At 50.7% G+C, this 142,953-nt stretch overlaps 1 protein-coding gene across 5 annotated transcripts; it reads left to right on the top strand.

Moving 5' to 3' along the window:
* The first annotated feature begins 9,014 nt into the window (after positions 1–9,014).
* Positions 9,015–113,303, top strand: PDE9A (phosphodiesterase 9A). Of its 5 annotated transcripts, none has more exons than XM_005202035.3 (19): positions 9,015–9,143; positions 39,383–39,453; positions 40,736–40,813; positions 47,436–47,479; positions 77,201–77,255; positions 78,114–78,184; positions 87,258–87,342; positions 94,000–94,081; positions 95,613–95,687; positions 99,782–99,868; positions 100,784–100,888; positions 101,516–101,598; positions 102,753–102,909; positions 105,801–105,914; positions 107,751–107,855; positions 108,533–108,661; positions 110,388–110,483; positions 111,916–111,991; positions 113,077–113,303. In XM_005202035.3, exons 1-19 carry the CDS (start codon positions 9,075–9,077, stop codon positions 113,085–113,087), a joined length of 1,593 nt encoding a protein of 530 aa, XP_005202092.1. In that variant the 5' UTR covers positions 9,015–9,074; the 3' UTR covers positions 113,088–113,303. The 5 variants fall into 5 exon arrangements, with proteins under 5 accessions (XP_005202092.1, XP_002685180.2, XP_005202096.1 ...); XM_002685134.5 differs by having other exon boundaries at positions 111,919–111,991; XM_005202039.5 differs by lacking the exons at positions 9,015–9,143; positions 39,383–39,453; positions 40,736–40,813; positions 47,436–47,479 and adding an exon at positions 66,220–66,310.
* Positions 113,304–142,953: the final 29,650 nt, after the last annotated feature.

Raw genomic sequence — 142,953 nt, forward strand, 5'->3', positions numbered from 1 at the left:
CAGAGAGCAGGACCCAGCCACACATATCTTTGCCCCGATCTCCGCTCCCGGCTCCCAGAGCCTCACTCCTGGCCCAGTGCGTCAGCCTGATCTGTGCTCAGTGAGCATTTGTTTGCAACCATCTAAATTTGGGTCAGGTTCAGAGGTAGGGAGACCTGACAAGTCCTGCCTGTCCACGTGCTTCAAGGTTGGCCTTCACAAAGATCTGATCAGAAACAGGCCATTGTAGTTTCCAAACTCTGGCAAATTCTTTTTTCTTGGCAGTTTCTTTTCAAAGCTCCAGCCTCTTCTGTCTTAAAGAAAAGCATTTTCCCTCATATAAGGGTGTCACGGTGGTATGAACAGGCTCACCCTGAGGGCCAGGACACTGGGGTTCTGGGTCTGAATCCACAGCCTTTCCCCGGGGCAGGAAGCAGAGCAGGAGCACAAGAGGTGAAGCCCCGGGTTAGATGGAGTTTACAGAACTAAATCAAAAGAGAGCAGAGTGTAAGAGGGGTGGAGTCATAGAGCTGTGGGCTGAAGGATACACAGACAGGGGACCCCTACGGAGGGGACATGGCTGACAGCTGGTCTCCCAGAAGCCGCCATGAGGAAGATGCTCAGAGGATCATCCACATGGCATGGCTCTCAGACCCAAAATATTTAAATGAGAAAACGTCAGTCACGGCTCAACTGCTAAGAAAGAAAAACCAACAACAACAACAGGAATTCTCTACTGGTAAGGTCTCTGTCTTCCATTCTGTAACTTTCCAAATCTAACCTCTCTCACATGCTAGAGGAGGGGCACTCTTGGTCTGTTCGCTGGCTTCAGCAGGAAGCAACAGAAGAAATGGGCCGATGACGCCCTGCCCTCTCCCTTAGGGAAAGACAGAGGCCCTTCCCTTTGACCTTGGTAAACCCTTGAGGTTTGGGACACGGGGGAGGGAGAAGGACACTCTCGGGACACAGGACAGGGACTTCTGCTGATTGGACAGGTGGCTGCTTAGGAAATTAGTCACAGATTTACAAGAGGCATGGCCCCCATCCAACTCTGAGTTTACAGAAAAGTCTCTTCCCCTGAAGGATACACCAGCTCTGGCCCCTACACTAGCATTTGGAATAATTGTAAAGCTTTCCTAGGCACTGTGGAAGCCACCCAAAATAAATGGGACAGGTCCTCCTTGCAAAGGGCTTGCAGTGAAGTCGGAACACTGGGATCTACATGTGTTTGCTGCTACAGATAACCCTGTACAGGTCTGCATACGAATTAGGCTGTTGTGTCCTATTTCTGGAACTGAGATCATCAGTTTGCAGGGGAATCTACTCACAAAGGCAGACTTACTACTGAGTCAAGCCAAGCCAGGAGGTCATTTGAGTGCGTGAATCGGCTCCGTATCGACTTAGGTTCCCGAAGTTGCCAGGGCAGTCACCTTGAGACCCCTGGACGAGAACAGACTCTGATACCTACCTGGAGGCCCACACAAAAAGAAACCAACTTGTCAGGCTGGTGTCTGGCGGGCGGCCATAGCCATTCACCAAAGAACTGGGGTGATGAGAGAATGAGATTCTCACAGGAGTGAGGTGGTAAGCAGCCTCTCCCAGTGGCAGGTCTTAGCATCGTCACGAGTGAAAGTGAAAGTCGGTCAGTTTTTCCAACTTTTTGCAACCCCATGGATTATACAGTTCATGGAATTCTCCAGGCCAGAACACTGGAGTGGATAGTCTTTCCCTTCTCCAGGGGATCTTCCTGACCCAGGAATCAAACCGGGGTCTGCTGCATTGCAGGCAGATTCTTTCCCAGCTGAGCTACATGGGAAGCCCCATCATCACAGGTGGCTGGACCTAAAGCAGGCAAACCCCCACCTCAACCCACATCGTCCTACTCAGAGCAGCCTCAGCTCTGATGACATCACTCCGTTCCTCTCTCAGTTGGGGCCTGTGCACCAGGACGAGCTCTGAGGACAAGGAACCTGTAATCTAGAGAGAGCCAGGGTCCTGGTGCAGCAAAAGGGCCTGAGTCCCCCAGGGCATGTGTCAGTCACTCCCCAGTACCAGTTCCTGGGAGCCCTTACCAGGTGAGTGACCTTGAGGGGCCAGCCCGGGTCACTCAAAGCTTTGCAAGTGGAAGATCAATTATAGGGCTGGAAGCCACGGGCCTGCGGGAGAGACAGGTTAGAGGTGGCAAGAGGTCTGTCTCCTTGAGAGGGGACAGGAAGGGCCCAGCCTCAGAGCCCCGGCCCCAGAGGCCGCTCCTGTTCCTGGGGTGGGTCTGGCCTCCAGCGCTGAGCCAGGTCCCCAGGGCTGCAGAGCCTTCTGCTGGGGTCGCACCCTGCCCACCTGGGCTGCATGGGGCTCCAGCTTCCAAAGGCAGCTGCATGGGGCAGAGGCCTCCTAGGGTCAGCCCCAGGCAGCCTTTTCCTCCTCAGAAAAAGTACCTCTTTTCATGCTAATTAAGCCAAGGTCAAAATTTCAACACAGGCCACCAGCTTTTTAAAGGAGAATGGGACTGCCAGATCACAGAAAAGCATTCACCCCCTGAAGACTGTTGGATGTCCACCCGGCTCCAGGGGGGAGGGGCCCCTACTGAAGATCCCCACAATTGCCTCTTTTCCCCAAAACGGCATCATTTAGTGGGCAGACAGCAGCTGCAACAGGGCACAGGGGAGCGAGGGTTATAACAGCGCTGCTCCTCCTCAGGAAACAACGAGACAGCCCCAAGCTCTGACGATGGGCCAGACCCGGGAGGATTCGCCAGGCCTGGGCTAACGGTTGCTCTCGCTTTATCATATGCTCCCATCAATCTTCAGAATGCCTCGGACCAGGGGTTGCCACTCTTTTTGATTAACAAGGAGGCAGGCTCGGGAGGACATGCAAATCACACAGGTCTGCACAGAAAGGATCACAGAGGATGTGGGGGGTTCAGGGACTCTGGGGAGGAGCTCCCCACCACTGGTCCAGAGATCCAGGGGTTCAAGAAGAAGGTGTTGGTGACACCTGAATGGATGGCATGTAAGAGCTGATCTGGGGAGGACAGAGGGAGGGACATTCTTGGCTGAAACGAGGAGCCAAGTCACAGACATTACAGCAGAGTGTCTGGTGTCTTTGGGGGATGTGGGTGGAGAAGGACAAGACAGATGGTAGATGCCCAGTGTGCCACCCTGGAGGTGGCAGAAAGTCCCCAAGGAGGCCAGTCAGGGAACTGATGGGGGCAGGCGGGCCTGATAGAAAGATCCAGAAACCCACACTCAGGAAGGATCGGGGAGAGAGGGGAGGCAGGGGGCCAAGTAGGAGGCCACTAAAATGGACAAGAGAACAAGAACACCTTGACCCACCAAGGCAGTCAGTGTCCATGAGAAGGTGGCAGGGCAGGCCAGCTGAGGACCCTGCACAGCAGGGTGATCCGCACCACCGAGTAAGCAGACCTGAGTGTCTGTCTGGGCCCCGAGGGCTCCCGGCACCACACCCAGGGGGAAGGCCGTTCCTCCCCATCCAGCCGCTTCTACGAAAGCAGGAGAATTGCTGTCCCTTGCACTCGACTTACCATTTAACTCTTCCTTTGTTCCCCATTTTATGGCAAAAATACCATCACAGCATTTGAAAAACGCTTTAAAAAAAATGCTTAGAACCCTACCACCCTAAGCAAACTATTTCGCCTTCTCTTCCTGAATCGGTTCAACCCTCTGCTAGGTTTCACAGAGCTTAACATGGCATGTAAACCCCGCAGAGCAGGAGCCGGTTCCGTCCACAGCCAGGCCTGCCGCGCTGGGCGTGGGGTGCATGCCAACAAACAGGTCGAGCCTGGAACGAAGGGCCAGTGTGTCCTGACCCACCGCCTCTGCAGACCCTGCTCTGACACTGGCGGGCCCTTAACTTCCCTCGGCCTCGACAAACTCGTCATCACCGTCGGCCTTGATAGTCCCTCTGGCAAATGTGCCACAATCTAATTAGCTGTCCCGATCTTTGGAAATTCAGGTCACATCTTTATTTCTTTTTTTAATCTTTCTATTATAATAGATACCTCTTTTCTAAGCTGACAAGAAATCCAGAAAGCTGGCGGAAAAAGCAGAAGAGTTTTGATTACTTAAACAGGTAAAGCCACATTAGGAAGATATTATAAATGAAGAGAAAAGCTTGTAGAAAATATCTGTAAAATATACGATAGTCAAAGGGTTACTATCCTTTGTATATAAGGAGCCAGTGGAAATCAATGATGAGGAAAATCTCAGCGCCCAGTTCGTAGGCAACAAGATAAGGTAAGAGCAGGTGAGGGCACCTGTGTCTCCACAACACCCTGGGATGACCATTGCGAAGGGGTGGATCTCCACCTCTGACCTGTGTCACTATTTAAAACTAGTAATAATTTTGTAATTAACAAAGCCATAAAAAGAAGTAAGTCGACATGTGCATAAATCAAATATTGTACCACTAAAACTGACACTGCCCGTGCACGAAAGCTTCAGACAGGCTAAAAGGCATATCTTTTCTCTCACTCTAGGCGCCTCCTGGCAGATGGCTTTCCCAGAAGGTTAGAGCAGTTATGGGGGGGTGGGGAGGGGGTCCATTTGTTATATAGGCAGAAAGCAGGCTGATTCCTCCAAGAGCATCCTGTGTGTGTGTGTGTGCTCGCTCAGTTGTGTTCGACTCTTTGTGATCCCCTGAACTGTAGCCTGCTAAGCTCCTCTGTCCATGGAATTCTCCAGGCAAGAATACTGGAGTCGGTTGCCATTTCTTTCTCCAAGGGATCTTCCCAACCCAGGGATCGAAACCGAGTCTCCTTCATCTCCTGCATTGGGAGGCGGATTCTTTACCATGGCGCCACCTGGGAAGTAAAGCATCTTACCCCTGACCTGTTGGCTGATGCTAGTCCTCTTCCGTAGTGCTTCCAGACCCCCTTTGACGTGCTTGTTCCAGCAGCAGCCTGCTGACCCACTGGCCCACCCAGTCTGGGGGCACTGCTTGATCTGGCCTGGCCACACTAGACAGACGCCTCCTCCCACTGACAGCTACCTGCTCTGGACTTTTCCTGAGGATTCTGAACTTCTTTCTCCATCTCTGCATCCTTGTTGAAGGTCACTTTCCCTGGGGGGACAGGGCAGACCCTCCACTTTCTCCTCACTGTGGCTCAGCTCCCTCTCGCCAGGGATGAAGGGCTGGTGTGGGTCCCTGGGACCAGCATCCAGCTCCTCAGGCCACAGTCTTGGCCCTTCTAATCTGTAGTGTGTCTCTGAAACTTTAACTTGAAGTTCTTCTTTTTGATGAGGTTCTTATGACAATTAGGGGTGAGCTCTGCATACAATGGCAACACGCTCCAGTATTCTTGCCTAGGAATCCTACGGACAGAGGAGCCTGGCAGGCCACAGTCCATGGGGTCACAAAGAGTTGGACACGACTGAGTGACTAACACTTTGTGCATACAAGGATGGGTCCTGTGCAAGCTGGATGCCACTACAAGATGTTTCAGCACACTTGGGGGCCAGAGATGGAGGCTGGACCCCCCAAGGGGATGGCTTTTCACCTCCATGAGCTCCTTGACTTCTGCCCCATCCCTGGGAAATTCAGGCATGATCTGACACCGCAGACAGTTGGAAATGTCCCTCCCTGTGGCTCCCCCAGGAGGCCAAGTTCCCACGAGACCCGCCCCCCCCAGGCCTCCAGCTCCACCCCAGCTCCTCATCCCAGCCCCCAGACCACCTGGCAGAGGCAGGCGGCTTCCTTGGGCTCTACCTTGATTCTGGGAACTTTCATTGACTACAATTTTGGTGGCCAAGCCAGGATCAGGAATAGAGGTCAAGAATACCCCGGGGCAGATGTGGTGCATGCAGAGGGGAGGGCTAGCTCCTGGACCCTTACCCCAGGGGCCGTGCAGGGTGAAAGAGTATGAATTTAGGTAGAATCCCATTTTTATAGAAGGAAAGGGGGACAAAACACAGATATAATGTCACTGTAAGCACTGAGCCTTAATGAAAGAGTGAAAAGATCTCCAAACTGAATGCAGAATCCAATCACTTCTTGGGACTTCCCTGGTGGCTCAGCGGATAAAAATCCAGCTGCCAGTGCAGAGGACATGGGTTCAATTCTTGGTCCGGAAAGATTGTACATGCTGTGGAGCAACTAAGCCCGTGTACCACAACTACTGAGCCCAAACCCCTGAGCCTGTGCTTCACAACAAGAGAAGCCACCTCAATGAGATGCCACACACGGCAAAAGGAGAGGCCCCCACTAGCTGCAACTAGGGGAAAACTAAAGGAACCCCGTGTGTAGCAATGAAGACCCAGTACAACCGCAAATAAATAAATAAAAATAAAAAAATAGCCAACCACTTCTCATCCCCGTGGCCCAAACCACTGCCATTCTTCCAAAGATTATGGTCTCCCCTTGGTCCTTCCCATTAGGGTATCTCCACCCATCAGCGGCTAAACCCAAGAGGACCACCTCCGTCCTCTGCTCAGCCTCCTGTATGGCTCTATCCAAGAGAGTGGAACCACGCCCCTGGTATGGCCCAGCCAGAGGCCTGCCACCTCCTGGCTCTCTGACCCCACACCCTCTGCAGGCCCCACTCCACCACCCTCACCCTTCACTTCTGCAGGACAGGCCTCTGCCTGGGTCTGCTCCCTTTCCTGGAAGGCTCTTTCCTCTGCTGGAAATGGACCCCCTGCTCCCTCTCGAAGCCTGTGTGCTCCTGCCCAGCCACCCTCCCAGTGTCAGCTTTGCACACCCACAGCACACCCCTTCCCCACGTGATGTTCCCCCTTTGTACTAGTTATTATCCAACATGCTACATGTTGCACTTATTTACACTGTCTCCTCTGTTTCCCACTAAGACACCAGCTACTCCAGGCCTGGGATTTCTGTTTATTCTCCACTGAATGCCCAGGGCCTCAATCAGCGCCCACACACAGCAAGGGCAGCACTGATAGATGAAGGAACCTTGGCTCCCAGGGGGACAGAGGGAAGGCAGGGTCTGCTGGCTCAGGGATGGATTAACTGGACAGCAGCCTAGTCAGTCAGATACTTATGGGGCAATTGCTATTCTGAATATAGTATCAGCCAGGCAGTATAAGGACCCCCCCACCACCAGTGGCGTCACATGACCTCAACCTCTGAACACTGCTTATAACCCGGCAGAGCTGCATCCGGCCTTTGGGCACTAGAAGAATATGGTCTGGGTGAGCAAGGTCAGATGACAGTAAGACATGGAGGATAGATAAGTACCGGACTAATGAGCCATCTGCCGGGCAGTGAGGTTTCCATGCCAGGCAGCACAATAGCTCTGCAGATCAGTCTCCAGATAAACCCAGAGAACATCAGAACGTTTAACAACAAAACTGAGCTGTAATAACAGCACTCGCTCCAATCTTTGGGGATGCATGCGTGCATGCTAAGTCACTCAGTCGTGTCTGACTCTGGGCGACTCCATGGACTGTAGCCCACCAGGCTCCTCTGTCCATGGGGTTCTCCAGGCAAGAATACTGGAGAGGGTTACTGTACCCTCCTCCAAGGGATCTGATACATTTCACAATTGTGAGTCAGGTGGCCAGCTGTGACCACCCAGCGGGGTTGATCCTCCAACCCAAAGTCCTCCTAGTTCCTCCTCTCGTCCTCAGCCACGTCCAAAGCAAACCATGTGGTGCCCAGGCTCTGACATGGTCCCGCCACTGCACTGAAGACAAGAGCAAAACCATCATCATTCCTTGAGAGCCAGTCGGCCCTCCCACCTCACCCCAGAGCAGGCAGGGGACATGAAGTGACATATGCTGGACCATCCAGATCTGAAAATGATGACCCCATGCTGCACAGGGCTCCAGCCTGGCCAACTCCCCAGACCGCCAGGAGGAGTCTGGAAAGCCAGTGACCATCCACTAGGTGAAGGCCAAATGGCCAGGAAAGGAAAAGCAAAGACCGCTGATTGTGGCCATGGTCAGCCTAGCCCAGGCAGACAGGCAGGGAGGAGGGAGACCATGTGCCCCAGACACTCTCTCAGTAAGCAAACCCCAGACATTCAACAGATGGAAAGCAGTGGCTTGGAATTCTCTTAAAATGAAACAATAATTGCATTCTCTGTCTGGTTTTTACACTGGCTTCCAAAAGCAACAGGCACTGAAAGCCCTTCAGCATCACCGCCCTCCCCCAAACTTGTTCCCACCCCCAAGAGAACTGGGGAGCCGCAGAGGCAGTCCCCACTGGGATCAGCAGGTCAAGAGCTGCCTGTTATCCCTCCCTTTCCCCTCCCCACACTCCCTGTAGCAATTAACAAGGGGGGTGGCGACCAGAACAGTGTTGAAGCCAGCAAATAGCGGGTGGCTACACGAGGACAGAAATAAAATTGCCATTTCAGCTCTGGGTGCAGCTGGAAAAGGCGATCACTCTCGAGGGTGTACACAAACTTAGGGGAAGGAGGTACCTGAAGGAGAAGGAACTTTTCCCATCTCCTACTGAAATTAAATAAGGATGGCTCTCACAGCAGGGAGAGATGGACCCAGGGGATTCCCCCCAGGCTTAAGTGGTGCTTGGGTCACAAATAGCTTAGGGGCCCATGCCAGCCAGGTACCTGCTGATGGATGATGGAGCATCCACCTTCAGCAAGAGTCCTAATGGAGCACTGTCTTTGTCGGGAGGTGACCAGCCCTGCAGCCAGAGGGGGTCGCTATGGGAATCTAGTCACCTGAGAGGTGACCAGCCCTGCAGCCAGAGGGGGTCGCTATGGGAATCTGGTCACGTGGGCAAGCGACTAGCTTTGCAGTCAGAGGGAGTCACTCACTATGAGCACCTGTCCAGAGGGCAGTCGGAGACCGGCTACCCACTTGGCCCAGATTACCAAGGCGGCTGGAGTCAAAGGGACGATGAGGGGGCGTGCCTTAAAGTGGGAGGGGAGGAGAACGGAGTGTAAACCCGGGAGAGAGGCGAGAGGGGGCGGGAAGGAAAAGGAGGGGAGGTGGAGGAGGAGGAGCCGAGCCCGCGGCCCCGCCCGGCGGCGCGCTGGTTGGCTGGCCCCCGCGTCCGCCCGCCGCCCGCCCCCTCCTCCCACGCCCCGCCCTCCCCGCGGCGGCTGGCGTCGAGAAAGTACAGTAAAAAGTCCAAGTGCAGCGCTCGGCAAGATGGGAACCGGCTCCTCCAGCTACCGGCCCAAGGCCATCTACTTGGACATCGATGGACGCATTCAGAAGGTAGCCCCTTCCCCAGCCTCCCCCGCCGGGCTGCGAGCGCCCTCCCCGCGCGCCCCTCGCCGTGCCCGCCTGCCGGCAGCTCCTCCCCGGTGACCGCGCGGGGTCGCGGAGGCGGGTGGGGGCCGGCCAGGGGGGCGCCGGCGGGGGAGGGGTCCGCGGTCCAGCGCCCGCGCATCCGCGGAGGCGGCTGCGGCCTCCGACAACTTGGGCCGGGGGCGGTGGGGCTCCGCGGGGCAGGTGTCCCCACGCGCGGCCCGGTGGAAAGGGGCGACCGCAAGGGGAGTATTTTTTCCTTTCCTTGGGCAGAGCTTTCTTTGTAACAAATATGATTAGGCTGAGTTCCGACGTTCCGAGGCTGGTCCATTAAACCTTTAATTTCCGGTGGAAGGACCCTGGAACAGTCGCCCCAGGAGCCGGTGGGCAGACCCGCGGGACGGACCCCCCGGACAAGGGGTGCGGGTGGTGCCTGGAGCTCGAAGCCCCTGCGGGGGCCGGGCACCACTTCCTGCCTAGCGGGGAGCAGGTTGGGGCGGGTGTCGGTGGAGGCTGGCACGGCAGGAGCTGTCGTCCCCCACCCCTTCGGTTCCTTATCCCAGCAGGTGGGCAGCCCTGAGCCTGGAGGGGGTGACCCGGGGCTGCTTCACCTCCTGGGGACTGCGGAGAGACCCTATGACCCTCCGGACGAGCTCTGCATTCAGAGCATCTCCTGCTTCTGATTGGCAGAGAGGGACAAAAAGAGAGCTGGCTTGGAGGACGCTTCTCTAAGCTCCCTCTGAGGTCCTGGGGGTTGGGGAGAGGAAGGCCACAGTGAGGGAAATGCTCCAGCTGGACACTTCAGGGAAGCCGTGCATCCGCCGCGGCTCACTTCGCTCTTCCCAAGGCTCATCCAGAGCGAGGAAACAGGCGGAGATGCCCCAGCCGGGCACAGAGCAGGCGCCAGGGCTTGGGTGTCTGGGGTTCTCAGACACCCTCTGCCAGCAGCCTCACTCTCGCCCCATCCCCTGCTTGATCCCAGGAAAGGAGAAGTGTGGGCTTCCCTTCCTCCCCTGTAGCCCACTTCATTGGAACCAGATAATGGGGAGCAGGGGCTCTGAAGCGAGGGCAAGTGGTCACTAGGCGCAGGACTCCCCCAGATCCCCTGGCTTCCAGAACTGGGCATCTGTGACTGCACAGGAATTTAACAGCCTCCCCAGAGGGAGAAAGGGCCCTCTGCTGAGTACTCCCATGCTCCAGCATGGGCACGTGTGCACAGACATGCACACACGGACACACACATGTGCACATGCATCCACACACAGTGTGCACATAAAATGTGTGCACACACATACACACAAGCGCACACACGTACACACACCACATACAGACACACAAGTGCAAACACACAGGCAAAGATGCACACATACACACACGTGCACACATGCAGGCACCACATATAGACACACATACATATACACAGAGGCAGACATACACACAAGCACACACACAAGCACACACACACGCACACACACAGGCAAAGATGCACACATACACACAAACACACTCATGTACACACACAGGCAAAGACACACACATACACAAGCACACACACTTTTTCTATCCCAACAGAGGAGAATTATCAAAGCTCAACCCCTTTTACCTTTTGAAAGAGGTGAGATGAGATGCTGTCAGCATCAGAAGTGACAGTTCCCTCCCAAGAATGTCCTGAAGGTTTCCTGGAGAAATCCAATGAATGTGGGTGCCAAGTGGAAGACAGGCTCCTGAGGGGGGGAGCGCTGAGTGGGGGGCTTGACTCGGCTGTCCTTGGGGACATTTTGCTGCTGAGATACTCGAGGTTCTGGTGATCTCTACAAAAGCAGCCGGACAGGCAGTCCTGGGAGACAGTGAGCACCTGTGTTCCGGAGCTGCCAGATCTGATGTGGAGTGCCAGCTCCACCACTTTCTGTCATCCTGGACAACTAACCCTGAGCTCTTCTGAGCTGGCCTCCAGGCCAGAAAGGTGGGACAAGAGCATCGTCTTTGTAGACTGTTGTGAACAGTGAAGGAGGCCATGTAGACTGAGTGCCTGGAACCCTCTGGAACACAGCAGGTGTGATGCTCTCTGTGGTTGGTCCATGCCCTTTGATACAAACGAGAGGAGGCAGACCGTGGTCCTCAGACCTCAGACCTCAGTCACTGCTTCTTGACCTTGCTCTGTGTCCTCTGCCTTTGCTGCTGGTGCTGTGGGGCTGGTGGGGAGGGCTCCTGGCTGCACCTTTAGCCCTGGGGAGAGCTGGATCATCTGGGGTTCCGAGCGTGTGCTAGAAGTCCTAACCCCCAGCCTACCTCACACTGACACCCAGCAGCTTAGTTGGGACTTTAAATCCTGGGCTGAGAGCTCCTACAGAAATGTTTTCAGTGGCCGCGGTTTCTTAAAGTCCCAGGCGCTGGATTAATTCCGAAAGTTCCCGGCATGCCGTTGTGTTCTGTCTTATCCATCCCTTCTCCTTTCTGGGGAAGTCACTCTTGAAGGGAGAGCCTGGGGAGGCAGGGGGGAGGCAGGAGCTGCTTCTGGCGCTTGTGTTGTTCTGTCCACCCCGTTGGCCCTAGGCGGCTCCCACGTTGTTTCTGCACTCTGTCCCTCAAGTTCTCTGGCTCCTGGTCCTTCCCGTTCCCCTCAGAGAGAGCCCCAAAGGGGAGGAAGAAGGTAACATTCAGAGCAGTGGCTTCTCGGACAGTATCTGCTCCAGCATGGCCTGGGGGGCAGATCTAAAGTTGTCCGAAGGGATGGCCTGCCAGTGTCCCCTCTGAGGATGTACCGTAGGGATAATGCTGTAGGTGTTCCAGGTTCTTAGAGAAACCGGTGGCACCCCAGTGACTGGCTTCCTGCTTCCTCAGTATGAAGGAGACTCGAGCACACACCTCGCATCACCCACCCAGATACCCAGTGCGGGGCCGCCACAGGAGTCTGGGGTTCCCTTGAAGGATCCATGTTCCATCTGTGGGCTTTTCCTGCAGAGGTTGTGCATAGGTGGCTTGGAGGTCGGTGGGGGCAGATGGGGCTAATCTTCCCAGGTCTGGGTCCTTCCTGGGTATACCCTGAAGCAGCCTCCAAGGGGATGGAGAGGCGTGCAGGGAGCCAGTCCCTCTTCAGGGCCTCCACTTCCAGTCCCTCAGATCCGGATTAGTTCCCTAACCTCCCTCAGTCACGATTTCTCCACTGCCGCGTGGGGTGCTCGTCGTCCTGCTTGTTGCAGGAATCAGAGTGGACAGGGCAAATCACTTAATTATCCCAAGTGTTCACTGAGCAGCTGCTCCATGCTGAGGGCTGGGGTCCAGGGTGAATGGGGCATTCACGGTGCTCGGTGAGACCCACCAAGCCATGGCCCCTTTGCATACCCTCCCCCACCCTGCTTCCCCCAGGAGGGATGGACTGAACTGCTGCTGTTGCAGGGCGCCCAGTGAGGGACAGGACACAGCAGGACCCGGCTGGTGGACAGGGCTGATGCCGGCTACGTGTGGGTTTCCATGAAGAGGCTTCCTTCCTTAGGGAAGACCAGCCTGGCGGGGAAGGGGCCCTTTTCCCAGGCCGCGCAGCTTCAGGAGGACCCAGCCTGAGACTGCCGAAAGGCCAGGGCGGCAACCTCGCGCAGCCAGCTGCATCTCCACACACCTGTCCACATCTCCTGCTCCGCCACTTGTCGGGGGCACAGGTGGGACCTGGCACCGCTTGACACCAGGTGAAGGAGGAGGGAGTGGGAGCCGGGAACCCTCCTGTCAGGACTCCCCTCTGGAGCTGATGCACCTTACCCCCACCCAGAGGGCTTGCTGTTTCCCTCCGAGGTTTCCCCCACCTCAGAACCCGCTCCTTTCTCCCACCTGCCTCCGGAGGAGGGTTGGGCTTGGCTGGGTTTCCTGGGGCAAGACAGATGATGCCACTGGCATCAGGGAGCTTGAGGGACTCCTGCCTGGTGGCACGTCTGGGTGTGGGTTTGCCCACCTTCTGAAGGAGGCAGAGAGGCCTTTGTGGGCTTCCTGGCCCTGGGCTTGGGCTTAGTGAAAAGCCTTGCCTGGGCAAGAGCAGTCACTCTGGGGACCATTGTGAGTGGCGCTGAAAGGGACCTGTTGGTGCACTGCCTGTCTAGCGACGCCCCCCTCCCCCAACCTCCGCTGCGGGAGAGCCCCTCACCAGGCGCTCTTGGCCACTCTGAGCTGCGTCCCGCCTCGCTCTGTAGCTGGAGTCCAGGTCTCAATGGGTATCAGCCGCTTGAGTTGTGCTTGCCTGTTTCTGCCCTGAAACAATGGAACAAATGAGAAAAACCTGGAAGGAAGAGCAGAGAGCGCCCTGGGAAGTCGTTGAAATGTTAGCAGAAGGCTGTTCCCAGTTCCCGGCTGGTTGTGGTTGGGTCCCCCACCCCCCGCTGGGACTGCTCCCCCCTCCCCTCTTTCCCCGCTGGAGCTAAGCCCTCCTCTGCTGAGGCTCCTCTCCATGTGCTGCCTTCCTCTCAACCTGGCTATGTTGCCACTTGGGGCCCCGGGCCCTGCCATGGATTCCTCGGGAGCCAGCAGTTAGCCCCCGTGGACCTTCAGGGCCAGGCCCACCATCCCCTCCCCAGTGCTTCCCTGGGGCTCAGGCCCTCCTCCCTGCTCTGGGGGCCCTGGCTCGGCCTGCCACAGGCTCCCCGTGTCCCCCTGCCCTTCTCCAGCCCTGCTCCCTCCAAGGACGTCAGCCTCCCCTGCCTTTGGCACAGACACAGGCTTTGGCCTTTCAGGCTGGCTGCTCATCTTCAGGGCGGTCCTGTCCTCTGTTTGTTGAAGGGTGCCCCTGCCACAGACTTGTCCACTGTGGTCAGTGTGGCAAGGCCTGGAGCCCTTCCCTGGCTCACGAAATGTCTCCCCTCCTGGGATGTCTGTCCGGCCACCTGGCCAAGCCCAGTGGAGAGTCCCTTTCACCCTCAGACATGTACTTGGCTCGCCCCTCACTCAGAGCCTCCTTTCCCTGCCTATTGGCAGGGTCTCGGCTCATCTGTGCAGGGAACGTCTGAAAGACCCTCCACAGTTCTCTGGGCTTTGCTGTTGTCTGGCTCCTCACATCACCACCAGGTGGACGGCGGCTCCCCTTGGTTGCCCTCCCAAGTCCCAGAGTAGTCATTTATCTTCCTTTAAATGTTCATAATGTAAGAGCTTTAAAAGGATATTTTGAAATGGTAACATAAGCTAGTTGCAGCCAAGGAAGCTGGAGAAACGGGGTCATTCCACACCCTCTCGGGGTTTCAGTGTAAATGGAGGCGGCCCCCGTCATCATGGGGCAGAGACCCTGCCCCTCGCCCGTGATGACCCTGTGTCTGCAGCTGGGCTGTGAACATTGGCGTGTCTCCATTTTCAGTCTCTCTTCACCACGTAGATCAGCCATTGGAGTGCAGCCGCCTGACTCCAGAGGGAACGCACCGGGTGCTCCCCACCACGGCCTCTTGGGTGCAGGGTCTCACGCATTCCAGCCTGAGGCTACAGGGGACCCAGGAGGCTGCAGATCTCTCTCCTCCTTCCCACGGGCTATGGTCGGAGGCCTCTTAAGCCAGACACTTCCTGACACCCAGAGGCCCTGGGAGGTGGTTGGCTGGGGACCCAAACCCCACTAACGCCATTGGGGTTGACGGATAATGATGTGGAGACCTTGTAGGCCGAGTGCAGGGAGCAGGGCTGCTCTCCACAGTCACCTATGTGGTGGGCTGAGGCCATGGTGCTGGACACAGCATCTCAGTGCCTGGCTCTGCCAGGGGAAGCCCGCAAGGAGGTCACCTTCTCCTTGATGAGGTGGGTGCAATGCTGGCGTCCCCCACCTGGGGTGATGCATATGGCTCTGAACACCACCCATATGGAGCCCAGGGCAGAGCTGGCCCCCTGCAGAGGCTCAGTGAGTGCATCTTGTCCCCTGGCCCTACTCCCTGTGCCCAGGACCTATCCCCTCGGAGACTCTGGAAGGAGCCTGGCAGTGCCTCGGTGTCCTCAGTTCTGTATCTGTGAGCCCACTACGACAAATAATCACAAAGAGGGGGCAGTGCCAAGGCCCTGAGACCCCGGGGCCCACTGCCCAGGCAACTCCTTCTCCAGCCTGGCAGAGGCGATGCCTGTTGGCAGCAGGTCTACCTCATGCCCTGACCTAGGGCACCAGTGGTCTCACCAGAGCCCTTGTGGGCTGAGGGGCTGCTTGGCCTCAGAAACATGCCGAATGCAGCCCTGGGGATCAGGGAAGAAGAGCACGGGCAGAGCGCCCCATCAGAACCGACGTGTAGATGAGAGATGAAAGGGATGCCTCCAGGATGCTGAGCCCTGTGCCAGCCATGGGGGCCCAGACACCAGTCCGGCTGTGGGCAGCGGGAGCTGGGTGGACAGGTAGCCTAGAGTCATTACAGGCTGGGCCCCTGCACCCCTGTCCTGGGTTTACTGTCTGCGATTGGCAGGCTGCACTCCTGGGGCCTGGAGGGGGGCAGACTTTGGCAAGAAGGTCTAAGTGGGTCCCCAAAGGACTCAGAGGGACCTCAGCTGTCCTTGTGACAAGTAGCCCAGTCCTACCCCACTGAAGGATTTCTCCATGCTCCATCTCCACCCCTCCCCACTCGGAACAGACAGGCCATGAGATGGAAGAGGGCCCCCACAGCCCTTGCCTGGGTAGGGGAAAAGCGGGGATGGCTCACAGCCAATTGAAGGGGCACATCAGTGGCCCAGCTCGAAAGGCGTTGACATGGAGCCTCTTGCTTGGCTCGCCGGGCTGTTTCCTCATGCTTTGTGGCTATTTGCATTTCCAAGGTTGTGAATCTTTCTGAGAACAGTGTATTCTAAGACCATGCACACCTGAAGATACAGCTGCAGGAGTCTAAAATGTGCACGCATGTCTCCCTGGGCACCAGTTTACAGCTGTGCTGTGGGTCACTGCACAGTGCATTCAGCTGCCTTGGAGATGGCACCAAGCATTTTCAGTCTCAAAAAAGTAATATCTGCAGTCGATGGTGTGGTTACGTGCCTTGACCCTACTCCTGCCTGCTTGTCCCCTGCACCGGCTCCATCACCTCCACCAGCTACCACATCTCCTTCTCGATTCCCAGAGCTGTTCACCCAGTGGGAACTTTTGCCTAAACAGAAACTTTCAGCAGCTTGACTCTGTCTGTTGTTGCTCAGTTGCCAAGTCCTGCCTGACTCTTTGTGATCTCATGGACTGCAGCACGCCAGGCTTCCCTGTGCATCAACAACTCCCGGAGCTTGCTCAAACTCATGTCCATTGAGTTGGTGATCCCATCCAACCATGTCATCCTCTGTCACCCTCTTCTCCTCCTGCCCTCAATCTTTCCCAGCATCAGGGTCTTTTCTAGTGAGTCAGCTCTTAGCATCAGCTGGCCAAAGTATTGGAGCTTTACCTTCAGCATCCGACCTTCCAATGAATGTTCACAGTTGATTTCCTTTAGGATTGACTGATTTGATCTCCTTGCAGTCCAAGGGACTCTCAAGAGTCTTCTCCAGCACCAGAGTTTGAAAGCATCAATTCTTCAGCGCTCAGCCTTCTTTATGGTCCAACTCTCACATCCATATATGACTACTGGAAAAACCATAGCTTTGACTGTATAGACCTTTGTCAGAAGAGTGATGTCTCTGCTGTTTAACTCAGTCTAGACACGATTAAAGAAAACCCTGAATGTTCTGTTCCTTTGGGTTCAGATTCCCTGCCTAATATATTTTTTTTATTTTTAAAAATTGTAGTAAAATACACATAACATACAATGTTACCATCTTCACCATTTTACGTGTACGGTTCAGAGGCATTAATTCATTCACACTGTTGTGCAACCATCCTCACCATCCATCTCCAGAACTTTCTCATTTCCCCAAATGAAACTCTGTCCCCACTAAACACTGCTTTTCTGTCCCCTTGCACAGACCCTGGCACCAATGACTGTCTTCTGTCTCTGTGAATCTGACTTCTCTGGGGACCTCCTCCAGAGGGGGAGTGTCATACAGTATTTGTCCTTTCATGGCTGGCTTCCTTCCCTGACATCACGTCCTTGAGGCCAATCCAAGTTGTGGCAGGCATCAGGATGCCCTTCCTCTTTAAGGCTGAGTCAGATTGCCCTGTGTGGATGGACCACACCTTGCTGACCCGTTTATTCATCAATGAATCTGTCTGCTATCTTGTAAACCTGAATCATTTCCACTCTTTTCCCCTCAGTTTGCAAAGAGTAGGTCTGTTGCAGTGTTGCGTTATTGTGTCTTCTGGAAAACGTTGTGTTCCCATAGTCCTCCCGTTTTCCAGACCTGGTTATGTTCATCTCGGGTGGGTGTTTGCAGTGGGGGCCCTGAAGTGTGATGTGTTGCAGGCGGGGATGAGAGTAGACTGTTCAGGGAAGACAGATGCTTTTCCGATGCAATTTCCCTCAGTCCGTTTACCGGCAGCGTGACATCAGCGTCAAGAGCATCAATTCAGGGAGGGGTGCGGTTTGTGTGCGTTTGTACCCGTGAGTGTGCAGGCAGGTTACGTGCCTCAGTGTCTTCATCTGTGTGCTGGGGGGAAGCCAGCGCCCACCTCACAGGGTGGCTGTGATGAATTTCAAGTGTGTATGTCCGGTGCTGAAATGGGGTGGTGCATGGTGTGTGCTCTGTAAGGTCATGTTGTTTTTCTTTATCTGTGTCATGGATTTGAGTTGCCAGATCTCTGTGTCTTGTTGGGGGAGCCTTCCCGAGGCCCCTGGCCTTGTGCATCTCCCCATCGTTCCAGGCCCAGGGCCGTGTCCAGGCATGCTCTGTGGAACGAAGGCCAGGCCAGCCCCACGGGTGCGTCCCGCTCAATGACACTGCTGACTGTGTTCCCCAGATTGGTCCCCAGTCCACACTCCTTCCCCCATTCTTTCCAGGAAACACAAGACCGGGAATGCCTTTTATTTCTCCTCTGACTGTTTCTGAGGCGGCGCTCTGTGGGGACTGCAGTGAGGAGGGCGGGTGGGAAGATGGGACGTGACCCCCCAGTGCAGGCTCTCGGCTTGGATGCACTGGGACCACTAGCCCGGGTAGTGACATGGGGCAGCCTGCGTGTCTGTACACGCTCCAGCTGCATTAGGGTTTCTAGGCCTCTGGTTCATTTATTCTGTTGGAAGGAGTTGTAGAGATACTCACAAACACTTAACAGTAATTTTATAGGCGGAGGAAGCCTTCCTGTGGAAGCGAGCCGTGTGTGGAGCATGCTTGGCCAGTCACTGGCCTCTGTAGCCTGGAGGGACTCGCTGTCTGTCCCTTGTCCACTGGCTATACCCCCCCAACCCAGGCCCTCCGCGCCTCATGTGCAGCCTGGGAGAGCTACCTGGTCCTGTGGGGGGTTGGGACAGGGGAGCTTCAGGGAGACAAAGTCAGAGCCCGCCCGTGGATGCTGGGAGTCAGGACTGTTTGTCGCAGGCAGATCCTCCTCGGTTTAGCCCAGATAGAACACAGCCACAAGGCAAAGCGGCCACCGCCCTCCCATCAACCATGCCCAGCCCCGCAGGCTCCAGGTACCCGGGTGCTATCCAGGGGACTCAGGCATCCCCAAGGCCGGCTGCACGTCATATTGATTCATCCTGTAAGCAGAACAGTTAGCGGAACCCAGCGGCTCAGGCTGCCTTTATCCTCACAGCTTCTGCCTTGGGGATTTGTTATTGTTGTTTTTGCTTTCATAGTGTTACAAATCACAGAAAAAGAGGCCGTGCATTTGACATGATCATCTAGAGATCTTCAGGAATCTCTCCACCTGCAGTTTACATTTGCAAAAGCAGCTCACGCAGAGCGTCGTTCCTGGTTACGTAAAGGCTGACTGTCAGCCGCAGCAGCTGGGTGTGGCTGGTGGCTTGTCTGGAGCCTGTCTGCTGCACGCCCCAGTTCCAGGGTGCTTTGGGGAGCAGCCCCCAAGATGTTTTCGCTCAGAGTTGTGTTATGTAAGCTTCACATGGAGAAAAGTTGAGATATGGGCAGTGCTTAAAGACTCAAAATTAATGGTCATACATACTCTAAAAAAATCTCTCAATGAAGCTTCTTATGTAAGCCTCAAATGTCTTACCGTCACTGTTAATAACAGAAAAATCCAAAGCTGGGAACAAATACAAGGAGCACTGAAACTCGTGACTCCAGGGATGGCCCAGGACGCCCCCTGGAGCTGCCAGGATGTGCAGCCGTGGCCCAGCATGCATGGGAGACCGATTCTGCATGAGGTGTTTTGAAGGCTGAGCCACAAAGAGCAGAGATGAGAGATGGCATCTATGCCCTCTGGGCAGAGACGCACAGAATGTTCCAAGGAATGAGGGTGTGGAGGGCACTTCTGGTGGCCAAGTTATAATGGGGAAACGTGTAGAAGCAGTGAATTTCCTCCAGGAATGTTTCTTGAAGCAGAGCTGGGTGGCACTGACAGAAAAGGTGGGTGAGACGGGTCACAGCCTCGGGGAGTGGAGAGCACACACTTGTGCAGGTGACGCCTGGGTGGCGGGGGAGCAGCAGCCCTGTGGGTGGGTGGAGGCCGAGGGAGGCCCTTCTCAGCGCGAGACTCTGGTACCTATCCAGGCGCCTAGGGTGTTAAGCTCTGATCATCGGGGTCCGAGTCTGTGGGCTTCGGTAAACAAGCCTGGAGGGTGTGGGCTTCATGCACTGCCAGACGCAGCTGATGTTTTGAACTACAGACATGTTGAGACCTCTTTCCACCTGACCATTGCTCCCTGCACCCCCACATTTCCCCCCAGAACATGATGGAGTGCGGAGCCCCACACCCTGGTTTTCCCGACTCATTTTATGCACAGTCGCTCTCCTTCCAGTCCCTTCCCCGAAGCCCAGGGCCTCTCTCGGGATAGAGGACCCTGGGTCTCTCATGTTGGTGCTGTAGCCGGGGCCCTCTCTGGGTCTGGGGTCTCTGACTCCGTCTCCAGCCCTGCAGTGACCCCTCCAGCTCCCACCCTGCTCTGAAACACCAGGCTTGGCTTCTGGAAGAAGGAGCCATGGGGGTATAGGCTTTCAACCAAGTGCCCTGAGCCCCAGGCATCAGACTTTAAGAGCAGTGCACCCGAGAGGAATTGTTTGGTTCAGTGCAGAGGCTGCTTGGGTCACACGGCCTCCACATGCTGGGTGACATGGGTACCGTGCAACCTGGGACAATGTGGGTCTCAGTGTGGCCCGGAGACACCCCCCGGCCGATGTTACCTCAGGGACAAGCACCCCTGAAAATCCAGCAGCACTGAGCAGAAACCCCGATCTTTGGAGGCACTTGGAGCAGCCGTAGGGGGGCCCTTGGGGGTTTTCTCCAGATGGTGGACACTGGCCTCTGGCTGGATAAGAAGCTGGACGGTGGGGTTGGACCCCGCCGAGGCTACCATTGCCCATGCCCAGAGACATTTGTTTTCTCGCAGGAAAACTATTTTTCTTTTTCTTTTAATTTTGTGTTGGAGGCCGGCTGATTAACAATGTTGTGATAGCTTCAGGTGAGCCGCCAAGTGACTCAGTCATACACGTACATGTATCCATTCTCCTCCCCACTCCCCTCCCATCCAGGCGGCACATAACGTTGTATGCTCAATTTTTCTAATGAAATTTCAAACAATAAAAAGAAAAGGAAACACAGGGGGCCATGGAGGGAAGAAGGAAGGCCTCTCTCCACTGCACGTGGAAGCTCGTCGGCTCCCCCATGCCCCACAGCCAGCTCTGTTCAGCAGCCTTCCTTCCCCGCCTCCCATCTCCATGTGATCACCGCTGCTCACCAGGGTGTCTGATGGCCCAGGTTCCTCTGGCCGGTTCCTGTCTGCCCACGTTGTGACCTCATCTTGCCTTGTTCCTGGGGCTTCCCACTGTTTTCGGTGAATTGTGTCCCCCCCCAGAAGGTATGCCCGTGTTCTGACCGCCCCCGCCCAACAACCTGTCCATGGGCTGTTTGGAAATAGGTTCTTTGCTGATGTAACCAAGATGAGATGAGACGGGGCTGGACTTGACTGTCCTTGAAGAAGAGGGAGGTGTGCCCGTTCAGAGGACAGATGGTGGAGGCAAAGCCTGGGCTGATGCATACACAAGCCAAGGAGCCCCGGGGGTGCTGGCCACTCTCCAAACTGCAGAGAGACAGCATGGATCCTCCCTGAGAGTTTTCAGAAGGACCCAAACCCACCGCCACCTCTACTGCAGACTTCAGCCTCCAGAGCTGAGGATGAACTTCTGTGGGTTTAAGCTGCCCTTTTGTGGTATCTTGTTATTGGGCTGACTAAAAATTTCCTTTGGGTTTTTCACATCATTGTACAGAAAAACCCAAAAGATCTTCTTGGCCAATTAATACAATAGCCCCAGGAAACTCATACCGTTGCCTCATTTTAACTTAATTACCTCCTTAAAGACTTTCTCCAAATACAGCCTGGAAAGCCTGGACCCTTCTCTGGAAAAGGCTGAAAGGCACAGCTTCCCTAGACACGCCAGATCCCTGGATCCCCTATTCATTCCTGCCAGGAAGTGATGATGGAGCCGGATGCTTGCTTCCCAGGTCTACTGAGGTCTGACCTGAGCTGGAGGGAGGGGTCCTTCCCGCCTTCTGGTCCTAGGTCTCACTTTCACGTGGTTTCTTCTTGTCTTTTGCCCTCGCCCAACCTCCACCTTCTTCATCTGCTTTGAAACAGGGTGGGAGAGGCTGCGTGCTGGGACCAGGCTCCCCGTGGATGGTCCCCAGGGCCCGAGGTCCTCCCCAGCACCTTCCCTTTTGCACCCTTCCCTGCCCTGGGACACCCAGGAGCCCTGATCCTGGAGTGGATCCCCGGGACCACATTCAGAGTTCTGATGCAGCAGAGCCCTGGGCTCTGGGTCACGAGCCGCCTCTCACTGGGGTTAGAGCTCGAGAAGGAGAGCAGGTTCGAAACCCTGGGAAACGTCCGCACCTCCAGCCCCGTCTCAGCACATTTCTTATTCTCTTAGTTCGTTGCTTTCTGCATTTTCAGTCGCCTGTGATCCATTATTTATAACAGGGAAGACACCAGAAGTGAAAAAAAAAAAACAGAGTAACCCAGAGAAATGACAAGGTGCGCCGTGACAAATGGGTTTCATGGGGAGAAGGCGGCTGCTGACTGGGTGGGAAATGGGCCCTGAGATCCCACTGAGCCTGAGGAGGCGGGGGTTTACAGCGACTGGGTGGCCAAGTCCTGCTGGTGAACATCACTAACCAGGACGGAATTCCTCCAACTGGGCTCTGTTCCCTCCAGCCTCTCCACCTCCCTGCCCCACACCCACAGCAGCTCTTACGGGAGGTGGGGGAATTGCAGCCTTTGACCCTCCAAGCCATCAGTGTCTCCTGTCTTCAACCTGTCCTTCCCTGGTCCTGTCCTAAAGCTTTATCCCAGGCCTGTAAAGCACTCCGCACTTCACATAGCGTCAAGGACTCCTCATTGTTGTTCAGTCGCTCAGTCGTGTCCCACTCTTTGCAACCCCGTGGACTATAGCACACCAGGGTTCCCTGTCCTTCACCATCTCCTGGAGTTTGCTCAGACTTATATCCATTGAGTCGATGATGCCATCCAACCACCTCATCCTCTGTTGGCCCCATCTCCTCTTGCCCTCAGTCTTTCCCAGCATCAGGATCTTTTCCATTGAGTCAGCTCTTTGCACCAGGTGGCCAAAGTATTGGAGCTTCAGCTTCAGCATCAGTCCTTCCAATGAATATTCAGGGTTGATTTCCTTTAGGATTGACTGGTTTGATCTCCTTGCAGTCCAAGGGACTCTTCAAGAGTCTTCTCCAGCAGCACAGTTCCAAGGCATCAGTTCGGCACTCAGCCTTCTTTATGGTCCAGCTGTCTAAAGGACTCCTATCACCTGCAAAAGAGATTCCAGCCATCTCAGAATGAAGGTCAAGGTGTGCCAGATCCCTGGGGCGTCTGTAGCAGATTGCCACAAACAGAATAACAAAAAAGAACAGAAATGTGTTCTTTCACAGTGCTGGAGGCTGAAAGTCCTAAATGAGCTTCACTGGGGTCAGAGTCAAGGTGTTGGCAGAGGCCCTGGGGGAGCATCCACTCCTTGCCTCTTCCCACATCTGGAGCTGCTGGTGGACCTCTGCTTATGGCCGTAGCCCTCCAGTCTTCAAGGCCAGTATCCTCCAGGTCGTATCTGCCCCACACTCTTCACATCACTTTCTCCTCTGTGTGTTGTTAGCTCTCACCCCGTCTCCCTGGTGACTGTATAATTTCATTTAGGCCCACCTACATCATCCAGGATCGTCTCAGGAGCCTTGATCTAAGCACACACTGCAGAGACTATAGGGCAGTATTTACAGGTTCCCGGGGTTAGGGGGAGGGTATCTCTCAGGGGCATGGGCTTCCCAGGCGGCTCAGCGATAAATCCGCCTGCCAATGTCGTAGATTCAGCTTTGATCCGTGGGTCAGGAAGATCTCCTGGAGAAGGAAATGGCTACCCACTCCAGTGTTCTTGCCTGAAGAATCCCATGGACAGAGGAGTCTGGCAGGCTACAGTCCATGGGATGATAAAGACTCGACTTAGCAACTAAACAACAACAATCTGTGGGGTGTGTTCAGTTGCTCAGTCGTGTCCAATTCTTTGTGACCCTATGGACTGTAGCCCTCCAGGCTCCTCTAGCCCTATGGACTCCTCTGTCCATGGGATTCTCCAGGCAGGAATACTGGATGGAGGGGGCCATTATTCAGGGACTGCAGGGATGTCAGCTACATGGTTGTAAACACATTCCAGCTCCAGATGGCCCCACATTTCCTGGGCTCCGCAGGCTCTCTGCATGTGGTCGCTGTGCCCTAAACCCCACGGGATCGCTGGTCTGGAGTATGCGTGGGGCAGAGCAAGGGGGTCGCACCTTCCCTGCAGCCCCAGCCCGTTCCTCTGCTCCTGTGGTCCACCCGACCCTCCCAGCCGAGCTTCTTTCACAGACATGTCCCTTCTGCCTTTAGTTTCCTGTGTGTTGTGAACATCCTGCATCCCCTGCCACCGGCACAGGTGACAGGAGGGGCTTAGATGTCTCTCTAAGATCTGCTGCTCCCCCAGCAGATCTTGCTCTGCGTTTGATTGTATTAACTCATGCCATGCGAGACCAATGCGCTTCTCAGATGCTCTTGCCTAACAGACGTTTATTGAAGGCCTCCTGTGTGTTGGACCCCAGAGAAGGTGATGCTAGGGAGGTGATGTGCTTCAGAACATCAGCCTCAAGTCACCCTCCTTCCCCCTGGGTTGCTTTTCCCATGGCCCAGGTTTCAGCAGAATGGGGTTTGCCTCCACCAGTATCCCATGCTGCTTGTATGATCTTGGGCCTTAGTTTTCACATCTGTAAATGGGGCTGGTACCTGCCTGGCACACATTTGGATCATGCTTAACACACCCTAGAAGTCTTGGGAAGTGTTCTATAGAGGCTGTGTATCTTCCCTACATAGCAGATGAGGAAGGTATGCATTGAAGATGGTAAGGCATTTGCCCATGATCCCAGAGTCCATGAGAAGCAGAGCCGGTAAACCAGGAGGGCTGACTTCAGGCCCGTGTGGTGACCGTGCCTCTCGGGGAGAAGGAATCTCACCCGTGGGGTGAGGTGGTCATCCCAGCGTATGGGGCTTGGGGCAGAGGCTGCCCAAGGGAGCCCCCCAACACCATGAAGCGGGTGGAGCTGGTGTTGTCCACTCTGAGGATGAGATGTCGGAGACTAGAGGTGTTGGGAGACTTGCCTGCGGTGCACAGTTTATTCGAGAAGGAACAGAGTCAGGTCCTGATGCCCAGCCTGGAGGCTTTTCCTCGGCTGGTTCCTCCCGGCCTTGCAGGCTCTGCAACGAGGTTGGGGTTTGGGGCCTCTCTCTGCATTCACCCCACACTCACCCTGTCACAGCTCCAGGAGGCTTTGCATGGCGTGTGCTGCGTCCCGAGCGCATCCATGATTCCTGGCTTCACCCAGCCCTGGTCTCCATCAGCTGAGATGGTTTATCACACTGAGCCACCAGCTCCACCCCTCTCCCTCGCTCTGACCATCACCTGCCGCTGGACTGGCAGTCGCCCTTCCTTTTCATCCTGCTCACTTGCTGTGTGACCTCGGAAGAAGGGTTCCTCCCCTCTCTGAACCTTAGTATCTGCAAGATAGGAATAATAGTCCCCACCATTAAAGCTTGCTTTAAGAATTGAAGACAAATAAGTGGCAAGAAAAGGGGACCATTCTCTCTTTCTTACACACACACACACATATACACACACTTGTTTTCAAGTCAGGATCCACAGGGTACATTTACTTGCTGTCACCCTTGGCCTCTTTCTATCCATTTTTTCCATCCCCTTTGCGTTCCTTGTCATTTGTTTGTCTAGGAAGACATATTACTTATGGTCCTCAAAACATGCCCTGGAGATAGATCTCTGACATCTGAGAAATAATAAGGGAAATTGTTGTCAGTTTTCTTTGCGTCTGACGGTAGCACTGTGGCTTATCTTGAACCCTAAGAAAGAGATCTTGATTTTAGAGATCCACGCTGAAATACGAGCATGAAATAATATGATGTCTAAAATGAGCTTTCAGATAACCCTGATGGAGGGAGAAGTTGGGAGACAGAGAAGGCAGGATGGACCTTGTGTTGCTAATTGTGGAAGCTGGGAGCTGGGGACTGAGGTTCTGTCATGCCAGACCTTTGGCTTTTGTAGTAACAGAGCATTTCCATTATGTGTAAAAGTTCTCTCTTTTTTTTTTTCTTTTTAGGGAATGTACGTAATGTGCCCGGTTCATAGTAATAAATGGTAGTTTTTGTTTTTATTTTATATGTTTTCAAATGACAGGGCCAGAAAAATACCTCTTAAATTGGAGAGAGAAATGAAGCCTAATTCAGATTTTATCTTAGACAAAGAAGCCGTGATTGCCTGCCTGGTGGTTAGCAGTGATCCATTCTGAATGTGACATTATTGTAACATGTTCTAGAAACAAGGGGCAGGATGAAATGAACATTATATTCACCTTTATGTATGTAATTTATAATTTGAGGTAGACTGCAGAGGAATTGCAGATATACATGCTTGGATGGGGAGATAGCCTACAATCTTTCCTTTGGTGAAAATGTGTATTTCTTGAGGGATAGTAAAAAGAAAGTTAAATATGGGATTTGGGTCTTGGTCTCTTTGTAGCTTGTTTGTTTTATATATTAAACACTCATAATTCCCAGGTGCTGAAAAAGCAATAGAAATTCAGCTTTTAATTCCCCCAAAGATAGTAAAACCACCACTGAGTTGGCGTTCAGCTGTCCTGACAGCTGGCCTGGTGAGTTCTAACTCGTGGAGCTGGAGCATAGGCACTGGGGCCAGACTGAAATACTCTGGTTTACTTTGAGGGAAGACACAGCCCTATAAAAGCTTAATAGTTTATAAAAGCTATAAAAATGACTCATGGTCTGATAGACAAAGGAAAGGAATTTGGATTGGTTTGTCTTCTTCTGAGCGTGGGGTCCAAATCAATATTCACTCCAAGTAGGTGATCAGAAATATCAGTAATTTAAGAACAAGGCAGACAGAATATAGACACCGCTAAGGGGGAGGGACAGCAGAAAAGAGGCCAAGTGACCACCTCTGCTTCCCATTAGGACCACCGTTAAAGTCTGATTTCAGCACTGTGCACATCTCTGGGCTTGGAGCCAGGTGGGCCAGGTTTATATCCAGGACCACACAGACCTAGCCAGGCCAGGTTCTTTCTCTGTGTCAGAGCTCTCATCTGAGAGCTGAGGGGATGATGATACTCCATGCTTAGGAGGTCCCTCCAAGGACCCAAGGTCACAGGGTGTAAAGATACTTGGCTCAGGTTTTGGCCAGAGCGTGGACTCAACTGTGTTAGATGTTGGTGGTGGTGGTGGTGGTGGTGATGACGATGGAGTAAGGGATGGTGGCAGTCATGGTGGGGACAGTGGTGGTGATGGTGGAGGCAGAGGAGGAGGTGGTGGTGATGGTGATGACGATGGTGTAAGGGATGGTGGTGGTCACGGTGGGGACGGTGGTGACGGTGGAGGCAGAGGAGGAGGAGGAGGTGGTGGTGGTGATGGTGATGGAGTAAGGGATGGTGGTGGTCACGGTGGGGATGGCGTTGGTGACGGTGGAGGCAGAGGAGGAGGTGGTGGTGGTGGTGATGACGATGGAGTAAGGGATGGTGGTAGTCACGGTGGGGACAGTGGTGGTGACGATAGAGGCAGAGGAGGAGGTGGTGGTGGTGATGGTGATGGAGTAAGGGATGGTGGTGGTCACAGTGGGGATGGTGATGATGACGATGGAGTAAGGGATGGTGGTAGTCATGGTGGGGACAGTGGTAGTGATGGTGGAAGCAGAGGAGGAGGTGGTGGTGGTGATGGTGATGGAGTTTGGGATGGTGGTAGTCACGGTGGAGGTGGTGGTGGTGATGGTGGAGGCAGAGGAGGAGATGGTGGTGGTGATGACAATGGAGTAAGAGATGGTGGTGGTGACATTGGAGGTGGGGTGATGGTGGAGGTGATGGCAGTGGTGGTTGTTCACCTATAACCACAGGTGCAGAGTTTGGCCTCAGCTTATTGACGCAGAAGGATGCTTGGGCCCTGATATCCCAACATGTGAAACCACCCAGAGATGCTGACATGTTGATGTCAAGGCTGTGTGTCCTTGGTGCCTCTTGCTTGTGAAAGTGGCCTTGGTACATCAAGGGGGTGCCTCTCCATCTCCAGGGAAGACATCTGTGAATTTCAAGGGGCCCTCCTGTAATCACAGCTGCCACTTAGCTGAGCACTTACTGTGTACCGGGCTCTCTGTATGTCATGATGAAGCCTTCACCCTGGTATGACAATGCTCACTCTGCAGGGGAAGAGTCAGAGCCTCAAGGTTAAGCATCCTGCCCTGGGTCAAGCTGGAAAAGGAGAAACTGGGCCTGAAGTCACTTCTCTGACTCCTCCCCATCCACCCCTCTGCTCTGCATGTGACTGGAGCAGTGCGCAACCCTGGCACCAGCTCAGGGCGATCCTGGGATGTGAGACTGTGGGAACCTCAGGGGCTGCAGCCAATCCAGGGCCCACTCCATCAGAGGCAGCCAGCTAAGGGCAGTCACTCACTGACTGTCCTTGCTCTCAGGTGCCCCCTCTGCCCTGAGGGCCAACAGTCAGTGCAGTGATTTGTACAACGTTTGCAACAGAACTGTTTTTCTCTCAAAAATTTTACATACAGTCCTATAATGTAAAGCTTATACAAACAGTTAACTGACTGTATTAGTACTCATTTATTCTGTAAATTCAAATATACAGCCCCCACTGGAGAATTAGTGGGAACAGAAAGGTTTCATGTGTGAGCACTGAGTTTGGAATTGGGGTTTAGGCTGGCAGCCGCAGGCTTACATTGGCGTCAGCACCAGTGAGCTTCAGCTCATTTCACTGACCCCCAGAAGGCTGCATGAGGAGGGCCCTGGCCTGACCGTCCTGTGGCCATGGACAGGCCTGAAAACCCCAGCAGGGCGGCCCTACAACTCTCCGGCCAGGAGGCGTGTAGATCCGAGCCACTAGGGTCTCAGGACAGCAGTCATGGGCAGGCTCATGGGTGCTGACTGTGTGGACCTGACACCCAGGATGACATCTCCCTCCCCAGATGTGTTGGTATTTAAGTTATTACAGCTGAGTAACTTGCTTTAGAGGGGCTTCCTTAATGGCTCAAATGGTGAAGAATCCATCACAATGCAGGAGACCAGAGTTCAGTCCCTGGGCAGGAAGATCTGCTGGAGAAGGAAATGGCAACCCATTCCAGTATTCTTGCCTGCAAAATCCCGTGGACAGAGGAGGATGTGGGCTACATCCATGGGATTGCGAAGAGCTGAACACGACTGAGTGACTAATACACACACACACACACACACACACACAGTTCAGTTCAGTTCAGTCGCTCAGTCGTGTCTGACTCTTTGCAACCCCATGGACTGTAGCACACCAGGGTTCCCTGTCCATCCCCAACTCCAGGAGCTTGCTCAAACTCATGTCCATCATGTCAGTGATGCCATCCAACCATCTCATCCTCTGTCACCCTCTTCTCCTCCTGCCCTCAATCTATCCCAGCATCAGGGTCTTTTCCAATGAGTCGGTTCTTCACATCAGGTGGCCAAAGTATTGGAGTTTCAGCTTCAGCATCAGTCCTTCCAATGAGTATTCAGGACTGATTTCCTTTAGGATTGACTGGTTGGATCTCCTTGCAGTTCAAGGGACTCTCAAGAGTCTTCTCCAACACCACAGTTCAAAAGCATCAATCCTTCAGTGCTCAGCTTTCTTTATGGTCCAACTCTCACATCCATATATGACAACTGGAAAAACCATAGCTTTGACTAGACAGGCCTTTGTTGGTAAAGTAGTGTCTCTGCTTTTTAATATGCTATCTAGGTTGGTCATAGCTTTTCTTCCAAGGAGCAAGTGTCTTTTAATTTCTTGGCTGCAGTCACCATCTGCAGTGATTTTGGAGCCCCCCCAAAATAGTCTGTCACTGTTTCCATTGTTTCCCCATCTATTTGCCATGAAGTGATGGGACCAGATGCCATGATCTTAGTTTTCTGAATGTTGAGTTTTAAGCCAACTTTTTCACTCTCCTCTTTCACTTTCATCAAGAGGCTCTTTAGTTCTTCTTCACTTTCTGTCTTCAGGGTGCTGTCATCTGCATATCTGAGGTTATTGATATTTCTCCTGGCAATCTTGATTCCAGCTTGTGCTTCATCCAGCCTGGCATTTTGAGTGATCTACTGTGCATATAGGGCTTCCCTTGTGGCTCAGCTGGTAAAGAATCTGCCTGCAATGCTGGAGACCTGGGTTCAATCCCTGGGTTGGGAAGATTCCCTGGAGAAGGGAAAGGCTACCCCCTCCAGTATTCTGGCCTGGAGAATTTCGTGAACTATACTGTCCATGGGGTTGCAAAGAGTCAGACACAACTGTGCAACTTTCACTTTCGCTCACTTTGCATAGAAGTTAAATAAGCAGGGTGACACTATGCAGCCTTGACATACTCCTTTCCCTATTTGGAACGCGTCTGTTGTTCCATGTCCAGTTCTAACTGTTGCTTCTTGACCTGCATACGGATTTCTCAGGAGACAGGTCAGGTGGTCTGGTAATCCCATCTCTTGAAGAATTTTCCACAGTTTGTTGTGATCCACACAGTCATAGGCTTTGGCGTAGTCAATAAAGCAAAAGTAGATGTTTTTCTGGAACTCCCTTGCTTTTTCGATGATCCAGCGGATGTTGGTAATTTGATCTCTGGTTCCTCTGCCTTTTCTAAATCCAGCCTGAAATCTGGAAGTTCACGGTTCACACACACACACAGTTGCTTTATAATTAGTGTCTAAAGGAGTTTACAGAGACCTACTTAAAGAAAGGAAACCTGTCGCAGCGCTGGCAGACCAACGCCCCCTGCCCTCACTCCAGAGCAGTGCTGCTCAATCAGACCCCCTTCCCAAATTGGGGGCATAGCTCCCCCGGAGATGGTCTTGCCCCACCTGCTGTCTGAACCCCTGGGAGACCCGCCCAGGCTCCCTGCAGCCCCCTAGGAGGACTCTACCTACACCCGTCCTGGTCACTGAAAACCTCACTTGGGTGGGGTCTGGAAGATGCAGGGGTGTGACGGGCATTAGGTTAGGGTCTGACGCTGTAGAAATTCTTCACCAGGAAGTCCCGCTGTGTGGGCGGCGAGTCTTAACTGGAACTGGTGGGCAGTGGTGGTGGGGGTGGTGGGGACCACCTTCTCTGCAGCCCCTTCTGCCTGCATGGCCTCGGGTCCCCCAGGGGCCATGGACAGTCCCTCCAGCCCCATCTCAGCCTGAGTCCCTGCAGCTGGCACAGAACCCTGGGACCTGCTTCCTTGTCCATCCCGGGAGGTGTCCGGCCTCATCCTTCCCACCCTGTCCCCCCACCCACAGGGTCCCTGCCTCTCTCTCCATTCTGGTTTTCTCCGGTGCTTCCAACTCACACAGCAGCTCCCCCCATTCCTGGCCAAATGCTATTTAAATTCTGAATTTTGTCCTCTGGCTAACTGTCATTTAATTTTCTCATCCTCTTGGCTTAAAGCCAAAGAGTATTCTTTCCAAATAAAAATGGTAAAGACCTTTTTTTCCCTCTCCCAAGATTCTTATGTAAATGCAATGCAGCCTGCTGTTAGGAGGGAATATTCATAAGCCAGTTCTGTTATCGATTATTAACATCAGCTTCTAGATCTAGATCCCTTTTGGCTACAAAAGCCCCACGTATTCTTTGTAGAATATTTGAAAACTACAGAGCAGTATAAAAAAGAAAAGAGAAGAACCCGTTAGCTCACCAGAGAGGAGAAACTGCTGCGAACATTTCAGGACCTCTCCCGCTGGTGTTGTCAGCAAGATGGAGAGGGACAGGATCATCTTCTTTAACATAATTTTTTCTTTTGATCATTGTCACTCAGCATGACAGAAGCAGCAGTGTTCAAAATCATGATTTTAGTGCCTATATAATGTTCCATCGTGGAGACTTACTTAAGATGCAATCGTTTTGTTGTTTTGAGACGTTTAGCTTAATTCCATTTCTCAGCAGTAATGAACACAAGAGGAACACCTCCACTAGCTCTTTGCTTGCAAAGGGCCCGTGCAGGGCAGTGGTTTGGACCCAAGCCTGGGAAGTGACCAGAACACAGTCTAGCACTTCATAAAAGTTTTTATTTTTTTGGCCGCACAGCATAGCATGTGGGATCTTAGTTCCCTGATCAGGGATCGAACTCACGGCCCCAGCATTGGAAGTGTGGAGTCTTAACTACCGGACCACCAGGAATGTCCCCATGAATGCTCTTATTATTATTAAAGTTTGCTGTTAGTTTTAGTTTTAGATTAAAATTAAAATTTAGATTAAAATCTGTTTCTGGAAACAGGATACTGGGTCAGAGGGCACACATGTGGCCGCAGTTCTTCCCAGCAGGGCCACCTGGGTACATGTTCCTCAAAGGGTGTCCCTCTCTCCACCCCCAGCCAGAGCTGGTGTGTTTATTCGGATAAGCCCTTGGGGAAACGTGAAGACTAGCATGTAGTTGTAAGCGATACCACGGAAGGATCTGTGTGCCCTTCACCCTGTTCCCTGCAGTGTGACGTCCTGCAAAGTTACAGTCTGGGGTCATGGCCAGGATATTACAGTGGGACAGTCCCCCGCCTTATTCAGACTTCCTCATTTTCTTGTGCTCATTTGAGGGCGTATATGGAGTTGTACAATTTAATCACATGCGTAGGGTCTGGTATCCTCCACCACAGTCACGGCAGAAGACAGTCCAGCCCTTTCATGACCACACCCACCTCCTTCCTCCACCCCCACCCCCACCCCACCCCAGTGCTGTCTGTTCTCTCTCTCTTTGTCATAGTAGAAATGTCATATGAGTGGAGCCATCCAGTAGTAAGCTTTGGGGGTTAACTTTTATTCACATAGCGTACATCTCTTGGGATCCATCTCAGCTGTCTAGATCAATAATTCATCCACAGTGCGGATGGACCAGAGTTTGTTTAACATTCACCCGTTGAAGGGCATCTGGGTCGCTTCCAGATTTGGGCTCTCCGTCCCTTTGTCATTCTTACCAGTGTGATGATTTTCCTTCCATTTCTTGGAGGCCAGTTTGGCTATTTTTAGAAGTCAGTACCCTCATTTGGCTGGGTGGAGATTTCTGATGTCAGTGGGATATGCATAATTCATCATCATCAAGATACAAGAGTAAATACAGCTGTGGTGAAGTGTTAGATTTAAGATGCTGGGGGCTGAGATCCATAGTCCACGTGGATGGAGCAAGGAGGGGACCAGAGCCTCCAGGTCTGATCAACAGAGGAGGAAGCAGAGCTTGGGAACCACCTGGAGCAGCAGAGCTCGCCATGTGCCCTCCAAAAGGACAACCTGCCTTTCTCCCCTCCCTCCTTCAGGACCTCACATCCTGGTGTCTGCAGACCTCCCCACCTCAATCACTCTCTTCTTCAGCTGTAGCCATTTAAAATCACGTTGGGGAAAAAAAAACTGCACTAGAATTATAATTAAGAAGATTTTGCTCAAGATTCATTACTCCAAGTTCAAAGATGCTCTGTGAAATTTGTTGCTAAGGCAGTTGATAAAAAATTTTACATTCAGTGTGAGCATCACAGCAAAACAATGAACGTAATTGCATGTTTTACAACCAACCCCAAAAGCACAACTTAACTGACACAGATAATGTTTAATGACTTTGAAAGGGAAGTAATGCCATCCTGGTTTATGAGCCCTGTGAGATGTCTCTCTCAAGAAAAAAACTGTAGCCGGCCTCCCAGAGAGAATTCCCAGGGACGCACTACTCTCTCGGGAGGTCTCCGACCAGCCATCGTCCCGCCTGGTGCCTGGTCCCTGCCCAGCATCCACACATTGAACTCCTCTTTTGTGATCGTGGTAGGTTTTGGCTTCCCAGACTGCAAAACTCAGCCCAAACCTAAATTGCCACTTGGTTATCTCATTTGTCCAGGACTGGGAGTGTTTCACAGCGTGGAGCCACAAATGTCGAGTGAGAAACCCACAGCTTCCAGTGGTCACTGACTTTAAGCCAACCCAAACTAGAGTTTGACAAACCCAGCAAGAAATGTTCTCAGCAGCTGCAAGGAAGTGCCTCAGACAGAGTTAGGAAACAGAGCTCAGGGCACCAAGATATGAAAGGGCGATCATCGCAGCCCCTGAGGGTGCTCAAAGGTTGTCTTGGTTGTCTCTCAGCTTTCTAGGTTGCTCTGCTCTCTTAACCACTGCCCCTCCCATGTGGGCTCCCAGTTACTCAGAAGGGAAATAGTTTACTCGGCAGCCACATTTGGGCTGAGTAGATGCTGAAATGGCCAGAGTAAATGGGGCAGGGACCATGACAAGTCATTTTCACCTGTGGAGACCAAATGGAAGGATGCTACACCCGATCTTTCTTGTGTTTGAATGCCCCAGCCACGGCCTCCAGGCTCGTTCTGTGCCTGGACTGCTGGGAGCCAACCCTGGACTCCTTCATCCGCCACCTTAAAGAGGGGGAAGCAAAAAGACAGAGGAGAGCAGGTAATGGACATTAATACCAGCATTTTGGGAAACTTTGGTTTAAGAAGTTCACCTATGTGAATTTTACATGTGAATTTCAAGTTGTGAGTGTCGGGGCCATAACCCTCAAGTGCGTACTGCAAAAATCAGAGCTGACGCTGGTGAAGATGGAACACAGCATCTTTTCTTAGCAGCCATGACTGTCATGGGGCTGGCCGGCCATGTACCACGGTCACGGATGCACAGACAGGGGCAGGGAGTGAAGTCAGAGACCCAGGGGACAGAGTCTGAGCTGCATAAAACCCTGTGTGTCACAGTACAGGAGGTTTCCCCACAGCAGAGTCCATTGCTGAAGGGATGGGCTGGTTGCCAGAGATATCTCACTGCACCAGCCACTCCAAACTGGGAACCAGACTGCTGCTGCTGCTGCTGTTTGGTCGCTCAGTCACGTCTGACTCTTTGTGACCCCGTGGACTGTAGCCCACTAGGCTCTTCTGTTCATGGGATTCCCCAGGCAAGAATACTGGAGTGGGTTGCCATTCCCTTCTCTGGGAGATCTTCCTGATCCAGGGATCGAACCCACATCTCCTATGTCTCCTGCATTGACAGGCAGATCCTTTACCACCGAGCCACCAGGGAAGCCCGAAAAATAGTACACTTTGGGCTTAATTCTGCACCCTCCAGATTAACACACACACACACACACACACACACAAACACGGCAGGTGAGCCAGATCACAGCTTGAATGGAGAGGCAGAATCGGGGGAGCCCTGGAAGGGTCCATGAGCCAAGTTGGGGAGGTGAACGCAGGGCCCTCTCAGGAGGTGAAAGATCCTCCCTGTTGGAACAGGTCCAGCACGCATGGGTGGGGCTGCCCCCATCTGTGGGTGAACCTCAGGGCCTGTGCAGCTCCCTCTGAAGCCTAGAGTCCCACCCCTCCCCATTGCTGGGTGACCTGTGTCCTGGTTCCCGCCCACCCCATCATAATCGGTTTCCACTCTGGATCAGCTCAGCCACTCTGTATTCACGCGGGTCCCCTCTCCTGTACCGTGTCCCAGTGCTGAAACACGTAGCCATGTCTCTCAGCAAGAAGTCCTGGTTGGAACCTCTCCCGAGGAACATGAAACCCCTCCCTTCTGGCTTGTTTGCAGGAAGACCACAGAGTGCCCGCCAGGAGCCCCGCTGGGCAATGATCAAATCTCCATCCTCCTAACCTCGAAACCAGAAACTCGATTATCTAAGCTGCCTGGGGGCTTGGACACCATCCGTCCACCTGCTTTTTGACACATGGACAGCAGTGTGTGGCTGGAACACGGGAACTCGGGAGCCACTTTGTGCATCCTCCCCTCCATGAACCTCTGAAGGGGGTCTCCCAGGGGAGAGAGATGAAAACGCAATAGGGTCCCGTCCCTGGAGGAGACCTCCAGACTCAGAATGAATAAGAAGTCACCCCCAAGCCTTTAGAAACTGCAGTCCCATCTCTTTAGCCCCGAGCCCACCTGGACGCTGGTTGGCAGCGCTCTGACCATCTGTCACACAGTCGCCAGCCCTGGTTTCTAAGTGTGTTGGTGGATGTGCTGTCGGTACCAAGAAACAGAACCGTGCTGGTGCCAACTCAAGATGCTGGGCTCTCCTGCCCCTCCCCCTGCCCCCTGTGGTCTGGCCTCCCTCCCCTCTCTTCTCCAGGGCCGTTCCCGCAGTGATCTCACTGGTGGCCGGTGTGGTCGGCCTGGGTCCCGTGACCCTGGGACTCACCCCAATTGCCACCAGCTCCAAATTGCTTAGTAAAGTCAGAAAGATCCCCTGGAGGAAGCAATGGCAACCCACTCCAGTATTCTTGCCTGGAGAATCCCATGGAAAGAGGAGCCTGGCAGGCTACAGTCTATGGGGTTGCAAAGAGTCAGATATAACTGAGCGACTAAACACACACACACACACACACACACACACAAAGAGCCTGTGTTTGGGTCACGTGTGCACTGACCAGAGGGAGACCTGGGCTGTGGTCCTGGCTCCCTGACCACTTGCCAGCTGGGCCCAAGGGAGCCTTGTCCACCTCTGTGTGCTGCTTCCCTTGGGGGCCCTTTGGAACGGGGCTTGGCAGGTGGTTGGCGCTCCCTGAGTGTCCAACTCTGCAGGCAACCAGTAGGTTCCAGCACCAGAGTTCCCTGTGACCTTCACAGGTCCCGGCTGAATACATGGAACGATCAGCGTTCTGCAGACGAGAGGCCTCTGGGTTCTCATTTGTTTCTCTTCTCTTGTGTTCATATTGCAGAGCTGCCAGTCAAACCCCATGGAAGGGTTGGGGTGATCCGTTGTGCTTACTGATGAACGGCAGCCGGTTCTGCCTCTAGTCGGATGGCAATATAAAATCTTTATTCCTCTGTTAATCTTGCTGTCTCCACATCTCACTTATAAGTTTCATTTCACCAACACTTTTTTTTTTTTAACTGCTGTTTATTTCTGGATTGAGGATAAAGGATTTGCAGAATGATTCAGCGTGGGAACAGAGAGCCTTGTGCCCCCCTGACCAGGCTGCTGGGGGATCTTCCCACGCCAACCACGCATTTGTGGGGCACGGGCTGCTTTCCCACGCCAGGAATAATCCTTCTAGGCCGGAAGCTTCTTCTGGCACCTGGCGAAGAGCTGGGCTGTCTGGGCGTGTCCCACGTTAGAGTCACGTGCTGCTGATGTTAGGGTTCATGTGATGTTCCAGCCCTAGCTTCTCACCTGTGTTGTCCCCACTAAAGGCTTCTCAACTATTAATAATAAGGTGAAAGCCTGATCAAACACACATGTAAAGTGGCCACACATCAAAGAATTTTACCCTAACAATGTCTTAGCCGAAGAAGGAAACTGGTAAGAAGTCACAACTGGTTCAAAAGAGAAATCAAAGAACCGGGCATTTCTGTACAGTAGAGGCCTGCTGAAATGGATTTACCGGTGGACACAGCATGATTTTCCATTGCAATGGAAGACACCCAATGCAGTCTTTTCTGCTTATTCCTGATTTCCTTCCAGCCCCCTACCCTCCAGCCTGGTGTTAAAAATAATCTCTAAGCCTGTTCTGGACACAGGAGAAGGCTGGCCTCCCTCCCTGGGTTGAGCTGAATCAGTCACAAGGGGCAGCGAGAATGGCAGTGAGCCCCTTGGGCGCTCCTGGACTTGCTTTGCTGGAAGACTTCATAATTGGACTTTTTACAGCTTCTATTATTCGCTATCCTGAGGCTAGGAAACCATCACAAAAGACTCGCCTCTAGATTTCATCAGCGGTGCTTATAAAGTTGGGCAGACTCACTTCTTGTCGAGGTTCCCCGGATATTCCAGGCTCTGGGTCTGTCTTCCCTGGGGAGGGCCTGCTCAGTCGTGACTTCCTGGAGCCATGCTCCACTCCTGACCAGTATCTGGTCATGACCTGCAAGCCGCCTCACCCCTTTCTGGAATCTTCGGGCAAATCGAATGTTCACAGACAAAGCTGCCCTACCCTCTGCCTCCACCCACCCCTGCCCTTTACTGGGGTCTGGAGAAAACCCACAAAGTCAGTCTGCACCAAATGGACATGAACTTCAGAAAGGTTCAAACGGGAAAGTCAGAAATGGCCCCTCGTCAGTGGTGGGATGGCCAGACTCCATACCTCACCCCACACAGGCGCAGCCCTAGAAGCCAAAGTGAGAATGAAAGCCTGTGCCGGGGGCCCTGTAGGTGTGCTGTCCTGAGAATACGATGGATGAAAGCAAGAGCCTGCTGGCAGTGGAGCTGGGAGGCCCTGTGGAGGAGCTGCGCCAAGTCCTAATGGCTGGGAGGAAGAGAGGGGAGGAGAGCCCCTGGGAAGCAGGGCCCTGGAACCAAAGAGGGCAGGGAGGGGTGCCCGTGGACTAGAGTGAAGGCGGGCTGAGGGCTTGGCCAGGACACAGGCTCCAGGGACACACTCCAGAACCTCAGGAGCCCAGCGGGGAGGTGGACCTTCCTTCCACCGTGGACGCACAGGGCAGCAAAGGCTTCTGCACAGAAAGGCAGCACCACCAGGCCTGAGTTCTAGAAACTGAGGCTGGGTGCTGGGCCGGGAGCCTGCAGGGCCAATGCGGGGGGTGCTGCAGGGGTCCTGGTGGACCTGCATTGAGCCAGGATGGTGGCCGCGGGTGGACAGTGCCCATCAATGGCCCCGTCACTGGGGAGTGCAGACACCGCCTGGGGTGGGGGATGGAGTGGGCAGCCTGGACGGGGGTGCTGGCTTTGTCTCAGCGTTGCCAGGCCAGTGGCACACAGGAGCTGTGGTAGTCAGGGAACGGCCACGTTTGTGGGGAAAATATCTGCTTGCTCTATTTCACTCTTTCCAATTAAAAAAGATGCAGTCTGATCTGGCTGAAAAAAAACAGTGCTCTGGGCACTGAAAAATCCCCACTCTGTTCAACGTGGCTCTGCCCATGTTCAGTGGAGAGGCTCTGCCCACTCCTGCTGGTGAGCAGAGGGGCCTTACAGCCATTCCAGGGAGAACACTGAAGGAAAACAGCTATTGTGATGAAAACAGGAGCCTTGGCGGGGACTGTCCATGCACCGTCCAGCCTTGGAGAACAACCGCAGGCTGTACTTGAAGTCCCCTCTCCCAGGGAGCGATTCTGGAGCCCACACTCACAGTCGAGACCCCTCGGACAAAAGGTGCAGGTGTGAACGTGTTTCTCTCCTGTCCAGCCAGGACTGGACACCCAGGCTGGGTGCAGAATTAATTGCGTTGCGTGAAATTTGTTCCCTGTGTGGACCCACGGTTCCAACCACATCCTTTCTCATTGTGATTCCCTGTCTGATTTAGTCCTGCAGCCCCAGTCCCCAAATCCTAAAGGGCAATCTTTTATTTTTAAGCTGATGACCTTGAAATTGTTTTTTAACATAATGGCCCCAGAGGTCGTTGAGCTTCCCGCACCCGCCCCGCAAGATGGGGCATGATTAAGCCGAGGTTGTGGGTGGTACATCAACGTCCCCAGTGGGGCACAGGGCAGCCTGTCACCTGCCAGTGTGTTTACCTGGGTGACAGCATTGTTTCTCACAACTCTTCAACGAACAAGAGAGTCATGTTTTCCTCAACTTGTATAAGTCAATTCAATGAGATGTGCATGTAGCATTCCAGAGCTCACGGTGATTTTGGTTTTTTCTTTGTAAGATTAACCTGCAGGTCGGGAGCAGAGAGAACCCCCTGGAATCTGACATCACCGTGGAAACCAGCTGCCCCACTCCTGCCCGCCCCTCACAGCCATGTGCTTCTGTTTTTGCAGGTGGTCTTTAGCAAGTATTGCAACTCCAGTGATATTATGGACCTGTTCTGCATCGCTACCGGCCTGCCTCGGTGAGTGACTCAGAGTCACCCCACCAGAGGGTTGCCTTTAAATTCACCCGGAGGGGCAGGTACCTGGGGGGCCGAGTGGCTGAGTGTAGGGGATGGGAGGCCTGGAAGGGTTGATGGACTCACCTTGCACCTTGCACATGGGACCTTTCGAATCAATGGATGAGTCCCTGGAGGTTTCAGCCACCGCTGCCGGCTGCCCACCAACAATCATAGCTGTGTTAGTGGAGTGAACCGTTGGGCAGGATTAGGCAGAAACTGCTGTTTTAAAAGTTTCTTTTTTTTCTTTCTTTCATTTATTCCTTTGTTTTGGGAGAAAGGATAAAGAAGGGTGGTAATGTTTAGGCTGTGATCCCCCAGCCCCAGATGACCCAGGGATCCAGATCAACATTTAAGAAAAAAACTGATATCAGAAATAAGTTGAAAAGACCAGAAACCTACCCTCGAGAACCACAGTCAGCAGTTTGTTCTAGCAAGTGAATTTTCTGTCCTAACTTCGTGACTATAGAGAGTAATCAGGAATAACTTTGACCTGCAGTTAACTTTAAAGTTACGACCCAGGTCAAGGAGGGTGAGAAGGAAGAACAGTCAGGACCTTTCAGAGTCAGGTGAGAAAAGGAGAGTCAGGCAATAGGTTACATGCCTGAAATTACAGCAAATGGCAGCTTGGAGCAGCAAGAAATGGCCCACAGTTTGGGGCATCTTTTGATAAGCAGTGTGCTAAGAAATAAATATATATTCCTTTTTAGAACAACCCTGCGATTCAGGTGTCACTGCCACGGCGCAGATTTTAAAAATACACAACTGAAAACCAGAGTTAAGTCGTATGATTAATGCAACACCTTGGGTGAGAGGCCCCCAGAGATGGAGGTTAGAGGAAGATTCAACTTATCCTCTTAAAACTGTTTAGTAGGAGAGCTTTTTGCCTGTTTAGATGGACTCCCCCAGGAAATGAAAGGGAAAAGCAAACCCTGAATTCATTACCGGCTGATATAAATGTTCATTTCTACTTTACCACAGTTTTATTGAGCCTCCCAACTCAACAAATTAGACTCTCTCCAATTCCCATTTCAAATGACTTACACATCTGTTGAGCACTTAAAAGTGCACCTGCAACCCTTAATTCTGTTACCAAGCTGAGGCCAGAGTCTTGGGGCTGACCACTCAGAGCCCCTTGGGCAGGACCGCCTGGTGCTCAGGTTCCTACCTCAAGGGAGGCCCAGATTCAAGTGTGCACCCAGGAGACAACATCAGGGTGAAGACAACAGCTTCTCCTGTCTTCCAGGAACACCACCATCTCCCTCCTGACCACGGATGATGCCATGGTCTCCATTGACCCCACCATGCCCGCCAATTCAGAACGGTAAGTGGCTGGCAGGCTTCATCAGCTCTTTCTCGCCATGTCTGACTGCTCTCTGCAGGCACGCCGGGGTCTCCAGGGTTGTTTTCTTAATGTGCAGATGCAGGGAAATCCGCGTTTAAACCAAAGATGGGAGAGTCTGGGTAGGAGGCTTCCGGTTACTGTCCAGAACTTGTCACTTTCCAGGAAAGCAGCAGCTCTAAGCGTGGCCAGGGACCTTGCGGAGGGTCCACAGGAGCCCTCTGAGGGGGTAGTTACAGCTGGGGAAGCCGAGGACTAAGTGACAGCAGCAGAGCTGGCCCCTGTCCATCAGAGCAGGAGATTCCCTGACCAGAGCACCTGGTGACACTGGGCATTGACCCCTTGAGCAAGTGCTGCCCACCAGCTACTCTGCCCAGTGATGGGAGGAAGCCTGGGCGCTGGAGGAACGGAACCAGGAGAGGCCGGAGAGGTAGAGGCTTGGGCAGTAAACACATTTGTGAATATCAGTAGAACAGCCTGACCACTTGTGGCCAGAGGGAAGATGAGGACTAAGCAGAGCCTCCCACTCGTGCCCGGCCCTCTGCCCAGCAGCCGGAGTCCCTGGCGGTCCCCACTTTATATTTTCAGTGGGGCCAGGCAGGATCCAAACCGTGTTCCATGCGAGGCTGGGAGCGGGAGCGAGATTGGGCATGGGGTACCCTGGGGACCCCTGCCTGTTGCTCCTGCCGCTCACTGCATCTCCCTCTGAGCAACACGGGTCAACCCAGCCATCCAAGTGGACTGATACAGCTGCTCCAGCCTGCAGGAGGGGGCGTGTCCAGGCAGACCCTCTCATGTCCTAGCCACCGGAGGGCCCCTGGCTGCCTGATGGCAGTGTGGAAATATTTAGGCTCCTGGGATGCGGTCCCTGGGACCTCCGATGTAAGTGCCTTAAAGTTTCCCCCGACCCAAGGTGCGTGCAGATCTGAGCTGAGCAAACGTCAGTTATCACTCGGACCTTGGTGCAGGGCCCCCAGTCACCAGCAAGGACTGCCAGTGAGAACTGCCAGGCTTTGGTGCAGAAAGCCGTACCCAGGAGGTACGAAGTCCTGGAACATTCGAACAACCTCCACTGTCCTTTGAGCTCAGTGGTGGGCGGCCAGTACTGTCCTGCCCTGAGCACTGGGTGCTTCTGCCAGGCCTCCCCTCCCCCTCCTTTTGTGTCCATCAGTCTCCTGAATTTTTAATTTCATCATCAGGAGTTTCTGCTCCCACGTGCTCTGGCGCTGATTACGCTCAGCTTATCGGCTCCGGGCTCCCCGGAAGGAAGAATGCTAATTGAATCCCCAAAGACTCCAAGAACATTGTTGTAAATTGCAGCACCAGCTCCAGCCTGACCCAGATCTGTATTCATGAGAAAAGGCACGAGTGACCTGTCACCCTTGACGTCCACAAGACAAAATGATGTCATCAGAGGGGAAGTGTCCTGTCCATGTGATCTGGTCTCTGATGGAGCAAAGCTGCGTGTTTCCTGAATTAGTTAAAGCAGTTTGTAGGTTGTCTATTCTGTTTTGTCACTTCATCATATCTCGTTTGGCACTTTATTCTGTGCCAGCCCTTGTCAATGGCGTGCAGTTTTGTTCTCCAGGAGACGCTGGGGGAAGTCTAATGTTTTGGCTGCCACAGCGGGGACAGGTGTCTAGCACCCAGAGGGCAGAGACCAGGGCTGCTGCTCCATGTCCCCGAGCCAAGGGCCAGCCCCACCCCCCACCCCAGACTCACCTGCCCGAAGGTCTATGGCGCAGAGGCTGGGGACTGGTTTTAGTGGTCCCCACAACTTTCTCTTTGCAGACCTACACGTTGCCCCCAGACCACCAGCCTCATGTGCATCCCCAGGAGCTGGTTGAAGCAGAGCCTCTTCCCTCCTGCTCTCCAACCCCTCCATCTGGTTCCCTAGGTCCGGGGTGGGTCCCCAGAACTGGCATTTCCGCAGGTTCCCAGGTGGTGGTGATGTTGGCCGGGACCCCCTTGATCACCATTCTGGCCACTGAGCATCTCCGTCTGCTGCCTTCACCCACTCCCTGCATTTGGGGTTGTGGGCCTTTTCCATTTTTGGAGTTTCCGCCTCCAGCTTCTCCCCGTCTGTGTTTGTTTTCTTGCTCTCAGCCCTGAGGAGGCAGTATTCCCAAGGTTTCACACCCGAGCCCCCGTCCAGGCCTCCCATCTGCTCCTTTGCCTCCTGCTCTCCAGTACCACCGTTCCAGCTGCCACTGGGCTGTCCTGCCCACTTTATATATGCATAGTGTGATCTAGCCCAACAGAACAGTGACTGTCAGCCCTGACTAAAGGTGTAAACCACCAGGGATCTTCAAAAAGGTGCTGATGACCAGTCCCCCCTAGGACCTAGTAAATTCAAATTTGTGAGGGATTTATTTTTAAAGCTCACCAGGTGATTCCAGGGCTTCCCCAGTGGCTCAGTGGTCAAGAATCCACCTACAGTGCAGGAGGCCCAGGTTCGATCCTTGGGTCGGGAAGACCTTCTGGAGAAGGAAATGGCAACCCAGTCCAGTACTCTTGCTTGGAGAATCCCATGGACAGAGGAGCCTGGTGGGGTACAGTCCATGGGGTCGCAAAGAGTCAGACGACTGAGGGGCTAACCACAACAAAGGTGATTTGAACATGTGACACCAGAATCACAGATGTAAAGTGTGGGAAACCTAGGAAACTGCCCTTGACCCCAGCAGTGACCAGAAGGTCATGCCCACCAGACACAGGGTTTCCCTTTTTGGTAAGTGCTGGATGAATTTTGCTTCTTCTCAGAAGACAGTCACATCAGGTTGTGTCCCTCCAGCTTCCTCCATCTCTGAAGACCCTGCAGCCCCTCAGCCTTGCCAGCCTGGTCAGTGCCTGTCCACCCCCCACCCCCACCCCCGCCAGCCTCAGACTCAGGAACCACCTTGCAAGAGGGGCTCCCTGGGGGCATCAGATGGTCCACCTCACCTGCCTTCTGCCCAGGTCATGTTCTCATGGGGCGTTTTCACAGTCTTTTCTCCAAATTCCAAGGACTCTTGACGGTGATCAGCTGGATACCGATCAGAAATCAGGGTGCCCCATCTCTTATATTAATCTTTTCAGGTCGTTTCAAGCCAAATTTCATGACCTTCTGACTCTGTCTTCAAAATACTTCTTGTCTTAATAATCAGTGAATGTTTCAGACCAGCAGTTTAAATAACCTGGCATATATTCACCTAAGTCAGAGGGGCTCTTATCAAATAGTGGGCTGAGTGGCTTCCTCTTTCTTTTGGAAATGGTAAGAAAGCTGATTGCTAACCACCCGATTCCTGAAAACCAGCAAATGCAAGTAGACACGTCCCAACTTTGCTCAGATCCTGCTTAGAGGGACCGAGCATCTGGTCCTTGCTGGACTGGGGACATTCTGGATCCCATGGTGTCCCACTGACAGGCATGTTGCCTCCTGAGAACACCTTCTGTTTCTGCCACTAATGCTTCAAGACCCTCATCAAAGGAGAGAAACAGGCGCTTAAATAGTTCAGGGAAAGATGGGGCACAGGGCAGAGCATGTGGAGAGAGGGAAGAGCCAGGAGGGCACAGCACACGTGTGACATAATCACTCCTTTAGTTCCAGTTTTAGCCAAGCTGTGATACGTGAGGTGCCCACTGCATGAAATGGCTGAGCACTTGCATGGGTGGTGTATGTGACCACGTACGCCAGCTGGGAAAATGCCTCCTGGATTCCATCCTGGCTCCCACTAAACATGTTTGAAAAGACATAGTTACATTTCAGAAAAAGACAAATACAAGTTCAAGGCAAGTGGAAAGTGGTTTATGTTGGTCCTGTTGTTGAGGAAGAAATAATGAAGCTGCAACTCATTTTCGGGCTGAGGCAGGAGTTTATTCATTCGTGGAAACGCTGTGACTGGTTCTGAGAACATTCCTGCCATTGAGAATCAAGAGGATTAAGGATGGAGGAGCCAAGTGCCATTTTGCAGGGCCCAGCTGTGGTCTGAGTGTGCTGGGATGCACAGCTCTGCCTCTCCCTCCACCCACCTCCCTCACCTGCTCTGATTCACTACCACCTCCCACACCTGCATCAGGTCTGTGGGGAGGAACGGAGGAGAGACAGTCTTGTGGCTGCAGAGGAGGGGGAGAAAAGAGAAACAGGGATGAGGGGGAGGGAGAGAAAGCGCCAGGCTCCCTCTCTCCCCACGGCCCCGGTGTCAGTGCTGCTTATGGGGGAGGGGTGCGGAGGGAGGAGGAGAGGGGGTGGTGACGGTCACCTCGCCGTGGCTCTCCACCCTCTCACTTGGTTACCCAGACCCCAGCCCCTCACTCCTCTCCTGGGTGGGGCCAACACATGGCTCGGAGCACGCCACAGCTGGTTCACAGTCAGCTCCATGCACATTCGGGGGGTTTCAGTGAGCTCCCCCTCCCGGAGCTCTGCCTCCCACAGTCTGCAAGCTGACGAGGCTGACGCCTGCTAGGGTGGGGGGAACCAGGGAAGATGGAGTCACCCTGCTCAGTTTGTCAGTGTGAAGACCAAGACTACTGGTACTACCTTGGCCAAGCCCTCCCTGCCACGGGCTCAGCAGGTGGGACCACGCTTCACGCTGCGTGGGTTCTGAGGAGGGTGCTCTGTGATCTGCCAGGACCCGAATACCATTACTGTGAAGCCTCTGTAGTGAAGGTACCCACATCCCAAATAACCAGCTTCCAGGGGTCTTCGGAAGAGGCCCTTTCTCTAGGCAAGGTGCTTCCCTGAGGAGGTCTGGGGGCCTTGCCCGTCCGTACTCTTTCCCAGGAGGACCCTCGTGGGAGGCCAAGGTCTGAGAGGCTCCTGGAGTTGTCTGTCCACCAGCCACAGTGCCACGCGGCTGTTATTTTTATACTTTATCGGCATTTTACATTGCAGACAATTTTTTTCTGTGGCCTGGAAACCATTAAACCACAGGTATGAGCCCAGTTAACACTGGAGGCAAAGGACCCACCTGCCAATGCAGTTAGACGTCCCAGAGACGCCTGGGTCAGAAAGATCCCCTGGAGGAGGACACGGCAACCCGCTTCAGAATTCCTGCCTGGAGAATCCCGCGGACAGAGGAGCCTGGTGGGCTTTGGTCTGTGGGGCCACACAGAGTCAGACGTGCCTGAAGTGGCTCAGCTCACACCCAGGCTCGGTGTTTGGTGTGCATCCTTCCAGCACCTATGCCTTCTTCCTCCAGGGCTTAGCTGGCTGACTCGCTGTGACCCTGTCTCTTGCTCCATCTTCCTAATGAAGTGTCGTGGGCATCCCTCCACCTCGGTACTTGGACACTGTCTCCATCTTTTTAACAACCTCTCGACCTTCCACGGTTCAGCTGAGGCATCATCCACCCCCAGTGGAGAGGGGCCTGAGTATTTCTTAGCCATTCAAAAGGCAGCAGCCATGTCCTTTCAAGGTGTACTTGACCGTGGAACGTTGGGTCCGTGAGGGCAAAGCCTTTTTGTCTGGCTCGCTGTTATGTCACCAGAACCCAACCACACTGAGCACTCAGTGAAAAAATGTGCTGAATGAATGAATAAGTGGCATATGAAGATACCCCGGTGAGATAGGGGTGCCCAAACTCCAGGATCTAATACCTGATGATCTGAGGTGGAGCAGATGTAATAATACTAGAAGTAAAGTGCATGATAAATGTAACGCAGTTGAATCATCCCAGAGTCTCCCCCTCACCTCCCCCGTCCGTGGAAAACTGTCTTCCGTGAAACCAGGCCCTGGGGCCAGAAGCGGGGGGGTCGCTGCCGTAAGAGAGAATCAAAGGCGTTACTGCTGTCATTCCCAGGTTCACCTGATGAGACCGTGGATTTTAAACTTGACTCCGTGGTTGCTGTCCCCAGGGTGCTGGCAGTCCATACGCCCACCAGCAGTACCTGTCGGAGTCTGATTCCCTGTGCCCTGTAGCACTCTGGTCATCTGCTTCTAGAATTTTGCTAAACCGTTGGGTTAAAAAATAGCCTCTTTGTTGGGGTGCCTCTCTTTATTTTTGTTAACTGTTGTCAACCATTTCCTGTTCCTATTTTTTGCCTGTTTCCCATTGACTTAATCATCTCCCCCATCCCCAGCTTTGCTGGGGGTCCTTGTATGTCAGGGACCATGACCTTCAATCTGTGGTGACATCACCAGTATCCTCTCCCCACCACTGTGGGTCTCTTGATTACTGGTGATGACATCATCAAGGTGCATCACCAAGGTGATGACATCACCAAGGTGCCAGTGCATTTTCGCCTGAGTTATTGACACCATCCTGTCTTGTGTATGTGGGGGATGCCGTCGGCAAGAGCTCAAACCAAGTCAAAGTGGGAGAGCCTCCTGCATCAGCCAGGTGTCAAGGCAGACCAAGGCAACTCTGCCATCCAAGCTGCATTCAACATGCTTGTTTTATTAACCAAATATGAACATGGCAGAGGGGGTCCATTATTTAAATAATATATTTAAAGTGTTGAGAATTTCTCTGAATGAAGAAGCTCAGAACCACCAAAGAAGCTCATTTTTTTAAAAGACCTAATTCACTGGTAAATTCTAATTCAGCCCAAGTGCTTATCTTTTGGGCCAGATGTGTGTGGACGTCTTTGATGGCGTCTTACAGTGGAACTGCCTTCTCTCTTGCAGAACTCCCTACAAAGTGAGACCCGTGGCCATCAAGCAACTCTCTGGTAAGGCCTTGCTATCGTTTTTTTAAATTAAAAAAATACAGGAAGCTGTAGGCTGCCCGTGGATTGAATATGTATGAGTTAAGCATTGAAGCCCGGTGCCGTTACAGAATGTAAAGTCACATACTGCTGTTAAGGCAGCCATGCTGTGTCCTCCACAACCCCCCAAGTGCCCAGCCCCCCAGAATGCCCTGTCCTGACAACCTAGCAGACGCTGGGTGACACCCCAGTCCTGTCTCCCTGGGCCACTACTTGTGCTGTCCATTCAGACTGTAACGCAAGAAGCCCAGCCCTCAGGATGCCTCATAGACTCAGTGGTGTTGGTTGTTAAAGTCCCATTGCCTTCTGGATCTTGGATCACTCCTATTTATGTATGACATGTGTAATAATATGCTCCTGTTTAAGTGTGTATTTTGATAAGGCTTTGAAAGTTTTATTCATCCTTGTCAACTGTCACCAAAACCAAGACCTGGAACGTTTCCATCACCTAAAAATGTGCTGTGCCTCTTCCCACTTAACCCCAGCCCCTCTGTCACAGGTCTGTGTCAACCACACCCTCTCTCTGAAACCGAAGGTTAGATGTGTCTTTTTGAGACTTTCGCAGAGAAGAAATTACATAAAATGTACGCTTTTTTGACCCAATGTTGTTTCTGAGCCTCGTCCGCATGTTGTATATGTCATTCTTTCCTTTTTATTGACATGTACCATTCCAGGTGTGGCTGGTCTGCAGTGTTTATCCATTCACCTGTTGAAGGACAGCTGGGGTATGAATAAGGCAACTATGAGTATCCAAGAACAAGCATTTACAGGGACACAACATTTTTATTTCCCTTGGAGTCAGTGGGATTGAATGGATTGCTGGGTCATGTGGTTTAGTACACGTTTCATTTTATAAAAAAATACTTCCATGCAGTTCCTTTCCTTCTAATGATCCAGATCTAATGGGCTCTCCTTCTTCTAGCTACTGAAGGAGGAAGCTTGGCTCATTAATATAGATCTTTCTTTTTTTATATAATAACACAAAGCTAGAGATTTCCCTCAGAGCATACTTTAGCTATATCTCACAAATTTTGGTGTATTGCGTTTTCATTTTTATTCAGCTTAAAATATTTTCTAATTTACCTTGTAGTTCTTTTTCTGATCCATTTGTTATTTAGAAGTATATTACTTAATTTTCAAATCGTTGGGTATTTTCCAGTCATCTTTCTGGTACTGATTTCTATCTTTTTTTTAATTTATCTTTGGCTGTGCTGGGTCTTCGTTGCTGTGTGAGGGCTATTCTCTAGTTGCAGCGTGGACTTACTGCAGTGGCGTCTCTCGCTGCAGAGCAGAGGCTCCAGGTGCGCGGTCTTCAGTAGTTCCAGCTTGCAGCCTTAGTTGTCCTGTGGCATGTTGAATCCTCCTGGACCAGTGATGGAACTCATTGCCCCTGCATTGGCAGACAGATTCTTAACCACTGGACCACCAGGCAAGTCCCTGGTATTGATTTCTCTTCAATCCTTTGTGACCATATAACTTCAGTCTTTTTTGATTTACTGAGATACATGGTGTATCTTGGGACTTCCCTGTAGCTCAGATGGTAAAGAATCTGCCTGCAGAGCAGGAGACCTCGGTTTGATCCCTGGGTTGGGAACATCTTCTGGAGAAGGGAATGGCAATCCACTCCAGTATTCTTGCCTGGAGAATCCAAAGGACAGAGAAGCCTGATGGGCTACAGTCCATGGCGTCACCAAGAGTCAGACACGACTGAGCAACTAACACCACCACCTCGGTGACTGTTCCACGTGCACTTAAAAAACAATGTGTACTGTTGTTGCTGGGTGAAAGATTCTATAAATGTCAGTTAGTTCAAGTTGGTTGATAGTGTGTAGTTCAAATTTTCTCTATCTTTACTTATTTTTTTTCTACTTGACCGGTCCATTACTGAAGGATAAGAATTGCAATATCCAACCCTATTGTGGATATGTGGTTTCATTTCTTAGTTCTCTTGGGTTTTGCGTCATGCTTTTCCTGTTTCTGTTATTGGGTACGTCCTTGGGATTGTTGTGTCTTCTTGATTAATCAACCCCTTTATTCTTATAAAAATGTGTGCTTTATTTCTGGTGCTTTTTGGTGACGTCTTCTTTACCTCAAGTTACGATCACCACCCTAGCTTTGCTGTACTCAATACTCCTAGTTATATCCCATTCCCTCTTTTTTACTTTTAACATGTTTATGTTTGAAGTGGATTTCTTATTAGTTCTGGCAATTTCAGCTTTTTGGTTAAGTTTTTGAGCCATTTACATTAAATGTAATTATCCATACGTGTGTGTGTGTGTGTGTGTGTGTGTGTGTGTTAGTGGCTTAGTCATGTCCAACTCTTTGTGACCACATGGACTGTAGCCCTCCAGGCTCCTCTGTCCATGGAATTCTCCAAGCAAGAATACGGGAGTGGGTTGACATGCCCTCCTCCAGGGATCAAACCCAGGTCTCCCACATTGCAGCCAGATTGTTTACCAATCGAGCTACCCAGGAAGCCCAGTTATCCATATAGTTGGATTTAAATCTACTGAAAGTTTTTAAGCTTTACATTTACATCACATTACATTTGTGTAATTGTGTAATTACACATTACATTTGTGTAATCACATTACATTAAATGTAATTATCCATATAGTTGGGTTTAAATCTACTTTCTTGTTATTCATTTTCTATTGGTCTCATTTTTCTTTTTTGATATTTTCCTCTCTTTCTACACTTTTTGATGCTGAACATTTCTTAATTCCATTTTTTTCCTCCACTCTTGACTTATGAGCTGTACTTCTTAGTTTTATCTCTTTGTGGCTGTTCTTGTGTTCAATATGTAGCATCAGCTCATCACAGTCTGCCTTTATTATATTACTCCACTCCACAAGAATAGAAGGTTCTCAAAACAGTGAACTTCCGTTTCTCCTGCCTCATTCTTTGTGCTTTATGTCATACTTTTCACTCCTACACATGTTCTAAACCCCATAATACATGGTTATCATTTTTTGCTTTCTATAGTCAATTATATTTTCTTTCATGTCTTTGTATATCCATGTTTGCATTTTTTGTTTTGTTGTGGGTCATCTGGATTTTGTGTTCTCCCACTAGAGAGCATGGGCTTTGTCATGGCAGACAGTTGAGTTACTTACCAGTGGGTTTGATGCCTTTGAGACTTGTTTTTTAGCTTTGCTAGGTCAGTTCTGGAGAACCCCTGCTCCAGAGAGAGTTCCGTCTGGTGGCTGAGGCGCCATCCCTATGGGATCTCCTCTGACCTCCTCTGACCACCACGCATTCTGCATTCCAGCTCCTTGGAGCTCAGATATTTGGAGATGAGGTTGGGACACTGGATAAAGGTCATGGGGGCCTTGGAGGCCCATGAGGAATTGCTGCCCTGATTCCTGTGTGGGGAGGGCAGCAGAGGAGGTGAGGAGTGACCAGACTCTGACATGTTCTGAGGAAAGAGTCATGCTTATCTCCTGGCCGGTTGGAAGTGGGATGTAAAAGAACGAATCGTCAGAGAAGCCTTGAGTTCTGGCCTGAGCCACAGGGAGGGTGGCATTGTGGTGCTGGAGAAGACTCCTGAGAGTCCCTTGGACAGCAAGGAGATCAAACCGGCAAATCCTAAAGGAAATCAACCCTGAATATTCATTGGAAAGATTGATGCTGAAGCAGAAGCTCGACTACTCTGGCCACCAAATGCGAAGAGTCGACTCATTGGAAAAGACCCTGATGCTGGGAAAGATTGAGGGCGAGAGGAGAAGAGGGTGGCAGAGGATGAAATGGTTAGATAGCATCACTGACCCAATGAACATGAGTTTGCGCAAACTCCAGGAGCTGGTGAAGGACAGGGAAGCCTGGCATGCTGCGGTCCATGGGGGTCACAGAGAACTGGATACGACTTAGCAACTGAATGGCAACAACATGAAGAGGGTGGAACGGCAGCCCCGTGAGAGCGTGAGCTGAGGGTCAGTCTGGGTGGGGAACATGGTTTACCCTCTTGGACCTCAGAGTCTGGTAGACGTGCCTAGGAGAGCTGTCACATCTGAGCTGGATGTGATGACATGCACTGGACCTTCAGCGTGGGTGGTGTTCTGCAGCCAGGGACCTAATGAGCTCCCTCGGGAGGAAAGGACTGAGCCCTGAGCCCTGAGGCCCCACCCTGGGGACTGGATTCCCTGGGAAGGATACTCGCGACTTGACACCATCAGAAGAGGGGCCTTTTAAGAAAAAAGAGGAGGAAAAAAACAAGAGCAGGTGGATGAGATAGGGATGAGCTTCAGGAAGGGAAGACAGGGACCTGCCAGTGTAGTCAGGTATTTGCAGGATTGTCTCTAGGGGAAGAAGGCAGAAGGATTTCTGTGTGACTCTCTGCCCTGTGGAGCCTGCTTATGGGAGTTTTGACTCTGGCTCTCTTGTGCAAACAGCCTCCACCTCCCATCCAGTACCACCCAAACTGGCTGCCCACGGCCTCCAGCCTTCACCCTGGCTCGGTGACCGGTCGTGGCCACACAGCCCTGAGTCAGGACCTGTCAGGAGCCCCACTTGCCCTTTAGTCATCAGCCCACATACACAATGGCGGGAAAAAGAACCCCGGGAGAGGACGCGGGAGCCTTGTGCCCAGACTTACGGGCAGCTACCGGGCCTCCGGGCCTGTCCTGTCCAGAGACCCACGCCATCTTTGCTGAGTCACACATTTCCATAAATGCTCCTGACAGTCCTGGTGGGGCAGGCAGTGCAGAAATGCCCCCCAAATCTTGCTGCCCTGCGATCCATGGAATTCTCCAGGCAAGAATCCTGGGGTGCACAGCCATTTTCTTCTCCACGGGATCTTTCTGACCCAGGGATTGAACCCGGGTCTCCTGCACTGCAAGCAGATTCTTTACCATCTGAGCCACCAGGGAAGCCCATTTAGATATTAGGAAACAGTGTAGAGAAGAGTATTGTGCAAAACATGGCTTTTCATAAAAGAGACAGGGGCTGCAGGGCCTGTCTTAGGAGCAGGAAACAGCCCCTGCCCCACGAGGAAGGGCCATGGAACAGCCGCGTCCTCCAGAACAGAGGACCCACACGACCCACACCCCTGCCACCACCGTACACTGGGAAGGTTTGTGTTTACCAAACTCTGTTTCAGAAAAATGTTCTCTTTGCCACATCCTGGGAGACAGTCACACAGAGAGACTGTTTTTCCCTTTTATGAGTAAAATAAAAGTTAACGGCAGCTACAAAACTTCCATGCATCTTTTTTTATGATGACAGCACTGTTTCTTTTGAAAACCATCAGATTATTTGTCATTTTTATATGATGTGAGCAGATTAAACAGTGGGCTTTTCCTAATTCTGGAATACATGACTTTAGCCTCCAACCCATGCGCTGCACCCACTGTGAACCCCCACCTAACGGTGGGGAGCGAAGAGGGCAGATAACCATTGGAGTAGGGCAGCTGCATTCTTAACCCCGTGATCAGAGCTCCCATGGGGAGGATGGGTCCCTGGAGAGGAGGGACCTTTTCCCTTGTTGACTGAAGGCTGCCGGAGCCCCTTACCGAAGTCAGGACTAAACAAGAAGCTGAAAGGGTTTCAGGGAGGGGCCCCGGTGGTGCCCCCAGGATGCATGGGCCGCCGGGAGGGGACCACATGTATCAGAAAGCCAGCCACCATCCAGAGGCGGATGTGCTGTAAAGGCAGACTACACACAGAATTTTGCAGGCCCAGTATGGAGAAAAGGAATATAAGATGTGTCGTGGATAATGTTTATGTTTCATGTTTTCTTATCAAGATGTAATTCACATAGCATGAAATCCTCCATTTTCAAATGCACAAATTCAGTAGTTTGTAGCGTTTTCACTCTTGTCCCAGCATCACTGCCCACTGATGCCAGAATGTTTCCATCGCCCCCAGCAGAAGCCCCATAGCCTCCAGCAGCTCCTCCTGTCCCCTCACCCTGGCAACCGCTCGTCTGCCTGCCGTCTCCACGGATAGGCCTGTTGTGGACGTGTCGTATCTTGAAGTATGTGGTCCTTTACTCCTGCCTTCTTTCACTTGGCCTGATGTTGGCAGGGTTTTTCTGTGTTGCAGTGAAGGTCAGCGTTCATCCCGTCTTGTGGAAGAGCCACAGGGTATTTATTACTCACCAGCTCATGGATGTTGGGATGCTTCCACTTTTTGGCTACTGTGAATGATGCAACTGTGAACATTTGTGAGCAAATTTTCCAGGGAATGGTACATGTTGAAATGAGGTATTTTTGAGATAAGTTGTGTTGGATAAAGTATATCAATTAAAAAAGCAAAAGAGCCTAGCCACCTTGGAGGAAGGGTCTGAGATAAGAGCATGTGTGAACTAAGTACTCCCTTCTCTGAGCTGAGCCCCCTAACTGCAGACTTTCTCTGCAAAGGGGAAGACTATAATTTCTGAGGACTGACACCCCAAGAAGGGTCCTCCTGGTCAGAGAGGAAGCGATGGACCGCCCCTCTGGGGGACAGATACCCACCAAATACGCAGTTGCCCAAAGGGATGCAAAGTGATGAGCTCAGCTGCTCTCCTGTACCTACTCCTCCACTCACATTTCCCAGCTTTGCCTTTGCTCCTCGCACCCCACCCCCCCAGCTTTCCTGGGATCACCTCCAAGTGCCCTGCTGGCGCCCGAGTCTTTGTCTCCAGGTCGGCTTTGGAGGATCCCAGTCTAAGAAACAAGGACTGCCCAGCTGCCCTCGTTCAGTGGTCAGTTGGGTGAAGTGACCTCAGGAAAAGCGAGCCAACCACACTGCACTGCCGTTTCCCTGCAAAGCAGATGTCAGGATGCACAGTTCTTCTGAGGAAAAATGAAGTAATTCACGCAAACTGCTCAGCACGGTGCCTGCCACTCGGGGAGCACTCGCTAAATGGTGCTATCATTTAAAATGCCCTAAAGGGCATGTTTGCATGGCTGACTGCATCTCTCTGGAATTGTTGAATTTTAATAGAGCAGGAGTGCTTCCTAAGGCCTGAAACTACGCACGGAGGGCTGGCTCCCTTTTCCCTTGCCAGTCAAGTTAACACTTGACATTTGAGCACAAGCGTGTTGCTTAGAAGCAGTAATAATGGTTCTTAATAATATTTTCTATTTTTAGTGCAATTTCATGGTCATCTTTACTTGCATTCTTTTGAAAACAAAAAGGGTTCAGCGTATGAAATGAAATGCTACCACCCTCCTGTGAGATTTCTGAGCTTAGTCCACTTCTGTTTTCTGTAGCTTTATGGAATTGCATGTTCACACAATGTGGGGTGGTCTAAGCCGGCTTCAGGAACACTGAGCACATCACTGTCAGGGGTGTGGCAGCAAACAGGGATACTGAACACAGAATCTGCACGTGATGGCAAGAGAATCTGGTCCAGTTGGGTCCCACATCCACAGATGCTGAGGACCAACTCAGGATACCAAAATCATCAGCAGACTTTGGTATCCTTGTGGGGCAGGGTCTTGGAACCAATCCCCTGCAAATACTGAGGAGCCACTGTGTAGTACCTCCGGGAGGCAAACCGTTCTCTCTGCCTCCAGGCATCTGTGACAGCCACACACCCCACGCATACATCCGTGTCTCCCTGCCTGTGCGCTGAGGTGCACACATGTGAAGGGTACTCTGTGATGAACTTTGATGAAAGTACGCATGCGCATGGCCACCACCCCAGCCAAGACGAAGAATGTTTCCATCGCCCCAGAAAAATTCCTTTGTGCTTCTTTTCAAGTCAGTTCCCACACACCATGAGAAACCTCTGTGTGACTTCTTTCACCACAGGCAGATTGCTCTTTCCTGTTCTTAAATTTCACGAGCATGGAATCACACAGAGTGTGCTCTTTTGTGCCTGCATTCTCTCGCTCAGGATCGTGTTTTTAAGATTCACGCGTGTAATTTATTTACTTTGTATCTCTGTTGTTGTTCAGTCTCTGAGTCAATGTCCGTCTCTTTGCAACCCCCTGGACTGCAGCATGCCAGGCTTCCCTGTCCTTCACTGTCTCCCAGAGTTGGCTCAAACTCATGTCCATTGATGATATCCAAGCCTCTCATCCTCTGTCACAACCTTCTTCCCCTGCCCTCAATCTTTCCCAGCATCAGGGTCTTTTCCAGTGAGTCAGTTCTTCGAATCAGGTGGCCAAAGTATTGGAGCTTCAGCATCAGTCCTTCTAAATGCATATTCAGGGTCGATTTCCTTTAGGATTGACTGGTTTGATCTCCTTGTATCGCTGAGTAGTATTCTATTTCATGAGCGCTCCATAGCTGCTCAGCAGTTCTCCTGTGGATGGACATTTCCAGTTTGGGGTTTAGCTATAGTGAGCATTTGAATGTCTTATTATACACACATTCATCAGTTACCTTGGGTAATACCTAGAAGTGATGCTAGTCCATATGGCCAACTGTTTTCCCAGGTGGCAGTACTATTTCATGTTCCCACCAGAAGTGTATGAGTGATCCGATTGTCATATCCAACCTAACACCAGGCATTCTGAGTGTTTTTAATTTTAGACATTCAAGTAGGCGTAAAATCTTATTTCTTTATGGTTTAAATTTACATTTCTCAGATGACTTAATAATTGCTGAGCATGTTTTCCTGGGCTTGTTGAGTACTTGAATATCTTACTTTGTGAAGGTCTATTCCAAGCATTTTGTGCATTTTTTAGACTGTTGTATTCGTTTTTATCACTTGTTTAATCGCACAGTCGTGTCTGACTCTTTTGGGACCCCGTGGGCTGTAACCCACCAGGCTCCTCTGTCCATGCGATTTCCCAGGCAAGAATACTGGAGTGGGTTGCCATTTCCTTCTCCAGGGGATTTTCCCAACCCAGGGATGGAACTTGAATCTCCTGCATCGCAGGCATTGTTTGCCACTGAGCGACCTGGGAAGCCCCGGTGTTTACCACTGGTTTATGGAAAACCATATATTCTGGATGCAGTTCATCTGTGAGATGTATATAGCAAGTATCTTTCCCAATTTGTGACTTACCTTTTGCATTTTCTTGAAGAGGTCATTTGATGAGCAGAAGTTTCTAAGTTGATGAAGTCAGTCGCACAAGTTTTCTTGATGTATAATACTTTCTGTGTCTTCTTTAAGAATCCTTTCTCTACCCCAAGTCATGAAGATACATTTTCTGGAGATTTAGGGTTATAGTTATTATATTTTAATTTGTGACCCATTTAAAATTAATCTTGTGTATGGTGTGAAGTAAGGGGTCGATAGTATTTTTTTTTTCCGTACATGTATCCAGTTATCATAGCACCCCTGTTTAAAAAAGACTTTCCTTTTCCATTGAACCACTTTGGCGTGTTTGTTGAAAATTAATCGACTCACGTGTGGGTCCCTTTCTGGACTCTGTTCTGTTTCATGCATCTGTTTGTCCTGACACCAAGACCACACTGCTTCAATTGCTAGAGCTTGGAATCCAGTAATCTTCCACATCTGTACTTCTTTGGGGGTTATTTTGGTTCTCTGGGTCATTTTCTTTTCCCTACAAATTTTAGAATAAAGAATCAACTTGTCAGTTTCTTTCAAAAAGTCTTCTCTGACTTAGACTTGGATTGCATTCAATATGTAGATTAATTTGGGAACAATAACATCTAAGCAATATTAAGTCTTGCAACCATGAGCATGGTACATCCCTCCACTCAGCCAGACATAGAGCTTTCAGAATGAAGGTCCTGCATACTTCTTGTTAAATCTGTTTCTCAGCATTCTCTGTTTTCTGGCATTATTGTAAGTGGGATCTTATTTAATTTCCCATTTGTTTGCTCCTCTTTTATGAAAACTACAGGAGATATTTGTGTATTTTTAAAATGTTTATTGGAGTATACTTGCTTTACAGTGTTTGTGTGTTAGTTTCTAGTATACAGCAAAGTGAATCAGCTCTGTGTACATATATATCCCCTCTTTTTTGAATTCTTTCCCATTTAGGTCACCACAGAGCACTGAGTAGAGTTCCCTGAGCTACACAGTAGGTTCTCATTAGTTATCTATTTTGTATATAGTATCAAAGGGAAAAGGGGAAAGATGTACCCAACTGAATGCTAAGTTCCAGAGGATAGCAAGGAAAGATAAGAAGGCCTCCTTAAATGAACAGTGCAAAGACATAGAGGTAAACAATAGAATGGGAAAGACTAGAGATCTCTTCAAGAAAATTGAAGCTGTCAAAGGAACATTTCATGCAAGGATGGGCACAATAAAGGACAGAAACAGAAGCAGGTAAGGACCTAACAGAAGCAGAAGAGATTGAGAAGAGGTAGCAAGAATACCCAGAAGAACTATACAGAAAAAGGTATGACCTTTTGACCTGGATAACCACAATAATGCGGTCACTCACCTAGAGCCGGACATCCTGGAATGTGAAGTCAAGTGGCCTTAGGAAACATTACTACTAACAAAGCTAGTGGAGGTGATGGAATTCCAGCTGAGCCATTTAAAGTTTTAAAACATGATGCTGTTAAAGTGCTACTCTCAGTATGCTAAGAAATTTGAAAACTCAACAGAGGCCACTGAACTGGAAAAGGTCAGTTTTCTTTCCGACCCCAAAGAAGGGCAATACCAAGGAATGTTCAAGCTACTGCACAATTTTACTCATTTCACATTCTAGCAAGGTAATGCTCTAAATCCTTCAAGTTAGGCTTCAACAGTATGTGAACCTAGAACTTCCAGATGTACAAGCTGGATTTAGAAAAGGCAGAGGAACCAGAGATCAAGTTGCCAAAATTTGTTGGATCATGGAGAAAGCAAAGGAGTTCCAAAAAACATCTACTTTTGCTTCATTGACTACACTAAAGTCTTTGACTGTGTGGATCACAACAAACTATAGAAAATCCTTAAAGAGATGGTAATACCAGACCACCTTACCTGTCTCCTGAGAAACCTGTATGCAGGTCAAGGAGCAACACTTATAATCAGACATGGAACAACTGACTGGTTCACAATTGGGAAAGGAGTACACAAAGCTATGTATTGGCACCCTGCTTATTTAACTTCTATGCAGAGTACATCATGCGAAATGCTGAGCTGGATGAATCACAAGCTGGAATCAAGGTTGCTGAGAGAAGTATCAACAACCTCAGATATGCAGATGATACCACTCTAATGGCAGAAAGACAGAGGAACTAAAGACCCTCTTGGTGAAGGTGAAAGAGGAGAGTGAAAGGCTGATTTTAAACTCAGCTTTCAAGAAACGAAGGTCGTGGCATCTGTCCCATCACTTCATGGCAAATAGATGGGGAAAAAATGGATACAGTGACAGACTTTATTTTCTTGGGCTCCGCAATCACTGTGGACGGTGACTGCAGCCATGGAATTAAAAGATGCTTGTTTCTTGGAAGGAAAGCTATGACCAACCTAGACAGCATATTGAAAAGCAGAGACATCACTTTGCCAACAAAGGTCCATCTAGTCAAAGCTATGGTTTTTCCAGTAGTCATGTATGGATGTGAGATTTGGATCATAAAGAAGGCTGAGTGCCAAAGAATTGATGCTTTTGAACTATGGTGCTAGAGAAGACTCTTGAGAGTTCCTTGGACTGCATGGAGATCAAGCCAGTCAATCCTAAAGGAAATCAACCTTGAATATTCATTGGAAGGACTGATGCTGAGGCTCCAATATTTGGCCACCTGATGCAAAGAGCCAACTCATTGGAAAAGACCCTGATGCTGGGAAAAATTGAAGGCCAAAGGAGAGGGGTCAGCAGAGGATAAGATGATTAGATACCATCATCAACTCAACGGACATGAATTTGAACAAACTCCAGGAGACAGTGGAGGACAAAGGAGCATGGTGTGCTGCAGTTCGTAGGGTTGCAGAGAGTCGGACACAATTTAGAGACTGAACAGCAATGATCAATACTGTGTATGTGTCAATCCCAATCTCCCAGTTCATCCCACACACACACCCCTTCCTCCTTGGTAGATATTTGTGTACTGACATAGGATCTTATGACATTGCTCATTGGTTCATGTGTTATTTCTGGTAGTTATTTTATAGAATCTTAGGATTTTTCCATAAAAACAATCATATCTTCTAATAATAAAGACAGTGTTACTTCCTACATTCCAGTCTTTTGGGGTTTTATTTCTTTTACTTGTCTTATTGCATTGGTTGAAACTGCAATACAAGAGAGCAGACATCCTTACCTCATTCCAACCTTAAGGAATATGCATCCACTTTTTTTACCATTGGATGTGACATGAGATATAGACCTTTTGTAGATGTCCTGTATCAGATTGAGGATGTCCTGTTCTAGTTTGCCAAGAGTTTTTGTGTCAAATGGTCTTTGACAAAATTCTCTGTTAAATTCTGCCAGATGTTCTTTGTGTACCTACTGAGATGGGTTAAGGAAGTTTCTTTTTATTCTTAGTTTTCTAAAGGTTGTTTTCTCAATATAAACAGGTGTTAAATTTTGTTACGTGTTCTTTCTGCATCTACTGAGATGACATGGTTTTTTTCCTCCTTTATTCTGTTAAGATAGTGAATTATAGTGACTCATTTTCGAATGCTAAAACAGCTTTGCATTTCTGGGATAATTCCACTTGTATTCTCAGGAAGTATTCTTAGGAAAATATTTGGGAAGAAATTTAACAAAAGGTATACAGACCGTCTACTCTGATATAAGATGTATTCTCCTTTTATATATTGCTATATTTTATTTGTAATAATATGTTAAGGAGTTTTGTATCCATGCTTATATGGGATGCTGGCTTATGCCATTTTTCTTGTGATGTCTTTGTCAAGTTTTTATAAAATATATTGGGAGGTTTGCTTTTTTCTCTATTTTCTAAAAGATTTGATGTAATTTGGGTATTGCTACTCCTGCTGCTAAGTCACTTCAGTCATGTCCGAGCCTGTGTGACCCCATAGATAGCAGCCCGCCAGGCTCCTCTGTCCCTGGGATTCTCCAGGCAAGAATACATATATTCATTTGTGTGTAATGTATTTCTTGATACGCTCAAGGTTAGGTTTATCATGTTACCTTTTTTTTTTTGTATCTTGAGTTTGGTTTCCTGTTCCTTCTCTTCTTCCTTCTCTTAGATTCATTGGATAAATTTTGTATTCTATTTTATTTCTTCTATTGACTCTTTACCTCTACTTTTTAGCATAACTTTTAGTTGGTTGCTATATTTCACTATGTATCCTTAACCTTTTCTTTTTTTTAATTACAAGCTTTCTTTTTTTGGAGATCCAATAAAAAAGCAAAGTTAAGTGAAAAGCAGGGAGAGTTCCCCCATATTCCCTCCTGATACACTCACACAGCCTCCCCCACCATCAACATCCTGCCTTACAGCTTTACATTCATTGTAATCAGTGAGCAACACTGACGCGTCATTGTCAACCAAAGTCCATGGTTAATATCAGCGTTCAGTCTTTGTGGTAGACAGTCTGGGTTTTCAGATGCGTAATGACCTGCATCCACCGCCACAGGGTCATACAGAGTCATTTCTCTGCCCTAAAAATTCTCTGTGCTTCACCTGTTCGTCTATCCTTTCCCCTGGAACCCTGGCAACTACGAATCTTTTTAATGTCTTCATAGTGGTGCCTTTTCCAGAGTATCTGTAGTTGGTATCATACAGTCTGCAGCCTTTTCAGATTGATTTCCTTCACTGAGGAAGTTTCCTTTCTACCTGGTCATAGCTTCATAGCTCATTTCTTCTCTGTGTTGATTAATGTTCCATGAATATACTGTAGTTTGTTTATTCCTCCACCTATTGAAGGATGTCTTGAGTGTGTCAAAGTTTTGGCAACTGTGAACAGAGCTGCTGTAAACATTTGGGTGAATGTTGCCATTTGTTTTTGCGTGTACTTATTTCCTTCTTGGGTACACTGGGTCTTCATTGCTACGTGCAGGCTTTTTCTATTTGCAATGAGAGAGGGCTACTCTCTAGCTGTGGTGTGTGGGCTTCTTCTTGTGGCAACTTCTCTTCTTGCAGAGCCACAGGCTCTAGGGTGCTCCGGCTTCAGTAATTGTGGTGCGTGGGCTTAGTTGCATCAAGGCATGTGGAATCATCCCAGGGATTGAACCTGTGTTTCCTGTATTGGCAGGTGGATTCTTAATCACTGGACCACCAGGGAAGCCCAGTCATTTGTCTTTTATGGATCTTGGATCCAGGATTCTTCTTCTTCTGCTTTCTCGTGGGTTTCAACTGTTTGGGGTAAATACCCAGGAGTGCAGTTGCTCAGTCGTGCATATAATTTTGTAAGAAACCACCAAACTACCTTCCAAAGTGACTGTGCTAAGTCACTTAAGTCGTGTCTGACTCTGTGCGACCCCACAGACGGCAGCCCACCAGGCTCCCCCGTCCCTGGGATTCTCCAGGCAAGAACACTGGAGTGGGTTGCCATTTCCTTCTCCAATGCATGAAAGTGAAAAGTGAAAGTGAAGTCGCTCAGTCGTGTCCAACTCTTCGAGACCCCATGGACTGCAGCCCACCAGGCTCCTCCATCCATGGGATTTTCCAGGCAAGAGTACTGGAGTGGGGTGCCATTGCCTTCTCCGAAAGTGACTGTACTATTTTGCATTTCCACCAGCCATGAATGAGAGTTCCTGTTGCCCTGCATCCTCACTAGCATTTGGTGGTGTTGGTGTTTTTGATTTTTTTTTTTTTTGCTATTTTTTCAATTCTAATAGGTGTGAGTGGTATCTCATTATGGTTTTAATTTGCACTTCCCTGATGACATTGAGCATCTTTTCATATGTTTACTTGCCACATGGATATCTTTTTCTCTTGAACTGTCTTTTCAGATCTTTGCCCATTTTTTAAATCATCCTTAACTTTTTATTCTATTTAAAACTAACGTTGTACCACTTCACATAAAAAGTAAGGACTTTGCAATAGTAGAATTCCTCCCCACAACCTTTGAGCTATTGCCACAGTTCACTTTAGACCTATGCTATACACTGAATGCTCGTGTCCCCCCAAAATTCACATGTTGAGATCCTAACCGCCAGTGTGATAGCATTTGGAGGTGGGGCCTTTGGATGCTGAGTAGGTCATGAGAGTGGAGCCCTTATGAATAGGATTAGTGCCCTTATAAAGGAGACCCAGTATTCTTGCCTGGGAAATCCAATGGACAGAGGATCCTGGTGGGCTGCAGTCCATGGGGCCACAAAAAGTCAGACATGACTTAGTGACTAAACAATGAAAGAGACCTCAGAGAGCTCCCTCGTCCCTTCTGCCCTGTGAGGACAGTGGAACAATGGCCATCCATGTGCCTGGCAGTGGGCCCTCCCCAGACACTGTCTCTGCTGGTGCCGTGATCTTGGACTTCAGCCCCAAAACTGTGAGAAGCAAATGTCTGTTGTTTACAACCCACTGAGTCTCTGGTCGTCTGTTACAGCAGACGGAGCAACTAAGACAATTTACATCCATTATAAACTCCATAATACAGTATTAAGATCTGTAAACAGCCAGCTGTCTTTTGAAGAAATGATTAAAAGAAACTTAAAGATAACTTTTTGCCAGTTCTGCTGCTTTTTTTTTTTTTCCTGTAGATTCCAACTTCTGAGTGGTGTTACAGCCCTTCAGCCTGAAATTTTTCTTTTTTAACATTTCCTAAAGTACAAACTGCTAGTGACTAATTCTCTCAGCTTTTGCCTCTCTGAATTTGTCTCTGTTTTGCCCTCATTTTGAAATCTTTTTCAGGGTATAGGTTGCTGCATTCAGGGTTTGGTTTTGTTTTTGTATTTAGAAGGAATCTAAAGATGTCCATTTTTTTTTTTCCTGGCTTCCACTGTTTCTGATGAGAAGTCAGCTTTTACTGTTGCATTTTGATGTTGTTCAGTTGCTCAGTTGTGTCCAACTCTTTGCGATCCCGTGGACTGCAGCATGCTTCCATGGGGGGAAGGACAGCCAGCTCCCCTGTCCTTCACCGTCTCCCTGAGTTTGCTCAGACTCATGTCCATTGAATCAATGATGCCATCCAACCATCTCATCTTCTGTCATTGTTGCCCTGCACGGGTGTCCCGTTTCTCTGGACACTTTGAAGGTGTTTTCCTTTATCCATGGGCCTCAGCACTTTGACCCTGCTTTGCCTTCATTTTCTTCTTGCTTATCCTCCATGGTGTTCTTTGTTGAGCTTCCATGGTGTATAAATTTGTTTTCATTAAATTTGTCAACATTGTCACAATTACTTCATTAAGTGTATTTTATGCTCCTTTCTCTCCCCTTTCTTTCTGAGACTAGTTACATGTAGTTAGAACATTTGTTCTTATCCCTCAAGTGACTGGCTCTGTTATTTTTTTTTTAATGTTCTTTTCTTTCCACTCTTCAGATTGGAGAGTTCATGATGATGGATCCTCAATTTCCCTGACTATTCTTCAAATTGCTATAAGCCCATCCATGGTTTTTTAATGTCAGATATATTTTTAAATTCAACAATGTCACATTCTTATTTGTAGATTTTCCTCTTAAGATCCCCTATCTGATTACCACTCACTAGCATCTTTTTCTTTAGTTTTTGGATGTATTGCATGCTCAGTCACTCAGTCCTGTCTGACTCTTTGTGACCCCATGGACTATAGCCCACCAGAGTCCTCTGTCCATGGCATTTTTCAGGCAAGAATATTGGAGCTGATTTCCATTTTCTCCTCCTGAGGATCTTCCCAACCCAGGGATCAAACCCCTGCCTCCCATGTTGGCAGGCAAATTCTTTACCGCTGAGCCACCTAGTTGGAGAAGGAAATGGCAGCCCACTCCAGTATTCTTGCCTGGAGAATCCCAGGGACGGAGGAGCCTAGTGGGCTGCCGTCTGTGGGGTTGCACAGAGTCGGACACGACTGAAGCGACTTAGCAGTAGCAGCACCTAGTTGGCCAAAAAGTTCTTTTGGGTTTTCCCGTAAGATGTTATGGAAAAACTTCCATGAACTTTCTGACTAATCCAATACTTATAATTGCCACATGAAAGGCAATTGTAAGTACATTCTCATTTCAACCTCCGTGTCATCTGGGGTTTTATTTTTAGTTTATCTTGTGCAGCCTCTACGATTATGCAGCTGATGGAGGAGAACCTTTGGTTCTGCTCAGTTTCTGATAGAGTTTTGCAGGAGTCCTCCTGTCAAATGAGGCCTCCATCATCCATCACCTTCTTCGATCAGAGTTGACCCTAAGAGACTTCTTCCTGACACCCATCTTCTGGGGTCATTTTGCACACCATCAAAGCCCAGACACAGTGGTCCAGGGTGGACTCCCTTTGGCTTCACCGTAATTCTACTTTCCCACAGAGTGTCCTATCACCAAGACATATGAGGTTATCACATAATGGACAAAGTCCCGCCAGCGTGCACCGTCAATCAGCTGCCAGTTCTCAGCTTCAGATTCCTCTGAGGGTGTCCTTCTCCCTCAAAAGTCCACCCCCTCATCAGGCCATGGCGGCGGAGGGTGGGCGTCTGTTCTCAGAGAGGAGGCCAGTATGCAGAATGTCTTTGCCCTCATGGGTCAGCGAGACACTGCCCATCTTTTTTTTTTTTTATGTTGATGCCTTTTAATTTTTATTGTTAATTTTTTTATTGGCGTATAGTTGCTTTACAATGCTGTGTTAGTTTTTGCTGTATATCAAAGTGAATCAGTCGCACGTGTACATATATCCCCTTTTTTTGGATTTCCTTCCTATTTAGGTCACCGCAGAGCATTGATAAAGTGCCCTGTGCTGTACAGTAGGTTCTCATTAGTTACCTATTTTCTACATAGCAGTGTATATGTGTCAATCTCAGTCTCCCGTTTCATCCCACCCCACCTTCCCCCCCTTGCTGCGTCGCAAATAAGCTCATCTATTTTTATAGATTCCACACGTATGCATTAATAGACAATATTTGTTTTTCTCTCTCTGAATTTTTTAAAATGAAACAGATGAACATTTTTAATGATAAAAGGTACAATTCACAAAGAAGATAGACATCATAAACCATGAAACACCTAACAACAGAGAAACAAAGATACATAAAGCAAAAATCAGAAGAAATATAAGGGAAAAGAAAAAGACATATAATCATAGGCGACACTGCCCGTCTTTGCAGCCCACGTGGGAACATGTCTGGGGTGCACCGGGGGGTCTGGCCAAGTCCCACCGAGGCTTTCTCGCTACATCAGCAGCCGCTTCAGGCTCTTAGGAGCCTTACATGATCAGCATGTACAAACCATTCAGAACAGTGCCTGAAATCTAGGAAGTGCTCCATAAAGACTGCCGTGGTTGTTGCAATCATGATACTATAAAGTTGCATTGCTGTCTGTCCCAGGAGCTACTCCCTTTGAGACATTTTTCTCAAAAACTGAGCCTAAAGGGAGAGGAGGGCAGAGGGAGGAGTTGTGCCCAGACATCTGAGGTCAGACTCAGCTATGCAGACCTCAAATCCCAGCTCCAGAACAGAAGGGGACACAGTCCAGTTCCTGCCCCCGAGGGCTGGCGGGTCTGCAGCGAGCCTGCAAGGGCTCAGCCAAGACAGCTATGTAGGAGACACTCTCTCCCTACATCAGATATGGTCGCCAGGGCCCCAGGGTCCCCTTCACTTTCTTTGTCTCATCAGAATGGCTACCAGGAAGTTGAAAGCATCTAGTTGAAGCCACACTGAGCATCACCTGGAACATCCCTTTGGCCGCCAATAGCCGAGGGTGATTTCTTGGCAGGACAGACCCTGGAAACGGTGCTTGTCCCTTTAAGGAGCGAGGCCAGGCCACTGTTCATCATCCCATTTTATTGTGCTCCTGGGCTGTAAAGGAAGCGCCCTCCTTCTGCTCTTTGTTTTATGACCTCCATAAACAGTGAATTGCCATGACTGTGCCTGGGGCTAGAATGGCCTCGCTGGCTGGAGGGGCCAGGAGAGCAAAAGTGGAGCAGAGGTGAGTCCCCCCTTCTTCCCTGGAGAAGGGCAGTGCCACCCCCAGAAGGAGGGGTGGGAGGGGACACACAGGGAGTCCCCTCCTGGCCCTACCTACATGTAGCTCTGGAAATAAATGCACCCCCAATATTCAGGGTCTCAGATGGGGGTGATTTTCTCTAATGCAAAAGCAAGACATGCCCTTTTGAAGGAATATCCATGTTTTTTTTAGAAAAAGCTTTGGGAGGGAGTCAGTTAAGTATATTTTTTGAAGGATGCTCACGGGAGAAGGAAATGGTAACCCACTCCAGTGTTCTTGCCTGGAGAATCCCACGGACGAGGGAGCCTGGTGGGCTGCCGTCTATGGGATCACACAGAGTCGGACACGACTGAAGTGACTTAGCAGCAGCAGCAGCAGGGCTTTGGGTGAGATGGATAAAGTCAGACAGTTTGTGTATCATACTGACAGCATGGAGACACAGTAAAAATATCGTGTAACAGTTATACAGACGTTATCAGGAGAGATTGGGACTCACGGTGGACTCCAGGCAGCACACACATGCCCACAGGTGTTACTCATGACACTGTTGGGGGTTGAGGTTCCAGAACCGTGCCAATGTCCCCAGGCCTCCTCCCTGCAGGCACAGGTGTGGGGCCAGAGTGTTACTAGGGCTGTGGTTGTTTCCCATTTGCCCTCAGGGAGGATGGTACGTGTGCCAACCAGCCTGGGTGTGCGGAGGATGGAGGAATGGCCGTGGACAGTCCAGCGTTCCGTCCACTGTTCTGTGCTGTCCAGCACGGCATGAAAAGAGCAGTACCTGTCCACTGACTGGCCTAGCTGGCCACGGCATCGCCTTCAGCTGACCTCTGAAGTAGGAATTGGAGGGTTGGGCTGTCTTGTCGATCAGTTAAACCTGACTTTTATGTCGCTCTGTGCTGCAGAGACGCAGGATTTGTCTGAAACAAATAAACAATTCCTGGAAGGGCTGGGAGAGGCGGAGGCGGGTTCCTTGAAGCATGCACAGCAGCAGAGTCGGGCAACAGCCTCTGGCACCGGGGTAAGGCAGGCTTGGATGCTGTTCTGGCCACTCGTGGGGGCAGCTGAAGAAACAGCATGGGGAAGGGTGCCCATCCTGCCAGCCCACAGGCAGAGTCCTGCCCACAACCCCCACTGGGCAACTCTGCACCCGTCTCCAGCGGGTGGGCTGCTCCTGACCCCTCATTTCTGGCCCAGGACAGGTTGAGGGCCACCCTGGTAGAGAGCCACGGTCTGGAAATATCCAGAAAACCCAGTTCAGATGCTGCCAGACTGCAAGATGGTCCTGGAACTAAATGCAAGTGTTCCCTCATAGGTGGGAGACTCTGCCAGCCCCGGCATCTACCTGGCAGGGCCCATTACCCAAGAGGTCAGCGGACGAGGCCCCCAGCATATTTAAATCAGGCCTGTCCCAGGTGTGAGCAGGGAGAGAGCACCCTAGACCTGCAGAGGCTGGTGACGAGACCTCTGTGCTGACGGCTGACTGTTTGGCCTTCATTAAATCTTTGCCTTAGTTAAAGCCGTGGGCACTCATTAAATCGTGGTGAGCTTGGAGCAGCATCCTTGACGTTCAGTACAATGTCCTAGACCTGGGGACATTTCTGATGATATGTCAGCTGTTCTCGCGGAGCAGAGTTTTCCCTGAAGTACACGTGGGTCACCCGTGGCCGTGGGCCGCCTCCACCGCAGCCTCCATTCTGTGAACCAGCAGGCATTCTGCTGACTCCTGTTCTCAGTCTTACTTCCTCTCTCAGTTATCTCAAAAACTTCCAAAGGTTTTTCAACAGTCCAGTCGGACACCAGCATGACCCCCCAGTCATGTCCAATCTTGAACTGCCAGCATCCCTGGCTGTGGCTGGTTATTCTTTTATTATTATTATTATTATTATTTTGACAACAAAAACATTTTGTATTGGGGTATAGCCAATTAACAATCTTGTGATATACCCCACAATCTTCTTGTGAGGTATAGCCAATTAACAATCTTGTAAACAGTGAAGGGATCCGCCATACATATACATGTTTCCATTCTCCCCCACCTCCCATCCAGGCTGGCATGTGCCATTGAGCAGAGTTCCATGTGCTATACAGTAGGTCCTTGTTGGTTATCCATTAAAATATAGCAGTGTGTACATGATCTTCCCACAGTCCTCAACTATCCCTTCCCCCCACCCCCACCCCGGCAACCATGAGTTCATTTTCTAAGTCCGTAAGTCTCTTTCTCCTTTGTAAGTTAAGTTTGTTTGTATCATTTCTTTTTAGATTCCACATATGCGGCATGCCACATGATATTTCTCCTTCTCTGTCTGGCTCACTTCACTCAGTATGAGTCTCTCTAGGTCCATCCACGTTGCTGCAAATGGCCTCATTTCATTCTTTTTAATGACTGAGTAGTCTTCCACTGTATATACACACACACACACACACACACATATACCACATCTTCTTTATCCATTCCTCTGTCGATGGACATTTAGGTTGCATGAAATTAAAAGACGCTTACTCCTTGGAAGGAAAATTATGACCAACCTAGATAGCATATTCAAAAGCAGAGACATTACTTTGCCAACAAAGGTTCGTCTTGTCAAGGCTATGGTTTTTCCTGTGGTCATGTATGGATGTGAGAGTTGGACTGTGAAGAAGGCTGAGCGCCGAAGAATTGATGCTTTTGAACTGTAGTGTTGGAGAAGACTCTTGAGAGTCCCTTGAACTGCAAGATTAAACCAGTCAATCCTAAAGGAAATCAATCCTGAATATCCATTGGCAGGACTAATGGCTAAAACTGAAGCGCCAGTACTTTGGCCACTTAATTCAGAGCTGACTCACTGGAAAGACTGTGATGCTGGGAAAGGTTGAAGGCAAAAGGAGAAGGGGGTGGCAGAGGATGAGATGGTTAGATAGCATCATCGGCTTAATAGACATGAATCTGAGCAAACTCTGGGAGATAGTGGAGGATAGAGGAGCCTGGCGTGCTATCCATGGGGTAGCAAAGAGTCAGACACAACTTCGCAGCTGAACAACAATGGCTGTTGGTGACCCTTAGTGACGTAACAACACCTGTGGCTGTCAGGGACCCTTAGTGACAGAACGACAGCACCTGTGGCTGTTGGCAACCCTTAGTGACATAGTAACACCTGTGATGTAATAGCAGTGGTGATGGCTAAGGCAGGACTGTGCACCACCGACCAGGCTCTGCCCAGCGTATTCTACACACAATTTGTTTTAAGTTCAGAACTCCCCTGGGAGGAAGCAGTGGCCCGCGGCAGGAATTCCAGTGTACTGGGCTGGGGCGGGGGAGGCACCCACTTCCTGAACAGGCTGTGTTTATGGATGTGTGGGTGTGGTTGGCCTTTTGCAGAGAGGCATTTTTTTTGCCCTTTCCCCTTGCACAAGAATGCAGATTGTGCAGGATCTAAAGAAGCAGCTCAGGGCGAAATTACAGAGATGGCAGCAGAATGAGCGCCATGACCTGGGCACCGGCGCCCTGGGGCTCTCTGCCTGCCAGCTTACCTTTGTGCCTGTGCCCTTTCTGAAGACATCAGATTTTTTGACATGGGTGGCACATGGGCTGAGGTGTAGCTGTTACGTGGACCGGAATATGAATATCCGAGCCTCGAATTCAGCCAGGAAAAGGAAGGTATAGGATGAAGTGCTTGGGGTAGAAATTAAATTTCAGCATCAAAATCCTGTGGTTAAGACTTCCAATGCAGGAGGTGCAGTTAGAGCCCTGGTCGGAGAGCTAAGATCCCACACACCTCTCAGCCAAAGAATCAAAATGTAACACAGAAGCAATACTGTAACAAATTCAATAAAGAATTAAAAAATAGTCCACATCAAAATAAAAAATCTTTTTAAAAAATCCTGTAATGCTCAAAGGAGCCCACCTCAAAAAACAAGGGAAAATTCCCCCTTAACTTTTTCTTTCCATTCAGTCTATTAAATTTTTTGTTAAATGTTTTTTAAGTCATTAAACAATCACATACAGTTGTAAGAAAAAATGCAGAGACCCAGGCATCCTTTACCCTTTTTGCTGGTGTGGTAACATCCTTCAGACTGCAGTAAGAGCTCACCCCAGACGCTGCTGCAGTCAGGCACAGAGCATCTCATCCCCCAAGGGGCCCTCGTGCTGCCTTTCTATGTCGTTCAGTGGCTAAGTTGTCTCCAACTGTCTGTGACCCCAAGGACTGCAGCATGCCAGGCTTCGCTGTCCTTGACTATCTCCTGGAGTTTGCTCAGATTCATGTCCATTGAGTCGGTGATGCCATGCAACCATCTCATCCTCTGTCACCCCCTTCTCTTCCTCCCTTCAGTCTTTCCCAGCATCAGGGTCTTTTCCAAGCAGTCAGCTCTTTACATCAGGTGACTAAAGTATTGGAGCTTCAGCTTCAGCATCAGTCCTTCCAGTGAATATTCAGGACTGATTTCCTTTAGGATTCACTGATTTGATCTTCTTGCTGTCCAAGGGATTCTCAAGAGTCTTCTGTAGCACCACACACCAATTCTTTGGCACTCAAATTTCTTCTTGATCCAACTCTCACAGCCATTTGTGACTACTGGAAAAACCATAGCTTTGACTGTACAGACTTTTATCAGCAAAGTGATGTCTCTGCTTTTTAATAGGCTGTCTACGTTGGTCATAGCCTTCCTTCCAAGGAGCAAGTGTCTTTTCTATAGCATCATCCAGATCCCTTTATCCACCGCCCCTTAACCCTTGACACTTACTAATCTGTTCTCCATCTCTATAGTTTTGCATTTCAAGAATGTTCTATGTATGAGTGAGTTTGGGGATTGACCTTTTTTCACCCAGCATAATTCTCTAGAAATGCATCCAGGCTACTATGTGTATCACAAGTTCAGTCCTTTTTATTACTGAGTAATATTTCATGGTGTGGCCGGGACACTGTTTATTCATTCATCTGCTGAAGGGCATCTGGGTTGTTTCTGGTTTAGGGCAATTAAAAATAAAAGCTGTTCTGAACATTGTGTACCGACTTCTGTGTAAACATAACCTGTCACTTCTCTGTCCCAGAGGGCAAGTGCAGGTCATACAGTAATTGTATGTTTAGTTTTGTTAAGAAACTGCCAAACCCTTTTCCAGAATAGCTGTTCTGTTTTACATTCCCACCAGCAGTGTGTGAGTAAGCTAGTTTCTCCACATCTTTTCCAGCATTGGGGGTTGTCACTTTTTTAAATTTTTTTTAGCTTTTTTGATAAGTGTGCAGTGATATTTCAGTGTGCTTTCATTTGCATTTCCCAATGACTCATGTAGCTCAGCATTTTTTCATGTGCCTGTCATCCATCTGTATATGCTCTTCAGTAAAATGTCTGCTCATGGCAGTCCTTGGCGGTCCAGTGGTTAGGACTCAGGGCTTTCACTGTGGGGGCTGGCATTCAATCCCTGTTCAGAAACCAAGATCCCAGAAGCCAAAACAAGCAGATGAGTAAATGTCTGTGCCCTGCCCTTTTCAAATTGAATTGTTCTGTTGTTTTACTGTTGAGTTTTTACTGTTCTTTTCATTGTCTATTTTCAAGTCTTTGTCAGATACGTGATTTGCAAATTATTTTTTCCCCCAGACTATATACCTTTTTATCTCTTAACAGGATTTTTCCCAAAGGGAAAGTTCTACTTTTGATAAAGTCCAGTTTATCAATTTTCCCTTTTATGGACTGTTTTTGTTGTCAAGTCTGAGAACTCTCTGCCTAGCCCAAGAATCTGAAGATTTTCCTCTATTTTTTTCTAGATTTTATAGTTTCCTATTTTACATCCAGAGTCCACTTTGCATTTGTTGCTGTTATTCAGTCACTAAGTCATGTCGGACTCTGTGACCCCATGGACTGCAGCATACCAGGCTTCCCTGTCCTTCAGTATTTCCCGGAGTTTGCTCAAACTCATGTCCATTGAGTCGGTGATGCCATCCAACCATCTCATTGTCTGTCACCCCCTTCTCTTCCTGGCCTCAATCTTTCCCACCATCAGGGTCATTTCCAATGAGTTGACTCTTTGCATCAGGTGGCCGAAGTATTGACACTTCAGCTTCAGCATCAGTCCTTCCAGTGAATAGTCAGGGTTGATTTCCTTTAGGATTGACTGGTTTAATCTCCTTGCAGTCCAAGGGACTCTCAAGAGTCTCCTCCAGGACCACAGTTCAAAAGCATCTGTTCTTCAGTGCTCATGTTCTTTATGGTTCAACTCTCACATCCATACATAATTACTGGACAAACCATAACTTTAACTCTACAGACCTTTGTCAGCAAAATGATATCTCTGTTTTTTAATATGCTGTCTAGGTTTGTCATAGTTTTCCTTCCAAGGAGCAAATGTCTTTTAACTCCATGGATGCCTGCAGTCACTGTCCACAGTGATTTTGGGGTCCAAGAAAATAAAATCTTTCACTGCTTCCACTTTTTCCCCATCTATTTGCCATGAAGTGATGGGACCGGATGCCATGATCTTAGTCTGAATGTTGAGTTTTAAGCCAGCGTTTTCACTCTCCTCTTTCACCCTCATCACAAGACTCTTAATGGTCTCACCATTTATATTTTTCTTTTACCAGAGTTTTGTAGTTTTCAACACACAACTTCTCCATATGTTTTATTTACATTTATTTGAGTTTTTTTAAGTGTATGTTCCTGATGTTCAAGCTGGTTTTAGAAAAGGCAGAGGAACCAGAGGTCAAATTAACAACACCCACTGGATCATGGAAAAAGCAAGAGAATTCCAGAAAAACATCTATTTCTGCTTTATTGACTATGCCAAAGCCTTTGACTGTGTGGATCACAAGAAAGTGGAAAATTCTGAAAGAGATGGGATTACCGGACCACCTGACTTGCCTCTTGAGAAATCTGTATGCAGGTCAGGAAGCGACAGTTAGAACTGGACATGGAACAACAGACTGGTTCCAAATAGGAAAAGGAGTACATTAAGGCTGTATATTGTCACCCTGCTTATTTAACTTCTATGCAGAGTACATCATGAGAAACGCTGGACTGGAAAAAACACAAGCTGGAATCAAGATTGCTGGGAGAAATATCAATAACCTCAGATATGCAGATGACACCACCCTTATGGCAGAAAGTGAAGAGGAACTCAGAAGCCTCTTGATGAAAGTGAAAGTGGAGAGTGAAAAAGTTGGCTTAAAGCTCAACATTCAGAAAACAAAGATCATGGCATCTGGTCCCATCACTTCATGGGAAATAGACAGGGAAACAGTGGAAACAGTGTCAGACTTTATTTTGGGGGGCTCCAGAATCACTGCAGATGGTGACTGCAGCCATGAAATGAAAAGACGCTTACTCCTTGGAAGGAAAGTTATGACCAATCTAGATAGCATATTCAAAAGCAGAGACAGTACTTTGCCAACAAAGGTCCATCTAGTCAAGGCTATGGTTTTTCCTGTGGTCACGTGTGGATGTGAGAGTTAGACTGTGAAGAAGGCTGAGTGCCGAAGAATTGATGCTTTTGAACTGTGGTGTTGGAGAAGACTCTTGAGAGTCCCTTGGACTGCAAGGAGATCCAAACAGTCCATTCTGAAGGAGATCAGCCCTGGGATTTCTTTGGAAAGAATGATGCTAAAACTGAAACTCCAGTACTTTGGCCACCTCATGTGAAAGTTGACTCATTGGAAAAGACTCTGATGCTGGGAGGGATTGGGGGCAGGAGGAGAAGGAGATGACAGAGGATGAGATGGCTGGATGGCATCACTGACTCGATGGACGTGAGTCTGGGTGAACTCTGGGAGTTGGTGATAGACAGGGAGGCCTGGCATCCTGCGATTCATGGGGTTGCAAAGAGTCGGACACGGCTGAGCGACTGAACTGAACTAAAGTGTATGTAAATGGTGCTGTGATTTTAATTTTAGTGTCTACATGGTCATTGCTAGTATATATAAATACAGTCAATTTGTATATTTATCTTGTATACTATGACCATGTTGAACTCACTTGTTAGTTCTATTTTTATATTTTGCTGAATTCTAATTGCTAATATTTTGTTAAGAATTTTTGCATTCATATTAATGGCAGATATTGACTTGCAGTTTTCCTTTTTTGTTGTCTTTGTTAGATTTGGTATTGGGTCAATACTAGCTTCATAAAGTGAATCAAAACGTGTACCCTTCTATTTTCTAGAAAAAATTGTTTAATTCTTGAAGGACTGATTAATTCTTCTTTAAATGTTTGGCCAAATTCTCCAGTGAAACCATTTGCACCTGGAAATTTCTTTGGAGGGATTTTTTTTAAATAAACACAATTTCCTTAATAGTTGCAGACTTTTCAAATTGTGTGCTTCATATTGGATGAGTGTGGTAGTTCATACTTTTCTAGGATCTGGTCCATTTTCATTTAGGGTGTCAAGATTATATGCTTAGAGTTGTTTTTAGTGTTTCCTTGTTAGCCTTTTGAGGTCTGTGAGGTCTGTAATGCTGTCTCCCCTTTCATTCTAGATACTGGTGATCTGTGTGTTCTCTCTGTGTTTCTTAGTCTTGCCAGAGATTTGTCAATTTATTGATATCTTTAAATAACCAGTCCTTTGTTTCATTGATTTCCTGGGTTGTTTTTCTGTTTTTTATTTCATTGATTTCTGCTTTTTATTGTATCCTTCCTTCTGCTCTTCTTGTGGGTTTATTTTTGCTTTTCTTTTTCTAGGTTCTTAGATTATGGAGTTAAGAGTTTTCCTCTCTGCAAATGCAAGCATACAGTGCTATAAATATTCCTCTCAGCACTGCTTTAGCTGTGTCCCACAGCTAAATTGTCATGTGTTGTATTTTCATTTTCATTCTACTTGGCAGAAAACAGCAAAATTCTGTGAAGTAATTATCATTCAGTGTCTATCTTTATATCCCTAAGACCTCATCTTTGACCCATGTATTACTTAGAAGTGTGTCATTTAGTTTCAAAGTGTTTGAAGATCTTTCTGTTACTGATTTCTAGTTTGATTCTCTTAAAGGTCATAAACCATACTCTATTTGGTTGTGGTTCTTTCAGATTTGTTGTGGGTTTTGAGTGTGTGTTCACCGACCTATGGTCTACTTTGGTATATGCTTCATGGGCACAGGGCTTCCCTGGTGGCTCAGCTGGTAAAGAATCTGCCTACAGTGCAGGAGACCTGGGTTTGATCCCTGGGTTAGGAAGAGCCCCTGGAAAGGGGAAAGGCTACCCACTCCAGGATTCTGGCCTGGAGAATTTCATGGACTGTATAGTCCATGGGGTCGCAAAGAGTTGGACACACCCGAGCGACTTTCACTTCACTTCATAGGCACCTGAAAAGAATGTGCATTCTGCAACTGCTGATGGACTTTTAAATATATCTCAAGACTGAGACAGGCCACTAACTCTTAAAGCTTGTATGATACACTTTTGCCCAAGATTTCAGAGTAAGTGATCTAAAATACTGCTAAGTTCACCAAAGAAGCCTGTGAAGCCTTCTCACCGGTGGGTCTTGTCAATGGAGCCACCATTTTTCTCCCCTGAGGGGTCTGGTCCTCTCTGAAGGATAGAACTTTGATCAGCTCAACATGTGGCTCAAGAAAGTTTCCTGGCTGACATATTTACCCTTGTATTTCCAAGAGATATGATGGGACATCGTTTTCCTTCTTCTCATCAACTCATAGGATGCTAAAGCCAGAGGAAACCTTGGGTCATCTGGTCTACTCTTTCCTTTGGCAGGTGAAGGAATGAGGTCCTAGAGGTTATTTTAGATTATTTTTTAAAATACTTCTGTGAAATTAACATAAGTTATTATAGAAGTATATTAGATATAGAGAAACAAAAATAATCTTACAACCAAAAAGTAACTACTATTATTATTTTGGAGTATACTCTCCCAAGTTTTAAGAAATGGAATCACACTGTACTATGACTTTCTTAGCTTTATAATAGGCATGAACATTTTTCTAAGATATTATTCCTAGTAGCAGAATACGCTTCCACAGTACAGATGCACCACACCACATCTAAATGGTATAAGTGATGTCCATCACAGTTTTCACTGCGTTAAATAACGTCATGATGAACATCTTTTGTGTCCATATATGTGGTTTTTCCTAGAACTGGAAACAGTAAATCAGAGCACGTGAACATGTTTAGCTTTGGAGCCCTGTTGCCAAATTGGATTATCGGGGGTTTTGTTTGTCTGGACACGCTTGGCTCGGTTTTGATTTGTGTCGGGTTTAGAGTCTATATGGAAGCTTACGCGAGTTCAGGAGGAAGCCTTGTTTAGGTCCCCAGAATTTTAAGGTGTGAGCTAAACTGCCACCTGGAACCAAGGGGAGAGCCCGCCCTTCCCAAGAGCACAGAGTGGCTGGAACGGTGCCGTGCATTCCTCACCTCTCTATGAGGCATCCCACATTGGGCCCGGCCAGGAAACCGGAAAATGGGCAGCTACATACAGCCTGGGGTCTGGACCTTGTAAACCCAGCCGCCCAGCCCAGTTTTATGTAACAGGCAACAGAGGGACAAACTCGCTCACCCCAGCTGCTTCCTCTCTCTGGGACCTACCGTGAGAACAGTGTGTGTTGCACTCAAAATATGCCTTGAACTTTCTGTCATAGTAATTGCCCCCATAAAATGGTCCGGGGCATTGCATGAAAGCGTCCCGTATTTAAAGACCAGTCCTGCCTGCTTTTATGGCTGGTGCTGACTACAGGAAGATCACAGCCCCGGCCACTCTGCTGAGGCACCACTGAGAGCTGTCCCAGGGGGAAAGGGCATCTGAAGCTGGACGGGAAACCCGAGGCCCAGGAAAGGCCCTGCTGCCGACCAGTGACCCGAGCACCCCTCCCCCAGGTACCCAGGCAGCTCCTGGGCACGGTGTTGGGGTTCAACCCGTGGTCCACAGAGTGCACCCTTTTCCATTAGTCTTTCTTTTCTCATCTGCAGAGAAAGAAGAACTGATCCAGAACGTGCTGACCCAGGTGGCGGAGCAGTTCTCAAGGTACAGAATCTTCTGGATGCATCCTTTCCGGGGCTGGGTACTCTTTCTCTTCTTGGCGGGTGGGCCCGTTGCCGTGAGGCTATCTCAGCCGGTGGGCTCTCATCCATCACTTCCCCAGAGAAGCTACCTGCCCGGTGGGGTCCTTTGGGGAATTCTGTAACTAAGCCAGCATGCATGGGGTCCAGGAAATGCTCGCCTGCTGGTGCTTTCAGAGTAAGAACCCGTGTTGCTGAGAATGTCCTCAGGGGCTCTTCTGGGGCGAGGACTTCAGCCTACGGGAATTGGCAGCATAGAGATCCTGTGTGGATCTCTGGCTCACTCTTCATTCTGAGTTATGCTGCTGGTTCTGGAGTCGATGCTTTGCGTTTTCTCAGTCACCTTCCATGGCATCTTACTGCCCCTCAGGTAGTTGAAATGGGGAGAAGCCATATTTCCTTAAAGTTGTTGAACTGAATGGGTTGGATCCCAGAGAAGGGCACACCAGCTGCCTAAGGTGGTCTGTGCCCAGCGGGACAGGGTGTGTGTGTGTGGAGGGGTGAGTGCTGGTCCATGCCAGTGGTGAGCAGAGAACCCAGGTCCTCCCCAGAGAGTATCTGCTCACTGGCCAGGTATGGGGAGTAATCATGCCCGCTCTGTGTTCTGGTCTTGGACAATACACCTTCGAGATAATTCCAGAGTGTATCCTTTTCCTCCTCCCCACTGCCTCCCATCAGTTCCTTAAAAGCAACTCCTCTGTTTGGATCCCTTACCAGCCCACCTGTGGGCCTCACCGTGGCAAGGAGCCGGCAGATGTTGACTGAACCAACTTTAACTTGGAGAATTTGAGGAGTTATGTTGTTTTGTTTTTTTCCTTCCCAGAGCTTTTAAAATCAATGAGCTGAAAGCTGAATTTGCAAATCACTTGGCAGTGCTAGAGAAACGCGTCGAATGTGAGTGGCATGTTGATGTCTTTTCGCTGATGTGTCTTTTAACCTCAGTTTAAATTAAGCCACTTGAGCTGTGGTGTGTGATGGTGGCAGGGGAGGTGAGGCTGAGAACGAATGTTTTGTCTCTGTGAAATACTCAGTACTTACCTTTGAAGTTAACGAAGGCTAGAAGAGTGATAAATCTTAAGCGTTTTATTCTGTTTTAAAAGTAACCCAGTAACTCGCAACGTGTTAGAAGTACACAGTAATTTGCAATCCGGTGCATGTCATCACATGGTATGTGTCATGGTGGCACAGAGGAACACAGAGGAGACCACGGGGCTTCCTAGACCGGGCCCCGCCAGAGAGGAACCTCTGCAGAACAGCTTGTGTGTGTCCCTTTCTACATAAATGAGAACACACCAACCCATACTCTCTGGTTTCACAATTTTAGGGGAAGATGTCTACTTAATGACCACCAAGTCCTGACTCAGTGACCAAGTAGCTAAAACTCCAGAAGATAACAGCTTCCAGTCAGTCACCCTTTGTGTCCCATCCGTAAAATAAGGGGCAGTGCTTGAATTCCTTGTGGTCCACAATTCCCCGCCCAGGGCCCAAAGAGATGGCTCTTTGTCAGTGTCAAGGCTAGTGTCAAGGTTAATGGCTCCTGGGCACTGCATTTACTGACTTGCGGAGTGAGTAAACAGACTCCAGACGTGAGGCTATCGGGATGGCATCACAGCCTCTACCTGGCTAACTCATTGAAGGTCACTTTTCATACCTTGTATGAACTGCTTGGTTTTTTCCAAGAAAAAAAAAAAATCACGATTGTGTCCAAAACCAGTTCGCCTAAAGAACTTGAATCGTGATTTACAGTCACCCTCTTCAAAGTGCAGTGGCATTTTTTAAATCCATTTGATCATTAGAGCTGCAAAACAGTTCTGTTTTCCCCACTGACAGTGAAGAAGCCAAAGAGATTAAGTGACCTGCTTGAGTTCATTCAGCAAATTGGAAAAGTAAATACCATAAAGAAGGCTGAGCAGCGAAGAATTGATGCTTTTGAACTGTGGTGTTGGAGAAGACTTGAGAGTCCCTTGGACTGCAAGGAGATCAAACCAGTCAATCCTAAAGGAGATCAGTCCTGAATATTCATTGGAAGGACTGATGCTCAAGCTGAAGCTCCAACACTTTGGCCAGCTGATAGGAAGAACTGACTCACTGGAAAAGACTGATGCTGGGAAAGATTGAGGGAAAGAGGGGAAGGAGTCAACAGAGGATGAGATGGCTGGATGGTATCATCAATTCAATGGACATGAGTTTGAGCAAACTCCGGGAGATAGTGAAGGACAGGGTTGCCTGGCATTGTGCAGTCCATGGGGTTGCAAAGAGTTGAACAAAATTTAGAGACTGAACAACAAGCCCTGAGGTCCTAGGGCTTTCATCAGCACCTTTCACCATGAGGAGCTGGGGATTTGAGGGGAGGCTTGAGGAAGAGCAGGTTAGAAAGCTGCTGAGGCAGCTGGCCTTGTACCCACTGCCACGGACACTGGTCGTGGCTGCATCGAGCAGAAAAGAGGTTTTGCCTCCTAGGGATTTGGGGGGGGGGTCCCCTGGGCACTGAGAGTGTCAGGACGAGGCTCCTCAGTAGCTGTTCATCAGGAGCAGTGCCCCATACGCCACATAGAGCTGATGATGTGAAGACTCGAATCTGGCAGATCTGAGCCCCAGATATACAGTATCCCCCGCACCCTAAGATCAGTGCTGGGACCCCCACGGCTCATGGCCACTGCTGCAAACATCAGGCTTCTTCTCTGTTCACCAGCTGCAGATCCAGAGTCTGGGCAGAGTGGACCCCATGCACACACACATACACACACACACCCACACACACACACACACACCCCGCCCCCTACCCCTGCCCACTGCAGGGAAGGCCAGAGAAACTGAGTATGTTTGTTTCCCGTGGTTGTCATGTCAACGCACCCAAACTAGGGGGTTGGAACAACAGGAATGAATTCTCCCGAAGTCTGGAGGCCAGATGCCGAGGTCACGGTGCCGCAGGGCCAGTTCTTCCCGGAGGGGCCCTGTCCTGAGCCTGCTGTGGCTCCCAGGCTGCCCGCGGGCTTGGCATGTGGCCGTCACTGCACTCAGCCTCCCCCTGCCCTCCTTTGTGTTCAGGTCTCCCTCTACCTTCCCGCATCAGGCACCTCTCTGTGGATTCTGAGCCCACCCTCACCCAGGACGATCTGATCTCAGGATCCGTTTCCTAAACAGAGTCACACTTGCATTCTGGGGATCAGGATGTGAGCCTCTCCCTTTGTTGTTGCTCTTCAGTTGCTCAGTCACGTCCGACTCTTTGCAGCCCATGGACTGCTAAACGCCAGGTTCCTCTGCCCTTCACCATCTCCTGGAGTTTGTTCAAACTCATGTCCATTGAGTCATTGATACCATCCAACCTTCTCATCCTCTGTCATCCCCTTCTCCTCCTGCCTTCAATCTTACCCAGAATCAGGATCTTTTCCAATGAGTTGGCTCTTCACATTAGGTGGCCAAAGGATTGGAGCTTCAGCTTCAGCATCAGTCTTTCCAATGAATATTCAGAGTTGATTTCCTTTAAGATTGACTGGTTTGATCTCCCTTGGTTTCCAAGGGACCTTCAAGAGTCTCCTCCAGCACCACAGTTCAAAAGCATCGGTCTTCAGCACTCAGGCTTCTCTATGATCCACCTCTCACATCCGTACATGACTACTGGAAAAAACATAGCTTTGACTTGACAGACCTTTATTACGCTCTCTAGATTCGTCATAGCTTTTCCCTATGTCATTGCCTGTCTCTTACGGGGGCACAATTCAACCCACTGCTGTGAGCGTTCGCTGTTTCATCTTCTGCAGTGGAAGGCAAGCCCCACTTCCCACCAAGCCCCATGGGGTAGAACTGTCCACATGTGGGAAGTGGTTCAGCCAGAGATCACAAAAAGCGTTCACTGCTGAGTCACTGCCTGCACTTACAGAGAAGAGCCGTCTTCCAGTCACCACCTGGAGAGCAGATGCCTGGCGGGTGGACGGGGGCAGCAGGTGCCTCCTGCTTCATCCTCCTCTCTTCCAGCTCCACTGGCCCCTCCCTGCACAGAAGCCAGCTCCAGGCCTTCCATTCTTTGTACACTGGCGGGTTAAAGAGGCCGTTAATTAATTTTCAGAACTCCTGCCGAGAGCTGTGAGACCGAGGGCTTCCGGTCTCTGGCCGTGAGAGCAGCAATCGGGCAGAGAAGTGTCTGTATTTTGCCTTCAAGTGGCTCGTGGATTGAGAACCGTTAAAGGACAGAGCCCTGGTAACCGTTTCCCCCTGGTCTGTCCTTGCCCCAAATCCTCCAGAACTAGCTCGAATCTCCTCCTAGGGCTCTTGTGTGAATCACAGAAGTCACACACATGCACACAGGTGACCTGGAAGACACGGTCCAGCTCCACGACATCACGGTTACTCGTGTTTTTACTAGTTGTATTCATCCTAGCACCGGAGGCCTGGGCCCTGCATGGGAGAGATGGAGGGGGCTTGCATTTCTCAGGGGGAAGAGAGGGTCAGGGTTAGGGTTCTAGGTGCTTTGGTCAGCTGGATCGTTGGGGTGGGGGGCACTCTGGGCAGCGGGTTACCCCAGCCCCATTTTAGTACCTCTCCCCATGTCAGCCCCCAGCACCCCACCTCCTCCTGGCTGCCCGTCGTGCACAGGAGTGGCGGGTTCACACACTGCAGGAGTTGGTTCTTGTGCCGCTTGAACTCCACTTGGCTTTAGGCCCGGCCTCTCCTGGTGCTTGTGGCTGACTGCTCCCAGGCTCGCCAGGCTCCACCGTTAACACGGAAATGACCACAGTTGCCTCACCTGAGCTGAGCCCCCGGGGGCAGGGGGGTATGAGTTCCAAAGAGCCGCCCAGACGTAGCATCTGTGCCTCCCGCAAAGACATCACAGGGACCCTGGAAGTGGACAGCGGAGGCCCTCTGGACAGTTGGCAGTCAGACCTCTGCCATCAGTCACTTGGGGAACTGGTCACCCCAGCCTCTCAGAAGGTCAGTCCTGACCCTGCACTGCCGCCAGAAGCAAGCCAGCTGTGAAGGCTGCCAGGCTGCTCCAATTGGCCCGGCCAGACGTGGACACACACACACACACACAGAGGCACACACACACCCATACATGTAGACACACACAGAAACAGGGGCACATATACTCAAAAATACACAAACCCTTACATACATACACATGTGAACAGACATGTGCGCCATGCTCACACGCATACGCGCTGTGTCTGGTGTGTCTGAGCTGCTGCTGACTGTTCTCTGCTTCTGAGGTCCAGAGAGGGACCAGCTAGAACTGCCTATCTGTAAACCACGTTACATTGGTTTGACTTGTGTTTGAATGGAATTTCCTGCTTTTTTTTTTAACCTTCTCAAGTGTTTAATTTTTTGGAGTCAAATATAAACTTTTCTGTAGCTCTTAATTCACCTTCAAGGCTTTCCTTCCTTTTCTACAGAATGTTTTCCTTCTTTGGGAGGCTGGGGTCTTGCTTAGGTGGAAGGGTGTTGTAAACACAGGACACCCAGGGCCTCCTCTTGCTTCCCGGCTGGAGGTGAACCGTCCAGGGCACCCCCCTCCCTCCCTCCCTTTCTTCTTATTTGCAGGACAGGCCCAGGCACCCTGCAGGCACAGGGCAGCCCTGCTCCCATCCAGCCTTTGTCCTTGCCCGTGCGTGCCACCTGCTTAGTCACTCAGTCATGTCTGACTCTTTGCGACCTCATGGGCTGTAGCCCACCAGGCTCCTCTGTCCGTGGGATTCTCCAGGCAAGAATACTGGCGTGGGTGACAGTTACCTTCTCCAGGGGATCTTCCTGACCCAGGGATCAAACCTGTGTCTCATGTCTCCTGCATTGGCAGCTGGATTCTTTACCACTAGCGCCACCTGGACCCGAGCTCCATCCCTGGATCAGGAAGATCCCCTGGAAAAAGGCATGGCAACCCACTCCAGCATTCTTGCCCAGAGAACCCCATGGACAGAGGAGCCTGGCGGTTTACAGTCCTTGCCCAGGCCTGGCCCCAAACCTAAAGACTGGAGAGCTGGCCCCAGGGGCCTGAGTTTACAGCCAGGTCAAGCGAACAACCCAGAAGACTGAAAGCAAACCTTGCTTTTCTTTTTGTCACTCAGGAAATGTGCGTTATGCAAATTCCTTAGCAGAGTTCTTGGCAGAAATGCTGAAACACGGCTCTATTCCTACGTGTCTGTAAACAATTTTCAAAGCTCTGCAGCCTCACCAGGGCCTGGCCTGCCCACAGTAGCCTCTCAGGAGAGCCCGATGGGGCTGGAGGGAGGAGAGAACAGGACAGAGCTGCCTCCGTGACCACCCTCTTGCTCCTGCCCACTGAGGCCCCATTCCTGAAGCCAGCATCCCTCTTAGCAAATCATTCCTGAACATTCTCCTCCAGGGTGGCTGTGACCTGCCAAGGCCCATGGAGCCGCTTCTAAAGTCCGAGAGAGGCCAGCAGAGTCCATGTGATGCTCAGGCCGCTAGTCTGGGGCTCTGGTCTGTGCCACCTGTGTTTAAAGTTTGGGACTGATGAGTGGGCCGAGATGTGGGCAGCTGACACCCATCCCCACCTTGGGGCCTCACTGGGTGGCCACAGGACCTGGGGGAGGCCCAGCACAGTTGGCCTTCTCGCTCCCCCAGGATCTTCCAAAAGGGAGCCTGGTGTCCAGCGAGGCCTGGGAGGGGCTGCCCCAGATCTATGCGTGCCTGCATCCGCCCAGCGCCTCCCAGCTTCCTCCCTGTGCTCTGGAGCTTTGCTACCTCCCGGCTTCCTCCCTGTGCTCTGGCCCTTTAATCCCATGACATGTTGTTTTCTCGTCCATTGATGAATGCACTTTTTGCCATCTCATTGCTCACCGTCAATTTCCTCGGCAACCAGGCTTCATTTCATAAACATCTTTGCCATAAATTCTGAATCTCTGAGATTCAGATAAGTGATATCATACCATGTAGCCCAAAAGACTGAATCTTAACATCACCCCCAATAAATGGCCAAGGAATCTGATCTACATCAATTCCAATATCCATTCGATCAAACATCAGGCAGCCACCAAGAGCCATGAGCTAGTGGGCAGCTGCTAACAGGAGCATCCTTGACCTTGATGATAGAAAAAAGCAAATGAGAAAACAGAGCGGCATGATCCCCCAATTTTTTTTTTTTTTAAGAAATTTTTTTGATGTGGATCATTTTTAAAGTCTTTATCTAATTTGTTACAGTATTGTTTCTATCTTATGTTTTGGTTTTTTGACTTCAAGGTATATTGGATCTTAGCTCCCCAACCAGGTCCTTGCATTGCATTGGGACCCTTGCATTGAAAGACGAAGCCTTAATCACTGGGTTGACAGGAAAATCTCCTGTCTTTTTAAAAATAAGAGTAAATAGATAGATATTAAGAATGCATGGAGATGGGAGAGAAATGCCTGGAAGGATACACTCACACACACACATATATATTATATATTGTTGTTGTTGTTCAGTCGCTCAGTCGTGTCTGACTCTTTGCGATCCCATGGACTGCAGCACGCCAGGCTTCCCTGTGCTTCATTATCTCCTGGAGCTTGCTCAAACTCATCTCCATCGAGTTGGTGATACCGTCCAACCATCTTATCCTCTGTCATCCCCTTCTCCTCATGCCTTCAGTCTTTCCCAGCATCAGGGTCTTTTCCACTGAGTTGGCTCTTGGCATCAGGTGGCCAAAGTATTGGAGCTTCAGCCTCAGCATCAGTTCCTTCAATGAATGCTGCTGCTGCTGCTAAGCCGCTTCAGTCGTGTCTGACTCTGTGCGACCCCATAGACGGCAGCCCAACAGGCTCCCCCGTCCCTGGGATTCTCCAGGCAAGAACACTGGAGTGGGTTGCCATTTCCTTCTCCAACGCATGAAAGTGAAAAGTGAAAGTGAAGTCGCTCAGTCGTGTCCGACTCTGTGCGACCCCATAGACGGCAGCCCAACAGGCTCCTCCATCCGTGGGATTCTCCAGGCAAGAATACTGGAGTGGGTTGCCATTTCCTTCTCCACCAATGAATATTCAGGATTAATTTCCTAAGATTGACTGGTTTGATCTCCTTGCAGTCTAAGGAACTCTCAGGAGTCTTCTCCAACACCATATAATAGTAAATGAATTCTCTTCTGGCCCAGTGGGCTCATGGATACATTTTTAAATACTCTTCTTTGATAGGCCCTGTATTTGCTCCATTTTCTGTAGTAGTCATAGGTTATTTTGTATTCAGAAAAGTGATGCTGGAAACATAACGAGTGTATCCATGGACCCTGACTGGCAGGGCACCGCTGCCCTGTTTGGACTATACAGCATGGTCTGTCTCTTCCCCACATGGATTCCCTTTTTGGATCCAAGTCTGTGTCACATGCCAGGTCCCTTCTCCAGCTGTATTCCCCTTTCTGAAATTTTCTGCCCTTCACGTGTTAGCAACCCTTTCCTGGGCCCCTTCCTGCCACTGATGTTGACTCCACTGTATGTCCCAGTGACAGACACGGCTGCAACATGGTCGCCTCCTCCGAGGGGTGAGCGTCTTGCAGTGGGACTGAGGCTGAGGAGTGCCCTGGGCATGTGCACACTCCTGGTCCCAATGCAAACCTTTACGACGTGTGCTGCTACACTTCTTCTTGGGAGTGGACCCAAGCCTCCGTCCATCTCTTAACATCGTGGTGCAAGAAACGACTGAGAGCATCCTACCCCAAAGGAGGATGCGGGGTCCCAGAGGGAGCTCAGAGTACTGATGTCGTTTCCTCCACTCCCTCCACCTCACTGCCCTGTGTCCTGGTACAAAAGGGAGGAGGTGGTTTTTGAGCCTCTGCCTTGGCATCCCACATGGCAGAGAAGCAGGTCACCAGGACCTGATTCACAGATCAGATCCTCCAGATTCCTGCCACATAAACGGAAGGACGCCATGGTTTCACAAAGCCTGGCCCCCGCTTGGCCCTTGACCCTGAAATGCTTAGAAAACCTGCCCAGGGAGGTTCTAGTTCCTGCCTGTCTGCCCAGGGCAGTGCTGGGAAAATTTCCACCCCCATGAGCTCCAGAGCTGCTGACAGCTCCTCCCGGCGGGAGGGGATTAATGGAAACCAGCGGAAGTCACCGAGCTGCTTTGTTTTTCTTTTAGAAATCATCTGCATTTTATTTTTAGCCATATTCAGAGCCACACTCCATGAAAAGGGGGATGAGTGGCATCGTGGGTAGTATCTTTTTGCATAAAAATTGAGGTGTGATTACAAAGTAACAAAGCTCATCTTTTTTATTTCTTATGAACTGACTCTAGTCTGAAAGCCCTTCCAAAGCTGGCAGCATTTCTGGGCTAAATATGCACCTGCCAAGTGTGTATGTCTTGAAGTTGAATACTCGCTTGTGGGTGTAAGCGCCAGTTCATCCTTTGATGAAAAACAAATTAGTAGTGTGCTGACTTAAGGGACCCCTCCTCGCCACAGCACCCCGGAAGTATGACCAAGTCTGGGGTCGTCCTCCTGGCCTGTTCGTTTCTCACCATTTCAGGTGTGGACTTCTCCTGGTTAACTGCTCTACAGGATCTTAAAGTGCAAAGCTCCTTATCTTAATGAAATTTCCATTCTTGCTGGGAAGCTGTGATTTTGCCCCCTGAAACTTCCATTGCATTTTAATACCGTGGGAACACATAACCCCCTTTTTCTTTGGGGGATAAAAGACGCTGTGTCCCAGATCCTCAGCTGGTGCTTAGGGATATGGAGAGAAAGCAAGAAGTGGGTGAGGGCAGAGTGGAGATTCATGGAGAGGGGCGGGGGAGGGGCTTCCATCCTAGAGGGCCCATGGGCCTGAATGCGATGAACAGGCGTGTGTCTGGGGGCAGCTGTGTTTCAGCTGAGTGAGTGGGAGGCCAGAGAATCAGCAGGGTGGGCGGGAGTGGGAACCAGTGTCTGAGCCAGCCTCCCCTCCTTCCCGCCCAGCAGTGGACATGGGAGCCGTGGGCGAACCCCCAGTTACCAGCCTCCCCATCCTCCGCATGTATCCATGGTAACCCCGTGTTTCTCTTGGTCCCCAGTGGAAGGACTAAAAGTGGTGGAGATTGAGAAATGCAAGAGTGACATTAAAAAGATGAGGGAGGAGCTGGCAGCCAGAAGCAACAGGTAAGGTCTGCGCCGGGGGAGGCGCAGGCAGACGGCTGGGGGAGAGCACTGCGTAGCCATATGGGGTGGAGGGGGCCCTGGGCTTTTTTTTCCCCAGAAGCGAGGCTGAAGAATCTGGTTCAGCTGGGCTTGAGTGGGCACCGTCTGGGATCTGCTTTTCAGTTACACAGCTTTCTTCTCATAAAAGAGAGTTTATGGCCGTGGGAGGCGGGGAGGATGACGTCGCAGAAGAAGAGAGGAAGCGTCCTACAGAAAATGGTAAAGATTCACACTCTCAGCTTGAACAAAGTCGACATCGATTATTTTGAAAAAGGGACCAATTAAAGGAGAAGGGTCTTTGGCTTCCAGAGGACGCGTGTCCTGGGGCCTCAGAGGCCCCGCTTCCATATGGACGTCCCCACAGCGCAGAGAAGGCGATGGCACCCCACTCCAGTACTCTTGCCTGGAAAATCCCATGGACAGAGGAGCCTGGTAGGCTGCAGTCCATGGGGTCGCTAAGAGTCGGACACGACTGAGCGACTTCACTTTCACTTTTCACTTTCATGCATTGGAGAAGGAAATGGCAACCTGCTCCAGTGTTCTTGCCTGGAGAATCCCAGGGACGGGGGAGCCTGATGGGCTGCCATCTAGGGGGTCGCACAGAGTTGGACACGACTGAAGCGACTTAGCAGCAACAGCACAGAGTGGCCAGTCGGGGGAGCAATACCACAGTCTGGACACAGAAGTCACTTGTCCCTCGGAACGAGTGTCCCTCCATGCGTGCCCCTGGGGAGCCAAGGTGCCGAAATCCATGAAAAAAAATCCCCAAGCACTTCTTGGAGAGTGGGGTTTTGGGTGCAGCGGGACCCCTGGCCAAACTGGGGTCAAAGCAGAGGTTCAGGTTGGGGGTGGAGATGCCCCGTTGGCTGAGATGACGCGGGATGTGGTGCACGCGTGGAGTGTGGACTGTGTGCAGGGCTGTGCCGGGTGCTTTCTGACGCGACCAGCTCCGCCTGTCTGCCCTCTGGGGTTGCTTCATGCCCACGGTCACCTGTCCAGAGCCCACATGGTGACGATGTGGCCTGTCACCCCCAGAACGCCATGCCACTAGGGTGCCTGAGGTTACACTGGGCCTAATGGGACTTAGCAGGACTCCTGGGCCCACTCACAGCCCTGTGCAAACACACCGGATCGTCTTACAAGGCCGCCTGACACCCTGTAGGTCATTGTCGGAATTTTCAAAATTGAGGGCAACCTGCTTAGTGGGGAGGGTGGCTGAGTGCGGGGCCTTTGGGCCAGGAGGGGACAGGGAAGCTGGTGGTCCCGCCAGAGAGTGGTGAGGCTGGCAGCCTCGGGGTGGGCTCGGGGGCATGTCTTCCCAGGACCATGCCATGTCCATGTCATACTTGTCATCAGTTTGGATTCTCTGAGACCAGACTGGGACTGGCTGCCTGTGGCCCAGTGCCATGTCTGCTGCAGCGAGAGGGGGCAGGGGTGTGCTCTGGGCCCCGCCCCCCACCTTCCCTCTGTGGAATCGCCTCACCCACAAACATGTTGCATCCATGGAGCCCACAGAGCACTTGTGCGAGACAGGTCGGCTTTTTTGAGGTATAGTTGGTTCCCAGGTGGCGCAGCGTAAAGAGTCCTGCACCGCAGGAGATGCAAGTTTGATCCCTGGGTCGGGAAGATCCAAACTAGATCCCCTGGAAAAGGAAATGACAACCGGCTCCAGTATCCTTGCCTGGGAAATCCCATCGACAAAGGAGCCTGGTAGGCTGCAGTCCATGAGGTTGCAAAGAGTCAGACATGATGTAGCAACTGAGCACACAGGTTAGTTGAAGGTGCACATGGTAGGAAGGGGTTTTATATGCAGCCTCTCATCCCTTCTCAAATGACTGACTCCTGCCACCTCCCTGGAACAGCCGGGGTGAGTCATGAGCCCCCGCCAGGCTGCAGGCGCCCTCGTCTGTACAGAGCCCAGTGAGGGCAGGGGCGAGGCAGTGCTTCCGGTATGGTCTCTGACACGCACTGGCCATTCGGATTGCAAGAGAAAAATCAGAATTTCACCCGGGTTGTGTTAGTTTCCTGCGGCTGCTGTAACAAAGTACCACTAACGGGGGGCTGAAAACAGTAGTTTCTTTTCCCACAGTTCTGAGCATTAGAAATCTGAACCAAAGCTGTCAGGAAGGCCAGGCTCCTCAGGAAGGCTCTCGGGGGACCTGTTCCAGGCCTCTCTTCCAGCTTCTGGGGGTGTTGGTGATTCTTGGGGCTCCTTGGCTTGCAGGGCATTACTGCAGGGTCTGCCTCTGTCTCCACATGGCCTTTCTCTGTGTGTGTCTATCTCTGTCCAAGTGTCCCCTGTCACCCGTCAACTCACACAGATGTGAGAGCTGGACAGTAAAGAAGGCTGAGTCCCGAAGAATGGATGCTTATGAGCTGTGGTGCTGAAGAAGACTCTTGAGCATCCCTTGGACAGCAAGGAGATCAAACCAGTAAATCCTAAAGGAAATCAACCCTGAATTTTCACTGGAAGGACTGATGCTGAAGCTGAAGCTCAATACTTTGGCCACCTGATGCGAAGAACTGACTAATTGGAAAGGACCCTGATGCTGGGAAAGATTGAGGGCAAGAGGAGAAGGGGTGACAGAGAATGAGTTGGTTGGATGGCATCACCAATTCAGTGGACATGAACTTGGGCAAACTCCAGGAGATAGTGAAGGACAGGGAACCCTGGCCTGCCTCAGTCGATGGGGAGGTTGGGGCTGAGGGTGGGGGCAAAGAATCAGATATGACTTGGCGACTAAACAACAGTAGTCATACTGGGTGAGGGGTCACCTTCCTCCAGCATGGCCGATCTGAACTCATTACATCTGTGACAACCCTGTTCCAAATGAGGTCACAGCCACAGGTGCTATTAGGACCTCAGGGTATGAGGACACAAAGGGGACAAAACACACCACGTGGAGAAGACCCGCCTGATCTCAGAGCACAGGGGAGATGAGATGTCCCCTGCAGGTGCCCCTCTGGGGCAGAGAAAGCTGGGCTCATCCAAGTGTTGAAGCCCCTTCCGTATGCCGCCCCCTGCCAGAAGTGCATTCTTGGAGCTCACAGTGCTGTGGTAATCCGAAGAGGCACCCTCCCTGTGTCATAACCAAGTCTAGAGCGATGTCATCTCAGCCAGCGGTTTTCACAGCAGCCATGTAGGTGAGAGACGAGTAATTGTAACTCTTCATTCAAAAATAGAGTAGCATAAAGTCTCAAACATTGCAACACAATCGGAAGAAGGAAATCTAGCCTCCTGGGCATAGGTCTGATCCACAGCAGCATCACCCACCTGGGACCCTGGCCCAGGAGCCCAGCGGCCTCCTGTGCCCTGTACAAACAGCCCTGCCCTTTTCTATATGGAGAAATTGACTCAGACAGAGGGTAAGTCGTTTGCATTGCCCTCCTCAGTCTCTGTTGATGGCAGGGTTCCATCCTAACTAATCACACAGAGGGTCAGGCCATTCAGTGTCCCGGGACCTGGCTTGTTACCTGGGACCAGCTTTGTTACCTGGGATCACATGGCTGAGCAGCTCTTTCTGACGATGTCAGCCCAGCTGGGCAGTGGTCCTGCCTATGGCAAGGCTGAGAGAGGAACAAAGGTCCCAGTCTGGGTGAGCCCAGCTCTGTACCCGCTCAGGTGGTCAGTGAGTCTGAAGTGATGACCACCTTCACCCACCCATGAGCACACCACAGTGTGGCCTTGGAGCCAGGGGTCTGCATGGACCAAAACCATCTTTCCCCAGGGAATAACAGGATAGTGGTTGGGTTGGATCAGACTCAGACCCACAGACACCCTCGGAGCGGGCAGGAGTCCCCTGAGACCCAGGCCTTGGGTTTCTCTTGGCTTTTCCCCAAGAGGAAAGAAGGCGAATCGCCCGCCCAGCTGTAGGGCAAGGTCCGACCTCGCTGAGCACGTGTCCACAGAGTGGAGCGGAAGCTCATCCCAACGGGGCTCTGCGGGAACCCTCAGGGCAGCATCCAAGGGCCCTGGAGCCCACCGTCTCTGCTTCTGTCCCAAACACATGGCCTTGACCACTGGGCTGAGCCCCAGGAGAGGGAGGGCTGGGAGCACAGAACACAAAAGCAAAAACCCGCCCCAAATAGAAAAGGAGAGACACCATGCCAGAGGCTCTGTCAGCTGGAGGATGCTGGTTCCCGTGGCAACGGGCACAGAGGGAGCTGGCAGGGGCACCTTGCTGACGTGGGCAGGCCCTGGCAGGACCTCCTAATGGGGTTTTCGAGCAAGCAGAGAGATCCCAGCAGTCAAACCATCCTGGATGGCAAAAGCCCTCCTGGGAAAGGTGCACAACCAGCCTGCCCAGCACGCGTGCAGATGTTGGTTCAGAAGAGGTTAAAAGCATGAGAAGAATAATGACAATGCTGCGTGTGGTCTTCAGAGTGTAGACCAGCTCTCACTGCTCAGACGTGTGTCAGTGGAAGTTCTCGTGTACAAGGGCGACCCCAGACATCGTCTGGTGGGCGCGTTTTCCTGGTTCACTGTTGCTCTTTTGCTCAGGCTGTCTTAAAATCTCCCTCCACACACGAAGCTGTCCTAAGCACCTTGGATGATTCTCCCAGGCATCGGGTGGATGGAAGAAGCAGTGGGACACTGAGAAGATCACACTGAGCCTCTTTTTCCAAAAAGGAGCAGGCGTGTTATTCTGAGTTTGCACGTGGTGTAGCCTCCTCGTCAAACCTGCAGACGATACTGGTGGTGGGGAAGAGTCGGTAATAACTGCAGCAACCACAGTGCTCCCAGCTGAAATCCAGTCCAGAGCTTCCCAGATGTTCTGTGTACAGAGACCCAGTTTTGAAAAACAACTATGAAATACCGCATTGTAATTTTTTTTACACTTACAGAATTGTAAACAATCAATAGATCAAAATGCAGCCTCAGACATTCTGAAGGCTTTGGTCCAGCACGCATTCTCACTCACCAAATGAATGGGTTCTTTTCTTGGTAAATTGTTCTCTATTACTTTTCAGGATATACTGTAGGCAACGTTTCTTTTTCCCTTTTCACCCCAAATTCCCTGGCTTTACATAAAACTTGTAATTAGAGATGACATAACAGACCTCCCTGTCGAGGTACTGTAATGATTTAAATTATTTCCCAGTGGGGGACATTCAGGTAGCTTATACTTTGGTTTTTGCAGCAATAGATAACACTGTGGTGACTACCTTTGAGCCCTTTGCTTGCATCTAATTCTTTTCTTAAAGTAAATTCCCCAGCGGAGGCTTGCGGCTTAAAGGATATGAGTTTCTTTATGGCTTTTACAATGCAATATGAATTGCTCTCCCAGGAGATGAAACATTATCTATAGAGCTGCACGGGCTTCTGTGTTGGCCCCGCCCCCTGTCTGGGACTCTCACACAAGGCATGAGAGGGGCAGAGTTTAGACACCCCCCAGGTTCCCTGTTTTTGGGGGACTGGGAGTTCCTTCAAAAGGAGTTAAGGTGCCCAGGTCTCCTGGAGCAGCCCCCACCTGCAGCCCCCAGATGTGTCCCCACAGGCCAGCACACTCGGCCCTGACGTTAGAAGGGGGCTTCCCTCCAAAACCAGCGGGCTCCATTTGTTCCGTTCTTGTTGCCTCGACGTTAAATGATGAAACGGAGTCAGACAGCACGTTCAGCGTGTGTGTAAGGCGGGGCATCCTCAGAGTCCTTCATGGGAGGGGTTGATGGCCTGTGGTCCACCACACCCTGGCGCCCAAGGAGGATGTGCTTTTGGATGAGGTTGAGCTCTCTAAAACATCAGCAGTGCGTCTGTGACACGTTAGTGGAAAAGGCAAGCTGCCAGAGAGCGAGCTCAGTACAATTCCACCCTTGTTGAAAAGGACCGGGGGCTGCCCGTGTGTGTCCATGCCGAGGAAGGTTCTGGAAGGATGCCCCGAACTTAACAGAAGGCATTTCCAGGCGTGAGATTTAGAGGAAAGAAGTGGGTAAAATGGGACTTCCTAGTTTTTTAACTTTACTTCTATGGTTTTTTAACTTTTTAGAGTAAACGTGTCTTACCCACATCATGAGAAAAAGATTTTTAGAAGCCTCTCTAAAGTGAAGATGACGTGTTTTCTGAGAGCTCAGTATCATCTCAAGAGGTCCAGCAGGGGTCCTTGGGGTTTAGCAGTGACACGTCTCTGGCTCTGTGGCTTATTTTTCTGGAACAAATAAGACGAAAGGCGTTTGTGGGGTTCAAGTTGGATTGAGTTTGGGGTGTTTTTTAGCAGTGTCAATTATATTATTTACAATCTACTACATGCGGGGCACTGTGCTAGGTTTTCTTCATGTACTAACTCTTTTTTTATATGTTTTAAACTTTTTGTTTTGTGTTGGGGTAAAGCCAATTAACAGTGTGGTGATAGATTCAGGTGAGCAGCAAATGGACTCAGCCGCACATATATATATCCATCCTACCCCCGCTCCCATCCAGGCTGCCACGTAACGTTAAGCAGAGTCCCCTGTGCTATACCGTAGGACCATGCTGGTTACTCATTTTAAATATAGCAGTGTGTGCATGCCCATCAACTCTGGGGTTTGTTGTTTGGGCTCCAATGAGGTCCCCACAGTTAGCTGCCCAGGCGACACCAAGGCCAAGGTGGCGGTGCCAGAGGTAATCTTTGCTTTTCTCTTCAGGACCAGCTGTCCCTGCAAGTACAGTTTTTTGGATAACAACAAGAAGTTGACGCCTCGACGCGATGTCCCCTCTTACACCAAGGTAAGATGACAGCCTGCCTGTGAAGAAACCACCATCTGTGTCCACAGCCTCAGGGCACACCCCCCCACCACCTCTGGCCCCACCCAGGGCCGCCCTGGCCTCCCAGCCCCACTGCAGTCTGCACGTTTGCAAAGCCAGCTCTCGCCAGGGCCCTGGCCATGGCACGCTTCTATTATTCTTAGGCAGAATATATTTTCTCGTTGACATTTGTTTAGCAGAAGTGGTCCCAGACCACAGCTTACTGCCAGGAGATCGTAGCTCCTCCCAACCCCCATCGCCAACTCGGTGAACAAACAGCTCTGACACTCAAATGTTACTTGAAAGAACTTTCATTTTTAACTAAATTATTTATAATCTGCTTCATTGCATCTCCCGTCCCTGAACAATATGTAGTTAGTATAAGAAGTTTTGCTTTTGGGTCACAGAGGATGTATCAGTTACAGGAGAGAAGCCCTTATTAGAGCAGGCAATGCCCTGGAAATTGGGAAGGCCTTCAAAACAGCTACAAAAGACGGGTCCCATGATGGTGGTCCTCCATCTCACAATGCCTTCAGCTGGAGACTGAGCGGGATCCTGGCCCAGCTGAGTTTTACATATTTGCCCACTAAGATCTGGGCTTTGCCAAGACTAAGATCCTCCAGACGGGGGCAGGGGCCTGGGGTTGCCGGCCACGCACAAGGCCAAACCCCCAACCCGCCACCGTTCCCACAGCAGCAAAGAGCCTTCCAGAGCTGCCAAGGGGTCTCCCTGACTCGGATATGAAAGACACACTGAATGTTGTCCGAGGTCATCACGTGGACCCAAGTGCCCTTTCCCATAGGAATACATGGCCCACGCCTTGGGACCCTGCCCTGGGAGTCACAAGGCCCAGCTTGGGTCCTGAACAAAAGGCACCCATCTTCCACAGGAGTTCCTTCTAAAAACACAAAGAGAAAGACCTGGGCGATGACTGGATTTAATCCCAAACACCGTGTCTACGGTCTGCTGTTTCCTCCGACAATGTAACCTAAACTCTGGTGTTCCATAGAACCCACAAGCTGTGTTGTTACAGCCCACGGCTGAACTAGTGACAGGTTCCAAAAACAAACCTCAGAATAGCTTCTTAGCCAGTATGTGAATGTATGCCCATTTTCCCCCCCTCGATTTCACTTTATTGTATTTTTTAAAGTCAGGTTTCTAGGGATGTCACTAGCACGCAGTCACAATCACCCTCTGCAGGTGTGGAGCACTGTCAAGGGTGACGGGCTTACATGGTCACATGCCCTCCACCATGATCAGGGGTGAACACTGTGTCTCCCCCAGATGCCCCCTCGGCCCTGCTCGGTCAGTCCTGAAGCACTCCCCCAGCCCCAGCCCCCACCGGTGGGGTGTCCGTCCCTGTAGCGTCGTCCCCTCCAGAACTCTCGTGGGTGTGGCCTTGAGAATGGACCCAGGTGTCCTGAGACGGGTTGGGACGACATGGAGAAGGCGTGGCAGGCCTTTGTCCAGCACAGAGGCCAGAGCCAGCTCACACCGCTCCCTGTCCCTCCAGTACCTGCTGTCCCCTGAGACCATAGACGCCCTGCGGAAGCCCACTTTCGACGTCTGGCTCTGGGAGCCCAATGAGGTGAGTGCGAGAGCCATCGGAATGGGCGCCAGCCTCAGGGACCAGATGGGAGGCATCCCCATCCCTCTTCTCCTCTCTCTTCTCTTCCTTTTAGCTTGCTTCCCCAGTTTTGCAGCCAGGCTGCCCCTTGGGCTCGGGAAGGCCCTGAGCCAGAACCAAGGAGCATGTGAGCAGCAGTGCCTAACACCAGGATCTGGCTGCTCAGAAACGCCCCCACACCCCCCCACCGGGCCGCATCCTGATCCCCCAGGGCAGCTGCCAAGCCCCCGTGGGAGTGAGCCTCCAGGCTTCGGGATTATTTCAGGAGGGGGCTCCCACTTGAGGTCCCGCTGAGAGTGGTCAGCCTGGGGAGCCATGAGGACTCGAGAACCCATGATCTGTCGCTCGGTCGTGTCTGACTTGTGACCCCTGGACTGCAGCCTGCCAGGCTCCTCTGTCCAGGGTATTGTCCCAAGCCAGGGATCGAACCTGGGTCTCCTGAATTGGCAGGTGGATGCTTTACCACGTGAGGCGCCAGGGAAGCCTTCAAGGACTCAGAGTGGCTTCTTACCACGTGACAGTTCTTTTAAATTTCCCTTTTGCTGAGAAAACACAGGCATGGAGATTGCTGTTTGTTTAATCTATTACCTAATAATGTCAGATACACCCTCCTCTCTCTGAACCCCAAGAAATCACAAAGCCACATAGACCTCAGGCCGCTGAAAGCAGCAGATTCTCTCCAGCTTTTCAGTCATGCAGGAGCGCAGAAAGGCTCATGCTCTTGGACAAGGGCAGCAGAGCGACTTCCCTGCAGGTCCAGGAAATGGATCATGCACCCTGAACTCTCCTGCGTGAACCACTGTCACTCGCGTGGTCTCCTGGGATAAGAAAGGCCCCAGCAAGAGGGGCGGGGAAGCACAGATCTCGCCTCCACCCAACCCGGTCCACCCTGAGAAGAGCAGCTGGATGGCACGGATGCTCCAAAACGTCCAACCAACCAGCATGCAGGACTGGAGCTGGGGGCTCAGGGAGGAGGGGCTATTGTAAGTGTCACCTGCCGGATCAGTGCTTGATTGAAGACAGACGTGGTGGAGGGAAGCAGGGCAGGAGGAGAAGAGTCAGGTGTTCCAAGAAAAGCGTGACGACCTCTTGTCCCAGTAGCTCGCGCTGAACAGGGGACCCTGTTGGCCTGTCCACGAGCAAGTGGGCCCATGGGCACTTAAAACACGCACCCCTGTTTCCAGCAGGTGGGCAAGTGCTGCTCTGAGCACATCTCACGCTCCCCATAGTCATTTTGACCTCCGCCCATAGGGAGAAAGAGCAAAGCTGGGGTCCTGATGGCAGAACCCTGCCATTCCTGTCTCCACAGAACACAGGCTGCTTGTGGCCAGAGAGGGAATGCTCCACCTTTGTGTCAGAGGTGGAAGGATCCCCGCATCCACCAGGGGGAGGCCGCCTCTCTGCCCTCATCACTCCACCTGTGGGATGTATGCGCAGGTGCTGGCAGGGCAGGGCTAAGGAGAGGGAGGCAACCCCCTGCAGGTGTGCTTGGCCTGAGAGGCCGTCATCTAGCCCCAGGGTTTCACCAGCACACCTCCACACCCCCAGGGAGCCTGGGGAGGGTTCCATTGCTTCTGTAAAGTGTCTCCCTGCCCGAGGTGGCAAACCAGAAGTGCTCACAGACAGCAGCCCTGGCCTCTGGGGGTGCCGTGAATTTTGGAGAATGAGCAGCAAAGGTGAACAGGTACAAGTACACATCTGAAAGCTTCAGCAGCCCGAGTGGCCCCCAGCACTGCATCTGGCCACCCCCCGAGAAATCAGAGCTCCCGGGTGGTGGTGGTTCACTGACCCCCCTCCACGCAGGGGTGATGCGCCCTGCATCACCCAGGGCCCAGCCCAGCGTCCTCTGATCACAGACCAGACGGGGAGATGACCTCACGCTGCTCCACTCTCTCAAGGGCCGGCCTCTGAGTGCCCCCACAGCTCTGCATCTGCCCAGCCCTGCCTTGAAGGCTGCGGGACCTCGCTGTCATCTCATGTGTCCTCCACGCTCACCATCACCCAGCTGCCAGCCCAGGACCTGCTGCAGCGTCCACAGCTGCCGTAATGGGAGCAGATGTACAGACGCATCCCTCCTGCTCTGAAGCCACCACATAAGTGGCGCCAGATGGTTTCATCTGCTGATCACCTCCGCCTCTTGACTGATTTCACAGCAAACATTTCAGCTCTGCGGGGTTGCCTGCAGCCGTGAATGGGCCGGTGTGGCGGGGAGCAGGGGTGTCAGAGCTACAGCCCCTCTGATCCAGGACGGTGAGGGCATGAGCAGCTCTGGATGGCTAGACCCTGACTAGGTGCTCATGCTGCCAGCCAAGCTGGGGTGACCCGGCCACCAGCCTGGACACCAGCCCTCCTGCCCTCACACCAGGACCCTGCACTCCCCATGTCCTGTCAAGGGCTCCTTCAAAGCCCCGGTTTCCAAACCTTGGCACCCAGTCTGTGTCTGGGCTGTCCCCTCAAGGAAGACCAGCATGTGGCCCCTTCAAGGACTTTCCGTCTGGACGTCCTCCCGGGCCCCCACTGCAGGGCTGGGGCGTTTTCCAGTTTCCTAAGTGGGTTCTTTGTGATGCCACGCAAGTCTTTGCTTCCAGAGGTGTTCTTTCCGTGGCCAGCTCATTGACCCTTCATTGTAGGATTGGATTTGCAAAACTTCTAATTTGCAGTGTTTCTAGTTCTCATATATTTTGTAACAAGAAAAAGTGGATTTTCAGCTGTATTCCCTGAATAGGTCTGCTGGGGCTGTCATAGCAAATGCCGCAGACTTGGGGGTTAAATAGAAACCTGTTTTCTCACGGTCTGGAAGCTCGACCTCCGAGATCCAGGTGTGGGCAGGGCTGGTCCCTCCCGAGGCCTTTCTCCTCCGCGTGTCGACAGCCTTCTCCTCCTGTGTCCTCATACGGGCGTCCCTCTGTGCGTGTCTGTGTCCTGATCTCCTCTCATAAAGACACCTGTCCTAGCAGATTAGCGCCTGCCCTAGTGACCTTGCATAACCTCAATTATATCCCTAATGGTCCTCTCTCCAAACACAGTCACGGGGAACTCAGGGCCTCAACAGCTTGATTGAAGGGTCATGATTCAGTCCTTAATACACCCTTTTTGGGAAGAGAAGGTTTTCCTGGTGAACAGAGCAGACAGGAAGTCTGTGCAGACACCAGGGCAGGGCCGGCACTGGGGCTGAGGGGCACAGATGTGGGTCCCAGGGTGGGGAGCTGGGGGACGGGGGCTGGTGTCCTGCTAAGGTGATGCTAAGTCAGCCCCACTCTGAGACCTCCCGTCTCCCTGGGCTCTTCTCCCAGAAAGCAGAGCCCACTTTGTCAAGCTCTCACTTTTTAAAGATCATTTAATCTTCTTGGCTTGATTAAGCTTCAAAGTTCTGAGTGGCATTTAAATAGATTGCAACCGTGACAGTAAATCCTCTCTGGGCCTGGAAGCAAAATCAACATCAAGTTGAACAGGGATTTCTGTAGAAGGCGGCTCAGTGAAATGAGGTTTGGGAGGCGGTGCTCCCCAGAAGGAAGTTTGCCTTCCAGACACTTTGGTTCATGCATAAGAAAGTGCGTCCCAGCAGGGCCCCTGGGGGCCCGAAGAGACGGGTTTGGGATGGATGAGTATCTGTCAACGCCACTCCTCGGCTCCTCAGCTCCCAGCCTCGGGCTCTTGCAGGGTCTGCGGGAATTGGAGGTGTCTCTCAGAACCTCAGGCCAGGATCCTGACCCATCGAGATGGGTGCTTGTGTGTATAAATAAGTCAAGTCACTTCCAGTGTGGTCATTTGGGGATAGCGTCACTTCATCTGGTCACTGTCCCTCCTGTAGAGAATGCCATTGACTTCTAACCCCGACTGCTCTTTCAAAGCCCCCACACCCCTTCTGGGGGTGCTGAAACCCCCTAGTCAGCAGGCTTGGGTCCTGGGGCCCCCTGGAGGGGAGGACTCCCCTGGGGTCCAGCCCGCCACGCTGCTGACCATCCCTCTGCTCCTGCGGCCCCCTGGGAGGGGAGGACTCCCCTGGCACCCAGCCCGCCACGCTGCTGACTGTCCTTCTGCTCCTGCGCCTGCAGATGCTAAGCTGCCTGGAGCACATGTACCATGACCTGGGCCTGGTCAGGGACTTCAGCATCAACCCCATCACGCTCAAGAGGTGGCTGGTGAGTGTCGGGCCCCTGCCGGCCCCTGAGCACAGTTTCATCGAGTTTCCTGGGAATGGACCATGGGTACCTTCCTTTGGGCCTGGGCTTCCTGCAGACAAAGGCCACACTCCTGTGAGAATCCTGCGGGGACCCATCCCCAACCAGACACTCTCTGTTCCTAAGCTTCTGTCTTAGGAGAAAATAGTAGGAACCAGGGAGAGTCGTGTGAAGAGTGTGTTCTAAGCAGCATGTGTGCAGGGAGGGAGGGGGTGCTATGCAGGTGTATACATGTGTGTGCCAGTGTGTGTGGAGTACGTGTGTGTGTGTTCATTTGTGAGTGCTGGTGCCTGCATCATGCGGGGGAGGGGCTGTGTGTGTGTCCATGTGTAAGTGTGTGTGTGTGTGTGTGAGGTGTGCATGTGGGGGAGGGGTGTGCATGTGTGACTGAGTGTATGTTTTGCAACAGATCTTTCTTTTTAATAAAATGCTGCGCAGAGCCAAATGTTAGAAGGCTGTGGAAAGGGACTCCCCTGGTGGTCCAGGGGCTATGACTCTGCTCCCAGTGCAGGAGATCCGGGTTCCATTCCTGGTCAGGGAACTAGATCGTGCGTGCCACAATTACTGACACAGCCAAATAAACAAATAGGTTTTTTAAAAGCCTGTGAAGGTTAGATGGTGGCTGGGGACCTGGCACCCACACGCAGCCCCCTTGCCCTCCCCCCAGCTTCACAACCCACTGTGGGTCCCCTGGGGACACCTTCCCCTATGTGGCCCTTGGACACCCCTGGGCCCCTCCCTCATCCTCAACCCCAGGAAGCAGGAATGCAGTTGGATGAGGACCGGGTGGGAGTCGAGAGCTGGCATCGGGAAGAAGGTGCGGGGAACTTGAGGAGGGTGGGCGGTGGGCACAGGGCGGACCGTCTCGTCCCGCAGCTGTGCGTGCAGGACAACTACCGGAACAACCCCTTCCACAACTTCCGGCACTGCTTCTGCGTCGCCCAGATGATGTACAGCATGATCTGGTGCTGCAGGCTGCAGGTGGGTCTGGGGGCATCCCTCCTGGTGGGGAGCTTAGGGTGGGTCTGGGGAGCATCCCTGCTGTTGGGGAGGTGGGGAGCTTAGGGCGAGTCTGGGGGGCATCCCTGCTGGTGGGGAGTTTAGGGAGAATCTGGGGGGCATCCCTCCGGGGGGGCAGTTTAGGGCGGGTCTGGGGGGCATCCCTGCTGGTGGGGAGCTTAGGGCGGGTCTGGGGTCATCCTGCCTGCAGGGAGCTTAGGGTGGGTCTAAGGGCATCCCACCTGGAGAGGAGCTTAGGATGGGTCTGGGGGCATCCCACCTGGAGGGGAGCTTAGGATGGGTCTGGGGGCTTCCCACCTGGAGGGGAGCTTAGGGTGGGTCTGGGGGGCATCCCACCTGTGGGGAGCTTAGGGTAGGTCTGGGGAACATCCCACTTGGAGGGGAGCTCGGGGCAGCAGCTCCTCCACCACCTGGGGAAACACCGCCCCTCCAGTTTGTCAATTAACAAGTGGGTGCCCACCCCCCACCCCAGGGAGAGGCGCGTCCTCCCCCACCAGGCCAGAGCTGGGGGAGCTTCATCCCCCTGTGTCATTGCCCCACCCCCCTGCCAGCCCCCTCCTCACCCACCAAATCCTCTCTCTGATCCAGGAGAAGTTTTCGCAAATGGACATCCTGGTCCTGATGACTGCGGCCATCTGCCACGACTTGGATCATCCAGGCTACAACAACACGTATGTACATGGTCCTTTTCTCTTATCAAGGGCACTCTGGGTGTCAGAGTTGAGCTTTTCAGCTCAACCCCCTGCCAGTTCCCAGCGGGAGCTGTCAGCGAAGCACTCCTGAGCCCCCAGCTCCACCCCACCTCTGTAGGATGCAGCCTTCCCACCAAGGACTTTGTCCAGGGCCAGGCCTTCCCAGCAGGATCCCAGACCCCAGGGGGCTGCCTCAGCCCTCTGTGGTCCTGGCTGCAGGTCTGCGTCTACACGTCTACACGGCAGGGCCTGGCAGCAGCAGAGCTCCCCGCCCCCTGCAGCAGGGAAGGACGTTCACACACCCATGACCGGGAGGGGCGGACCTCCACCCAGTCTCTGGATCTCACTCCCCTAAGGGCAGCCTCACCAGCCTGCTTCCAGCAGGAATGAGACAGAACAAGGGCAGTGACAGCAAGAACAGGGGTATGGACACGAGGAGGCAGGGAGGGTCCAGGGCGGGCCGTGGGGCCAGGAAGATGGGCCAGGCTTTGCTGGAACATTGATCCACTCCTGCCTCGGGGTGAAGACAGAGTTCCACCCCATGTCCCTGCCAGAGTCCAGGCCCAGTGCTGCTGGTTTGTGTTCATAGTGATACTTTGGTTGTTCTGTGGAGTTTGTGTATTTGTGTGTCGAATTTTCCCATGTGGGCGATGATGCCCAACATGTCTGGGAAGCATGCTATTGCTACTCAGGACCAGAGTGGATTCCAGGGTGTGGACGTCCGTGCCCGGAGGAGGAGGTGTCCACCCCCTCAGTTCACACTCAGATGCTGCGCTGAGCACAAGACAGCCAGGGGCCCGTGCCCACAACATCTAGCCTTCCTCCCACATCCTACGGTGTCTGCAGGGTGCCTTGGCAAAGGCCTGACCACCTTGAGGGCACCTCCTCAGGGAGGACCTGAGGTTCATTGGTGGTGTCCACTGTTAGGACTGTAACGACTTGGGAGTATCTAGTCAGAGGGGCAGCTGAGACCCAGGAGAGCCGGGAGGAGTAAGTTCCTGGCACAGCAGAGTGGGTCCCCTCCAGCAGCCCCATCGCCTCCACCTCTACACCAGCACGCGCACCCCTGCACCACTGCGCCCACTCGCATGTGAGTGCAGGCACCCGAGGGTCCCTTTGCTGTCCAACCCCAGGTACCAGATCAACGCCCGCACAGAGCTGGCCGTCCGCTACAATGACATCTCGCCCCTGGAGAACCACCACTGTGCCGTGGCCTTCCAGATTCTCAACCAGCCCGAGTGCAACATCTTCTCCAACGTGTCGCCGGAGGGCTTCAAGCAAATCAGGCAGGTGTGTGGGGCAATGCCGCGCTCACTGGGGAGTGGGGGTCCCTGGGGGACAGTGAGCCCCACCAGAGAGGAGACGCCCTCTCTCCCTGTGCCTGAGGCTCCCAGGAGCTCCCAGTCTCCCACAAGGATCCTGGGGGGCCGGCCCTCCTTCCACGCCTTCTCCAAGGCCAGGTGACAACGCCCCAGGAAGAGGTGTGTGCTTGGCCTGCATGGGCAGTGTTCCATGGACCTTCAGGTCATGACTACCATTTAATTTAACCCTTTGAGATACGTCCTTTCTCATCTCGCAGCCCAGGAAACTGAGGCTGACACAGACAAGGTCACTCGCCCAAGGAAGCAGGTCCTGGACAGACACGTCTGGGACATCCAGCCCGGCAGAACCCCGACCACTGCCCCTAGGCCCTGCTCTTGTCCCCCGCTGCCCCGTGACCAGCCAGCCTCATCCCACTTCAGAGAAGAGACCTTTCTGCTCCTGGGGGCACATGGGGCGGGGGATGGGGGCGGCCACCTGTCCAGAGACAGAGGCTTGCAAGTCACCAAAGTCACACATACACCCCCTGCACACACACAGCAGGTCTCACTGAGCACAGCCCTGTGCCCCACCCTCTGGCATGTTCAGAGGAGGGACAATGTCAGAGCGATCCTGGAGGGGTGAGGTCGGTTGAATGATAGCCACCTCCAGCTAAAAAAATAGTCACGTCCACCTCCTGACCCCCCAGGAGCTGCGAATGTGACCTTATTTAGAATAAATCTTTGTAGCTGTAATTAAACTAGGATCTTTAGAGGTTAGCTCAGATTATCCACAGGGACCCTAAATCCAGTGACAAGTGTCCCTATAAGAGACACACAGAGGAGAGACACAGAGGCCGTGTGACAGCAGAGGTGGACACGGGAGTGGTGTGGACACAAACCGCGGAGCCCAGGGGCTGCCAGAAGCCAGAGGCAGGGAGTGGACTGTCCCCGGAGCCTCCAGAGGGGGCACCTTGGTTCCTAGACTTGTGGCCTCCAGAGTCATGAAGAGATGCCTTCCTGCTGCTCTGTCCCCCGCGTCTGGCACTTTGCACGGCAGCCCAGGGACTCGAACAGGTGGGAGCCACGTCCTCCATGTGGGAGTCCACACAGTGTCTCAGTGGCCTGGCTTCCAGAGGCACCTGATAAAGACACGCTAGAGCCCAGGGCAGGACGAATGCCTCCTCCTGGAGAACCGACAGCCTCGCCTTAGCAGACGGCTGCAGTCCTGTTCCCATCCTTTCGCTTCCAGGAAATCAGCGCTCAGCCAGGTCTTAACGGCAGGCCTTGCTGAGTCACCGATTCCTAGTGCAGTTATCACCAGGCTTTCTGGCCTCCCTTCCACGTGTATGGACCCACAGAAATGGCAGGCACCTGCTCTGTGTTTTTCTATTTGCTATAGAGAGTCTTTCTGTGGAGCAGGTAAGGGGGCGAGTCTTAAAGAAAGGGCCCTCCTGTGTGCCGCCCCTGATGACTGCCAGGTGAGGAGCCCCGCCAGGAACTCAGCTCAGAGCATCCAGGCAGCTGGCCCCCTCCCCTCGTGTGAGGAGCAGTCAGAGCAGGAGGGGACGCGCCCTGCCTCCTGCTGCCCACACGGGGACACGCTGCTGCCTCTGCCCCGGACACCTAACTGACTTTAACGCTTTCTGGGGGGTAAAATCCATTGTCCCAGTTTTCAATAATGTTTTGTTCTTGAATATCTTGAGAGATAACTCATCATGAGAGTAGATCCTTCACTAATAATTAAATCCTTACCGAGAAATTGCACAATTCAGAAGGCCAGTGATGCCCTCTCCCCAAGTACATTTTTTTATCTGTACTGACTGGTTTGAGTTCCGTATTTGATGTTTCTGGTGGTGTTTTCTTAGAGAAGTAGAACATCATACCCGGGACAGAGGCGTTCTCTATAAATATTTGTGGGATGGATGGACAAGTTGGGTGAATGGATGGATGGACGGATAGCTAAGTGAATAAGTGAACGGATGGATGGATGAGTGAACAAGTGGATGGATGTATGGAGAGATGGATGGATGGATGGACGGATAGCTAAGTGAATAAGTGAACGGATGGATGGATGAGTGAACAAGTGGATGGATGTATGGAGAGATGGATGGATGGATGGACAAGTTGGGTGAATGGATGGATGGACGGATAGCTAAGTGAATAAGTGAATGGATGGATGGATGAGTGAACAAGTGGATGGATGGGTAGACAGATAAATTAATGGGTGGATGAGTAGGTTGATGGATGGCCATGGTTTCAAATTACATTACGTCTACTAAACCAACATTTGGTTAACAAGATCATAAAATATTTGTATTAAAAACATTTCACTTTTGCTTACAAATTTGTTAATAGAATAATGCTATTATTTATCATCAGACTTTGTTCCCAAGCAAGATATGCACATACAGTCACATACAGATTAGATAATAAGAAAAAAGTACTCTTGGAAAATGGGTCATTGACCTCCAGCAACAAGATCTAGGAAGAACAAACCGTATATCTAGATTAGTGAACTGGCAGGAAACGTTTGTCCTTGGCTAAAAGAGACTGGACTTCACAAGGAGACACGCTGAGCCTCTTCTCTGCAGCTGAATGCTCGTAGTGGGCCTGGGCTCAGAGCCTTCTCTGGGGACGCAGCCTGCATCAGGCATCCTTGGGCTCAAACCCCAGCCTTCCACTCGCCAGCTGTGACCTGGGCAAGCTCCTTAGCCTCTCCAAGTCTCAGTTTCTTTATAAAAACGAGGACAGTACCCACCCCTGGCATTGGCATGAGGTCTGAATGAAGTGACGTGAGCAGAGGGCTCCGCATACAGTGGGTGCTCACTGAGTAATTATTGGAATTATGCCCTGTGTTAACTCTTGGCTTTCACTTCTCAGGGAATGATCACGTTAATCTTGGCCACTGACATGGCAAGGCATGCGGAAATCATGGACTCTTTCAAAGAAAAAATGGAGAATTTTGACTACAGCAACAAGGAACACATGACCCTTGTGAGTGGGCTTTTTTTCCTTCTCTGGGGGCTGGTGGGTGAGCCCCACCCCCCAGCTCAGACTGGGAACCAAGAAACCAAAGGAAAATGCATACCCTCACCTGGAGTGAGGTATCAGTAACACCAATGTGCAAAGTCTCAGCGCTTAGCAGGGAAAGCCCCCCAACCCCCAGTAGGACCCTTTCTCCTGGTTAAAGGAATTCCTTTCCCATCCTTCCATCTCCTTTGGATTCGAATGTGATAAGTGGGCGAAGGCAGTTCCAAATGCAGAGGCCCGGCCAACGCAGGGGAATGCCAGGCTTGGGAACAGAGGGCAGAATCCAGGGCTGCCCCGACATTTGTGTGACTGTGCTCTCACAGGCCCACCACACCGCCCTCAACCGGCAGGGCTGTGGTTCCCACCCCTGCCTCCCCTGTGGTGTTCAGACCATGGGGTGCTGATGAACCCCCAGGTGGTGTTTCTAGGGGCTCCAAGTAGCCTTGGTCCTTTATGTCTCAGCATAGAAAGAATTCAATGAGAGGCAAAGGTATGGATAAGAGATTAGAACAAGATGCATGTGAGGCTTACAAGTGGGTGGGTGAGAGGATGCCACACCCTGAGAACTTGGTGGGCTCGGTCCTATAGTCAAAGGAAATGTAGGGAGAGCAGAAAAGACCACCTTCTTCCTGGTTCTTGAGTAGACATCGCGCTTCCGTCATGAGCTCCTCCTCCACGTCAGGTGGGGTGGGGGGAGTTTTCTTGTCCCTATGTGCTTAAGCCGGGACTGTCATGGCAGCACGGAAGAATGATCTCAGGTCACAGTACGACGAGGGTCTTTCACTCTAAGACATCACCTTTCCATGAATTATTGTCTTTTGCGTGTGCAGAGTATGTCCTAGGAGGCATTACCTCACTGAGCTCACTGGGCAGGAGTGGGTCGCTCGCCACCGTTGTTTGTGGTTGAGGGTATGTCCCCATGCTTCTATCACGTGGTTTTCTTGCTAAGCAAGCCTGCTTGGTTTTATGGTAAAGAAAACTCACTTCTTGAGTGATCATTAACTTACAGGGGTCTTGCGTATTTTTTTCTCTACGTATAATCCGTTAGAGCGTGTGTGTGTGTGTGTGTGTGTGTGTGTGCACGCACATGCGCGTGTTCAGTCATACCTGACCCTGCGACCCCCTGGACCATAGCCCGCCAGGCTCCTCTGTCCATGGGATTCTCCAGGCATACTGGAGTGGGTTGTCATTTCCTTCTCCAGGGGATCTTCCCGACCCAGTACTCAAACCCATGTCTCTTGCATCTCTTGCATTGGCAGATGGATTCTTTAGCACTTGAGCCCCCTGGGAATTGACTGTTTAATCACACATTTTCCCTTTACTCTGTCCCTGTCACCGAGGCCGGTGGGCACGCTCCCTGCTGCTCTGTGAGGGTCCCCTTCGCCCTGTGTGTCTAACGCACTTCTTCAGTGCTCAGCAGGCCCACAGGGTTTCTTCTCATGACCATTTAAACCTCTGCCTCCTGACAGCGCTGTCTGTCTATGTTTTTTATGTATCGTCAACATCAGAGAGATACTTGTGAGCTTTGCAGTATGTGGTTCATAAGACAAAATGTCCATGTGTTCAAGGGGCTTTCCTGCTACTCAAGCCCCTCCAGGAAAGAGTGTGGTGATGCCCCGTTCTCCTCCCCTTGCAGTGGGAAGTGTGCCCTTTTGGGGGGAGGGGTCACAGCAAAGTTCAGTTCCTCTCCACACGCACTGCCTACCCTCCCCCCTGCTAGCCTGTGATGGCAAGCCCAGACCCAGAGCCCAGCAAGGTGCGTCCCTTGCTGCACAGCTGAGTCCAGATCTCTTCTTTCAGCTGAAGATGATACTGATCAAATGCTGTGACATCTCTAACGAGGTCCGCCCCATGGAGGTGGCAGAACCGTGGGTGGACTGTTTGTTGGAGGAATATTTCATGCAGGTAAGCGTCGCACAGGCCACGCCTCCTGGGGCTCTTTAGCCCCTTAACTGGGTTCCTGTTTGAAATGTGACAGAGGCACCAAGGTGGCCAGTGTCAGTGCTTCTAGAAGCCTTCACAGCAGGGGCACGCCAGAAACACGTGGGGTTGTAATTTGAGACACACAAGGCAGGGACGAGCAGGAAAAGCTGATGTCAAATTGTCACCGTGTTAGCACCCCTGTTATTACTGATTAACTCCCCCCACCCAATGGGGGCCCCTGGGTGCATGAGACCAAACAGTTATGGCTGGGGACACTCTGGGATAGGAAGCAAAGCCAGCCTAAGATGGAAAATGTCAGAAGGGACAATAAGCCTCTCGCTAGAGCAGCTTGATGAGCCTGGGGCCAGGATGAGGGGTCGCAGGGTGGGGGTGCTGGTCTACAAGCTGCTCTGCTGCTGAGCAGCCAGCAGGGCCTGGAGCCGTCCTCCCCGCCCCTGGACACACCGAGCAGGCTCGGAGGCCCCTGGTTGGCACTTACAGCGCCCTCATCTCCCACGCGCTCACTACCATCTGTGATGCGGGTGATTCTGCTAGCATGTTGGCTGTTTTTCTCTTCCTCTGAGAGCAGTGATCCTTGAAGCTCCCAGATTCCACGAGTGTTTCTTTCTTTAACATCATGTTCGGTACCTTCCCTGCAGAGTGACCGCGAGAAGTCAGAGGGCCTCCCCGTGGCCCCATTCATGGACCGGGACAAAGTGACCAAAGCCACAGCCCAGATTGGTTTCATCAAGTTCGTCCTGATCCCGATGTTTGAGACAGTGACCAAGGTGAATGACCACCTCCGCAAGCTGGTGACCCAGCAGGGAGAAATACACGTGTGCATTCACATGGACACACACACACACACTCACAGACATGCACTCACATGGACACACACAAAGGGACACACACAGACACACGACATACACTCACATCACACACACACACACTCCCACGGACACACACTCACACAGGCACATGGACACACACAGAGACTCACACTCCCATGACACACACACACTCCCACAGACACACACTCCCACAGGCACATGGACACACACAGACACACTCCCACGGACACACACCCACATAGCCTCATGGACACACTCACATCACACACACACACATTCCCACGGACACACACTCACACAGGCACATGGACACACACAGAGACACACACTCCCATGACACACACTCACACAGGTACACGGACATACTCACATGGACACACTCAAACATACACACATGTGCAGTAGCCGCCTACCTGACACTCACCCGAAGCCCACCACACCTAACACCCGCGTGTTCAAACAGACTACCCCCCACCCCTCCTGGCCTCCGTGCCCACCCCCCAGCCCAAGCAGTGACCCAGCCACAGAACCACGGAGCCTCTCGCTGCCCCTTCCTGGGCCAGGCAGCCCTCCTGCACCATGTCTCTGGAGCCACCCCAACCCCCCCACCCAGGGCACCAGCAGGGCCTTGTCAGCACCTCTCATCTCTGCCTTCAGAAGAACTTTCTGACCTGCCCGCCCCTGTCTCCCCCACCCCCACAGCAATCACCACATTAATCCTCAGTAAGGAGACAGTCTCTGCCTCTCTCCATGGCTCCCCACTGCCCCCAGCACAGGGCAGACCACCCGCCTTTTTGGGCCGTTGCCCATCCTCTTGGGCACTTCTGCCTTACCGGAGAGGCCCGTGGCTCCTGGTCCCACCTTCTTCAAGTCTCCAGCTCTAAGCCCAGCCTGCCTTGGCCTGGGCCCCCCTTGCTGTTCTCAGCAACCTTCCAGAACTACCTCAGCGCACCCTTCCTCAAGCCCCACAGCACTCTTACCCCACAGGTGGCAGGTGCCAGCCAGCAGTGGTGATGGTGGGCCTGCCCTCCTCCCTTGCAGGAGCAGGCTGGGGCTGGGGGCTGTGTGCACAGGGCCCCAGTGGGCAGGGAGGCAGGGGATGTGCCTCCTGGGACTGAGGAGGGGGCTCCTCAGAGGGAGAGGCAGCCCCCTCAGAGCTGAGTCTCAAAGACAAAGCATGCTCACCAGGTGGACCCGGGGCCATGGGCACTGCAGGCGAGAGGCAGAGCCACAGGGGGATCCAGGCCCCAGTGTGGTGCGGGCAGAGGGGGTCCCGGGCCACGTGCGGGATCCCTTCACTCCCCCCACCCGTGGCTACCTGGAGTCTGGGGGGTGAGGTTGGCGAGATTGGCATTTGGGAGAAGAGAGTCCGCGGAGGGATGTTGGGGTTCTGGGAGGCAGAAGGAGGGAGCGGCTTCTGCCAGTCCTCGTGGGAAGTGTGAGAGCTGGAAACAGCGGGACTCAGAACAGGCAGGTGGGTGCTCTGTCCCCGCAGGCTCCCAGGAGCCGTTGAGCAGCCAGCCTCGTGCCTGGAGCACCTTGGATTCTGCCCCCGCAGAACCCTGTGACCCTGGACAGAAGCATGTCTCCAGGGCGGCTGGTTTCCCACGATGCGCTTCCCCCGAGGATGACAGCCTGTTGACAGCCATCTTTTCTCTCACAGCTCTTCCCCGTGGTTGAAGAGCTCATGCTGCAGCCATTGTGGGAGTCCCGAGATCGCTACGAGGAGCTGAAGCAGATGGACGATGCCGTTAGGGAGGTGAGTCGCCTCTGTGAAGGCCTGGGATCCACGGGCCCCACCCCGCCCGGCCGCACCACCCACCGCTCGGCCTCCAACCGAGCGCATCTGTCCCACAGAGACGCCAGGCCTGATGCAGAGGTGTTCTATCCTCAGGGAGCTCACAGCGTGGGAGGCACAGAGCCTTGGGGGGAGTCTGTGCCCTGAGGTCGTGGTCGTCCAATGGGGTTCGAGGACATCACTGCCTCTGCCACCTGCGTCCCCTCAGAGCGGGTTTCTGGCCCCGTGCAGGTCCCTCCCCTCCTCCCAGGGCCGACTTTATTCAGAAGCAAGGCCATGGAAGAGACTCCCTGTCTCTGGAAAAGCCACCACCACACCCAGCCATGGGACTCTGCTGGCACCTTAAGGAGGATCGAAAGACCCAATCCGGCTCTAGTTGGCTATTGGGGTTGGTCCTGTGTTTCAGGGAGGCTCAGAGCTGGGGTGGAGGCTTTCAGAGAAGCTGCCAGAGCTGGTCTGGCCCCAGCAGGACCCCAGAGGGTGCAGACCTGCTTCAGGGCCCCCTGCCACTTGGGACCCCTGGGATGTGCCCCTGTGACGTCCAGTCACTCAAGTGTGGCCTCCCCTCCATCCACCCTCCCTCCCCGTCTCTCTCGGGTGCCCAGTGCACCCCTGCTGCTGCGGGCTTGGTCCCCACTGGGCCTTGCCTGGCACTCCCCCGCCCACACCCCAGGGTCCCCTCCCATGCCGTTTGTTCTTCATACTCACTGCAGGCAGGGCCTCAACCCTGCCTTCCAGCCATGAACTCCCGCAGTGCCTTGCTGAGCCTCCGGTGGCTCTCCTCTCAACCTCCTTTGTGTACGATGCCAGACGCACCGTGGTGCTTTCGGGTCGATAGGCAATCCCGGCCGGCAACCGATTTCTCTAGTCGGATTTTCCTCCCAGGAAGTCACACAACCCCAAAAGCCTAAGAGTACATGATGCACAGAACAGATGTAAGAGGAGGCGTCCCCCAGCCACGCCCTCTGACAGGAGGGCTTACAAGCCTGGCCCCCCTGGTCCAGCCTCGAGCCGTCACTGCAAAGGCCTCAGTCTCCAGGCCCAGGCCGGCTGCCCAGACGGCCAGTAGGACCCTCCACGGCCCCTTCCTGCCCCCAGAAAGAGCTGACCCACAAAAGAGGTAATGGGGCCATGGACTCAGCATCCACCATGGCCAGTTCTCTGGGGCTGCCCCTGCAGCCAGCAAGAGCTCACTGTCCAAGACCAAATGGAGGCCACGTGGTGAGGTTCCAACGGCCGGGAAGGTAGACCGTGCAGAGCTGTTTCTGGGAGGTGCCCCCAGGGGCACGTCTCCTCACATGTCTTAGCACCTCCTGTCCCAGGAAGCTTTTGAGCAGAAGGCAGTCGCTCACTCACTGTCTGTCACCTCCTGTGTGCTCTGTCCTGGTCATAGCAGAAGGCTGAGAGCCTGACGTCTGGGAGCGCCACGTCAAGAGAGAAAAGCAGAGACCTCGGGCGACAGAGCGAAGGTAACGCTGTTCTGAGTGATGTCTCGGTTGTTGTTCAGTCACTCAGTTGTGTCCAGGTCTGTGCGACCTCATGGGCTGCAACGGACCTGGCTTCCCTGTCCGTTACTCTCTCCCGAAGCTTGCTCAAACTCATGTCCATTGAGTCGCTGATGCCATCCAACCATCTCATCCTCTATCATCCCCTTCTCCTCCTGCCTTCAGTCTTACCCAGCATCAGAGTCTTTTCCAGTGAGTTGGCTCTTCACATCAGGTGGCCAAAGGATTGGAGCTTCAGCTTCAGCATCAGTCCTTCCCATGAATATTCAGGCTTGATTCCCTTTAGGATTGACTAGTTTTCAGACTGAAACGGGGACAGTGTGAAAAACTGGGAAGGACGGAGGAAGGGAAGGAAGGGAAGAAATCTGTATGCACAAATGTTTTTAAATGGAATGTCTCTTCCTAGCATATAATTGTTACAATTAGGCTCTGAAAGAAGGTGTCATACCTTAGTTAACAGAAAAAGATCAATGATTAGCATCAGTCAGTTCAGTCGCTCAGTTGTGCCTGACTCTTTGCAACCCCGTGGACTGCAGCACACCAGGCTTCCCTGTCCATCACCAACTCCTGGAGTTTGCTCAAACTCATGTCCATCAAGTCGGTGATGCCATCCAACCATCTCATCCTGATTAGCATAGGTACCACTTATAAGAGAAAACATTTTTCAAAGCTTCTCAGAAATAGTCTTTGCTTATGTCACTACAAGCACATCCTCTGCACTTGTGGATCCTGGCTATTCATTCAGTCCAGGCAGAAGGCAAACCAGTTCATTCAGTCTCCATGGGGTCTGGTCACACCACATGAGTCCAGGCTTTGTTCATTACAAGCTGAGTGATACCCACAGGTGTCTCAACCTCTCTGAGCCTCAGAGCCCCAATCTCTAAACTAAAGGTAATAATCCCATTCTTCTTGTTTTAGCTGTTCAACAAGCAGAAAATTCTGATACAGAAAAATCGCTCACTGTATGTGATGCCATGAGATTTGTGGTGTTGGCAGAGCATTTTTGATCCCACCAACACAAACCAGCGTCTTTTCCCTTTTCCAAGCAGACTGTGCCTGAAGAAAGCAGAGAGCTGCAGACTACTCCTCTGGACCCAGCCGGCCGAGCTTCGCAGGATCATCCATGCAGGAAAAAGTGGTCCTGAGTGCCTGCCACCACGAGATCGTTTTCTAAGAACCATTTTGTTCACTGATACAAAAAAAAACAGGACTTCACAAGCTGTACAGAATTTTTATTTTTAAACTGTCTTTTAAATAATATATTCTTATACAGAAATGGGTCTGAGCTTTTTTTTGGTGGAGTTGGGTACCCTGGGCTGCTTCAGGAATCTCCCCGGTGCCCACCTGAGACAAGAACACTGTGCCTTCCTCACCCGTGTGTCTTAGAACGATGGCCTGAGTGACTTGCTGAGTGCCTCCATGTAATTCGGCATTAGATGTCAGCTCAGTGCCCAGAGCACTGGGGACATGCGTGTCCTCCTTGTGAGTTGCTAGGGGGATATTGGTGGCTGTGCTCGGGGACGCGGGACTGGAGGTGGCTTGGTCAGGCTGCAGGTGGTGTGAGCCAAGAAATCCATGTGGGACACAGACAACCACAGGCTTGAGCCTGTTTCCAGGGGTGGGGATTCCACATCAAAATGAGCAGATAGGACAAGGAGCCTATTTACTCAGCACATTTCAAGATCCCTGTCTCAGGGAACGATGGGCCCCATCTCAGGTCCTCCTGCTGCTGCTTCTGTTTTAGGGACAAGCACTGAGGATGTTCTGGGTGGACTGGCGCCCACAAGGGGAGACCCAGCCCCATCCAGTTCACAGTCCAGACACCCCCTCCCCATGTGCATTTAGACCCCTCAGTTCTCCCCAGAGCTGTGGGTTCCATCTCTGTCCCCCTGGTAACACCTGCTCTAAAAACGGACTTTAGGGGCCGTCGGCATAGTCTGAGCTCTGGGGACATTTCATTCGTGTGTTGGTTCAGTTTCCTTGGAGCATCTGTTCCCTCTGGTGAACTCCAGAATATTACTTCTTTGAATAATTCATTTTGGGGCTGTGAAATGTTCCATCTCTTCTTGAGTTCAGTTCCGTACCAGAGAGGGACCTTGGGTTCCACATCTCTTCTTAGTTTTGTTTATCATTTTCATGTTGCTAAAGCCACTGCACACCGCAGCTTAGGTTAAACTACAACCCAAACTCAGCAGGCGTTTAGATAAGATGCCTTCGGCCTGCGTGTCCTCCTGTGCTGGCGTTTTATCATCCGCTGTCCCCATCGGTGAGGCCGTGCTCTGAACAGCGCCTCTGTCTGCTGCACGCGGAATACCTGCCTCACCAAACTCTGCCTCAGTCAAGCTTCCCACGGTGATTACGGAAGGTAACACTGTGCACACACATGCACACATGCACACAGTCACACATAGGTCCACACACACGGCTGCATAAGCATACACATACTTGCATACATATATTCACGTGTCCACATATGGACACTGAGGCCCCGTACATGTTTACGTATACATGCGACATACATGCAATGCTTACATATACACTGAGCCCTGTACACACATGCTTACATATACACTGAGCCCTGTACACACACGCTTGCATATACACGTAGCATATGTGCAACATGCATACACATGTTTACATATGCACTGAGGCCCCATACACACATGCTTACATATACATGCAACATACGCATGCTTATATATACACTGAGGCCTCATACATGTGCTTACATATATGTGTAGCATATATACAACACACACATACATGCTTACATATCCATCCAATCACATGTATGATCTATGCGTACACACATAAACATATGCATGTACAATCACACATATGCACAGGTGCTCGCACGCATAATGCTCAGGTGTGCACTGTAAACATGATCACACATGCAGACATGGACATGTGATCATACTCAGGCATGTGTCCACACACACACATGCATATACATAATCACAGATGTCCACAGACACATATGGTCATACCTGTACATGTGTGTGTACACATGCACACATATACATTTATATACATACAATCACATGTACACTTGTGTGTATACACACTCTAACACACCTCCTCTGCCTGACTGGGTGTAGGTTACACCAAGTCCTGGAACAGGGAAGTCAAGAAAGAAGAGGAGAGACTGTCCTGGCAGTGCCTGTGACAGCCCAGGTGTTTGTGTCAACAGCCTGGCGTCCTTAATGGGATGCCTTAATGCATGCCCCGACCCCCAGACCAGGGGGCCAGGCCGCACAGCAGAATGCGAGCGGTGGGTGATGCTGAACCATCGTCCTTGCCCTCCCCAGTCCGTGGAAAAATCATCTTTCATGAAACCCATCCTGGTGCCAAGAGGGTTGGGGACCACTGCCTTAGAGAATCAGGGGCCCACTGGATGCTGTCCCCAGCCTTCTGCTTCAGAAGCGCTTCCACACTGTAGGGAGATCCTACCCCATGAGCTGAGCCATGGGATGGCTGAGGCCCCTTCCTGAGTCTCCTCTTATACTGAGACGTCGCCCTCCCTTTAAGTTGCAGAGAAGCTGCCAGCCAGCCCCCCACTGCACAGACCAGCCCCAGAGCCCATGAGCCCTGTCCACCCAGGTCAGCCTGCACACCAGGACCCAGAAGGCCTCCTGCCCGGGGACACCCCACATGCTGGCCAAGAGACCACGTACCAAGTGCAGGCTGAGAGGAGGAGGTGGCCTCCCTCTGATCTCAGTGAAGGATGAAGCCAAGCCTCACAGGGAGCAGGTGGCGGAGACACAGCAGTGTCCTGACCTGCACGCAGCACGCTACAGTGAGACAACTGCCCCGTCCTGCTCCCCAGTCACAGCTCCACCACACTGTGTTCATACGAGCAGACAACACAGCGCTATTTTCTACGGTTTCTCTCCCCAAGAACTTCCCCGAGCATGGATCAAACACTGGATCCAATAAATCCCCAACAAATCCTCCTGGAAAACACCATCCTGGGGCTTGGTTCTGAGAGTGCTCTGCCCGGGGAACCAAGCTCATGCCGTCAGAAAGGCCGTGCAGTTGCTTGTGAGTTCAGCTGTGACCTTGCCACCAAGAAGGGAGAAAGGAGAGGTGTCTGTCTGCATGGTGTCCCTGTGGCTGAACACCCCCACCCCATCTCTCAGACCACAGACATCTCCTGTGGGCTCCTCCATCCATGGGCTCCTCTCTCTATGGGCTCCTCCATCCATGGGCTCCTCCATCCGTGGGCTCCTCCATCCGTGGGCTCCTCCATTTATGGGCTCCTCCATCCGTGGGCTCCTCTATGCACGGGCTCATCCATCCGTGCACTCCTCCACCCATGATATCTGAAGCCAGAATGACATCTTTAACTAAATCACTTGGGAACATCCATTCAGCAGGAGGATTGAATGAACACTAAACACACACAGTACTTCATCCTGGATAAACAGCCATTAGAGGAAGATAAACAGCCACTGGTGGAAACTGTGGGCTCACAGGTTTCCTCTGGCGAGAAGAGCGGCTGCTCTGCGGGGCCAGGCACCATGGAGCCGCCCCGCCCGGTGGGTCAGTGGCCTCAGGAGTCGCCACATCCATCCTCACCCCAAAGCAGCAGGGGTACCGGTTCCCCACCTGCACTCAGGAGAGGGCCCCAGACATGACACGCCACTCTTATTGCCCCTCCAGTGTTATCATGAGGGGAGTTTTTACAATACAAATCAAAAGAATTTAACTGTAATTTGAATAAAGGGCAGGTGAAACCGTCACTCTGGATTTTGAGGGGACATTCTCCATCAGGAGAGGAGGGGCTGGCAAGGGTGCTAGGGATTCGGGGTCCCCTGTGTCTTCAGGCAGGTTTTCCCGGAGGCAGGCTGGGTTTCCAACCTGCCTCAGGGAAGACAGAGGGCCAGTGGGTCCCACAGAGTCTCGGGAGCTCGAGGGTGGGTGCCTCCAGTAGGAGACAGCTTCTGGTGGTGGGTGGGGGGTGAGTCCCCTTGTCATAGGCTGAGTTATGTCCCATGAAATTTATCATCTGAAGCCCTCACTCCCCGGCACCTCAGAAAGTGACTGCATTTGGAGGTAGGATCAATAAAGAGGTAATTACGTTAAAATGCAGTCGTTGGCGTGTGTCCTAATCCACGACGGCTGTGTCTGTATAAGAGGACACAGATGCGCGCAGAGGGACACAGATGGACAGACGGACACGTGGGGACGCAGGAGGAGACGGTCTCCACACACCCAGGAGAGAGGCCTTGGTGGGGATCAGCTCTGTCCACGCCTTGACCTTGTGGACTTCTCACACAGCCCCCATCACTGTGTCCAGGCGGCCAGCATGGGGCCAGCACACTGGAGAGCCAGACAGAGTGAAACGGGGACCCTGGGCGACCCCTGAATGTCCTGCAGCCCTGCAGCCGCCCCTCCTCTCTCTGGAACACTGCTTGTCCAGGGAGAGGCCTGTCCAGCACCAGGGACCTCCACAGAGGTGTCCGCTTGGGCAGAGGCATCAGCTGCACCCCTAGAGACACCTGGCCAGGCTTCCCCAGCCCCGAGGGGCCCTGCGAGCTGGAAGACAGGACTGAGGGCATCAGGACAACAGTGGATGTGCTGAGATGGAGGAGGCCCTTTGGAGGTGCCCAGGAGTCAAGGCCATGTCCACCCGGCTGGGCCTCCTTGCTCAGGGGCCCCTCACTCGTCCTCAGCCAAGGAGCCCAAACCGAATCCCTGCCTTGGAGCCTCTGCTGCAGAAGCCGATTTAGGTTCCGGCTGAAACAGGTAGACGGATAGACGTCTTTATTTTTCCTGTAGTTTCCAAATTTTCTACAGTGACTGGTTTTACTATTCTAAATAGAATAAATAAATAAATTTTATTTTTTAAATGGGGCATGGAAAAGGCAAGACTGTCCATGGGGGACATTTTGGTGCCCGAGGAGGGAGGTATAAGGGGCAGAGGGACTTTCCCATCTCAATCTCCGCACACATGCCCATTGCCTCACACCCCGGGACTCTCAGTGACCCCAAAGCCAAGCAGTGGCCCCGGGTTCTCGGTGACAGAGGTGCCCAGGGTTTGGGGACCAAACTGTATTTTCCAAACCTTCACATCCACAAGTAGGAAAAACTTCCTTCCCCTGATTACGTTCTGGCTCTTCCTTTTGAAAAAAAACAGGACCTCCTCACGGCAGCACCAGCAGGACAGGCTTGGCCCCCGCTGCAGGCACCACCTGCCCTGTCTCTCGCTCCCCAACCCTTCCATGTGTGCTGAGGCCCCTGGGTGTCTACCCCCTCGGCGCTCCGGGCCAGCAGGGAAACCAGAGAGGAGCCACGTCCAGCATCCCCGGGGTCCGTGCACGGCTTGTGGCACACAGGGTGCCTGGAACCCATGGTCCTGCTGCCCCCAGTGATTTGGGGTGACTCTTGTTGCTTCCAATGACTTTTAATCATTGTTTTAAAATGGTTTACCAAGACCCCACACACTCTGGGGCGACTCTGGTGACCACTAACAGACTCTGGTGACCAATTACCAATCGAAGGAGTGAATTTTGAGTTTGTGGTCATTAACCTAGACAATCACTAAGAGGAAAACCGCTGCACGGTGTGTGTGTGTGAGTGGTGGGGGGACGGGGCACCCCTACAGGCATGTGTGTTTGTGTAAGCATGGGTGTGACTGTGTGTGTGTGTGTGTGTGTGAGCGTGAGGGGGTGGGGTACACTTGCAGGCACATGTGTGTGAGAGTGTGTGTGTTAGCATGTGTGTGTGTACACACATCTGTGAGCATATGTTGAACCCACTTCCAGCTGAGAGGAACAATGCCCCAAAGATGAAATGATGGCACACATCCACTCTTGGCACAGTTTTCAGACCTGGCAGTGAACGGGGTAAAAACAGGAACATCTGGGCTTCATTCGGGAACAAAGGGACAGGTGTGAAGAGAGGCAGCGGAGGGGGACATGCCTTCCAGGCAGTGTCCTGAGATAATTCATGGTCATGAGAACTCTTGACTAATTTCTGCTGTTTTCCTTAACAGTATTAATAATTCTACAAAAGCTTCAAGATGCACTCAGTTCAGTTCAGTTCAGTTGCTCAGTCATGTCCGACTCTTTGCAACCCCATGAACCACAGCACACCAGGCCTCCCTGTCCATCACCAACTCCTGGGGTCCACCCAAACCCATGTCCATCAAGTCGGTGATGCCATCCAACCATCTCATCCTCTGTCGTCCCCTTCTCCTCCTGCCCTCAATCTTTCCCAGCATCAGGGTCTTTTCAAATGAGTCAGCTCTTCACATCAGGTGGCCAAAGGACTGGAGTTTCAGCTTCAACATCAGTCCTTCCAAAAACACCCAGGACTGATCTCCTTTAGGATGTACTGATTGGATCTCCTTGAATCAAAATGCATTAGACGTGCTGATTAGAGTGAAACAGAGGAGAGGCTTGGTAACTGGGGCCGCTGACCCCGCTGCCTGCCTCACTGCTGCTGAGACACCCAGAGGCACCTGCCCTTAAATAGCCGATGTGTGTCCCACAGATACTAATGGACCCTGGGGAGTGGTGGGCAGCGTGGCTCACAGCACCCACCTCCATGGAAACGCCTGCCTGCCGGTTGCATAGGCCAAGGCTGCCTGCTGGGCTGATGTATGCACTGTGCAGACCACGGTCTACTAATTGAAAAGGAACTGCTGCTGCTGCTGCTAAGTCACTTCAGTCGTATCCGACTCTGTGCGACCCCACAGACAGCAGCCCACCAGGCTCCCCTGTCCCTGGGATTCTCCAGGCAAGAACACTGGAGTGGGTTGCCATTGCCTTCTCCGGACAAGGAACTGCACAGAAACGTTAATGTTTATAGATTGCCCGCTCTGCTCCAACAAGCCCATCTGCCCTGAATGAAGCCCTGCGAGGCTTCCAGAAACCCAGCCGGCCTCCTGCAAGCCAGCTTGCTCCTCCCTCCTGCACTGGCCCAGCTTCCACCATCAGGATGGACCACTGTCCAGAGGCTACCTGCTTCTGAAAAGAACCTGGCAGGATTGGGTTTCAATCCTTCTGGATTCCTCTTCTCACTAATTGTGTGGAGCCTAACAGCCCACCTCCTGTATTTGTGTCCTGGAGCTGTTGTGGCAAAGTGCCCCAAGCTCAGTGACTTAAAAACAACAGGAAGGACTCCTCTGGGGGTCCAGTGGTTAGGACCCCGCACTTCAAATGCAGGGGGCGCAAGTTTGATCCCTAGTTGGAGAACTAAGATTCAACATGCCGCCTAGCACTGCCAAAAAAAAAAACCAAGAATTGATTCTCTCGCAGTTGAGGCAGCCATAAATCCAAAATTGAGCTGTGGTCAGTCGCTCTGCAAACTCTAGGGGAGAACCCTTCCTCAGCTCTTCCCAGGTCTGGCAGCTGCCAGCCATCCTCGCTAGTCCCTGGCTCATGGGGCAACAAACACCCCAATATGTGTCTCCCCGTCACATGGCCTTCTCCTCTGATCTCCTTGCCCAACTTTCCTTCTCCTTCCGAGGACACCGGCCGTTGGATGAGGGCCCAGCCCAACCAGGCTGACCTCACCTTCCCTTATGGCATCTGTGAGGAAATTTCCAAATCAGGTCACACTCACAGAAACAAGCGGTTTTGATCTTTGAGGGGAGACACAATTCCACCCTCTACGCCCTCACAGTCTGAGCTTTCCCATCTGTCCATTTCTACCTCTCTGGCTGGTTGTGAGAATTAACTCAACAGCCTGTGCCAAGCGCTCTGCACATTCTGGTACCCAGCTCTCCTTGAGCATCAGGTACCCTCAGGAGCTGCCTGCCCTGCCTGTCTCACGGCTTAAGGCATCACTGCAGAAGGCCATCAGTGATGTTTATCCCCTGGCAGGGGGTAGCTCTGTTACTCGGGGGAATCTTCTCTTGATCAGGCTCCCTCAAAAGAGCTGCCAAAGAAGGCAGAAGGCAAGTGCCTGTAAGGAAAGGAGACTGGCAGATCCAGGGCAGAGGCAGGGGTGGGCCAGTGGGGTCTCTCTGAGAGGACTGGGCACTGAGTAAAGTGTGACTCAAAAAGAGGAGAACTGGTTGAAACAGGTCAGAATGAAAAGGATGGATGGACCATAAAAATCCAGGAAAATAAATGATGACCCTCTGCTAGATCAAACTCAAACCTGAAATGTCACCTTCAACCATCTGTATACAAATGGGGAGTGTGTCGGTTAGATCTAGCTGTGTAACAAACGCCCTAAAATTTAGCGACTTGAAACAACATTTGGACTTCCCTGGTGGTCCAGTGGCTAAGACTCCACGCTCCCAATGCAGAGGGGGCCAGATCTGGGAACTAAGGTCTCACATGCAGCAGGGAAGATCCCGCTGCTCCTGGTGCAGCCAAATACATAAATAAATAGTTTATATAAGGAGAAAAGGAGAAGCAACAGCATTTATTATTAATATTCCTCAGGGCTTCGTGGGCTGACCAGACAGGATGGCTGGTCTGTCCCAGCTCAGCTGGAGCCGGCTGGTGTACATGGCCTTGCTTGCACGTCCAGCAGTGCTTGGCATCAGCTGGAGTTGCAGCCACACGTGTCTGTCACGGTGCTGCAGGCTAGCAAAGTGTGGTTTGTTGATATGGCAGCAATGTGGTCCCGGCAGTGAGAGAGCGTGAACCCCGGGACCCAAGTACTTTCCAAGTCTGATCAAGCCTCACAGTCACCCTGTCCCCTTGGCCACAGCAAGTCACTTGGCTGTGACTGGATTTAAGGGGTGGAAAACTAGATTTTTCTTCATGACAGAGTTGCCAAGAACACAGGGCCTTTTGCCGTCTACCAGAGCGGGGACGACTGCGGTGTAGAACACAGCTGGCATTATTCTCCAGGCTCCTCTGGATACGTTTCCTCCTCGACCACCAAGCCCCCCACCCCATCAGTTTTACTAACCCTCCCACAAGTTACTTGATTTCAGGTGTGAAGGCACAGGGTCAATCCTGTGGAGAGCAGCTAAGTTATTGTCACATCCCAGGGCTGTGATTCTAGAATGCCCATTGACAAGATTCAACTAATAAAGCTCTTGAAAGCTTCCCTGTGGTCCTTGGAGTGACTGCCCCGTCCCACTGTGGGCTCTGCTATCAGTGCGCCCCCAGTAATGATGGGTCTGTTTGTCCCAACTATGAGAATCAGGTAAGCCTTACACCCCGCTGGCCAAGCCTGCGAGCAGGCTACATCTGGTACCATTTTGTGTGTGTGTTAGTTGCTCATTCATGTCCGATTCTTTGCGACCCATAGACCTTAGCCCACCAGACCCCTCTCTGTCCATGGGATTTCCCAGGCAAGAGTACTTGGAGTGGGTTGCCATTTCCTCCTCCAGGAGATCTTCCTGACCCAGGGATTGAACACAGGTCTCCTGCATTGCAGGCTGATTCTTTACTGTCTGAGCCATCAGGGAAGCCTAGTACTATTTTATCTCACCAGAATTTATACATGTTTGTTTATTCCACTGAGCCACCAGTGGTACTTAATAGAAGTGTAGAGGATTTTAAGACGTTATCCTGCAACAAAAGCCTGTAATCAAGGGATTCTTAAAAATGAATGTGAGATTTTATATTGAACCCCTAAAGGCTCACAAAAAGTGCCATATTTGGCCTTTAAAATGGTGGGAGGGCAAGGTGGAGTTTTCAGGCAGCCGTAAGACAAGCAGATAATAGCGTCTTAAGAGAGGGAGAAACTTCAAGTAAACCAGGAAACATCTATAGGCTTTGACATGCTGCAGCCGAACAATTGTGTCTCCAGGGCATTTAGTTTTACTGGAAAGTGTTTATTAGAGAGTGTTAGATTGGGCAAGGCAGATACAAATGGTTTGTACATTCCAATCCCTATTTTGTTAAAGAAAAATGTTAAAAGGTATTTCACACTCCTGGGTGAAATGACAAGCGGTATTTTTCTAGCACACGTTCCTCATTTTCTACAATGAGAGTGTATCACTTTTTCATCAGCAGATAGCCATGAACAATACTATATGTTGATGGGGTAACTTGGCCAAGACTCAGAGGCTGGGCAGATGGTAGATAAGAAGCTGGCAAGACTGGATCACAGCCCCTGTACATGGAACCCAGAGCCTGAGCTGTCAGCAGGAGCATCTCTAAGCCTCTAAGTAGGTGGTAATGGTTTTCTCTATCTTTATTGTCCGAGAAACCCAGCCCCATAAAGGTAAAAACGGCCCCACTCTTGGGTCAGGAGCCCCACTCTGGAGACCCTGCAGGCCATGGAGTCCGAACTCCCCACTGGGACGGCAGATAAGGGGTGTCCCTCAGGACTCCCTGAATGAGAGTGTAATTATGGAGTGGGTGTTGAGGGCTTAATTCTACTGAGAATCACTGGTGCATAGTTAGATGTTTAACTGTCCAGAATCAATCATGCAAACTTGAAATGAGTGAGGTAAGTGTGGAGTTTGTGGAAATAAACATGAGGGTTGAGTTTGCTTCTTAAATAACTGCCTTGTATTTATTTTCATTCTCTTGGGCACATTAGAAGTTTAACCTTGCTCATGACCTTCTGAGCCTACGTGGCACCTGCCTGATACAAGTAGGTGGTCAGACCCCTCATTCCACCAGCACCCTCTAGGTCAGGTCAGGTCAGCCCTTTCGTTAGAATTGCAAGAAAAAGTCCAATAAGCATTAGGAACCTTTTTTAGAAATCTCGTTCTCCGAAGCTAATCGCTGACAAGTAAGCTGTCCTCACTGGTATCTCAAGAAAACACCTGAGTGCTGGGGGAGGGGTGAGGACCGGCACCAGGAAATGCAAGGGAGGCACATTCTCTGCTCCTTGATGGTACCCAGCCTGGGCAGGTGAGATGTGCCAGGATGCTTGATGGACATGAGTGAGGGAATGAATAATGAACAGTTGAGAGGCAGTCTAGGAATGTTGTTAATGTGGCTAAGCTAGTGGAATCATCGGGTCTACTGGTCAAGCTTTCCTCTGAAAGTGTTACTAGCCCTACATTAAAATTGGCTTAAAGAAAGCTTGGAAGGGCGAGTGAGAATAGAGATGCATGGATCTCCCTGAAGATGAGATACTCATTTCTGATAGGACTTCACAAAAACCCCTGGAAAAAACACGTGGCATTTTCTTGATCTGCTGTGGTGGGCTTATCTGCTGCTCCAGCTGAACAGATTCTCCACGTGTTTGTCTTTAGGAAAAACATGTCTTCTTTTGTTCAGAAATGAAGACGTGTAAAGAAGGCACACATGACTGCAGAAAGACCAAAAAGTGTTCATAAAGGTTTCTCTCAGTGGCAAAAGCTGCTCTCGCCGCTGCAGGTGGTTGCAACAGAAATGGACCTTCCTCTGCCTCCGCTCAGGCCACTGCATCCCAAACCTGGCTGCTGACAACCGAGGGGACAACTCTGCTGCCACAGAGTCAAGCAGCCCCCAGGGAGAGGGGCAAGATGATGTAAACCCATGAGGTCTGAGCTTCTGTCTTTATCAGGGTATCGTCCTTGGTGACCGCAGCTGGCCTGTGAGTCATCATCCATCACTGGCTGCGTCCACAGGCTGATGGGGGAAGACCCCTTGCTGCCGGTGCAGTTGGTCACTTCCACCGAGTGCTGCTTCCTGGGGAAGGAAGCCCCCCACTTCCTGGAGGGAGCCCCCCTACTCAAGGTGAGGCATCTGGGTCTGGTCTTTCTGGGGTCCAGTTAAGGCTATGGACACAGCACCATAGCTCTTAGGGCCTCCACGGGGTGGGCCTGGCTCCCACCAGCCCCTCCAGCAGAGTCTCCTGTGTATGTGTGCTAAGTCACTTCAGTCGTGTCCAACTCTTCGCGACCCCATGGACTGTAGCCCACCAGGCTCCTCTGTCCATGGGATTCTCCAGGCAAGAATACTGGAGTGTGTTGCCATGCCCTCTTCCAGGGGATCTTCCCCACCCATGGATCAAACCTGCCTCTCTTATGTTTCCTGCATTGGCAGGCAGGTTCTTTACCAGTGAGCCACCTGGGAAGCCCAGGATCTCCTGTGGTTCCTTTGAATGCCACACCAGTAGTCAGTGCTGACCAGAGCAGGAGACCCTTGTCATCATGGCCGAGGGTTCAGTGACCAATCAGTACACAGGCTATGTCCAAAGTCCCCAAGACGCTTTCCAGCTCGAAGCCTGTCCTCACCCTGAGACACCCTCCCAGCCCACAGGCTGCCCACAGCATGCCCAAATCTCAAGAAGCATCATTCACAGCCAACAGGTGAAAGGTTTTCTCTGCAGGGAGCCTTGCTGGGCTCACATGTTCATGCCTCAGGCTGATCCAGCCTGAATTGCTGAGGGCCTAGAGGGAGAGAGCAAATTAGCCAAGATGGCAGCGGTCAGGCTCTCTTGCCCCACGTTTTATAAATAGTGATGTAACAGCTGAGATCATTTATAGCGCTACGCACGTGCATGGTGGTGTGGCCCCATATAAGCACCATCTGAGACGCTCTAGTAGGAGAGACGAGTCTCGTGCTGTGTTAGCCATTAGAGAGTAAAGTGTGTCCGAGTTACAGCTGCATCTGCTGCACCAGCCAGGAGAGAATCAACATGTCTGCAAGTTCCTGAGCTTCCTCGAGTTTTCTTCCAGCTTCCCCACCTGTGCCTTGTCTACCCTGGGTTCAGCCAAGAGAGGCAGGACCCAACTGGATCAGCCAGTGCCCCGCAAGGTCAAAGGGATGCAGAACTGGTCTGCCTCGCCAAGAGTTCTCCCAGTTCTGGGATGCTCAGGAACCACGTGGACTCCATGAGATTAGCTTCTCTCTGATGTTACAGCCAAGAAAAATTACTATTTTTTTTTTTTTACCACACCACACAGCTTGTGGGACCTAAGTTCCCCGACCAGGGATTGAACCTGTGCCCTCGGCAGTGAGAGCAGAATCCCAACCACTGGATCGCCAAGGATGTCCCCCAAAATGATCATTTTTTAAATGAAGCTTTTTATTTTGAGGCAATTGTAAGTTCCCCTGCAGCTGTAAGAAAGAACACAGAGGGCTCCCATGTAGCCTTTACCAGATCCCCGTGATGGTAACATCTTATAGAAATCTGTACCGAATCACCACCCAGTTGTCGACATGTTGACCAGCACAGTCCAGACACGCAGCATTCCATCCCCATGAGAAGCCTTCTGCTGCCCTTTCGTAGCCTCACCCTCTTTCCTTCCACCTCGCCTCACCCCCTGACAACCCGTAGTCCGTTCTCTATCTCTATAATTGCATCATGAGTGTTCTATAAGTGAAGTCACACAGTATGTGGTCTTTGGGGGTTGACTTAGTTAACTTGGCATCATTCCCTGCAGGTTAATCCAGGTGCTTGTGTGCATCGGGAATTTCTTCCTTTTTAAGAGACTTTTGTTTATTTACTTTTGTCTGTGCAGGTCTTCGTCGCTGCATGTGGACTTCCTCTAGTTGCAGAGAGCAGGGGCTGTTCTCTAGCTGCAGTGTGCAGGCTTCTCATTGCAGTGGCTTCTCTTGTGGAGGATGGGCTCTAGGACACACGGGCCTCAGTAGCTGTAGCTCCGGAGCTATAGAGCATCGGCTCAATAGTTGTGGTGCCCGGGGTTAGTTGCTCCACAGCATGCGGGATCTCATTAGACCAGGGATCAAACCCATGTCTCCTGCACGAGCAGGCAGATTCTTTAGCGCTGAGCCACCGGGGAAGCCCAGGAATTTGTTCCTTTGTATGGCTAAGTCGTGCTCCACAAACTGAGTACATCACAGTTTAACTGTTCGCCTGTTGAAGGGCATCTGGGCTGATTCCAGTTTTTGGCTGTTATGAATAAAGCTGCTCAGACATTCACCAACATGCTGTGTGTGAATATGATATTTCATCTCTCTAGGATGAATGCCCAGGAGTGTATTTATTAGATCATGTGCCGAGTGTATATTTGCTTTTATAAGAAGCGGTCAAATCATTTTCCAGAACGGTTATACCTACACCTTTCCACCAGCAATGGCCAAGTGGCCCAGTTCCTCCACACTTTCTTTAGTATCTGGTGTTGCCACTGTTTAATTTTGCTTTGGTGAGAGGCCACTGTGGCTCTAGTCTGCACGCCCGTGATGGCCAAGCACATCTGAAAAGATGTGCTCTGTGTACGCTCATTAGTAAAATGTGTGTTATGGATATGGCTCGCTTTCAAAGCTGTTTGGGTATTGTTGTGGCTTTGCTGTTTTTATTGTTGAGTTTTGGAAGTTCTCTGTATATTCTAGATTCTGTCAGATATGCAGTTTACAAATATTCGCTCCCATCTGCAGCCAATCTTTTCATCCTCTTAACAGCATCTTTCACAGAGCAAATATTTTTAATTTTTTAATATTTTTTTTATTTATTTGGCTGTACAGGTCTTAGTTGCAGCATGCAGGATCTCTCATTCCAGCATGCAGACTCCTAGCTGTGGCATGTGGGGTCTAGTTCCCCAGCCAGTGACTGAACCCAGGACCCTGCATCGGCAATGTAGTCTTAGCCACTGGACCACCAGGGAAGTCCCCAAATATTTCTAATTTTAAGTCCAAATTATCCATTTTTCCTGTCACCAATCTTGCTTTTGACATAAGGTCTAGGAACTCTCTGCCTATCCCCAGATGCTGAAAGTTTTCTTCTATAATTTTTTTCCTGAAAATCATATGGTTTTACATTTTAATCCAGTCCATTTGGGGTTTCCTTTCTGATGCTGGGAGGGATTGGGGGCAGGAGGAGAAGGGGACGACAGAGGATGAGATGGCTGGATGGCATTACTGACTCGATGGACGTGAGTTTGGGTGGACTCCGGGAGTTGGTGATGGACAGGGAGGCCTGGCGTGCTGCGATTCATGGGGTCACAAAGAGTCGGACACGACTGAGCGACTGAACTGAACTGAACTTCCCATGAAGTGTGAGGCTTAGTCTGAGGCTTGCTTCTCTCCCCCACGGATGTCCAATTGCTCTAGCACCAATGGTTGACCAGGTTATTGTTCCTCCAAGGAATTGCTTTTACATCTTTGTCATAAGTCAGTTGGGCATATTCGTGTGGGTCTATCTCTGGGTTTTCTGTTCCATTCCATCGATCTCTGTGTCTATGCCTGCACCAATATCACAATCTCAATTACTGTAACTATAAGTCTTAAAATCAGATGGACCAATTCCTCTCATCTTACATTCTTTTTCAAAAATATTTAGCTATTTAGCTTTTTGAGGTACTTTCCAGATGGGGCAGTGGTAAAGAATCTGCCTGCCAATGCAGGAGATGCAAGAGACACAGGTTCAGTCCCTGGGTTGGGAATATCCCCTGGAAGAGTAAATGGCAACCCACTCCAGTATTTTCGCCTGGGAAATTCCAAGGACGGAGGAGCCTGCTGGGCTACAGGCCACAGGGTCACTCAGACACAACTGAGTGATTGAGCACACACACATACATATTCTAGTCTTTTTGCTGTTGCTCAGTGGCTAAGTCATGGCCAACTCTTTGCAACCCCATGTGCTGCAGCATGCCAGGCTCCTCTGTCCTCCATGATCTCCTGGAGTTTGCTCAAACTCATGTCCCTTGAGTCGGTGATGCCATCCAACCAACTCATCCTCTGTTGCCCCCTTTTCCTCCTGCCCTCAATCTTTTCCAGCATCAGGGTGTTTTCCAGTGAGTTGGCTCTTCTAGTTTTTTACCTTTCTATATAAATTTTAGAATCATATTTTCTGTATCTATAAAATACTGTCCGTATTTTGATAAGAATTGCATTAAACATATACTTCAACTTGGGGAAAACTGACATCCTTACCGTACCACCTCCTGCAGACCTTGGTGTGGGGCATGAGCCATCCTGCCAGGAGCCTGGCTGGTTGGGGTGTGTTGTTGCCATGGTTACCTCAGAGCCTCGTAATTTCCAGGCCTAGGAAGTTCTGTCTACTTATTCTATTGGTTACTCAGCAAGCGGCGCAGAAATCTCCAGCTGTAATTGTGGTTTATTTCAAGGTTCAGTTCTTTCAGGCTTTTCTTCATGTGTTTTGAAGCTCTGGTGTTAGGACTGACACATTTAGGAATGTGGTATCTTCTTGACAGCTTGACCCCTTCATATTTGTGTAATGTTTGTCTTTAGTAATAGTCTTGGCACTGAAATCGACACTGTCTGATATTAACACTCCAGGCCACGCTTGACCTCTGCAACAGTCCATACTCTGTCTGTGGAGTGTTTTTCTCTCTAAATAAATCCACTTCTTACCTATCACTTTGTCTCTGAATTCTTTCTGCAATGAGACGTCAAGAACCTGAGCTTCATTAGGTCCTGAAATCAGCTACGCTAACTCCTGCTCATCATCAACACCACTGGGAACGTCTTCTGTGCCATTTCTTTGTGACAGTTTTTTTGGTACTAACAGGAGAAGGCAATGGCACCCACTCCAGTACTCTTGCCTGGAAAATCCCTGGACGGAGGAGCCTGGTAGGCTGCAGTCCACAGGGTCGCGAAGAGTCGGACACGACTGAGCGACTTCACTTTCACTTTTCACTTTCATGCACTGGAGAAGGAAATGGCAACCCACTCCAGTGTTCTTGCCTGGAGAATCCCAGGGACGAGGGAGCCTGGTGGGCTGCCATCTATGGGGTCGCACAGAGTCGGACACGAGTAAAGTGACTTAGCAGCAGCAGCAGCAGCAACACTTAGTTGGGAGACAACCTTGGAAGTGATAGCATCTAAAACTGAACTAAGGCCTCCACCCAGGTGGAGGATGGTGACTGCAGGTTGAGCACAAGTATGTGAATAGCATGGTTGGATGGCATCACCAACTCAATGGACATGGGTCTGAGCAAACTCCAGGAGATGGTGAAGGACGGGAAGCTTGGCATGCTGCAATCCATAGGGTCACAAAGAGTTGGGAACAACCAAGTGACTAAACAAGTGTGTAGACACCAGACTGGTTGGAACCAGAAGCCTGATGTCTGAGAGGCAGGGAACACCACCCTGTTCCCTCCCCACCAACCAGGCAGAGAAAGGTCACACACACTGCGCCCTTCCTCCAATTGTTCATAAAAACTCTTCCCTGAAACACTTCATGGAGTCTGGGCTTCCTGAGCACAAGCTACCTGTTCTCCTTGGTTGGTCCTGCAATAAACCTTTCTCAGGGTCAAAAAACAAACAAACAAAAAACACTCCAGCTGTTTTCTTTTTAATCTACACAGTATATCTTTTTCTGTCCTTAGGGCTCCCCTGGTGGCTCAGACAGTGAAATCTGCCTGCAATGCAGGAGACCCTGGGTTGGGAAGATCCCTTGGAGAAGGGAATGGCAACCCACTCCAGTATTCCTGCCTGAAGAATCCCATGGACAGAGGAGCCTGGTGGGTAACAGTCCATGGAGTTGCAAAGAGTCAGACATAACTGAGCGACTAACACTTTCTTTTTTCAATCTGTCTCTATACTTAAAATGACTTCTTCTAGATAGCGTATAGAGAATAACACTCATAACACATGAAACCGGATATTTTTTAAAGAAGCAGAATTTTTTAAAAGCTAACAGAAATTTTAGATCTATTTGTTATGATTCATTGAAATAAAAAATTAACACAATGATTATACAACAAAGCAGACACAGCTGAAGAGAGAATTAATGAACTGGAGGCTAGATCTATAACACAGGCAGATAACGATTGAAAACTATTAAAGAAAACTTTAGACAAGGAAGATACAATGAGAAGCTCTAACACATTTTCTAAGAGGGTATGGAAGAGGCAATATTCAAAGATAAGAGAATTTTTTAGACTTGGAAAAAATGTACAAAACTGTGCTTTTGTTGGGTATTCCAAACTGGTTATAGGAGTGGTTTAAAGGTAATAGAGGCTTATTTTCTGTCATGTTAAGAAGTCTGGGGACTTCTCTGGTGGTCCAATGGCTAAGACTCTATACTTCCAATGCAGGGGACCCAGGTTCAATCCCTGATCAGGGAACTAAGACCCCACATGCCTCAGTGAAGATCTTGCATGCCGCAACTAAGACCAGGCAAATACAAACATATCTCTTAAAAGAAAAAGTCTGGATATTGGCAGTTGTGGGTCAAACATGAAATAAGCCTCTTGCCAGTCTCACAACTCCTCAAGGACCCAAGGGTGTCTCTTTGAAATGCAGCCATCATCAAGGAGGATAACACACCATCTTACAGTTTCCTAGGAGGAGAGACACCCAAGCTTCAGTTGGCACCCAGCTCCACATCACAAATCCTACCTCCAGTCACAAAGGTAGAAGCAACTGAGCAGCTCCATTCTAGAAACATGACTATAATGGGTTACTAGAGATAGCAGTCTGAGTTACTACCTGTCTGACTTATAGCAGGCTGGTTTGGGAAATAGATGGGAAAACAGTGGAAACAGTGTCAGACTTTATTTTTCTGGGCTCCAAAATCACTACAGATGGTGACTACAGCTATGAAATTAAAAGACGCTTACTCCTTGGAAGGAAAGTTATGACCAACCTAGATAGCATATTCAAAAGCAGAGACATTACTTTGCCAACAAAGGTCCATCTAGTCAAGGCTATGGTTTTTCCCATGGTCGTGTACGGATGTGAGAGTTGGACTGTGAAGAAGGCTGAGTGCCAAAGAATTGATGCTTTTGAACAGTGGTGTTGGAGAAGACTCTTGAGAGTCCCTTGGACTGCAAGGAGATCCACCCAGTCCATTCTGAAGGAGATCAGCCCTGGGATTTCTTTGGAAGGAATGATGCTAAAGCTGAAACTCCAGTACTTTGGCCACCTTATGTGAAGAGTTGACTCATTGGAAAAGACTCTGATGCTGGGAGGGATTGGGGGCAAGAGGAGAAGGGGACGACAGAGGATGAGATGGCTGGATGGCATCACTGACTCGATGGACGTGAGTCTCAGTGAACTCTGGGAGTTGGTGATGGACAGGGAGGCCTGGCGTGCTGCGATTCATGGGGTTGCAAAGAGTCCGACACGACTGAGCGGCTGATCTGATCTGATCTGATCTGATCTGTAAGATAAAAGGATTGGTTCCTATAGTTTATGGGTCAGAGTTCTTTTCTATATACGATCTCGCCATTGTCCATTTATATATTCAGTCTCTCGGTATTCATCAACAAGGTCATCTCATGGTCCCAATATGAAGACAGTAGATCCACCCATTGTGACCACATTCTAGGCAGAAAGAAAATGAGCTGAAGGTCAAAGAGGATGTCTCCTGGGTGAGTCTCTTTGCAGGACTTTACATTATGAGATTCCTCCAAAATACATTTGCTTAGATTTTTCCAGTACTCCCCACCATCAGGGAGGCAGGGAAATGGAGTTGTTTCCTTGGCCTAAGAGTGCTCCCTCAAAATGAGACCTTCTGCTGAAGGAAATAAAATGAGAATGGATACAGGACAGGCAGCTGGCAACCTCTTTTATACCTTCAGATTGAAAAAATGGAAGAATAAATCTATCTTAAAAAGTGTATTTATGAAAAATGCATCACTGAACAGAGTCTTGAATGTATCCTTCAGTATAAACTGTTTTATGACAGTTACGTTAATAAAGAGCTGGTTGATCATAACTCTTCCTAGTCAAGGTCACAGGCTATAAACACTCCCCAGGGTCTCCTCCAAAGCCCTCCATTTCTTACATCCTTCTATCCCCAGGGCACTGAGACAAAGATAGAAGAACAGTCTGAGTATACTGATATGAACACAAATTGAAAACTGCTCAGCTAAAACGGAATAGTTCAAAGATACCATAAATTCAGGGATTTGGTCATTTGGCAAATTGACTCTTCAGAGAACTGGCTTTTAGCAATTGCCCAAGAGCAAGAAGTGAGTTCAAGCAGAAGAGAACATCACGGTGGTTGGTGGGGCAGAGGAGGGGGCGGGGTCTGTCTGAGCCTTCCGGGGGCTTTCCTGCAGCTCAGAGGGTCCTGCCCACACTCAAGGGGAGTCCCGGAGCTGGAAGGTTGGCCCCACTGAACAGCAATCGCTCTCTTTGAAGTGGGCAATTTACATCCTTCTGAAAACAAGGAAATGAAATTCAAGCTGAAAAATCTGAGTTCAGGAGAGACAGCAAATTCTGAAGAAATGCAAGAAAACGTGTCCTTTGCACTTTTGAGACCGAGTGTGCTTTTAAATGGGGTCCCTTCGCAGCCAGGAAAGCAGGATGAACCTCACTGGGGAAAACACGGGATGAAAGAGGCCAGGAAAGGGCGTCACAGCCTTCTCGGCAGCCCCTCTACCCCTGCCCCTGGGGCAGGCAGCTTTCTGTCCATTGCAACCAACATCTTAGGAAGTGAGAGCGACCACTGCATGCACTTCCCTCCCCTGTGAGGGGGTCAGATGCTACAAACACACATGCACATGTGCACCCACCCAGTCACACGTTTGCCACACGTGCGTGCACACACACACGGGCTCTCCACTCGCCGGTCCTTCCCTGGGGTTTTCCATTTTCCCACCTGCTGGGACGATTAGGAGGTGCTCTCTGGTTCTGCTTGGTGTGATTTGTTCTGCGCTTTCCTCAATGCAGCCCCATCTGCAGAGCCTGCTCCTTCCATGTGAGATGTGGGTTCCCACCCGACTCAGGGAATACTTGGGGTCCTCCTGCCACCAAGTCTCCCACAGAAAAAAAAATTGTTTGCATTCCTCCATCAGACACATTTTTCCCATTAAGGAAGCGTCCATCATTAAAATGCAAAATGGAAAGAAGGAGGGTGCAAGCAATAACTTCCAATCAAGAAAAACATCAAAAGTGCCTCTGATCCTGGGAGAAGGGAAAGTGGAAAAACCTCAGGGTAGAAAGGAAGTCTTGCCTGGTCCTGATTTGATGGAAGAGTTGGAGGCAAGAATATTAAGAAGGCAGAATAGGAGAGTATTGGATTGGAAGCTTTTTAACGAAAAAGAAATGTTGGTGAGTTGATGCATCATTGACAGTTCACTGGGAATCAGTCTTCTAATCACACCAGACCTGGGTTCAATCCCTGGGTTGGGAACATCCCCTGGAGGAAGGCAGGGCAACCCCCTCCACTATTCTTGCCTGGAGAATCCCATGGATAGAGGAGCCTGGTGGGCTACAGTCTCTGTGGTCACAAAGAGTCAGACATGACTAAGGGACTAATCACACAGCACAGCACCTGATGAGAGGGCTTTAGGAGGAAGAGATCGAGTCCCAGTGCAGGCTGGAGAGAGTCACAAAACACATCTCTTTTGCATGATCTTTTGGTGATGTCCTTGGGAAACCACTGACTTGGAGAATAAGAGGCCTCAGCGGGGTGGTAGGAAGGCGCTGGGGAGGGAGGTAGTGAAGAAGGACTCCCAGGGCACCGGCCACAGGGCAGTGACTTCTATTGGGATTATGGGTTTTGCCTGGGAAGCCAAATAGCCAGGTCCAAATTCAGGATCGATTACTGCTTCCCAGGTGGCGCTAGTGGTAAAGAACCTGCCTACCAGTGCAGAAGACATAAGAGATACAGGTTCGATCCCTGGGTGGGGAAGATCCCCTGGAAGAGGGCATGGCAACCCACTCCAGTATTCTTGCCTAGAGAATCCTGTGGACAGAGGACTACAGTCCATAGGGTCACACAGAGTCAGACGTGACTGAAGCGACTTAGCCTGCATTTGCTAACCTCCAGGGCCTCAGCTGCCCTGCTTTAAAGGAGGGAACAGAATTGCATCAGAATTGAGCAAGTGAATCTCCAATGGCCAATGATTTACCAATCATGCTTCAGTGATGAAGCCAGACTAAAAAAACCCACAGGAGTTGGAGAGCTTCCAGGTCGAACCTGACCAAACAGCGGGAAGGTGACGAAACTCACCTCCACAGGGGAGGAGACTCCTGCGCTCAGGACCCCTCTGGATGTCACCCTGGGGACCTCCTCCCCTGGCAGTTCATCTGTAGCCCTTATGAAAAACTGGCAGATGTAAGTAAAGTGCTTCCCTGAGTTCTGTGAGCTGTTCTAGGAAATGATCGAGCCCAAGGAGGGGGTTGTAGGACCCCCCGATTTATAGCCAGGTCAGACAAAGTGTGGGCACCAGGGACCCACTCCTTGGGGTTGGCATCCACAGTGGGGCTCGTCTCTTGAGGCTGAGCCATTAATCTGTGGGGTCTCAGCTAACACTGTGTGCTGTTGGACCTGAGTTGAATTGTGGGACAGCTGGTGTCAGAGCTGGAGAATTGGTTGAAATGGGGAAAAACCCACGTGTTTGGCATCAGAGTGAAGAGTAGGGAGTCAAAAGCGGAAGTTTCTCTTTACATAGAGATTGGAAGCAGCCTGGTGGTGGGCTGGGGCTGGGGGACAGGGAATGACTCTTAGTGGGTGCGGGGGTCCCTTCTGGGCAGTGAGATGTTTGGAACTAGAGGAGGTGTTAGTTGCTCAACACTGAATGGACTAAATGTGGCTGTACTCGTTCCAGTGGTTAATCGCTATGTATATTTTCAGTGAGTCGTGGTCTCTGCTCTCAAGACTCAATCTAGTTGAGAAGAAAAAGCATTGACTCAGCGCACAATCTGTTCCTGCAGGAAGCAATGAAGAGAAACACCAACCCCAGCCCATCCTCAGCTGCAGCCTCGGTCCCTCCGTTTGGCCCGACCTCTCTGGTCACTTCGGTTCTAAGATTGGCTGAGGACAGCCTGCCAAGGTGCCCACCCTGACCCAGCTCTTTCCCAGGGCCTGCTTGGGAATTTGGCCATACCTGGGAAGAGCACATTTCCCAGGTATGTGCTTTTCCTTATTCTCTGGGTTTAGATTTTTTGCTCCATTTCTTTCTCCTCTACTCTTTGAGAGGTACGTACTTAACCCTGCTCTAGTTTTTCAGTGGTGCCATTGTGTTTTTAACTGTACACTCAGATTAACAAAATCTCAAATTACTAACTCTGCCCTCCTGCAAGATGTGAACACCTCGGGATCTTTCGCTCCAAATGTCGCCTTTCATTTGTGTGTTATTTTTGCCCAGTGTTTTGGAATCTACTCTGGTGTTTTAACAGCCCAAAGTGGACTGTGACCATTGTTACTTTTCACAGTCATTACTTGTGTGTATGCACCACTCCTCTCGTCTCTCTTTCTGCATCTGAGCATTCTTCCTCTGGCTGTCTAGCTCCTTTGATGGTTAACTCCCTTTGTTTTCATTTGAAAATGTCTTTTTTTCCCCCTGCAAACTTGTGAAATAATTTGGGCTTCCCTGGTGGTTCAGATGGTAAAGAATCTGCCTGCAATGTAGGAGACGGAGGTTCTATCCCTGGGTCAGGAAGATCCCCTGGAGAAGGGAATGGCTACCCACTCCAGTATTCTTGCCTGGAGAATCCTGTGAACAGAGGAGCCTGGCGGGCTATTGTCCATGGGGTTGCAAAGAGTCGACACGACGGAGTGACTAACACAAAACCTTTGCTGTTGAGACGTCAACTGTTAGTGCATCATTACCGTCAGGGTCGTTTAGCTTTTCTCCGTGCGCTTTAAAATGAGTACCAGAGCGTGGTGGGAAAGCCACAGAGAGAGGAATGAGGCAGAGATCAGGCAAGAGGAGTTTAAAATGAACCCAAGTATAAAATAAACTTAAATTTCACATCTGAAGATGGGCAGGAGCAAGGGAAAAAAAAAAAAAGAGGTGGTATGGGAGGAGTATGATGAATGGAAAGCCAGTGGGGAATGAATTGTTCGTTGGCTTTTCTTGCTCTGGTCCTCTTTTCTGCAGCTTGCTGAGTTACTTTGGGGCCGGAGCAAGTGGATCTAAGAACAGCAGACCTTGTGTGGTTAAAGAGGACAAAATGAGTTAATATTTGTAAAACATTTAGAGCAAGGCTTGACATATAATTTTTTACATGTTTATTAAATAAGCATCTTCCTGCTCTGTCATCCTTGGAGCAGTGCCTCATGGGCCAAAATGGCTGCTGGAGCACCAGCCATCATGACTGCATGCCAGAAACGAGGATAGGACACAACATTTCCTCTCACTTTTGGGAAATGCAGTCCTCTGGCTAGGCAGCCACATGCCCGGCTAAATCAGGATTCCATCACTGAGGAGAAACATTCATTTTTATCATATGCTGCTGAGCATTCATCTCACTAAATTATGTCATTTTTCTTTAATGACAAATCCCCATCTTCATTTTAATAGGGTCTTTCTACCTGAGTCATTTGTTCCTTCTCCCCTTAGGAGATTATGCCAGAGAAACAATCAAGTGTGTTCATCTACATACCACACACTACCTCAGGCTCCCTGGAAAAGCCCACCCCACCCGCTGTAGCTCAGTGTCCATGACTGCCTTTAGGGGACGCAGAAGAAACGCACCCCCAGCCCACGCGGAGGGCGCACACCCAGCAGGAGAGGCTGGACCGATGCTGAGCCTGACCACTCCTGTCCTTCTCATCTTCATGACTGAGTGACTCATTGCGAGGAAGAGGTAGTTATCCCACCATGGTTTTCCTTCTGTAACAAATATCCTGTGTTTTATCAAACTGTGGTGCTAAAAGAAGAGAAACAGAACATTGGAAAGAGGGAAATTGTGTGCCTGTAAGGGAGAGGAGAGATGGGTAAAAAGCCAATCAATCTAAAGGAAAGGGGGGTGAAAGGAGACACCTGTAAAGATGGATGCAGTAGCTAGAAAACACCAAACAAGATGGACAACCTTAGTGCTAAGTCTCCAAGCCAGGCTTCAGCAATATGTGAACCGTGAACTTCCTGATGTTCAAGCTGGTTTTAGAAAAGGCAGAGGAACCAGAGATCAAATTGCCAACATCCGCTGGATCATAGAAAAAGCAAGAGAGTTCCAGAAAAACATCTATTTCTGCTTTATTGACTATGCCAAAGCCTTTGACTCTGTGGATCACAAGAAACTGTGGAAAATTCTGAAAGAGATGGGAATAACAGACCACCTGATCTGCCTCTTGAGAAATCTGTATGCAGGTCGGGGAGCAACAGTTAGAACTGGACATGGAACAACAGACTGGTTCCAAATAGGAAAAGGAGTTCGTCAAGGCTGTATATTGTCACCCTGTTTATTTAACTTATATGCAGAGTACATCATGAGAAACGCTAGACTGGAAGAAACACAAACTGGAATCAAGATTACCGGGAGAAATATCAATAACCTCAGATATGCGGATGACACCACCCTTATGGCAGAAAGTGAAGAGGAACTCAAAAGCCTCTTGATGAAAGTGAAAGAGGAGAGTGAAAAAGTTGGCTTAAAGCTCAACATTCAGAAAACAAAGATCATGGCATCCGGTCCCACCACTTCATGGGAAATAGATGGGGAAACAGTGGAAACAGTGTCAGACTTTATTTTTCTGGGCTCCAAAATCACTACAGATGGTGACTGCAGCCATGAAATTAAAAGACGCTTACTCCTTTGAAGGAAAGTTATGACCAACCTAGATAGCATATTGAAAAGCAGAGACATTACTTTGCCAACAAAGGTCCATCTAGTCAAGGCTATGGTTTTTCCTGTGGTCATGTATGGATGTGAGAGTTGGACTGTGAAGAAAGCTGAGTGCCATAGAATTGATGCTTTTGAACTGTGGTGTTGGAGAAGACTCTTGAGAGTCCCTTGGACTGCAAGGAGATCCACCCAGTCCATTCTGAAGGAGATCAGCCCTGGGATTTCTTTGGAAGGAATGATGCTAAAGCTGAAACTCCAGTACTTTGGCCACCTCATGCGAAGAGTTGACTCATTGGAAAAGACTGATGCTGGGAGGGATTGGGGGCAGGAGGAGAAGGGGACAACAGAGGATGAGATGGCTGGATGGCATTGCTGACTCGACGGACGTGAGTCTGAGTGAACTCTGGGAGTTGGTGATGGACAGGGAGGCCTGGCGTGCTGTGATTCATACACTCTTTGCTGGGGTCGCAAAGAGTCGGACACGACTGAGCGACTGATCTGATCTGATCTGATCTGATAAATATAGTGGGCTTGTCAGTTACAAGACAGATTTCTTAGAGTAGAAAATATACAGCCATCTGCAATTTACAAGAGACTTACGTAAAATATAATGAAGAAAAGGATTAAGGGAAGAGTTGGAAATAGACCAAGAAAGAAAGAAAGCTGATACTGCAGTGTTGATACCAAATGGCTTTGCAGCAAAGACACTTACTAACTAGAGATAACGAAGGTCCTTGTTTGGTAGTAAAAGGAACAATTCCTTAGGGAAGACAAACTTTGTGAGCTGCTGGGTAAATGTTTTCAAAGTATAAAAAGCCAAAATACATGGATGAAATTAATAGATCCTCAGCTGCTTCCCCTCCCTCACTTAATAATTAAGTCTGAAAGCCATCAGACTGGGCAAGGCAGTGGTGGTGCCCAGAGTGTGTGTGTGGGGTGGAGGGGGCGGCGCATGAAGGGCAACACTGAGGGGCACAGGAGGGCATCTGGGGACCAGCCGGGGAGAGGAGGGGTCTGTGCTGGTGAGCCCATGGTGTCAGCAACCTGGCACAGGATTTTGGAGTCCAACAAAATGAGGATGCAGCCATGGGGTGTGGTCCCTGTAGGGCCCTGATGCAGAGTTCCAACATGCAACGTGTACTTATATAGAAACACACCCATGTAGAATGGTGTGTATTCAGGCACCTATTTCCTTGCTCTGTCCCGAGAGGCCTCTATAGCAATGAGCACACCCAGTGCCCAGATCTTGGTTTCCAAATACCACTCTCCAGTATGTGGAACCAGCACCCCTTGGAGAAATAGCTGATGCCTTAGGAGAAAGGAGCAAGATGAGCCTGAAATCTTTTTGTATCAGAGAGAGCACAAAGAATGATGGAACACGGCCAAAGAGATACAGGAGGTGGGTTGAAGCCACCCTCATGGGCCAAATCAGGTACAGTTTCAGCTTCTCCACATCTCACCAACACTTGTTTCATTCGCTCATTTTGTTTATAACGACCATCCTATATGGGTGTGAGGTGGTATCTTACTGCAGTTTTGATGTGCATTTCCTTAATGATCAGTGATGTTAAGCATCTTTTCATGTGCTTATTAGCCATTACATATCCTTAGAGAAATGTCTACTTGAGCCCTTCATCTATTTTTGAATCACGTTGTTTGTTTTATATTAATCCCTTACCAGATATAATTTGCAAATATCTTCTTCCATTCCATAATTGCCTTTTTACTCTGAGAGTGTCGTTTGCATGAATTTTTTCAGGTTTTTATTTAAAACTTATTGTAACGGGGTCCATGCAAAAGGAGAGGGTGAGAGGTGGGGAACTTGCAGGGGACACAGGAGCACGATGCCATAGCTAGGGCCACAGCTTCTGTTGGGAGGAGAGGGATGAGAAGAAACGGCCAGGATTGGAGCTGGGGGCAGGGGTGGGAGACAGAAGGGGGAGACACTGTGGCTGCATTCCCCACCCCCAGGAAGCACCTCTACCCTGGAACCGCCCCTCACTTACCCTGACCCTCTAAGAGTCCACCTCTTTGCCCACCTCTGGCCCTAGTGGCTCCTTCTTTTGCTCCCTTTGACTTGTTTTCCCTGACAGATGCTCAAGCAGGATGATGTTCAGGGCCTGATCCCAAACAACCCCACCTGATGCAGGCGCAACCTTGGCCTTCCCTGCTTCTGCCCTTTCTCAGATCTCACCTTTCCCGTCTGTGGGACAATCTCTGATTTCCCTCCTTCCTCTCCCCCTCTTCCTTGGAGGCGGGGGGGCGGGGGGGAAGCACTGCCTCTCCAGGGAGGGGCAGCGGATAGTAGCAGGGGTGCTGGAAGGAGGTAAGCAAGAAGGACCATCAAAGGAGAAGTCCCTCAAACTCCTGGAAGGACAGGGCAGGGGTGACAAGGAGGAGAGGGGTGAGGGCAGTGGCCACTGCTGTCCTCTGATGCCCCTGCCCACGGCCCAGGCGCCAGGTATGGGGATAGGTATGTTGGGGGCCAGGTCTAATAGGGAGGAGAGAGCGGCAGGAGAAACGCATTGTTAAAACCTAGTGAATTCCACTAAGAAAACGTTTCTTCGTCCTCTCCCTTCTGGAGGCTCCTTGCTTGGTAGGGGAAGTAGTGAGAAGCTGGTGTGAAGAGGAGATGGTGCCAAGGGACCATTCTCCCCTCTCCCCCACCCCACCCTCCCCAACCTGGAGCTCACTGGGGCTGGGAGGGAAGTGGCCGAGAGCTCACAGGCACCCCCGAGAGGGAGCCCACAGCTGTGGGCAGGGGGACTGCCGCTGCCATTGGGCAGACCTCACCTGTACCTCTGTTGCAGAGCTCTCAGACATGGTGAGGGCCCTGGCTTCGCACCTTCGTGTGGCCCGAAATATAAGCTGAGCTCGCATCTCGCCACACACACGACACGGCACCATCTCCTCACGTTGTCCCGTGTGTGCCCGAGGTCCATCCTTCGTAGCAAAGCCTGCTTCACATTTCTCTCATTTGAAGGGCTAGGGTTAGTATGCACAAAATTTTCACCAAGTCAAATCTGTCTATTTCGTTGACCGTGTCTTTTCTCTTATTGCTGGTATCACATCCAAGAAATCATTGCCAAATCTAAAGTCACAAAATTTTACCCCTGTGCTTCCTTCTAAGAGTTTTATTGTTTTAGGTCTTAACGTAGATCTTTGATTCATGGTGAGTTCATTTTTGTATGTGGTTTAGGCAAGGATCCAACTTCATTCTTTTGCATGTGGGTATCTAGTTTTTCCGAATCCACGTGTTAAAAAAAATGTCCTTCCCTCATTGAATGGTCTTGGCACCCTTATCAGAATCATTTGACCATATGTGCAAGTGTTTATTTCTGGGTTATTCTATTCCATTAATCCATATGTCTGTCATTATGCCTGTTCCACAATATTTTGATTTCTGTAGCTTTGAAATAAAGGAGTGTGAGTCCTCTGGCTCTGTTCTTTGAGATTCTTTCAGCTAATTGGGCTTCCCCGAGATTCTGTGTGAATTTTACAATGAGTTTTTCTATTTCTGCAAGAAGCGCCAGATTTCTTGGAATTTTGATAGTTATTGCATCTATCACTTTGGGTAATATTGACATGGTGGCAATACTCGACATTCCAATCCATGAACATGGACTGTGTTTCCATTTATTTATGTCTTCTTTAATTTCTTTCAGAAATGTTTCGTAGTTTTCACTGTATAATGCTCTCACCTTCTGGGTTAATTCCTGAGTATTTTATTCTTATGCTATTATGAATGGAATTGTTTTGGAATTTTCTTTCCAGATTGTTAATTGTTAGTGTATAGAAATGCAACAGATTTTTGTGTGCTGACTTTGTATCCTGCTACTTTGTTGAGTTCATTTATTAATTCCAACAGTTGTTTGGGGGGTTGGGGGTTTTTTGTGGAATCCTTAGGGATTTCGGCATATAATACCATACATCTGCAAACAGAGACAATTTTACTTCTTCCTTTCCACTTCCAATACTTTTTTCTTGCATAATTGCTTTGTTTAGAACTTCTAGTACTAGTTGAATAACAGGGGCAAAAGCACCCTTGCCTGTTTCTGATCTTGGAGGAAAAGATTTCGATCTCTCACCGTTGAATGTGGTTTTCACCATAGGATTTTCATACATGGCTTTTATTATGTTGAGGTCGCTTCCCTCTAGTTTGTTGAGTGTTTTATCATGAAAGGCTATTTAATTAAATTTTTTTCTGCATTGAGATGATTATGGTGGGGGAGGTTCCTTCATTCTGTTAACATAGTATAGTACCTTGATCAATTTTCATATGTTAAACTATCTTGCACTCCAGGAATAAATCCAACTTGGTCACGGTGTACAATCCTTTTAACATGCTGCTGAATTCAGTCTGCTAGTATTTTGTGAAGGATTTTTACATCAATTTCCAAAAGGGATATTGCTCTGTAGTTTTCTCTTACAGCTTCTTTTTTTCTGACTTTGGCATCAGGGCAATGATGGTCTTACAGAATGAGTTAGGAAGTGTTCCCTCCTCTTCAATTTTTTGGGAAAAGTTTGAGGACTGATATTACTTCTTTGAATATTTAGTTGAATTTACCAGTTAAGCCAGCAGGTCCAGTGTTTTCCATTGTTGGGAAATTTTTGATTACTGATTCAATCTCCTTACTAGCTATAGGTCTACTCAGATTTTCTATTTCTGTG

Source organism: Bos taurus, chromosome 1 (assembly GCF_002263795.3).
Source record: "Bos taurus isolate L1 Dominette 01449 registration number 42190680 breed Hereford chromosome 1, ARS-UCD2.0, whole genome shotgun sequence".
Lineage (NCBI taxonomy): Eukaryota > Metazoa > Chordata > Mammalia > Artiodactyla > Bovidae > Bos > Bos taurus.

Coding starts and splice junctions, on each gene's coding strand:
- PDE9A (XM_005202035.3), top strand. CDS start 9,075: ATGGGAACCGGCTCCTCCAGCTACCGGCCCAAGGCCATCTACTTGGAC. Junction 94,082..95,612: donor ATGTCCCCTCTTACACCAAG/GTAAGATGACAG, acceptor CTGTCCCTCCAG/TACCTGCTGTCCCCTGAGAC. Junction 102,910..105,800: donor GCTTCAAGCAAATCAGGCAG/GTGTGTGGGGCA, acceptor TTCACTTCTCAG/GGAATGATCACGTTAATCTT.